The sequence below is a fragment of the Lygodium microphyllum genome, chromosome 9 (assembly GCF_053477565.2).
Source record: "Lygodium microphyllum isolate KBCC chromosome 9, Lygodium_microphyllum_v1.1.10, whole genome shotgun sequence".
Lineage (NCBI taxonomy): Eukaryota > Viridiplantae > Streptophyta > Polypodiopsida > Schizaeales > Lygodiaceae > Lygodium > Lygodium microphyllum.
In genome coordinates this window covers 147,754,103-147,898,281 of record NC_141143.1, presented here as the reverse complement: position 1 = coordinate 147,898,281, position 144,179 = coordinate 147,754,103, and the positions used below count along the sequence as shown (strand labels likewise).

The 144,179-nt window shown below is 41.0% G+C and overlaps 1 protein-coding gene across 6 annotated transcripts; it reads left to right on the top strand.

Annotated features, from left to right (window-relative positions):
- Positions 1-28,855: 28,855 nt before the first annotated feature.
- LOC148031689 (GPCR-type G protein COLD1-like) lies at positions 28,856-142,092 on the top strand. 6 transcript variants are annotated; one of them, XR_015691931.1, is made up of 15 exons: positions 28,856-28,978; positions 29,152-29,712; positions 29,792-29,892; positions 30,116-30,223; positions 30,780-30,900; positions 49,030-49,159; positions 49,413-49,491; positions 119,252-119,340; positions 137,123-137,215; positions 137,875-137,901; positions 138,045-138,131; positions 139,053-139,124; positions 139,205-139,335; positions 140,488-141,832; positions 141,951-142,088. XR_015691931.1 is itself a non-coding variant. In XM_087685259.1 (13 exons), exons 1-13 carry the CDS (start codon positions 29,498-29,500, stop codon positions 140,639-140,641), a joined length of 1,407 nt encoding a protein of 468 aa, XP_087541385.1. In that variant the 5' UTR covers positions 29,058-29,497; the 3' UTR covers positions 140,642-141,857. The 6 variants fall into 6 exon arrangements, 1 of the variants encoding a protein (XP_087541385.1); XR_015691930.1 differs by having other exon boundaries at positions 28,909-29,057; XR_015691932.1 differs by lacking the exon at positions 28,856-28,978 and having other exon boundaries at positions 29,058-29,349; positions 29,426-29,712.
- The last annotated feature ends 2,087 nt before the right edge of the window (positions 142,093-144,179 follow it).

Sequence of the window (144,179 nt, the reverse complement as noted above, 5' to 3'; positions counted from 1 at the left end):
TAATGTAAATGCCCCTAAACAAAAAGAAGTGTGATTCTCTGTAGATGACCTTAGGCCCTCCATCTCCCACTTCCTTAGTGAGTTCTCCTCTTGCCCTAATCTAGCATTCATTATAACTTGCAATTACCTTAGGCTACTTAGGGTGTTGCTCATAGAGGATCCTACTACTCAGGAATATCACCTATTGCCCCTCTTTTTTGACTTGAACGTCGGTCTAGATAGTTGTGCAATGGCTAGACTCATGATGCGAGCCACACTTCTCCCATATTTTTGCATGGCTCTACTAAAGGATATGAATTCACTAGATGTAATCATCCATTCTTGTCTACAACCCCTCTAAATGTAAGCATAAATCTAAAGAGCTACATGTACGTAAGAACTTTTTTAGCAAGTCCCTCAAGCCCCCAACCTCTTCCTCCCATGACTTGAACACAAGGACTAGTTTTTCACATAACTTTAAAAAAGAAAGAAAGAAAGAAAGGAAAAGAAAGAGAAAAAGAGCAAAGAAAAGGAAAAGAAAATCAAAAGAGAAGACAAGCAATACATCTTGCTTTTGATGAGTGCCACAATTACTGCACCCAGGGGTCCTCAAGTTAGGTGCATTCGGTGGCCTTGGTTGGCCAGCTCTATGCCTAATCCCTAGCTCCTTTTGTTCCCCCACTTCACACACTTAGGGAGCATCAAGGGCAAGACACCCCTAGGGAGGTTAACCTCACCTATAACCAGACCTATCTCCCTAAGCTACACCCACCACACCTCCCCTATGCATGAATTGGGTCCTCAAGTGTGGGACAATATCCTAAGCTTGCCTATGGTTTCGACCCAAATTCAAATTGCACTAGAATAGACACAATGCATGGCATGGTAAGGTAGACACACCCCCTAGGCAGTAGTGCACTTTCTTTTCCTTTTTAGGTGAATTTGACACCTCGCAACCAACCACCAACTTTGGAGGCCCGTCACTCGCTCAATCTACTCTCGATCTCCACAACCTCCACCATTTTGAAATGCTTCTTCTCCACATCCAATCCTCACAAGGTCCCATCATTGACCCACATGGCAACCCTTCAACTACCGAGTCCTCATCAACAGGTATCCACAAGTGCCATGGGGGGCTAGCACTCGTTGGCTAGGAGGGGATAATGTTAACCCTAGTGCAAGACAGAGAAAAAGGAAGCAAATGAAAATTTAAGAAAATTCAAAAATATGAAAAGACGGCCCAATGAAAGGAATAAGGGGAGAAAATGCCAAAAGCACAATGGCAACCTTAAAAGTTCAAGGCAAATATAAGAGGGGAAAGGCACACTTTAAAATGCAAAAGTGTCCCTAAATTTTTGTAGAAGAGCAATTTGTAACATGTAGACGGCCATAGATGAAGGGACAATGTAAATAGAAGGGAATTGGAAAAGAGGACCTAAACAAGATGTCCGGTCATGTAAAAAAGGGGATGGATGCCCAAAAGGGATTAGGACATGTATAAAAGCCAAAAAGTGAATAGAGAAGCTTATTCTTGGTGTGTGAAAAAAAGTGGCTCTCCTCTTCTTTTCTTCTTATTCTTACTTATGCTTGAGAGAGTGAGTGAGGGACTGTGAGAGAGTAAGGAAGTGAGGGTGAGGGACCACAGTGGAGAAGCTCTCCATCTTCCCCTCTCTTCTTCTTCTTCCCTTCTTCTTCTCATCTCTTGTCTAGCGTGGCTATGGAGTATGGAGCTCGAAGGTGGAGGATTAAGGTTGCTTGAGCTCGCATCTCAGATCGGGAGCTACTGAAAGGTTTGAGAGAGAAGGGTACTTGGTTGGGCATGGAGGTAAGCTCACTACACTCGTAGAGTAGAGGGTGCAAATGTCTATGTGAGAGGTAGTGATGCCAGGAGGCATATTTCACGGTGGATTCCGTAAACTTTGATGACCGGGGCTCATACACAAAGTGGATTCCTTGTGCGAGAAGTTGATGGGGACGCCTATCCTTTTCGGACGTTTCATTAATTTAGTGTGTACATGGGTGATTCCTTAGCGGGTGATTCCACAAAATGCATATTAAATTAATAAACGTTTATGAGTTTAGAGTGCGCACTCATAATAAATTAAGGTTAGGATTGATTTCTAACCAGTTGATTTATTTATGTAGCTGAAGACTGCTAGGTATTCACTTTTGTTGATTTAATTGTATTATTTTACTAACGATTGTGAATGCTTCAGTTGATGTGTAGAGATAGCAGCAGTGGGCGGAGGAAAGCATTGGAGGATAGCGAGTATTCGATTTATATTTTGATGGGCGCATACCTTAGGCATGCCGCCTATATTTTGTCGTGCCTATTTATTGAGGCGTTGGATATTTATTTATTATTTTGTATGGACATGGGCGCACGATTATGTTATTTGTACTTGGACATTGTATTGGGTACGCCTGACTCTTTGAGCACCACCCGTTAGCTTTATTTATATTTTGTGCTAAAGCAAACTCAAAAGCTAAAAGCTTGCTATTTTGTAATTTGGGCTATTATTTGAGCTTGAAGATGATTAATACATAAAATACATGCTTTGTGGAGCGCTCACACAAGGCATGGGGGGAGATTGCACCCAATTGGTCTCTTGTTCATGTCGTGCATGATTTTTACCTTGAGTTTTGTGCAAAAAGTAGAGTTCTTTTGTTCTTGGGGACCTTCCGGCATTCACTACGCGAGCGTACAGCATCCGATCTGCGCATCAGTGGTATCAGAGCAAAGCTGAGATCAAGAGCTTCCAATCACTACCCATCTTGTGTGAAGGCGGAGCTCCTGGAACGATCGAGCTCTACGATCAATTTCGTCGCGAACGGTCGATACGGGTGGATTCCTGGTGATCAATAACCTCTGTTTCCATCATCAGATTGCAAAGGACCGGCCTGCAGTAGCGGAGGACCACTCCTACATCCTCACATACAAGTCGTGGAGTTATAGAGATAAGTCTCAAAATTTTCATATCTTCAAAGCTTACAAAGCTTAGAGAAGCTTAAAGCTTCTAAATCTCAATGCAACGTATCAGAGGAGGTCTCCAAAAATTCCGCCGGGCTGAAAAAAACGGCCCCCCCCTAAATTTCGTCGTTTTGATCAGATTAAGCTTAAAGCTTAATCACTTAAGCTTTCAATCATATAAGTCATATCAATTCTGCAAGTCACACAAAAGCTATCAAGTTCTGCAAGTCTTCCAAGTCTAAATCCTGCAAGTCTGATAAATCAACCAAGTTCTGCAAGTCCTGATACTCTGCAAGTCACATAAGTCTACAACTCTGCAAATCAGACAAGTCATCTGAAGTCAAAACTGACTTCTGTTCAAAACTCATAGAAGGGTTGTTCCTACGCAGAAACTCCGAACTGCAAAGTTGTTCATTGGAAGGTATTGTTCGCATACGCAGGTTTGCTGAACCATTTTCAGCACACGTAGAATGATAAAACACAAATTTTTCAAAGATTACAAATCCCGCAATAGCCAAAGACAAAGATTGTGAAAGCCACACACAAAAATATATAAGCCTTGTATACCCGATCTTGAGCTACGCTCATCCCGCTAATTTGATTTTGAGAGTGTGAGGTCTTTTGAGTTTTGCAGGATGACGGAATTACATATGGATGATTTAATGGCTGAAGGCGATCTTCCTGAACCTACGATGGAGCAAAAGCTGGACTTAATTATGATGCAGTTGGATGAAGAACGACGAGCTAGGCAAGCATTGCAAGTTCAATTGGCTAATTTACAAAGATCGAACCGACAAAGAGGAATCTCAATCTGAAGACCTTATCCGATGTACCATCGACGCGACTCTCGAAGCTCAATCCATCCGCAACGAAACAAAGATAAGTAAAAGAAATTTCAAATTCCGTACTTTCAATGGCACTCGAGAGGGAAAAACTGTTCTTGCATTCATCAGTCAGTTTGATGACTACTTTCATGAGGAAACATATGCAAAAAAAGATAAAATCAAGTGTGTCACTAATCATTTAGTGGATAGAGCATCTCTTTGGTGGACCATGGTTCGTAAGAGTATAGATTGTCCCACTACCTGGGAGAATTTCAAGAAGAAGTTTATGCAGAATTTCCTTCCTCCACAATTTCATGAAACAGCCATAAAGCAATGGGACCTTCTTCAGCAACGAGATCGTGAGCCTATTCCTCAGTACACTGAATGCTTTTGGAATGCATTACTCGAGTTACACATGCTTGAAGACGTACCTGAAGCGACACACAAGCGCAAGTATATGTCTGGATTACTTGGGCATTACTATGCTGAAGTTAACATGTTCAAGCCTGCAACTCTTGAAGACGCAATTTCATTAGCTCATGACACTGAAGACAAGCTGCGAGGAAGAGACAAGCATCCACAGCCATTCCAAGCCAATGGTAACTATGGATCTAAGCAATTCAACTCAAATTTTAGAAGATTTAATCAAGGTCGTTTTCCTTCATCATCTTTCCATAAGAATTGGGCAAAATTACCTGCTTTACCATCCAATACCAACCAAAACCCTAAGCCTATTCCACAGCCAAATCCTAATATCCCTAGGCTTCCTGCCATTGCAAATGATGTAACCAAAGCTAAACCTATAGTGTGTTATAAATGCCACCAACCTGGACATCTAGCAACAAATTACCATTCATCAACTACCTTGGAGCAATGGAAGATGACGAACATGAAGAAATGCCTGATTTCACGGAAGATGAAGACAACATTACCACTCCTTCGGATACTTTACCAGGTATGCCAACTCCACATTCTTTATTGACAATGAAATGTTTGGTGCATGGAAAGGAAAAGATTATTTTGCATGATGATGGTAGTACTCATGATTTTATTTCTGCAAAGCTAGTAAAAGAATTGAAATTACAAACTGTTCCTACGCATTATCGCATTAAAGCAACATTCTTAGGCACTATGTATAAATGGAACACAGGAAGTGCATGACTTAGAAATTCAAATTGGTGAATACATTGAAAGAAGAAATTTTCTAGTTGTACCATTACAGTCCAGTGATATTATTTTAGGTATGCCTTGGCGTCATCAGCATAACCCTGATATAGATTATTCCACACATTCAATTAATATTCAATTTCAAGGAAAACATATTACATTGTATGGTATGCATGCATCTAATGCTTTTCCACTGCGTTCACATACTCAAGCTAAACGTGCATTACGCAAAAGTAGTAAATCTTATCTAATTTGGGTGAATGAACTACAAGTTAAAGAAAATCATATGCACCCTAGGCATAAAGAATTTCTTGCACACTTTAAAGACTGTTTTGCAGAAGATCTACCACCTGGTTTACCTCCTTCACGTCCAGAAGACCATAAAATAGATTTGATTCCTGGTACACAACCACCTTGTAAAGCACCATATAAGCATAACCAGATAGAGCAAAAAGAAATTCAAAATCAAGTTGAGGAATTACTAAATAGAGGATTGATTAGACCTAGTAGTTCTCCATTTGGTGCACCTATTCTGTTAGTAAAGAAGAAAAATAATACATATCGTATGTGCATTGACTATCGAGCTTTAAATAAAATCACTGTAAAGAATAGGTATCCAATTCCTAGAGTCGATGACCTTATGGATAAACTGCAAGGTTCTACCATATTTAGTAAAATAGACCTTAAATCTGGTTATCATCAGGTAAGATTAGACAAGTCTGACATATTCAAGATTGCATTTAGGACACAATTTGGTCATTATGAATTTTTAGTGATGCCTTTTGGATTGACTAATACACCTGCTACATTTAGTAGAATGATGAATGGTATCTTTTTGAGATATCAACATTGTGTTATTGTATTCTTTGATGATATTCTGGTGTTTAGTCAAAATGAGAAAGAACATTATGAACATTTGTCCTTGGTTTTCAAGTTATTAAAAGATAATCAACTGTATGCAAATCCGGAAAAGAGTGAGTTCTTTAAAACAGAAATTGAGTATTTAGGTCATATTGTATCATCAGATGGTATTAAGGTTGACCCTAAGAAAATAGAAGCAATATTGAACTGGCCTATACCTAAAAATGTGCATGAGTTATGATCATTCCTAGATCTTGCTAGTTTCTATAGGAAGTTTGTGCGTAATTTTTCATTACTTGCTTTACCATTGACCAAACTTTTGAAGAAAGGTATTGTTTATCATTGGTCCGATAATCAAGAGAAATCCTTTGACTTATTGAAACATGCATTAACCCATGCTCCTGTATTACAATTGCCTGATTTTAATAGACCATTCTTTTTAGTAGTGACTGATGCTAGCGGATCTGGAATAGGAGCCGTACTTATGCAAGACAATCATCCCATAGCCTATTCTAGTTGTAAACTGAAACCCTCCGAACTTAAATATTGCACATATGATAAAGAATTAGTAGCTGTAGTACAAGCCTTAAGACAATGGAAACACTACTTAATGGGCTCTGAATTTATGATTAAGACCGATCAACAAAGTATTTGACATTTACTTAGCTAACCTCAAATATCTGACCGACATATCAAATGGGCAGCCTTTATTCAGAGTTTTCATCCTATCATTCAATATCAACCCAGTAAAGAAAATGTAGTGGCTGATGCATTAAGTAGAAGACATGCCATTCATAATATTTCTGTTATATCATTTTATTATTTAATTCCTATGAAATATACTTATCATCAGGACATTACTTTTCATGCTGATTGGAATAAATTAGTTAGAAATAACTGGATTCCTATTGATTCACTGTCTTATAATGATGGATTCATGTTTTATGAAAAGAGATTATGTGCTACAGTTCCATTCAGATCATTTGTTTTGAATGAGATTCATTGTCCTCCATATCAAGATCATAGAGGTATCATATCTACTTTACGTACATTAACTGAAGATTTTTATTGGCCACATATGGACACTGATGTATCTAACACTGAATGTTTGATTTGTCAAAGAGTTAAGAGACATCATGGTAAACAGTATGGATTACTTATGCCTTTATCTATTCCATCGAGACCATGGGAACAAATTTCTATGGATTTTATTACTGGTTTACCTAATACTAAAGCTAACCATGATATGATTTGGACAGTAGTAGATAGGTTTAGTAAACAAGCATATTTCATTCCATGTAAGAAAACTTTAACAGCATCACAGGCAGCACAATTGTTTTTGAAAACTGTTTTCACTAACCATGGATTACCAAAAGTTATTATTTTTTATCGTGATTCTAGATTTTGTTACAACTTTTGGATTACTTTGTTTGCTAACCTAGGCACAAAAAATTGATTTCTCATCTGCATTTCATCGTAAAACTAATGGACAGACAAAAGCCACTAATAGTACTGTTTTAGATCTTTTACGTGCTTACACTATTTCTAAACCACATACATGGGATATACATTTGCATTTATTACAGTTTGCATATAACAATACACCACACACATCTACAAAGAAAGCACCGTTTGAAGTGATTTATGGTTATACATTGTCTACACCTATTGCATCTTTATCAAATAGAATTCAGAGTGCTGATGATATTGCTAATATGCACACTACTATTTTTTATGAGGTTAAAGACATGATTGCTAAAGCCCAGCAATCATATACCAAATAAGCCAATAAGAAAAGACAAGCAATGAATTTCAAAGTTGATGATTATGTTTGGTTGAGAATAGAAAAACGTAGATGACAAAGTGTAGATAGACACCTAGTTGTGAAATTAGCCCCTAGATTCTATGGACCATTTAAGATCATTCACAAAATTAATGACAATGCATTCAAGTTAGAATTACCACCTCACAGGAAAATTCACAACACATTTCATATTAGTTTATTAAGACCCTTTAGAGGCCAATTACCTGTACACCCTGTTTATGAAAACCCACATTTGTTAGAGGAAGAGACTGAGATACTTGAACCTGAAGCTATCATAGATACTGGCTATATGACCACTAGAACTGGCCGAAGATATTCTAGATATCTAGTCAAATTTAAGAACCATCCTGTAGAAGAAGCCCAATGGATGCACGCTAGAGACTTAAATGCTTTTCCCACTCTGTTAGCTCCACATTGAGCTAATAGCAATTGAGGTCAATTGCTATCCCACCCCAAGGGTATGATGCCAGGAGGCATATTTCATGGTGGATTCCGTGCCACCGTGGATTCCGTGAGGTTTTATGGTGGATTCCGTAAACTTTGATGACCGGGGCTCATACACAAAGTGGATTCTTTGTGCGAGAAGTTGATAGGGACGCCTATCCTTTTCAGCCGTTTCATTAATTTAGTGTGTACACGGGTGATTCCATAGCGGTTGATTCCGCAAAATGCATATTAAATTAATAAACGTTTATGAGTTTAGAGTGCGCACTCGTAATAAATTAAGGTTAGGATTGATTTCTAACCAGTTGATTTATTTATGTAGCTGAAGACTACTAGGTATTTCCTTTTGTCGATTTAATTGTATTATTTTACTAACGATTGTGAATGCTTCAGTTGATGTGTAGAGATAGCAGCAATGGCGGAGGAAAGCATTGGAGGATAGCGAGTATTCGATTTATCATTTATATTTTGATAGGCGCATACCTTAGGCATGGTGCCTATATTTTATCGCACCTATTTATTGAGACGTTGGATATTTATGTATTATTTTGTATGCGCATGGGCGCACGATTATGTTATTTGTACTTGGACATTGTATTGGGTACGCCTGACTCTTTGGGCACCGCCCATTAGCTTTATTTCTATTTTGTGCTAAAGCAAACTCAAAAGCTAAAAGCTTGCTATTTTGTAATTTGGGCTATTATTTGAGCTTCAAGATGATTAATACATAAAATACATGCTTTGTGGAGCGCTCACACAAGGCATGGGGGAGATTGCACCCAATTGGTTTCTTGTTCATGTCGTGCATGCTTTTTACCTTGAGTTTTGTGCAAAAAGTAGAGTTCTTTTGTTCTTGGGGACCTTTCGGCATTCACTACGCAAGCGTACAGCATTCGATCTGCGCACCAGGTAGCAATTAGCATTCGACTCGAAATGCTTGAGCAATAAGCAATTTGGGAGTCTTGGTGGTCAAGCAAAAGCTCCTAGAGTTGTGTATGTATTTTGTGCAAATTTGAATGGCACCCTAGCGTGTCTAGTATGTTTGCTTGGTTTCCAGGGACTACTCTTCCTTGTTACAGTTATATCTTATTCAAAAGGTTGGCTTATCCAACCTTGTGGCTCATTCCTTGCTACTTGTTCCAATTGATCCTACCCTATATGATACTTTTCTCTCATCATATAGCAAGTGTGCATGTCCTTTTGGGTATACTACCCTTACATTGATTGCCAAAGGTCTAGGGAAGGCCTTGTCTCTTCCCTATCAATGAAGAACCCTTTCTAGCATCCCATCAACTCTTGACCAATGAGGAAATCATGAAGCTACTGTAGAAACAAGCCAGAGATACCTTGGTGGATGCTAAATGAGTTATCACTACTTTTGGTGTCTCAATATCTATGATTGATGATATCTTTTGGAAGCAACTATGCCAATTTTTGTAGGACAAGTTCATGCTAGCTAAGATTCCTACAAATTACCTATCTAAGGAGTTGTTTGCTACCTCTAGGATAGTGTTGAAGGGCATTAAAATTGATTGGAGTTCTTACCTCCTTACAAACATGGACCAACACTTCCTAAAGGTCACCTGCAGTAATGTAACTAATGTGACGTATGGTTTCTATCTATATATGCTCTACCTATTCTACCCCTTCATATAATCCACTACCTTCAGCTTGCAAATCTACCTATTGATCCTCCTGGTCCTATAGATTATTCTCTTCCTATTGAAGAGGATGACACTAATCCATTTCCCCCTGTGGTGATCCAATGCAAAAGGTTAAAGAGGATGGTTAAAGTAGTTCCTGATCAAGTTCCTCCTATCATTGTTCCTGCCTTCTCCTCCTGTGTTCCTCGCTTGCCCTAATCTATTTTTGGCACAACAAGAGAGTAATGTGGAGATTCAAAAGTCCTCTCTTGATCACCTTGTATCAGGAGAGGCTATTCATTTCCTATGCCGGAATATTTAACAGCCTATTGAGTTGACAATATAGCTTGTGTCCAACATTTATGCTCCTCTCTTTATGAGAATATGCAACAATCAAATATGACTTATATGAACATTGAGTTTAGCTCTACAAAGGAGACTTTATCTGATCTTTTTAAACAAATGGAGCATTCCACTCACTTGTTGGAAGATCAAAAGGCTAAGATATCCTCCCTATAGTCACAACTTAGTGATAACAAGACCCGATTGATTGACTATTATTGGGGAGAGGGATATTCTTTCCATGAAAGTTTAGAAACTACATGCATTAGTAGCTACTCAGAATGAGGAGTTACAATCCACCAATATTATTGTTGAGAATCATGCTACCAAGATGAAAGAACATTGTTGTGATGGATACTCACGTATACTTTGATGCATGGATCCATGAGACTCTTTTTGCCAACTAAGGTGACGAGATCTTTAAGGTCTTCTCAAAGAACTTCAACCTTGAATGCATGCTCTCGCCATTAGATTCCCCTCTATAGACCTTAGAAGACTTTTTGACCACCATTTCTACTTGCACATACTCCATTGAGGGATGTAACATGACTTGGGTGCCTCCAAAATAACTCATGGCATTTCAAGTAGAGAAGGACCACCAAAAAGTGATGAATAGGTGTTTGACCCATGTGAATCCTTTGCACAAAAAAGTACATACTATTCCCATGGGCATTAAACCATATATAGCATATTTAAAGCTTATGGAGCATGATTGTGTGTTGGAAACTTACCTCCTTGCATTAGATACATCCATAGAGGAGGAGAGCAATGAAGATACAACTCCATATGTTGTTGCTATCACATATAGGGAAGAAGAGCCAATAAATGTTTAAGAGGAATATAATGTGGTGGTGGATCAAGGGTTGGCTCTCATAGTGCCATCCTCTTCAGAAGAGCCATAAGTTGACAAACCCAACCTCTTCTCCCTAATGCCCATTAAAGTACATGGCATACAGTACTTGCTTCTATTAGATATGCTGCAATACTTGAAAATAAAGAAAAAAGGGTTGCTATGTGTCCTAGTTAGGGATTCAATGGAAGACCTCATCAATTATGATTATGTGGATGTGCACCCGACAATGGTAGAGGTTGGAAGATATGATGGCATAGGCTTAGATATAGTGAGTGCCATCATAATAGCATAGGAAAAGATTACATTGGCCGAAGAAGATTACCCTGTGCCAGATGTTGAGTTTGAAACACTATAGCAGCATGACCTATTCAAACCAAGGCCCCAACTTCCTACCAAAGGAGTTTGTGGATCCCTCTATCTAGAGAGGTGCCTTGTTGACACGAGGAAATGAAGATATAAGATGATTGGAAAATGTGAGATTTCTAACTATCATCCATTTTTATATGACAAACCTTGATTATAGGGTGCATTGGGTCCCTCATAGTCCACTAATGAAATCTTGGCAAAATGTGATGCTTGCAACTATCCTATTCGAAGTTTAGCATCTAGGGCAACCTCGAATTTTTTACTAGAATTTGTTGGCTACTATAAAAAAGCATTCATATATAGACTTGTATTCAATCAATTAGTTTAAATAAAGTTATTTTGTTTTGTTCTTAAAATGCATAATGCTTTTTTTTTTAATTAACGTATGCATGTATCAAAAGTAATAATAGGTACGGATACAAGTTACATTATCATCTATGCATAATTATGAGTATAAATACTATATGCTGACATAATTAAATCAAATCTTGTGTATGCAAATACATCATTAACATACCACACATTATTGTCACACTTACACAAACCACACATTTATTCAATGAATATTTATTTATAGGTACAAAGTAAAATGTCTTCAATTCATTAAGAAAAATACATGTAATGGTTGATAATGATAACAAATACAATGAGCCTATAGCCAACAAGAATTCTCATTGAGCTTGTCATGATCTCAACTGACCAAAATCTTACAAATCTGCTCACTAAAAGTCTCTCAACAGAGCATTTTGTCTTCCTTAAGAAGCTAATGGGCATTGAATGAGATGACATCTTTCCTCATCCTATTATATTTTTTGTACATTTGTACTTCGTTGCTTTTTTTTTGTTCTCTCCTCACTAGAGACATATTTACCTTTAAGTGAGAGGTTAAAGATGCATGTGCCTATGTTGCTAGTGTATTACTACACTGACCATACCTACACACATGTACACTACAAGTGGTAAGTGCACCCGCACATCTGTACATTGTAGGTAGTGGCACCCATCACTATCACTTCATTCTTTATTCTTTCAATGACATTTAAATAACAGAAGGTTGTGATCACACATTATAACTGTTGGAGCTCCCACATCTTGAGTCTCTCTTTCTTGTTGTCTTGCTCCATTTGCCATAGTTCACTCCTCCATTGCTTCTACTTACTCGTGCTCTCCCTTCACATCCCATCTGGAAAGAGATAGAGTATTTATATAGCAAAAGCATTCATGTCTAAGAGAAACTCTTATATAAACTCTCTTAGAAACAACTACAAAAATATTGAATACTTCCCAGCTATGCATCTGCTACAAAAATTATAGACTCATCCAAGATTGAGGCACTCAAGTAGCATCTCTCTCTCTCTCTCTCTCTCTCTCTCTCTCTCTCTCTCTCTCTCTCTCTCTCTCTCTCTCTCTCTCTCTCTCTCTCTCTCTCTCTCTCGGCTTTCCTAGCACATATAATCATAGTCCATTGTAGTTAATGTAAGATTAAATGGGGATATATGATCAATAAGGAGAAGGAAAAATAAGAATATGTGCAGTACTACCATCTCATCAAGGAAGGTCTACAACTAGAAATTTAATGGCAAGGACATGGAATGAAGACAGAGATGTTATTTTGGAAGCTTCCCACTGATCTTAGTAACTTTGATCTCAAAAGCAAGGCCATAAGTGTATTGCTTTGTTAATGTCAAAACTTAATTGTCTCTAGTTGGACATGGTGTAGAGGGTGACAAGGTTGCCTTCAATCTAGTCATATCATTGGCAACAAAGAAGCAATCGATGATTGTGTGTTGCCTTTTCCAATACATCAGTAAGTGTTACGCTAGCCTATGTCTATACACATACAAGCTGCCATGAGAATCGTCGCACTTGGCCACCTTGTGTCACCTTCGTAAGCTTGCTTCATTATGTTTCATGGCTATTATTAGATTGTAAATCCTAGCTATGGCATCAACACTCCATGGCAATTGTTTCCCATTGGTTGTCATCTTGTTTGCCACAAAGGATCTTTTCCTCTCCCTTGCAAATCGCAACCTCTATGTCTCGTGCTATCAAGCAGTTCATCACCTCTGCGCGAGTCAGCTATACAATTGCATATCACTTGTGCCATAATTAAAATTGGTTGAACACCATGAACTATGGATGGATGCATGAAGCCTTCATCAACCTGAGGTTACAATCATCAGATTGTTGCATATAGTTGCCTACATAACTCTTTGTTTCAATTGATAGCTAATGATATCGGTGGCATCTCTCTCAATCTCTATAAGCCATAGTTCTGTCAATCCTTGCAGCCATGGACTTGTATTCCACAATTGCATTTAGATATGTCAGTGTCTCATACATTGTATGCTGATATAGGACAAGTGATAGATTGTGGTGTTGGTTACATGACAACTACAGCTCACATTCCTTGTCCCAGTTGCAGTCAGTACTCTATCAAGCATCTAGCTTTCAATGAAGCTACTCACTCAAGGCTTCCAACACACTACTATTATGCCTTCCACCATCATTTTTTCTACTTCCTCTCATGCCATGTACGTTGGGCATTATGTTGCTAGCACATCACTATAGATGTTGGGCTCAACAAAGTAGAAGCTTGTGCCATCTAGCTATTCCTTCCCTCAACCTCGTGCTCTCCTTCTCTCTCTTTCAACACACTCTACTTTCTCCAAAGATGAGGATAGCATGTCTGAACCCACTCCATACAATCAAAACCTCCCCTGAAGGTGCCATACAACATGTTATCTTTTTCTCCCAAAAGCTGGCCATCCACCCAAAATTAGCCTGATCACAAGGCTACCCTTTACTCTCTTTTTTTTAAAGCCCTCCTCCACCATTCATCAATGCTTCCTTTTCCCCATCTAATAATAGCTTGTATGATGGCTAGTGGATCAAATGACAGTTATATCCTTAATATCGACAAATTGGATGACACTAATTACAGCTATTGGAGGGCATAGATTTGGCAAGTTTTGATGCACAAATTATAAACTAAGTCATGTTGAGACACAAGGGCGTAAATTCCAAAGGCTTTGATAAGGAGAATTGGGCTAAATTGGATGACTTATGTAAATCTACAATCATTTTGTCACTCTCTAAATAAGTATTTTACAATGTTGGCTTGCTCTTGTTGAGAACATGTCTAGGTATAGGCTAAAATGCCTATGATCTAACAATGAGGGTAAGTATCTATCTAAAGCCTTTGAGAAATTTTGTGATGAGAAGGGCATTAAGTGCTAGCTGAATGCCTTGCACACCCCACTCTAGAATGGTATGGTTAAGTGCATGAATAGGATGATTCAAGAGAGAGTTTGTGGTATGCTAGCCATGTAAGCTTACCATAATATTTTTGGACTGAGGCAATTACTACTGCCATGCATTTGATTAATAGATCCCCATGCATTGCTATTGGCTATTAGGTTGCAGAGGAGATATGGTTTGAAAAACCTCCGTCATATGCTCATTTGGGTGTCTTTGGTTGTGAGACTTTTTGCCATGTCCCCAAGGATAAGCCAAATCCTAAGTCAATTAAAAGCAACTTTCTTAATTGTGGGGATGCATGTGAGATGGGCTATTGCCTATGGGATCTGCAAGCTCAAAGAGTCATCCACATCCATGATGTTGTTCTCCATAAAGAGGAAATACATAAGTAACTTGAGTAAGTAGTTGAGGTATGTAGGGTGATATTTCAAAAGCAGCCTCTTGATCCCATACAATTAGCTAGATCTAGTAGTAGTAGTAGCTGATATTCTGATGGTCCATGACCATGATGTTAGACAAGATGTACAAGCCCCGCAACCTACTTTGAGACATTCTACTAGAGATACACATCCTCCTAATTGGTTTGAGCCCTCCATGGACTATACCCTGGGGCACCCCAAGCCAAATATAAGGCCAAACTAGTTGTTAAGGACTTTAAGCAGGAGCATTGTATTGACTTTGATGAGATCTTTTATCCTATAGTCAAGATGATTAGCCTATGCTTGGGAATGGCTTTGGTTCCTCACTTAGATCTACCTCTTTATCAGATGGATGTGAAGAGGCTTTCTTACATGGGGACTTACATGATGAGATTTATATGTAGCAACCTAAGGGCATTGTGAAAAAATGCAAGGAGCACATAGTATACAAGTTGAGAAAGAGTCTTTATGGCCGTAAGCAGGCACCTAGGAAACAATACCACAAGTTCAATGCTTTCATGTATTCACAAGGATATACCCATATCGTGCTTAGACATGAAGAAGGCATGTGATGGCAATCTTATGATTTTGGTACTCTATGTGGATAATATGTTGATTGCTAGGAGAGCTCATGATGAGCTTGATACCTTGAAAAGTCAAATCAAGAATAGCTTTGAGACGAAGGACATAGGACATGCCTCAAATATTCTTAGGATGCGCATCATGCTCAATTACTCTAAGGGGCTCCTTTACTTGTCACAAAAGGAGTACATCTAGAAGGTCCTTGAGGAGTTTCATATATAGGATGTTAAGTCTATTGGATGTCCTTTACTTTCTCATGTGAAGATTAGTCATGCCAATTATTTGCAATTAGCGGATGGGAAAAAGGCCAAGATAATCAATATCCCTTATGTATCCACAGTAGGCAGTTTAATGTATGCCATGATCACCACTCATCATGGCATAGCATTTGCAGTGGAAGTTGTGGCACACTATATAGCTACACTTGGCATGTGTCATTGGGATGATGTAAATGGTATCATGATGTATCTTAAGGGTATTGCAAATATATGCATATGTTATGGTGGCTAAGATACAGGAGTTGTGTGCATTGACTCTAATTATGCAATACATGCAGACAATAGGAAGTCCACCTCTGGCTTTATCTTCACCTTTGCTGGAGGTGTTGTTTCTTAGATGTCCAGGGTGCAAAAATGTATGGCCCTATCTACTGCAAAGGCAGAGTATGTTACAACCACCACTGAGGCTTGCAAGGAGACTCTCTAAGTAGGCCATTTGGTAGTAGACCTTAGTATTACCGATGTGGTCTCTACATTGCATTTGGATTCTATGAGTGCTATTCAATTGGCCAACAATCCAGTCTTCCATGTGAAGACAAAATGCATCAAGTTGTGTTACCACTTTATTAGAGAGGTCATTGAGGACAAGTCCATTAAGCTTGTCAAGATCTCAACCAACCAAAGTCTCGTAGATCCGCTCGCTAAAAGTCTCTCAATAGCGTGTTTTGCCTTTCTTAGGAAGATAATGGGCATCCTATTATACTTTATATATATTTGTACTTTATTTATTTTCTTTTCACTCCTCACTCAAGGCACATTTTCCTTTAAGTGGGAGGTTGTTGGGGATAAAGATGCCTATGCCTATGCTACTCATGTATTCACTACACTTACAACACCCGCACACTTGTACACTGCAGGTGGCGGCACCCATCACTGTCACTTCATTCTTTATTATTTTAGTGAATAACAGACGACCCATCACACATTGTGACTATTGGCATTCCCACATCTTGAATTTCTCTCTCTTACTCTCTTGCTCCATCCTCCATAGCTTGCACCTCCCTTGCTTCTACTTTCTCATGCTTCCACTTTGGCTTCTCCCTTCAATTGATTCATACCAAGTGCATAAGGACATTCTATACCATTCTGTATCTCCATCAAATATCCATTTGTGAATTATGTTACTAGTACTTCATTCCAAGACCTCTCATACTTGGGATGCTCAAGGGGTAGAAATTGATGACAATTCTCATAGGTGACCTTTTTTAGGCTCTCTAGCCCTAGAAGGCACTAACAATGGACCAGAAACACGTCATATCCAATGGTGATGTTATAGAAGGACCTAAAAAACATGCACATAGACATTAGCAAGATAAGTTCCCAGTTTCACATATATAATTGAAAGTCAAAGCTCACACCTAAATTCTTGCCATATCCTAGAAAGTCATGCATCATCCACATCAAAATGGCTTTCAATGTGAAGTCTAGCAATACCTCAATACCTTTGCAAATTATCTCCCTCAACTAAGGCCTCAAGACACATCGATCTTCTTGGCTTTGCATTTCCTTAAATATAGAAAGAATAGCATGACATGGTCTTTCTTTATAGAGATTGAGAATGACATATTATAATTTAACAATTCCACTAGCCATTTGAAGATTTTAGCTTGTGCTTAGCAACATGCTAAGGAAATATTTTTGACAAAAAAGAAAACTAGCTTAATTGAAGTGCCTTTAGGCAAGCAAACAAAAGTAAAAGCAAATAGCTCAAGACGAGTTGGCAAAAAAATAGTAGATGGTAAATAGTAATGCTTATAGATGATATTTGACACAATTTAGAACTCAATTGTATTATGATAATCAAGAAATGCAAAAGAAAATGAACCCATGGTCTACTATAGTGAACTAACTCACCATAGCTACACATAAGTTGGAGCTCAAACAAGCTAATGAGCTAAAGCTAGTACAATGCTCTTAAAGAATGCTTACAATGAGATTTGAGATAATGAAGTGCTCAATATCTTATGCTAATCAAGAAGAGCAAGAGAAAATGAACCCTGAGGATATTCACATTAAATAGTGACCTAACTCAATGTAGCTATACACAACTCAAAGTTCAAACAAGCTAATGAAACAAAAAGCTATTGCAATGCTTTTAATGAGCTCTACCTCAATGTGTACTATTGATTCAACATATCAAGTTTATATATAAGCGATTGAGTCATGATAAGGGATAGCTAAAGCTACTCTTAACTTTTAGATACCAAACATAACTCTAATTTGGGTGATAAAGCAGTCTAAATCCATCTACAAGAGCTCAACAATGGTAGCTTCTAGTTGTTGCATGTATATTTTCTCATCTAATAAGCCATTTAAAAATACATTTTTAACATCCATTTTGTAGACTTTCCAATTTCTTATGGTAGCACTATATATAAGAGTCCTAAGTGTAGCAAATTTTACAATTGCACCAATTTTCCTTTAATCTATTCCGTATTACTAGGAATAGCATTCAGTTACCATCCTTGCTTTGTATGGATCACAATGGTGCCATTTAGATTGTACTTAAGCTCTAGATCCATCTGCATCTACTTGCATCCTTTCCTTTAGGTTTCACCTAAGAATCATCATCCTTGAGATCAAGGCTTTGTTATTCATCAAATAAGACCTCTCATACAAAAAATGATTGCCTTTGTGGATCATATAGTTTATCAGCTTTGCTTACCTCATTATAGTCCACTTTCTTAAGCATGGTATATACACCCAAACACTTTCAAATGATGAATTTTGGGTTTCCTTTGAAAAGTAACTCATGTCGAGTCTTAACATGAAGTGGTTAGGATGGTAACCTACTATCAAGGTTACTATGTTCACTATTTCAGCCCAATACATTTTAGGGAGGTAATTTTCCACAAGCATGGCTTTTGCATACGTCACAAGTGTCCTATTCTTTCTTTCTTTCTATAGTACCATTTTATTGGGATATTCTTGGGCATGCAAGGTGTCTCTTAGTACCATTTTCATCATAGAATTTTCATAATTTATTGAAATCATAGTCACACCCATTATTTGAGGCTTAGATTTTTAATCCTCTTACCTTATTGGTTGTCAACCATAGTCTTGAACTCCTTAAACTTGTTCAATACTTCAACTTTCTTTTTGATGAAGTAGACTCAACAATACCTAATATTTTCATTTTTAAAAATCACATAATAATTACTTCATCCATTAGTGATTTATGTTTGTATTGTACATAGATCAGTTGAAGAGGGCTTGATATTTTTGTAGTAGATGTTTGAAAAAGCTACCTATGAGACTTTGCTATAACACATAATTTGCTACCTTGCTTGCCTTTTGAAGCTTTTGAGGTAGTCATTGAACACTGCCTTTCCTTTGCATTGCCAACATTGAGTTAAATCTAATATGGCCTAATCCTTTTGGCGATAACTCAACTAAAGGCATGCTTTCTCCTCTGCAATTAATAGCTCCAAGAGATGGTAAGTAAGTAACAAGATTGTATAGATCCCTTGTTTTCACACTTTTGGAAGAAACATTGTCTTTGTTTTATCTTTGATAAGGTACATGTCATCATTGAACTCACCCTTTACCCATTCCTTGTATCCATCCAACCCTTAAACAAATTTCTTATTAGAGATGTAACATACAAAACATTCTTCATTATGGCAATTTTACCAGTGCATTGTTAGTAGAATTATGCAACTGTTTTGATGGCACAACTATTGTGAATTGTTATTTGAGCCTTGTTAAGAATCATTTGTTGAAATAACTCCATATGGCCCCATCATATGGGTGCTTGCACTAACACAGTGGATCAATACATGCATCATCTTGGTCATCAATGAGAGATTTTGTTGACTATACATGCACTCTCAAATTCATCAGCTTCACATAAATTTCTTAACATGAATATCCATACTTGGAACTCACTAGCTAAGAAGGTATATTCATGGTCATCAATTTTGTTATTGGCATAGACCTTTTCCCCCACCAGTTCTACCTCTTCCATAAGACTTTTTGCCTCTACTTTCCTTAACTTCTTATGACATTTTGAAACAAAATGCCCATATAGACTATAATAATGGCATTTTAACTTTGATTTATCCTTCTTATTGTAGTTGCTTAAGGATTCTTCTTGGTTGTTTCTTGCTTTTGAGAAGGACGTATATCTTTCCCCTCTATGTAAGCCTCTTCATCTTCCTCTTGAGGTTGAAAAATCTCTTTCATTGAACTTCTCATTACTGCTACTTTGTTCTCTTATTGCCTTTTCATTGGCAAGCCTATGCTATTAAACAAGCAAAGGACCTTGTACGTCTTCAAGTGATGGATGTTCTTATTGAATGGCATAACTCTAAACAAGGTTCATAGCCTTCACCAAATCCATTCATTCAAAACTTGCACCAATTGGATAGCAAGAAAGTTAGTTTGTTTACCTTCCATGCTTTGTCAAAGGTGCATAAATGCAAACAAATTTGTGCCAATTTGACTATCATGAATGAAAGCCAATTTATGCCAATTCCATGAGAGGAGGGGGGGGGGGGGGGGGGGGGGGGGGGGGTTAGGTTGTGGAAGTGTGTGTATTTGTGAGCATATGAGTATGTAAATCTACCTACTCACTAGTTATTGTGTGTGCGTATAGAGCAAAAGAGGGAGAATAGACTTGCAACATATGCGACCCAAGAGAATAAAAAGAAGTAAGGAATCCCATAGGCAACATCTCATCATGGCATAAGCAATGAAAAAAAAATGTAATCGGTTGTGTGGCTTATGCAATATTTATTGTAATAAAAGTGATGGAATATTATTATTACTATAAGTGCAACATATAAGATGAGATGCAACTTAGTGACACCAACTAATGTTGCCAAACACCCCCCCACCCCGCCCCCCCAACAAAGCCATCTCTCTAGCTCTAGTAGTGTGAGAATTATGATACTTGAAAGTCAAGTGCTTACAAATTTTTGAGCTCACATGCCAATCAAGTCTAAAATCTATTTTGCATGCAAATAACACTTTCTTTTTTAACAATCAAGTCAAGTGCTTACAAATTTTTGAGCTCACATGCCAATCAAGTCTAAAATCTATTTTGCATGCAAATAACACTTTCTTTTTTAACAATCAAGGGTAACTCAAAGTAGAGGATATGTCGAAATAAAAAATTAGATAATAAAATTATTGACCTTATTGCTCCAAAACCACCTTTCTAAGAAGGGTCCTATTGGAAATTTGGACTAAGGTTGCGTCAAGGTTAGATGCCTAATTAAACATTCTACTATTTAGGCTTAACTCAAGATCAAAGTAGAAAGTTGTAGCTCATAAAAAGCTCCAACAAATGTGTGCTATTAGTTAATATCTAATTCTTAGTAGAAATATGATAAAATTGAATGTAAAGTCAATAACGAAGCATTGACTGTGTTAGGATTGATATTTCCCACTAATAACAAAGATTTGGAAAACCTTGTAGAACTTTGAAGGATTTAAAAATTATTATGGAATAATGGTATTAATGATATTTTACCATAATGCACTATGAATTTTGTCTAATTGTTGCCACATGATCCGTGACTTGTTATGTGTAGCATTGTATGTGACATCAATCGCATTATGCTTCGTATAGAGAGATGGAAGAATTGTAATGTCCTTTGGGCTATTGTAAGCAGGTTATTAAATGGACTTATGTGGAATAAATATTTTGTGGAAGTGCATTTTAATGCATAGGAATTAATTATGATTGAGCACTTCAATCCATGGAATTATTATATTTTTGTGCACTACTTAGCACAAGGAAATTATAGGCATTCATGTGCAATTTATACATTCAAACACGACTATTTTGTAAGGTCTAGAAGGCTTGATTATTATTATTTTGGTAAACCTTAGTTTAGGTATATTTAATAGGAGTTAGAAATATTGGTATAAAGGCATTGCATTCATGTAAAAAAAGTAAAGGCCCAAAAAGGATATGCTTTTCAATGTTATTCGTAAGCACAAAAGATTGATGTAAATTATAAATGCATGCATGGGGGAGGTGCTCAGCCATGCATGGTGGGAGATTGTAGCCAATCTTTTGTCATGCATACTTTTCTCCATTTCTCTTCTCTCTTGTCTCTATCTTCTTTCTTTTTCAATTTTGATTAAGAATTGGTTATTTAATAGTGAGGATCCTCAACATTAGAGTTATTTTATCCTTAACAATCAACATCGAGCATCATCCTCTACTTCTTGTGAAGTTTAAAGGTCCTTTTGAATGCAATATGTGAACCATCCCCAAGAAGCGCATTATCACAATTCAAGTGGTTTTCTTCCTCTTGCAAATCAACTCAAGGCCACCACCATGGATGCGATTGCGACCCCTTGGCAACCATTTTATGCCCTCAATGGACTCGACTGGACTGTTGTTGTACACATGCTCCCTTGCCATGTTCTTTTTCTTTTAGAGTCGACGAGGAGAGGCTTATTTTTCAAATTTTTTGTTTTTTTGTGTGTGTGTGTATACGTATATATTTATAAAATCAATGGACTCGCCATGATGCTTTTCAACGATGGAAACACACCTCCAACATCTAAATGGGCGAGTGAGTTTAACAACACAACATGCCGCCGTTCTGTTCTGAATATCTCCTCTCGCGAGTCTCCCCACAGTTTGGTGAGATTATGACGGCCGCTGTTCTGTTCTGTTACCTGCCTAATCAACCCCCACCCACCACAAAGATGTGTGCTTTTCTTTTCTTTACTTTAATGTTGATGATGAAAGGAAAATGAGAGAATATAGATTTTAACCTTGTGAAAGACTGTATGTGTGAAGATTATAGTTGCCATGCACCTCCTCAATGAACATCCTACCTCACGCCTTGTCATCGTGGACCTCATCAATGTCAACATCTTGTAGGCTACCATGCACCTCCTCATCATCAACAAACATCCTACCTCGCACCTTGTCAACATTTAGCTCTCTCTCTCTCTCTCTCTCCACATTGCTTTTCTATCTTTGGTTTTTAGTGTTGTGTATGGTAAAGCATTTGAAAGCAAACAATACAGATTGAAGTGTTTAAAAGCTAACAATACAGGTTGAATATGAAGGAAAAAAGGGGCTGAATGATAAAAGATAAAGAAAATATGGTCTTAAGTTGCAGTTGTAAATATATAAAAGTGCCCTTGTTTTGGGGCGAGGGGGGGGGGGGGGGGGGGGGGGGAGGATATATTTCTCAAAATCCCCTTTCTCTACCATATCATCATTCTAAGGTTTCAATGAAAACCTTCAAGATATCTTTCTTATGCAGTGGATACTAAAGGCTCGTACAAACCTCCAACAAGGCCTAGTTTACACGCAAACGTATGGACATTAATTTGCAAGCTTAAAGAGAGCTTTTGATCTAACTAGTGTCTTTTTCCATTTAAGGGTTTTTTTTGGTAGAGATGTTGACATGACACTAGGAACCTTTGCAAATTCTTTATAATGCCAAGCATTGAATGAACCATTCCATCTACTCTGAGCAATGTCTAGGTTTGCATTCACTTTTGAGGTATTATTAGAATTTTCAATTTGGCTAATTTTCTAGTAGATAATAGAAGATGAACAATCAATCAATGATTTATTTAAAAATTTTAGTGAGTTAAATTATTTTTAAATAAGCTATGGTAGACTTAGGACATTATAGCTATAATAGGTTTTAACCAAAGTAATGCATTGCGAGACTCTTATAAGGAGATAACCCTATCCTAGAATGGTTCACTCATAAGAGAACTTGTATAGGTCTAGATTAAGAAATATACATAAATACTTATGATCTCTAAGAATGAAAATCCTATCTTAATCTTCTTAAGGGAAGGTATCACATTGACCAAACTATCTTTCAACTAATTCCAAAAGGATTGATAGAAAGTTGTGTTACCCCATTGAGCTTGAATACTTATTTTATTATGAAGGGTAAATCATTTGTTTCTCTCTTGTTTTATTTGATAATTGTGCAAAAGAAGAAATGTGGAGATGGTTGTGGCATTACATGTCTTTCTTTGTGTTTTTGTTACTATGAGAAGCATGTGTGTTTGTTTGTTCTAGTGTTTGCTAGTCAATCATTTTTCTATTATCACATTAAGACATTGCTAAAATATTTCATGGTTTATCTTGATTTGAGAGATTGAGCTTTTGAATTGTGATTATTTGTTATTTAGAGGATTATCCTTAAGAAAGTCTAGGAATCTAGGCACTTTAGTGTATGTATATCTAGTTGTCTAGCTATCAAACTATACCTATTTGTCTATCCAAATAACGACAGAGTATCCATTAAGGATATTAAAGGTAAGAAGTTTCTTATCCCCATATTATTGTAGCCATTGGTATTCTAGCAACTAATGCTCTAGCCATTAACCATGTTAGATTCTAGAATAGATTTCTAGCTAAATCTAACAATATCTCAATACTCTATGCTAGAGGTTCTCATAAATGAATTGAGACTATAGCCCATCTATAAAAGTAATATAACTATGATTTGATAGATGCTATCCTTAGATTTCAAAATGAAGGTAGCTCCATTATGACTTTTGATTGAAAATATGAGATTACAAAACATTGAAAGCATCCAAATTTCAATTTAGATTCAAAATTGACATTCATATTGGCCATTCCTCCTCATTAGCAACTTTATAAAACTTTTAAGGGAATTCCACCCATTGCTTTATTTGTAGATGACCCTCCATTGTTAGAGGAAGCTATATAAATTTTAATACATGAAGTAGTTATTGACCGTGACACGACCACCACTGGAACCAAAAATCAATATCATAGGTATCTAGTGAAGTATAGAAGTCACTTTATGGAGGAATCTCAGTGGATTCCAAAGTCAAGGTGAACTCCAACTTATAGCCATCTAATAAGTGTTTGATCACCCTATGGTTTTATTTATTTTATCAACTGGGGGTAATTGCCTTTTAAACCCTAGAAAATATTATGAAATTATGGTATTTGTGATATTTTACCAAATTTTACTAAGAAAATAAAAATATTTTTTATTTCATTTATTTATTGTGGATTTTATCTATTTGCCACATTATCTATGACTTGTTATGCATAGTATCGCATGTGACACTAATCACATTATGCTTAGTAGATAGATGGAAGGATACTAATGTACTTTGTGATGTGGTGAGTAGATTATTAGATGTACTTATGCAAAAGAAATATTTTATGGAAGTACATTTTAATACATAGGAATCAATCATGATTGAGCATTTTATAACGTGAATTTATGATATTTTTGTGCACTACTTAATATAAGGAAATCGCATGTGCTCACGTGCAATTTATATATTCATAGAGAATTATTTTATAGGGCCTAAAAGGCTTGAAAATTATTGTTTTGTAAACCTTGGTTCATGTATATTTGATAGGAGTTAGAAATATTGGTGTAAAAGCATGGCATTCATGCAAGAAAAGCAAAGCCCTAAAAAGGATATGCTTTTCAATGTTATTTTTTAGCACAAAAGCTTAATACAAATTATAAATTTTTGCATGGGGGAGGTACTCACCCATGCATGGGGGGAGATTATAAACAATCTTGGTCGTGCATTCTTCTCTATTTGGCTTCTCTCTTCTCTTGATTTTCTTTCTTGTTCAATTTAGGTTTCTTTCAATTTTAACTAATAATTAGTTATTGTATGATGGTAAGGCTCAACAACAATCTTGTTTTTACATCATTTCCAAATTTATAATTGTTGCTTATAGTAAAGTAGATATCAACATGGTTGAGTACCACTACTGCATAACATTTGATGGGCAACTTCCAATTAAATGCATAGCATCTCATGTGAATGGATTCTTTACCTTTGCCTAGATTTCCTACCTCTTTGTATTTATGTAGCCTTTTCTAGTATAATTGCTTGTTGCTTCTTTTAAACATCTAAGTATATGTATTCTCTATGTGTGTATGCACATGCATGGACACGCTTCTTCCTCTTTTCTTGCATCCACTCCAAGATTTGGTTGGCTTTCCTCCTTGGTAGGGTCATCAAGGAGGAGGATCCTCATGAAGCTTCATTGTTTGTTTAGCTTATTAGCCATCCTATCTACATATAGAAAAATTTCTAGCATGCCTCTTATCCATTGTTTGGAGGGGAGGTGCCCCTTCTTGTGGGAATTAGGGTATGCATGTCTTTTCTCAAAAAATAAAAGAAGGCATTGATTAGAGAGGAGGAGAAGAACATAGATAGGGGAGGAGGAGGATGACATAGAGTATTCTTATGAAAATATCTCCACTAGATTGTGAATTGGCCACCTTCCTATCACATCCTTGGTTGTACAACAACATTGATCATCTCACCCACAGGTCAAGTTCCAATACATGTTGTATGTGGCAAATACCACTCGTACTATAGTATTGATGTATGAAGAGAATAATTTTGTGCAAAGATTTATGAGTATTTGTTGTGATGCATTGTAAGTTGATCATTGAAAAAAATGCGTTCTAGTTGTTTAGCAACACAACCAATGGTCTATGAAGACATGAAAAATGTAATTTCTTGCTCAAGATTTGACTTGTTACAAAAATAAGAAAACAAAAATATTTAATAACTGTACCCCATGGACCACATATGTGTTGGGATAAGTAATCAAAAAAGCTAAAAATAGACATGGCTCTATTATTATCAATAGCTTTTTGCACAAAGAGAAATATGCTTACTTTGCATTGACCTAGGGTCTATTCATGCTTAAGGATTCTTCAACTGAATGATCTAAGAATAATTGCTAAACTCAAATGTAATCATCAACTTATAATTGAGAGATAAATAGTAAACTAAAATATCATATTATAATCTCCTAGCTCATCTTGATGTAAATAATTGCAGTCTATCTATTACAAAGACTAGATAATTGCAACCTAATAACGATTATTCAATGAGCATGCCACATTTACATTGTGGAATACAAAGATGGCCAATCAGAACCATTCATTAATTGCAATTGATACGAAGAGAACTCAAACAATAGTGTAATATGTATTCAATAACAATGATAATGGAGAACTCATTGTACTCTATGGAGTACTTAAATACATTAGATCTTAGAGGGCATTTCCTTCTCATTTGTTAGCATTGCTCATAAGGCCATGTGCTATTACAATCATGTGATGCACCGATAGACCACAACATTCAACTTACTTCATGTTTGCTCTTGATCAATATGACACATGGCCTACAAATTGTGAGATTAGTAGTACATGTAACATTGAAAAAGCACGAGACCTCATAATGCTTAGAGAAAGAACCTTCCATATCAATGGAGTTTTTTGACTTGTTGGATAGGGTCTTTATCATTTTTTTAATCAAAATAGGATTTTGGGCTTGAGAGACATGGAATTTGTCAATTTTGATGTTTGAAGTAGAATTTTTGGCTTGAGAAAGTAGAGGGGTGATCATGACCTAAATTGATATCCTTTTGTTGATAAATATGTGATATGCACCAAGATAACTTGTAGTCAAGCCATGGGATGTTCTAACATGAGAAACTTGATCAACTAATGAGGCCATCTTCACCAACATATTCATGTGGGCACATAGAAGCTTCCACTTGAGATAAGTGTTGCTTGGGGTGTGCACCTATAAGAAATCCTATATATCATGAGTTCAACAGATATTTGAAAAACCCCTCTACTTACATGTTATGAGGTAATAAAACTACCCATCTTTCTTAAGAGGCTTATGGTCCCCCCCAAAAAAAAAAGATTAAAAAACTCCCTTCTACAAGTGTAATCCTATAAGTTCACCCAAAAATGAACAAATAAAATATCTCCTAGTGAACTCATGTGATACAATTTGGAGATGCTCCTCTTTGAGCTAGAGGTGTGCTTACATGGAACCACCAACAAAGGTTACATTATAACATAGATTCTAATGGTGCTATAGAGGAGGAAGATGAGAAGTAGGAAATTGAACCACACTAAAGGTTGGGAATTTTTATCACAAGGAAAAAGATTGCCATGAAGAAGGATTAGATGATTGCAAAAGGGGAGCAGAGGATCATACATCAAGGTTAGAAAAAAAAATATGGGCTCTATACTTGGGTTTTCAGAGTAATAGAATTTTGTAAAGTATGTTGATATCAAAGTCCATTTACTTGTTCTTATGTGTGATTCTATTAGCTAATCCCACTTCTTCTTGGCTATCATAAGTAAATTGATCCCTCTTATCTATCCTTATAACAAGCTACTCTTTTCATTTGACTTCTTGCTGGGAGCCACAAATAGCCCATCACTTCTATTATTTTGCTACAAAAGGTGAAAACAAAGAGTGAGACACACATACTACTTGACTTGATATATAGCTCAAATATATGTCAAATCTCCATGCCCTTTTAACATATTCAAGCATGTTAAGAACTATGAGAATGGGTCACATCAAATGGGTGCACTTATATGGTATGTTATTTGTAATTATTATTGTTTAACCATGCATATTTGTATGCTATTTTTAATTTTGATTTGTCTTACCATGACAATTGTTTTTAATTATTGAATATTGTATAAGCTTAACTCTTCTATATTGTTGTTGACCTTTTGTTGTACTAACTTTTTTAATAACTTCATAAAGTTCATCTTGATAGCATCCATGCATGCAATACTTGTAACCTTATCACTCAAAAGTTTGTTCTTAAGACATTTGTATAGCCTCAATTGACATGGAGCAGTGTTTACATTGGTTGATGGTCTTGCTAACAAAAGATGACGATTTCTCTTGAAAAAAGAAAGATGATGGTGGTGATGAGCAAAGATTGAAGATAACAAACATAAGCGGACCAAATTGCAATCATATCTAGTCGCTCTATAGATCTTATGTTTATTTTTTATATTTAGCGTGCCTCTTAATCCTTATACTCATGATGTCTTCAGATCCCTCATTTTAAAGGACTCACTCTGACCTTTGTCACCATAACCCTTGAACTTCATTGTTATGACATTTCATTGATGCGGCTCTTCATTTTCATAGTCCTTAAGCATGACCCTTAACCTTCCATTGACATGAGGCTATGTGTTGTTATTATTCTTGAATATTATCTACATGCTCCACAGTACCTAGGCTATACGATGAATGGATATTATTAAAAATTCGATGCCATTTATGGCAGATTATTAATATTAAGGGTGCCCCTTGGGAAGAGATTAGCAAAGGTGAATATTCCAATTGGCAGTGCCCCTCGCAGACGCTAGCAAAGGGTAGGTAATAAGCAATGAGCATGTACTAGCCCAAAGTCTCTCGTTGTCCAACGAAGTTTTTGTTTTTTTGTTTTTAAAGGTGGGTTGGCAACGGATGCCTTAAATCATTTGCAACACAGATTGCTCCTCCTGCGTGGATCGTTGATATAGTGATTTGCAAAACAAGTTTGCAGGGGGCTTTGTCAATCAGAGGAGGGCCCATGATGCTTCGGCAAGAAGTTATATGCGCTCGGCTTCGTCACCTGATCAAATCTGCTCAGCATTTGTAGCAGGAAATGGGACTTGGCAGCACCCAAGAGAAGGGGAAGTGAACAGAGGCAGCATATTGACACACCACGTGTGTTTGATCACTCTATAATTAAGATCCACAGGTGAAATCATAGGAAATAAGAGTGCATCAGAGCACGAACCACAACCGACATGATCTTACACAGGTCTCTTGTACAGAAACCTTAGCAGGTTGCATTGATCGTGACCAGGAAGATTGCATCAAGTTGGATCGAAGCCAATAGCTTAGCAATGGGGATGGCTTCCGCTGTTTTCGAGGCCATTACAATTACTGGTTCTCTCATTGGCCTGGGATGGAGTGGGCTTTGGTTCTTGAACAGGAAGCTTTATAAAGAGTACGAGGAAAGAAGTGCACTTGTGCAGATCCTCTTCAGTGTTGTATTCGCATTCTCTTTCAACCTTCTGCAACTTGTACTGTTTGAGATCATTCCCTTGTTGTCGAAAGGGTATGTATTTTGTTGCTTACAAAATTTGGCTCTTGGAAATCTCATTCAATCTCTGAGCTGCAAGCATTGCCAAATTTAGGGCACGGTGGATGAACTGGAAGATAGATATTTTCTGTTTGATTATTCTACTGGTTTTTGTGCTGCCATACTACCATTGCTACCTCTCGCTTCGTACCACTGGTAAAGACCTACCTATGAGCGTATTATTTCTCTCTTGTGCTTGTCTAAACTTTCATATCTTCTGATCGGTGTGACTCAAATAGACACGAAAAGTCTGAATTTGATTTGTCACCATTATGCATTTGTAACTTGCACGATTCCTACATCTTGGATTTATGCTGGGGATTGTGCCTCTCTCGTTTTACTGTTTTTTAAAAAAACTTACACTGTTCATCCTTTTCAGGATTAAGCATGGAAAGAGCAGCCACAGGGGCTGTTATATTTTTACTTGCCTTACTTTATGCATTTTGGCGGATGGGTATACACTTTCCAATGCCATCACAAGATAAAGGTACATTTCTTATATGCTTTCCACTTGATTCACAGTGCTAAACAACTCATCAGCAGTGTTGAGCATCCTAATGTGTGCATGAAGAGGTGGTTGACTTTGGCACGGACCTTCATCAGGACGTTTCTTTCTTTTTAGCTATGATGTTATGCTTAATTATGAAAGTGGACGGCGTATTCCAAGAGTTGACATTATTGTTGTTGATACTTGACTCTTAACCATGAGATTGTGGGTTCAAACCCTCCTTTTTCTCCCCAAATTGCCGTTTATGGCAAGGGAATCTATTGTCTTTTCTGGATTTTGCCCTTCTTGAAAGACCTGTTGTGTTGGTTATATCTTATTCATTGTGGGTCATAGTAAGGTTTAGGTTTTTCCTCGAGTGTTCAGCACAGTGATTGTTGGGTTGCTTTTGTGAGTGATAGGCCCTAGGCAGGAGCCAAGGGCGGTTCTGGAATTGTCTGAACTTGCATGTTAACAAGAAAACAATCACTTTGTATCAGAAAGGGCCATTCACAGTTGATTAGGGCAGCTAACACTTTGGTAACTCTTGTCTTGCCAGGCTTCTTCACAATGCCACAACTGCTTAGCAGGGTTGGAGTTATTGGTGTGACTGTCATGGCTATTTTATCTGGTTTTGGTGCTGTCAACTTACCGTACAGCTACTTATCCTTATTCATCAGGTATCTCTGTTTAGGAATCCTTTTTTTTCCCCTCTGCTTCTTGTTAGGAATTGATCTATCTTTGCATTAAATGCTGCATTGGTTACATGAAAGAGTAGAGATTGGGTAGTATATAATTGGATTGCGTTATGTATGATTTCAAAATGCTACATAATATATAATATATCATAATATGAGCATTGATAGGCGTTTTTCGCCCAATGATTCTCCTATAGATTTAAAAAATCACATTACGTATATGGTGAGCTGGAGTAGTCAATGTTGTCACGATTGAATAAGATTGTATCCTACTCGGATGGATCCCAAACGGAGCAACTGGCCTCACTCAGGTGCTTGATACTTTAGAATATGCACTCAAGGTTTTGACTAGCAACAGTTGCTGCGCATCAGGTATTCACTACTAAGAAATCATAAATATCATGCGTGTTCAAGGGGTTTTTAGGAGTGAAATGACCCTTCCAATTACATACACTATTCATGCATGAAATGACCCCTTCTTCGTTGTAAACTTAAATGTTTTTCAAAAAAATTTGATTAGAGAAACACCTTCGGTAAATCCACTTTTCTCCATTTTCAAAGTCGATGATGTAAAGAAATGCTAGGGCACATAAATGGAAAGGTAGAAAGCATGATGTGAAACACAAATTGTAGAATGAGATGGAGAATGGAGGAATATAATGCAATAGGGGCCTCAAACCTATGTCTCAAGGGCTGGGGATGACGTGAGTTGAGAACAGTGTTGGAGACGCCGAGAATAGCTTAGAGATTGACAATTGTGTCACTTCTGACGAATCCTGAAATGTAGTAGTAGCAGTCCAAGCCCTATGATGTGAGTGGTAAGAGACGGAGCAAAACACAATCCTTTGGATGAAATGTAGTAGTAGCAGTCCAAGCCTGATGCCAAGGAAGATGTAGACCAACAAACTACATATCATCAGCCAAACAATGCAGTGGCACACGTGTAGTAGGTCGGACTACAAACTTAGGGTCCTTGGCTTGTCACTATGACTTAAGTGACTTGTACATCATGAGCACCTCACATGTGCTCATTTGATTAATGTTTAAGCCAAGTGCTAAGCAAAGCATTAAAAATACATGTCCTTGTGATAGACCTCCCCCTTGAAATCCTTGCAATTGTCCATGATTGCCATGCATTGTCCCAAAAGCAAAAGAGACCGCACTGGAATTTTCATAAAGCATCATAGTAAAACAACATTGTCAGCTATTGCTTAACCATGCTGCTATCAAACACTTGCTGAAAATTTCCAGTCAACATAACCAAAAAATAATACACAAAAAGAATGCAAAATTGCTATTAGAACCTCATGGAATGCTTTCATTATATCACAAGTATTTTGACCAATCAACCATAGTAGAGCATAGATTGAGCATAAATCATGGGGGAACTTTTAATAACATCATATAATACTCTGTTGTGTGGTAAAACTGAGTTGTATATCACTTATAACTGATGCAAATGTATAGTCTCATAGCCACGGTGAAAATTGTTTCCAGATCCATATCAACTGCAGTGACTAGTACACTAAATAGTGATCCCATGGTAGACAAATTGTTAGCAATAGTACCTTGGATGCATGTTGAACATGTCCGAGATTCACTATACACTAGAGCTGTCCATCACTCGAGTGGAAGTGCTATCTCCCTTTTGAGAATCAAGCAATGCTTTGGACCTCTACTCTGCTAAGCATGGCTGAGCATGATCTTAAGTTGGCTCTAAACGAAAAGCATCGAGGTAGAGCTACAACAATTGAGGATGGTCTCCTAAGTCACCCTCTTCCATCTATTCAACATCCATTAGTGAATAGTTTTGGTACTTCACCAAATACCTTTTGGATACTTTACCTCTAATCTTTATTTTCTTATCTACCAAATTTTCTTAGGTACCAAAATTTCATCCCGCTCCTCAACCTTAGGCTGAGTCTCAATAAATATATTCTTTGGCATATTGCTATGAAAAGGCCTCAATAAGCTCATATGATAGGCATTATGTATCGGTCAGTTTGGAGGCAATTTCAGCCTATATGCAGCATCCTTGATCTTCTCCAACACTTGGAAGGGCCCATAGTAATGCATATTCAGCTTTGGATACAAATTTTCTTTGCCCTTCATGTTTTTCAGCCTCATCTTTTCAAAATGCAGCAATAGATAATTGCTCTCTACAAAGCTCGTCTATGGTGATCAGTTGCCCTCTTTTGCTTCTCTTGTGGTCTCTAAAGTGCTTGCTTTACCTTTTGATAAGCTGTATCCATGTTTTCAACATAGCGATTACCCTCAATCTTATCCTTAATATGCAAAATAGGAGGCACTTTCTTGCCACCTTCCACAACCTTAAATGGAGCCTTATCATTGGGACTATGTGCTATATTATTATACGCAAACTCAACCAAAGGCAAGTATTACTTCCACATAGTTTTGTGCTCTGATACATAGCACCTCAAGAGATCCAAGACTATGGATTTTACCCCTTCGGACTAACTATCTGTTAGTGGAAAAGAATGAAGAAAATTACACCATGGTATCCATACTTTCAAATAACCCCTTCCAAAGTCACTCATGATCAGCTCAAGCATACTATGATACTTATATATGTGTTGCGCAAACAATTATTCTTCTTTATAGGAATGAAGTGGGCTTGCTTACTGGACTTGCGTATGATAGTCAAAATTAAATCTTCATTAGCTCATCAAAACAGCCCCAAAACTCTAACTTTACCAAAGTTTGTGTCCCATAAGCTAATACCCAAACTTTGGGAGGATCCACGTCTATAAATAGGAGGCTGCCCATACCATTGAGTTTATCCCTTGTCTTGCAAGTCTTCACTCTTGGTGCAGTTTTTAGCCATTAGCTCCCTCTTCTAGTGGCTGTCTAGCCTACACAATTGTTGCTACACATCAAGCGACCTGCCCTTTGTTGCTCCAGTCACTTGCCATCCCAAATCAGGTTACGTTTGCTGCTCCAGCACTGATGTCATCTGCTGTTGCCATTATTTCAGCCTGCTGCCTACCTTTTTTAGGTGGTTTGATATCGGTAGCTTGCTGTCGCCATCATCTCCACCTGGTCAGCTGCGTTTACTCCATCAGCAGACTGCCCAACATCAAACACTCTTTGGTAGCTGTCATGTGGTCTTCTGCTGCTGCTGATGATCAGCTTCTTCCATCTTTGGGTGGTTACACTACTGCGTTTACCAAATTCAGCCAGCCCTCAAATTGTCGCGTTTTGGTTTCCAGCTTGTTGCTCTTCCGCTTTCAGCATCATCTCAGCTCTAACTGGTGGTTATAGACCGCGGGATCCATCTTCGGTGGATGTCACTCTCCAACTACTCCCGTTGCTCCATCTTTGAGCATTTATACTTTCTCTCCTTCATTTACAGCATCCATTTATTCACTTTTGAGTTTTATTTTTCCTTTGTTTGTATTTTGTATTTTCATGTTTATGCATTTTTGTGTTTTAGTTGTGTTTGGAAATGTTTTGTGACCTACTATTAGATTGAAAAATTTCAAAAATTATTTGAGCTAGATATGGGAAAGAAGAGCTTGGATGTATATTCATAGGAGTTTAAAAATCTATTGCACAAGACAAAGGCCTTGGATGATCCTTAAGTGTCGCTTTACATGCATACCTTTTTAGATTGCCACCAGACTACTAGAACGAGGTGCTTCGTAATCCACTTCATTTGCTCGAGGATATCTATAGATATACAAAGAATTTTGATAATACTTTGGCTACGAGTAGGAGCAACCAATCAATAAGGGATTTCCATTGAGCTGTCTCTGTCTTTAAGTCAAGGAAGTGAGTTGCTTTAATAGAAGCTTGTCAGCTGTCTTTGGAGTTACATAAAAAGAAGGATGGTAAGCGGAAGGTTACTTTAAGGATCGCTTAAAGGGATGTTGCTTTGCTTGCCATTAGACGGGTCACTTTTGCGGGGATCGAGAGTGCCTCCAGAACAAGAAGACGAAGTCTCTTCTAAGACTTTAATAAATACTCTTAAAGCTCCAGGTATATCTTTTAAAATTTTATTCAAAGATTGTTTTATTAATGCTAGTAATAACAATGATAGTTCCATTAGTAAAATTGTTTTTGGTCCTTATGACCTTTTAAAGATAACTGGTTATATAAATGACGAAGAGGTTACAAATTCAGTGCAAAGACCGCAGCTCCATATGATAATGTTGATCAAATTTATTGTGTTAAATATGTGGAAGACCCTATTGTATATTGTTTGGGATCAGGTGGTACCAGATTTGATCCAATAGTGCCATCAGCTTGTGGACTTTCGACTCATGAGTCTTGACCATGTTGATGTCATTCTTGGTATGCCACAGTTCTTTTATAAACATTCTCCTTGTACTTTGACTATAAAAACTATATACTTTCTTTTAAGCTTGATGGTCATTTCCGTGTAATTGAGGGTGGTTTATCCTCCGGGATCACAAAGAATAATGTACATATGATTTCAGCAATGAGATATAGTCAATGTTTTTCCAATCTAAGTATTATTAATATTTATTTTGTTGAAAAATTTCAATTATTTAATTCACAATGTAATTCAATTTCCTTTAATAATAATCTTAATGTGAATTCAAATGTAAGTGAGCATTTGGATTCGATGTTATATGAGTATGATGACATCTTACCATCGTAGCTACTTGACGGACTAATCACCATCTCATGGAATCTTAGTTCATAGGATTGAGATGTTGCCTAGTAGCTATCTTGTCTCTTGACAACCTTATTAGGCTACCTTGAAAGAAAAAAACGAGATAGCTAGGCTGTGAAGATACGCTAGGGTTTGCACTGAGGAAGCATGGTATGTACAACTAAGATTGAAACACAAAGACTCGGATAGAGACAAGCAAAACTCAAACCCTAAATGCAAAATGCAAATTGTAAAACACAAAACTCAAACAAGCACAGGGAGAAGAAACTCTGAAGTGAATGAATGCTGTAAATGAATGTAGAAGTGTATAGAATGCCCAAGGACAGAGCAACGCAGTGTCAAAGTGACGTCTACCGGAGATGGATTTCAAGTGCTATGACCACCAATCAAAGTATCGGAGTGTGGAAAACACTAAATGCTGATCACCAAAGTGTCGGGGAACTGAGGCGAAAATAGGAGAGATGTTTGCTGATGTAGATAGCTTGTTGGACAACAAAAATGCAGGTACTACAGTAATCACCAATGGGAGAGACGGCAATAGCTTGTCGCTTGGTACGAGATATTGAAAATGCAAGCTAATTAGGTGCTATGATGACATAGTAGATGGAATTCTCCAAACAGCAGGGCGATGGTTGAAAGTAGATTGCTTAGGCTTGGATAGTGATGGATTGCAATTGATGATGGCTGGACAGCAAATGGCAGGTGGTTGATGGCTGAAATTTGCATGGTAGAGTGAGAAACCTGCACAAAAGGATGATGTTGAATGACAGGCATGTTAGCAGAGTATTTGTTAGCTCATGTGTGAGTCTGAGCTTGATCTGGGCTGGGCATTTTTATTAGGTATTTTAGGTATTTTTCTGGTGTGGCATTTTATGCCAGTGGAGCATTTTATGCACCAGTCGGCCAGCATTAAATGCTGTCCGACCAGCATTATTGCTCCCCACTTTTTCAGCCTATTTATACTCAGTGGCTCCTCCTCAGTCAGACACTTCATCTTCACCATCTGCAGTCTCTGTGGAGAGAGGAGCCAGTGCCAGTGCCCACGCAGCCAGTGACTCACTGTTGTATGCGACTGTCTCGTGTTCAGATATATGGATTCCATTTCCCGTGCATACATCTGAGTTCTCATCTATATCGTGTTCTTTTCTTTTCTCTTTTTGTCTTGTGTTTCAGCAGTTTATTTCAGCACATGTTTATGCTTCCACCGCTGCTCCACTTCTGACATGGTATCAGTTTTCAGGATTTGTGTTTCTGCTGTGTTTTCTTGCTGATTTCAGGACTGTTTTGTATCCCTGCTGATCAGATGACTGTTGTTGCAGCCAGGCGACCTGTTTTGGGGCTGTTTTCAGCCTGCGTTTTTTGCAGTTTTGCCATCGCCTGCTGCCTCCGCACCCTCTGCTGCCTCCGCACCCTCTGCTGCCTGCGTTTTTCATCTGCAGCTGCTGGCGACAGTTTTCTACCTGTTTTTCTCCAGTTTACAGCCTGCGTTTTGCTGATTCAGCATCTCTCATGGCTGGGTGATTGTAACTTTAGGCCGTTTTTGCTGTTTTTGGCAGTTTTTGACTGATTTTTTGACTTTCTGCAGCAGATTTTGTCTTCTATTGATCAGATTTTGGGTTATATTGCATGTGAACTCTCATTTTCTGCAGTCTGTGCTTGTGTTTTGGCTGTGTTTCCTCTCTCAATTCTATCTCTTCTCTACTTCTCTTCTTATCCTCTCCATATGGCTCCTCCGTGCACTTCCACTGATGATAAGTTACATATGACCTCGATGCTTCTTGAGCATGAGGCATCCTTGAGATTATAGGGGCGGCTTCCGGCACATTATGGAGGTGAGGCTTATGTAGCTTCAGAGAGGGGTGACGGAAAGAAGAAGTCGAAGGCCCAGTGTTACCACTGTGGCAAGAAGGGACATTTGCGGAAGGACTGCAAGAAGTTAGCGGCTTCCAGGAAGGAGCAGAAGACGAAGCGGGATGCTGACTCTACCGATGAGTCCTCTCCTTCATCAGACTCCGACTCCGATCCTCCGACCAAGGTGAAGTCCAAGGCGCGGAAGGGATCCTCTTCTTCGGATCGCGGGAAGGGCTTGGTGGCCCCTTCCTCGGCTGCTTTCTAGTGGTGGTGATGAGGTCATCCCTCACGACTCTCTTGTGCCAGAGAGGGAGTGTGAGCGGGTGTTCAGATGGGGCAGCCGCGCCTCATCTATACTTTTATACAGGTGCACAGGTTCCAAAGAGGGCCGTCCCTGACGCATCGACTTCAGTCTGGTGGAATCAAATCCTGGAGTTGGGATTGACATCCAGGTTCATGATGAGCGGGTCATCTGACAGAGAGCGGGAGGCTTTCGTCTGGAGCTCACATGAGGGGACACTTTGGCGGTCTGGCCAAAGGCGGGGAATCCATGGTCACCTATGTTCAGAGGCATTTTTGATAGGATGGTCTTGTATGCTACTGCGAGACATTGGTGATGGACACAGAGACATGCTATGATCTTCTCTATTTTCAGGTGTTTGGTACGATCGACATCGACATCAGGTTCTCTCCGAGGCACCTTGGTGGTGGCTTGATCACCCACTGCTTGGGTATCCATGGTTCTACTTGGTGGTTCTATGTTGTATAGTTTCTGATCCCTTTTCATTGTACTATTGTATTGTATTAGATCACTCATGATCTGAGAGAGGGTGTTAGCAGAGTATTTGTCAGCTCATGTGTGAGTCTGAGCTTGATCTGGGCTGGGCATTTTTATTAGGTATTTTAGGTATTTTTCTGGTGTGGCATTTTATGCCAGTGGAGCATTTTATGCACCAGTCGGCCAGCATTAAATGCTGTCCGACCAGCATTATTGCTCCCTACTTTTTCAGCCTATTTATACTCAGTGGCTCCTCCTCAGTCAGACACTTCATCTTCACCATCTGCAGTCTCTGTGGAGAGAGGAGCCAGTGCCAGTGCCCACGCAGCCAGTGACTCACTATTGTATGCGACTGTCTCGTGTTCAGATATATGGATTCCATTTCCCGTGCATACATCTGAGTTCTCATCTGTATCGTGTTCTTTTCTTTTCTCTTTTTGTCTTGTGTTTCAGCAGTTTATTTCAGCACATGTTTATGCTTCCACCGCTGCTCCACTTCTGACAAGGCAGCCCATCTATTTATAGATGTTGAAGGGTGCTCCAAAACATTAGGTTTTTGGGGGAGCATTGAAACTCTCTTAAACTCACACCAAATTTTCGTTTTTCATTAATTAAGCGTGTTTTGGGGCTGTTTAAAAATGCTAATTAGTTGCAAAGAGTGTTATAGCTCAACATATCCTCTTAGGTCCAAAAATGAGCTTGAAAGGGAAGACTTGTAATGCTTATCCCAAGGCATTCGACCCCAAAGTTGTTAGGGTGGGTTTCGGACAAAGGGTGCACGTCAACTGCCTAGTGGCCTACCAAGACTATAGAGACGATGGTTAGTGGATCTTCTAGCTTATCTTTCCAAGAACCATCCATTTGATTCATCTTTCTTTGATGTCTACCATCGACGATTTGTTTTAGGTCTCTCTGTTCTTAGCTTATTGTACTACCAACAAATGGCCCATCGCTATGATGCTTATTTTTCCCTTTATCAATCCAACTTAGCAACTATCTTACCTCTCCTTTTCCAACCTTAGGATTTTCCTCAAATTCCAATCTTTACCTATTGTTCTTTCATTGAAGATCGCGTCTTTTCCTCTTCTCCGCCATGCCCTTTTCCATCTATCCATATACCTTCTAATTTTCCTGCTTATCAATTGATACCCTTCCTAATTGATTCGCTTAAATTTTTAGATACTCCTTCTTTAGCTTACTCCTCATTTTATGATTTTGCCTACCCATCTCTTCATCCTCTTTTACTTATTCCACTTCCATCTCCTGCCACTTCTATTTCTCAACCCCCTTAGTTGGTTAGTGGGTACAAATGATTTGATCAACAGATTCCGAGAAGAAGAGGATGGAGCTCAATTGATTCTCTCACGGGACCACAGATTAATTGGCCATTAATTCCAGGGGACTGGATGACTGGTAGTCAAACATACCAAAATTACCTCCATTTTTCTCAATAATATTCACAATCTCTAGATCCTTCAGTGCGATTGATAGCCCATTTTGCTTGGTACTTAGCATATATGCATTGGCATTCCCATAACGATCAAAAGGCCATTCCAAAGCTTTGTATGAATATCAATGTGAACATTGATTCCCAACAGTTGGATGTTCTATATTTTCATGCCCTTTGTCTACCTAGTAGATACCTTGTTTTGCTAGAACGGATGTGCTACCTTTAGTTCTTTTAGAATCCTCCGAAATATTTTGTAGATGAGTCTTTATCCCTGGCTCGCTTTTGAAATCATCAAGCCTTCAAGAGGGATCATCTTCATTGATACCCTTGGATGTATATTGTGTGCTTCTTAATGAGACATCTTTTGGAGGTGCCATTCAGATGGTTGTGTTTTCGTGTGATGAAATCATGTGATACATAGGGAAGATACAACAGGGGAAGAAAGGCTGATGTCAAAGATAAGTGTCGAAACCTGTAGAATACCAAGAAGGGTAGGAAATCCCTCTCAACTTGGATGTCGATGTTGAAGAAGGAAGAGGAGCTTGAAAATGATAGTCTTCGTGTGGTGCCGAGAACCATATGGATGAAGATGATGAAGTATCCCTACTGGAAGAGCAAGGATAGAAGTCACCGACATGGTAGCATTAAGAGAGAGGCTGCACGATCCACTGCGGTAGGGGAAGCCTCCATATTGGTAGAAGAGCAAAACTCCAAGTAGATGAAACCATGAAAGGAACAACGCGCATCTCCTCTCTTCAACTTAGGAAGGATTGGTGTAAGCTTGCATGTTAGCCCTACACTAAAATGCAAAACTCTGCAAAAGAGAGAAGATTTGCAAGCACAGAGGTGAGTAGTGAGATGCTCCAAAAACAAAACTGAAAATAAAAGAAAAGAAAACAAAGGCAAGTCACAAGTGCAATGCAATGAGTATATAAATATGCAGTGGAAGTCTAAAAAGAGAAAGGCTAAGTATGTGGCCACCATAACATATGACGAGGTGGAGAAGGGGTTCTAGAAGGTGTAGTGGATGTCCTAGGAATGGATGTGAAAGTGTAATATATGAGTCACTAGTAGACCAATCAGCCAATCCTTTAGGAGTAGTGAAGGAGATAGGTTGTTGAGGCTGTCCATGTGCCACATATGTAGTAGCTGTTGGGGCGGATGGAGTAGATGGCACAGCAGTAGGAGGCGTAGCCCCATGGCACTGGCTAGCCGGATTGGAGGCAATCGCAAGAGTCTGCTATGGTTTTCTAGGAGAAAGACCTTGGGCCTTGATACGGCACTCCTCGTCCACATGGCCGGTCTTTGGTAGTCTATGCAAAACCTATTTTTCTTAGGAATTTTCTGCTAAAGGAGTCGTGTTTCTTTGTTTCTGTTGGAGGAAGCACGCATCGTGTGAGTTCTTGCTACCGTTGGTTTTCCCTCCTTTAGATAGTGAGATAATGTGCTGGATAAAATGGAAGTATTTGTTGAGCAACTTGTTCAAGAAGAATGTGACCTTGACTTTGGGGAGCTAGCAGTAGCAAACTTGGTGAGTAACCGCTAATATTCGGCCAACTTGACTTTCAAATCATTCCCTTTCTTAATGGAAAACTCTTGGAGCTTAAATTGAGATCGATACATTGAGTGCAATCTCGAGCCGCATAGTGGTCAATAAGATGACTCCAACACTTAGATGCGAGGGAAAAATACTGTAATTGAGAGTCGAACTCAAGAAGTGACCCTTACATTAACTCAACATTGGTTGTGGTATTACGGGCTCTTCATTGATAGATGTGATGAGGGTGAGCTAATCGAGGATACCAATGATGAGGTCTCAAAGTCCCTGATATTCAAGCACTTGTTGTAGAAGTTCAACCAAGTGGTGAAATTCGACCCGTTAAAATGAGTCTTATTTGTGAAGGCATTTTTGGCTGTTGCGATACGAGTGATAGTGCTAGGAGATGGAGAAAGCGTGTAATGGGGGTGGGTTCGATAGGGAAATGGAGTGGAGTACACTTGGAAAGTAATCCCAGAGTGCCCACCATGCATACAAGAAGTGTGCATAGCGGATCCAAATGTGGGCAAGGGTGGATTGGGTATGGACATGGTGACCGCTTGTGTGAGCCCAAGGTGGAGGGATAGGGACACGAGGAGTAGTGGATGGAAATCCCTGCATAGGAGTGATCCAAGGGATGTGGGACGACAGTTCATAAGTAAAGGATAGAGATCCTTATATCTAAAAGGTCATGTGGGGGGGGGGGGTTTGTGAGTGTCTGGGGGTAGTGAGGGGAATGCCCATCACAACCGTCCCAGAGTGGAAGGATGTGGTAAAGTGGGGGTATTTGGAAGGTACAGTGTTAAAAGGGTGGCATTTCCCCTAATGATACACCAAGAGGTGGAGTGATTGGAGGGTAGGTAGATAGTGGGATGGAGAAAGAGAATGTGTTAGGAGCAAAGATGGAAGATTCAACCCCTAGTGTGCTTTGAGTGGAAGTGGAATGTAATGCAAGATTTTGAAATGAGGATGTGAGTAGATTAGAATGTGGAGAAGATAGTGGTGGGATGGGAGGGAGTTGAGAAGTGTGGTTTACTTGCTCAAATGAAATAGATGGTAGAGACATACCTGATGAAGGGTATTTGATTCGAGAGCCTCCTCTATTAAAGTTATCATACTGAAAACTATTCGGCTCTTGTATACCAAAAGGAGAAACAAGAGAGGGTTTTGGCTCATAAAACTCAAAAGGGCTATGCGAACGTGATATAAGGGTTGGCTGAGATAAAAAGGATGGATCGCTAGACGTGCCGAATATCGTGGTCCCTCCAAGATGAGAGAGATGGCCGGTCTCATCAATTGGTCGAGATGGAGTAGTAGCACTCGTTGAAGGAGTGTAAACCGAACTATACGTGATGCGCAAGTATTCCTCAAACTCTTCATCTACAAGATGATCAAAAGAAGAAGAAGATGGTAAAGGTGAAGGCGTGTCTATCTCCTCCTCAAGACTATAATGCCTTCTCAGAGCCTCCAATGATGGAGAAGCTCGATAGGGTGTCATAGGATACGAAGAAGAAGGTGGGTGAGACATTGAGTGAGAATCGAGTTGCGTGTGAGTCTTGCACAAAGACTAGTCTCCACAATCACTGTAGGATACTCTTTAGAAGAGCATCGGCTTTGATACCATGTGAAGATATGCTAGGGTTTGCACTAAGGAAACACAACATGTATGACCAAGGCTGAAACACAAAGACTCAGACAAAGACAAGCAAAACTCAAACCCTAAAGGTAAAATAGAAAGCACAAAAACGCAAAACTCAAACACAGAGACAAACACATAGAGAAGAAACTTTGAAGTGATTGAATGCTGTAAATGAATGTAGGAGTGTATAGAATGCCCAAGAGCAAAGCAACGTAGTGTCACAGATGACGTCCACCGGAGACGAATCCCAAGTGCTATGTCCACCAGTCGGAGTGTGGGAAACACCAAATGTTGATCACCAGAGTGTCGGGGAATTGAGGTGATAATAGGAGAGGTGTTTGTGAAGGAAATTGCTAGGGTTTGCACTGAGGACACTCAGAGTGTACGACCACGACAAAAACACAAAGAGACAAACACAGACATAGACCCAGACACAAAGGGCAAAACTCAAACCCTAAACGCAAAACTCAAAAACTCAAATCCTAAACACAAAACTCAAAACTCAAACACAAATAGAAGAAGGGAGAGAGAGAACACAACTCTGAAGTGAATGAATTCTGTAAATGAATGTAAGAGTATATAGTGTGCTCAAGGGTAGAGCAATGTTGGAGTGTGACGTCCATCGAAGACGGATCCCAAGTCTGTGACCACGAGTCGGAGTGTAGGAGTGCTGAATAGTGAATGGCAGCAGGCTGGTCACCAAAATGCAGCAGTCTGCAGGTTGGAAACTGGTAAATGCAGTAGTGTACCATTGATCGGAGGCTAGAAATTGTGTACAGTCTGCTGTAAACAGCAGGCTGAAACAGTGTTTGAGAGTGTCAGGGTGTGCAATGCTGAAAACACAGGCTGACTGACCTTGGAGATGATGGACAGTAGGCTGAACAACAGTTTGGGACAGTCTAGAGTAGTCGCCAGCAGTGAGAGCTGTCGCCTACAGCAATGGACATGCCAAAGATAATGTGGTTGCAGTCGATGATGGCAGGACAGCAGATGGAGGCGGGCTGCAGGCTGGAAACTAGGCACCAACAGCAGCAGAGGGTGTGTGGGCTGGTGTAACCTGCAAACAAGGATAATGGCTGAATGGGGGTAGCTTGCCTATTTATAGATGTGGAAGGGTGTCCCAAAAATTAGGGTTTCCACTAAACTCTCTCGAACCGCTTCCCGATTTAGGGTTTTACTCTAAAAGAGCATTTTTAATGTGTTTTGGGGTTGTTTAAGAGGCTAATCAACAAGTAATGTATATTTTAGCTCAATAGTCTTTGCTATCGGCTTGCTAGAGAGCGAAAACGCAGGTACTACAACAGTTGCTTGGTGGGAAAGATGGCAGCAGCCTGTAACCTAGTACCAAATGCTGAAAACGTAGGCTAATCAGGTGCTATTATGACATAGCAAATGGAGACCTTCAAACAGTAGGGCGATGGTTGAAAATAGGCCCCCTAGGGCTGGATAATGATGGGCTGTAGGTGATGGTTGGATAGCAGATGGTAGGTGGTTGATGACTGAAATTTGCATCGTGGAGTGAGAAACCTGTACAAAAGGATGATTCTGAATGGTGGATAGCCCGTCTATTTATAGATGTTGAAGGGTACCCCAAAAAATTAGGGTTTTGGGGGACCATTGAAACTCTCTCGAACTGCTAAAATTGTGTTTTTCATTAATTGAGTGTATTTTGGGATTGTTTAAAAATGCTCATAAGCTGTGAAGTGTGTTTTAGCTCAAACAGGCAACTTCAAGACTATTTAGCTAAGGGTTTTATTGGGCCGCGTAAATCTCCATGGGATGTACCGGTCCTTGTTGCTAAAAAGAATGGCACAATACTCTTCTGTGTCAATTACAAAGGTCTTAATAAGATGACTATAATGAATAAGTGCTTGTTACATAGAACGGATGAACTTACAAATCGGCTTTGTGGTACGCAATATTTCACTAAAATAGATCTTAGGTCCAATTACCATTAGATACATATAGCCTCGAAGGATGTCTTGAAAATTGAGTTTCGAATGCGGTATGGAGATTATCAAATTTTGGTTCTAACTTTTGGATTGACCAATGCTTCTGCAACTTTCTAGCAGATGATGAATGATTTATTTTATCCATATCTTGAAAAGTGGATAGTCGTTTTTCTCGATGACATCCTTATTCATAGCAGGTCGTTTGAGGAATATGCAAAACATTTGCACATCATCTTATGCCTCTTAAGATGAGAGTAATTGTTTATGGAACTATCCAATTGCAAATTTATTCGCATGGAGCTCTTATATCCTGGTCATATCATCTCGATTGATGACATTTGGATTAATCTCGAAAAGGTTCAAAATATGCTTGATTGGCCTATTCTTGGGGCCATAAGGTAACTTGTAACTAGTCTTCCTCCTCAAATAGGGTGGTAAATAACTTGATTAAGCACTATTTACATCAATTAACAAATTCACAAAACTGAAAAGTACACTTTACCATATAATCTTGGATATTGGACACCTTATTGGCCCCAAAACTGACGCTCCTTTCGGTATTTTTTAACTTAATTGAATAAGAAGTTGATGTACAATGGGATTCTCCCAATCCCTTTCGGTATTCCAACTTTCCTTGTTGTTCAAAATGACTAGCAAGTCTTTAATCTGATTTGCCCATTGATTTGGGCAATCAATTGGCCTTCACTCGCTTTGATGGAGATGGAAAATGCCCCAAATTCAATTATTTGCTGGTCCCTCCACTTGAATATGTTAAAAACAGCTTCAATCTTGTTGAATCCAAGTCTTGGAGCTTTCAATTTTTAGCACGCTTCTCGAGGCTATTGCTAAATCCTAATTTCCTTCATTCCCATGTGAAATGTTCATACTAAGAGGCATCATCATTGCTTGAGTCCATCTCACTGTATGAAGATAGTATGAAGACATATTGCTGAAATTTCTCAGCCTCTAGTGATCTCAATGTTGCAATCTTTGGAGCAAGGCTATAGAAAGGTTGGGAGTAAGACAGAATGCTGAGGAGAGAAAAAATTTAGACTTTCTTGGTGAAGAACTCAAGAAAATCTGTCATTTATTGTTGCTGCCCTGTCTCAACAGCTTGTAGATGCAAAGAACTGAAGAAAATAAGTCATTTACTATTGTTGCCCTATCCCAACAGCTTGTAGATGCTATCACCTACTGTTGATTGGTCTTCTCTTGCCCCTGGTTGCCTCAGAAGGTCCTCCAATGGCTGCAAATCAGACCAGCAGCATCTCCTCCCTCTCTTTTGCAGACTGAATGCACTAAAAATGCCTCTCTTCAGCCTCTAAAGACGTTTTTTAATCTTGCATGGGAATTTTTGATAAGTGGTAGCCTTCTCAAATGGCTTTTCTAGCATTAGCCATAATTAAATATTATTTTTTAGTCTTAAAATATTAAAAATTAATCTAATAATTATTTCGTTGCCTTGAAAAATAATCTGACTGGCGAATAATTAAATTGGCTAGGAAACTTCTATTCCCGAGTGTTTCTACGCCATCTTTGACCATTAGATTAGATTGGCATTAAGTACTATTAAATGCCACTTCTCCAGTGTCACAAACAGACACTTATGGCCAAATGAATGACCTAGGCCAACAATTGGCACTAGATATCACAAAGTACCGCACAACTTATAGCAACTTTTGCCTTTGATTTCTCGTGATTTCCTCAGGTCCCAGGCTCGTAAATTTACTCTAATCCCAGTTACATCTCACATGTGCAACATTCACTTAACTATGTGATTAAAAATTAATATACATGTTAAGTAAGGTTTAAAAAATACATGTCCTCATGACATAACTAAAAGCTTTTTTAGATTTTATTGGGTTTTTTCGAAAGTTGATGAAGGATTATGCTCATATTGCTGAACCTTTCACATGTTTGCTAAAGGATATACGAAGGAATAAGAAGCATGCTAGTCTGTTGGTTGTTTGAACTATTGAGCTCAGTCAATGTTTTAAATATTTAAATGACTTGTTACCACTACACCGATGTTGTAACATTGATTTAAATGAATGAGGCTCATATGGATATGAGTGATTATGCTTTAGATGTTGTCGTTTATCAGGATGATTGATCTATCGTATTGGAGAGCCATAAGCTCACGGACACCCAAACAAGTTATATCACCCAAGTGAAGGAATTTTCTGTCATCCATGCATTTATATAGCGTCATTATTTATATGGTGCTAGTTTATTATTTGGATGGATCACCATTCATTAAAGTACCTTTGTGATTAGCCTTTGTGGCCGTAAGGTGAGATAGGCGGAGCTTATACAAGAGTTTGACTTCAAAATTTACTATAGAATGGGTGCAACTAATATGGTTGCCAGTGCTATTAGTCGAATTCATGAAGTTAATGCCTTATCTTTCTTTGAATCTTGTCTGATTTCTCTCTCTCTCTCTCTCTCTCTCAAAGGGCGTTGCCAAAACGATCTTTACTTTACAAGTGCCATGCCATTCTTAAAATCAAATAGGAAAAGCCATATGTGTTGGTTAACTAATGGATAACTAGTTTAAGAGGGAACTAGTAGCCTAGGAAACTTTGGCGCTTTGAACGTCCAAAAGTTAGCTAGTGAGAGAAAGATGGCGGAAAAGTATTTCATTTGTAATGGATTTCTTTTTAAACAAGGTAAAGTGTGCGTGCTTAATGATCAGGATATCCACAAGAAAATTTTATATGAGTGTCATGTTGTGCCGAGTACTGGAGACCTTGGCATCATACACCAAACTTTGGCCTTGGTTAGTCGTTACTTTTATTGGCCACATATTAAGACTATGGTTGAGTCTTTATGTGTGTGTGCACGTGTAGTGTTAGCTTAATAAGGCTAAATGGCACAAACGGGTGCGGATGTTGCATCCTTTACAAATTCTTGATAGAAAGTGGAGTAGCATTTTTATGGATTTTGTAGTAGGATTGCCATTTACGTAGAAGATAAAGATTTGGAGGAACCATTATCCTCTCCGGAAGCTCATAAGAATCAAGGATAGTTGTAATTTTAAACTTCCATAAAGTGCAGTTTGTACCATAACTTGTGTTCACTAAGGATTGGTGGACAAGAATGTGTGTCCTTTGAATCTAGGTATAGCAACATCGCTTCCAAATGCTCCAAAACTGCTTTTGGATGCTCTAGAATTGCTCTTGGATGTAGACATTGATCCTTTTTGTTATTGAAGCCCTTGCCTCTCATGTATTCTTCAATCCTTGGAGTCTTCTTGGGCTCTGATACCATGTAAAAGTTACACAATGCAATAAACAAAATTTGACCAAGGAATAGAGGGTACATAGCACATTAGAGAAGAATAGAGATTGCTTTAATTCCAAACAGAATAATACAAAGAAGGTATTGCCCACTTATATGCTTCCATTGTGAAGCTTAGATGGTGGCCTAGACGGATACTAGGTGAAGAACTAGTTGGAAGAACCTTGGTAGGGCAAAAGATAGATAATTATGGTTTTGAAGGGGTTCCCTTTTTATAGCTCACGAAGGTGGTCATGTCGGCTTGATTAATCTTTGCTAGTTAACCAAGGAATATTCACTTTATATTTAGGTTAGCGATTGCCCCCAGACCCCTGCTAGGGCTCCTCTAGGACACTCTAGCCATGGGTTGCCTTCGTGGTCCTTGGGACTCCAAATTGGGGTTTGTGATAGCTCCCACACCTTGTAACTCAATGCAATGTGCTGTAGGTTGCTACCGATTTAACTGCTCAGAGATCTACCCCAAAGGCTAGATCCACAAAGGTCACCTTTTACCATTCGGTCACATAGACCTCATTTGACATACAAATTAGGACCCAACCCTGGGTTCACACATGGCTGGGGGACTTACAACTTTGAGCACCATGGATCGTTAGCGGCACCTTACAAGAGTGGGGCATTGAGCATATCTAACAGTATTATTTTCCATCCATACTAATGTAACATGTCCAACTAAGAGGTGAAGTACTTGTAGATAACACTTGACATGATGCTTAAGTGCTTTGTGAGATGGCTGGTTTCCAACAGATTAAAGTGTGCCATTACACTTGAATGTTAAGTATACTAGTATGTTTGAATACTGGATGCAGGGAGGCCATAATCTGTATGATGTTAAGTATGCATGAGTCTTAAAATATATTTGGAATTAATAAGTTTTTGTTAATTTATGAAGCACAAAATAGAATACCTTATCTCTTATTCTTTGCTGTGCTATCGTTTGTAATAAGGGATATTGAAGAAGCAGACGTTGTTGCCCTAGAGAGGCGACTAATGCAAGCTATGGACATATGTATCACCAAAAAGAAAAAAATAATCCTTTTAAGAATGGAAATGGAGCGCATGCAAGGCACACAAAAGGTATGTGACCTTAGTGGATGCAGTTGTTTGCAAATGGAAGAAAAATCATTTAATGAACGTGCTGCTTTGTTTTTAAAGGTGGTACCCAATTGCAAAAGTAGCAAAATCATTTAATCAGAATTCTAGTTTGCTTGTGTAGCTCGTAATCAAGGGTTCACTTACAAGGTCAATTACAGTACTTCTAAATTCATGTTGATTTGAAACAATTCACAAGATGGAAACTTGTGTTAGTGCTTGCATGTTTATTTTCCAGCAACTTGAGGCAAGATCAATTTTCAAGAGACTGATTGGGACAGTAGTGCGGACAGTTCAAGAAGATGAGCGTGAGCAAGGTATGTTGCCTGCCATTTAGAGTTGTCTTAAAGAACCAAGGCTGCCAAGTAAAAGTAATGTGATGAAAGCTTCCTTTGAGACTGTGAGTCAGTGTGAAACCAAGGTGAAAGTGCGATAAAAGCTTCCTTTGATACTGTGAGTGAGTGTGAAAGCTATGTTTGTCAAAGTGACTTGCAAATGCTCAAAGGTGCGTGAACAGGTGAGTGATGTCTCAGTGTCTGCCCTTCTATGGACCATGCTGTGTTTTTCTTGTTAATATCAATCCGAACACTAAATAAAGACATGAAGGGCACCACCCTTTGGATATTTTCCCATGGCTGTGGCTTAAAAACACTAGAATTAAATGAGCTTGAATCCCATTTTCACAGTACAACTACTTATGAAGATTCAAATATAGGCTGTGTTAAAAATTCTGACGAAGTTGAGGTAACATAAGTGCTGAACTTTTTTTTGTTGTCCCTGGTGCTCTCGCATATGTGGGGGCTTGTCATTAGTTTAAGTCTGGCACAACTGTTAGTGTAGTGATTGATGGCTTCACCAAGCACTACAGTGGTATTTCTCAGTTTTTTGACATTAATCTGTTTGTTTCCATCCCCATTAGCTCTATTGGGTGGAGACTGTCTTATTTGGGTCGTCCAATGAAATTTTAGGAGGTAGAGCAGTGGTACATCTTGTTGTGGACTATGGGAATACATTTCCCTATGGTGGGTTTGGACTTTCCTTTGATTGAAAAGAACAAGTACCTGAACAGCCAAGATTTGGTTATTCCAAATTTGATTGGCAAGTGTGATAGCAAAGTTGTCTGTAGTTAAGAAAGTATGCTCTTTATCTTATAGTTGCGAATGGAGGGCTCAACATCCTCTGAGTTCCTAACGCTGAGAAAGATGGTGAAAATTTTTGGAAGAGAAAACATATTCAGTTTTTTTGGTTCTAGTTATAGGCTATATGCTGAGTTATTTGTGGAACTTTTATTTCACTGACTCAGCAAACATTGTGCAACGGTAAGACAACAGCTGCCAAGTCCCATGTAAACTTGTAATCAACTCTAGAAGTCCTAGTATTGAGTTATAACCATTATGACAAGGACATACAATAAAAGTGATTCACATCTAGTCATGAACTGGGTCTCAAGTTTTTGTACAAACTTATATAAACTCAAATCATTATGCTATTGTTCTATTCACTTAACTCTATAGACTTGTGTGGCTTAACATTCCATGAGTATACTATTCATATGTATGGGGGAGCATGTCTCTTTGATAGTCAACCCCAACTTTTCTCTCCAAGAATAAATTGGTTTGTATAGCCACAAAAGCCTTTGATGCTTATTTGTTGCTTTCTTTTGTTTTTCTTGAGATCTTTAGATAGCTTGTCTAACTTGGGCAAAAGTTATAGCCATATCATGCAGAATTCATTGACATGAAATATCTCCTCTATTTTGAGAATAGGTAGTAAGAGTGGTTTTCCATATATGATCTCAAATGGTGCTTTACTTATAAGAGTATGAACCGTGTTCTTATCGGTATATTCTACTGAATGTAAATACTTTTTCCATGGTTAGTTGGCTTCATGACAATAACACATCAACATATTCAATATTGTGATATTGGCTATCTCAGTTTGATCGTGTGTTTGAGGACGATAAGAGCTCACTAAAAGAAACTAGTGGTTCGTGGATCTCTATCATCCATGATGGATTGTGGTAATCCATGATACTTAAAGATTTATTATATAAATTTTCTAGCCATATGTTGAGACTTGATAGTCCTCTTGACAGGGATAAAATGAGCGTATTTACAAAATGTGGCAATAATAGTCTATATGCCATCATTGCAGTTTGCCCTGGAGGAAGAAGCTTGGCGGTGAGAGCTATGGCAAATGGAGAGTAAGAGCAAGAGAGAGAGAGAAACTCAAAGTGGGAATTTCAACAGCCACAATGTGTGGCCGGGCCTTCCTTTATTCAAACTGTTACTAAAAGAATAAAGAATAAGTGATTGTGATGGGCGCTCGCCACTTGCAGTGTGCAGTGGCGGGTACTGTCAGTGTAGTAAAGTGTAGTAACATACGGGCGGCTAGGTGGAGGTGTCTTTACTCCCAACAACCTCCCACTTAAAGGCGAATTTGCCCCAGTGAGAGAAAAGGAAATAAAAGATAGTACAACATGTACATATGTACAACAGGATGAGGAAAAAAACGTCATCTCATCCAACGCCCATCAATCTCCTGAGGAAGGCAAAGTGCTCTGTAGTGAGGCTCTTCGTAAGCAAGTTTGTAGGATTTTGCTCAGTTGGACTCTTGACAAGGTCAACAGACCTGTCCTCAACGACCTTGCAAATGAAGTGATATCTCATCTCAATATATTTCGTCTTCGCATGGAAGATCGGATTCTTGGCCAACTGAATGGCACTCATAGAATCCGAATGCAGTGTAGGCATAGCATTTGTCATACCAAGGTCTGCAATCAAACGGCCTAACCAGATAGCCTCCTTGCAAGCCTCTGTGGCTGCAATATACTCAGCCTTTGCAGTAGAAAGAGCCGTACACTTCTGCGCCTTGGATATCCAAGAGATAGCCCCTCCAACATAAGTGAACATATAGCCAGAAGTGGACTTCCTACTATCTGTATGTCCTGCATAATCAGAGTTAGTGTACCCCACGACTCCTATATCCTGGCTGTCATAGCAAATACACATATTTGCTGTGTCCTTTAGGTACCTCATGATACCCTTCACGGCATTCCAATGTTTCTTGCTAGGTGTAGCTATATAACGTGCCACAACCCCAACGGCAAAAGCAATATCTGGACGGGTGGCTATCATGGCATATATAAAACTGCCCACGGTTGATGGATAGGGAATCTTGGCCATCTTGACCCTTTGCTTATCTGTCTGCGGACAATCGGCGTGTGAAACCTTCACATGAGAAGGTAATGGACAGCCAGTAAGCTTAACATCTTGCATACGGAAGCGCTCAAGGACTTTATGAATGTACTCCCTCTGTGGTAGATAGAGTAGTCCTTGAGATTTGTCGTACGTAATATGCATATCAAGTATATGAGAGGCCTGTCCCAGATCTTTCATCTCAAAGCTCTTCTTGAGCTGAGCCTTAAGAGCATCTAGCTCCTTATGAGTTGTTCTTGCTAAAAGGATGTTATTCACATAGAGTATCAAAATTAGTAAAGAACCGTCACGGGCTTTCTTCGTGTACAAGCACAGATCCATAGCACCGCGGTTGTAGCCCTGTGACTGCATGATGCATCTTATGGTACCATTCCCTAGGTGCCTGCTTCAAGCCATATAGACTCTTCTTTAGCTTGCACACTAGGTGTTTCCTGCCAGGGTTTGCAAAGCCCTTAGGCTACTCTATGTAAATCTCATCATGCAAGTCTCCATGTAAAAAAGCTGTCTTGACATCCATTTGGTACAAGTCCAGGTCAAGCTGTGCACTGACTAAGCGTAGGGTGGTCATCTTGACCGCATGAGAAAAGACCATCATCAAAGTCAACACCATGCTCTTGCTTAAAGAGCCTTGTATGCTAGCTTGGGGTGTCCAGGGGTACTTTTCAGCTTGTACACCCACTTGTATAGCAAAGTCTTCTTACCCTGAGGTAAGGAAACCAAATCCCAAGTCTGATTCTTATGCAATGAGTCAAGCTCAGACTGCATAGTCCTCTCCCAAGAGTGACAATCATCCGTGTGCATAGCCTCATCATAAGTGAGAGGCTCTCTTGCATCTGTAACCAGTACATAATCCATAGAGGGCGCAAAATGGTCAGGAGGTCGTCTATCTCTAGTAGAACGCCTCAATCTAGGCTCTGCTGCTTGACCAATATCCTGTCTAACATCAGCATATCTAACATCTGGGCCATGAGCATCAGGTGATGTTGTACGTTGTCTAGCTAGTCGTGGAGCGGGCTGTACAAGAGTAGGTGGCTTCTCTTGAAAGATAACTCTGCGTACCTCAACCACTTTCTCAAGCTTCATATGCATTTTGTCCTCATGAAAGATGACATTATGGCTGCGGATCACTTTTCGCGACTGCGGATCCCATAGACGATAACCCATCTCTCCTGCATCTCCATAGCCAATGAAAATGCATTTGACACTTTTAGGATTCAGCTTATTGCGTTTGTCCTTGGGTATATGGCAGAATGCCTCACATCCAAAGACACGCAAATGATCATAAGAGGAGGGGTTGCTTGGCCATACCTCCTCTGCAACCTGAAAGTCAATGCCACTGCTAGGTGACCTGTTAATGAGATGCACTGCAGTAGTAACTGTCTCAGTCCAAAAGTGCTGTGTTAAGCCAGCCTGGCTAAGCATGCTACGGACCCTTTCCTGAATGGTTCTATTCATGCGTTCAGCTATATCATTCTAGGGAGGGGTGTAAGGGGCGGTCAACTGATGCTTAATACTTCACTCATCACAAAACTGCACAAAAGCACGTGATACATACTCACTCCCATTATTTGACCTTAGACATTTCAACCTATTCCCAAAGTGGTTCTCTGCTAATGTAAGCCAACGCTGAAATGTGTCTAAGACGTCGGATTTTCTCTTTATGGGATAAGCCCAAACCTTACGTGAGGAATCATCTATGAAAGTAACAAAATACTTTGTCCCACCTAGTGACTGACAGGGCATGGGCCCATATACATCTGAGTGCGCAAGAGCTAAGGGCTCACCCATGCGTTTCTTACCAGACTTTTTATGCGTATTTCTACTGTGCCTGCCATACAAACAATGATCACAAGAATCAAAATGCGAAGAGTCCAAAGACGGAAGATACTGCAAAGCACGGAGCATTTTCATTCCTTTAAGGGACATATGTCTCAAACGAGCACGCCAAAGGGATACATGGGAGATAGAACCCACAAACAAAACATGATTCAAGGTAGCTCCAGATACAAGTAAGGGATAGAGGCCGCCAGACTTAGCACCTCTTGCAAACACAAGCCTACTACGAGTAATCTTCCATGCAGAGTCTCCAAAAGACACAAAATACCCTACATCATCAAGCTATCCAGCTGACATAAGGCCGCGAGTCAATGCAGGTACATGGCGTACATCATGCAAAACAAAAGAACTGCCAGAAGGAAACTGTAGCCTAACACCTCCAATGCCCATAATGTCAAGAGACCTGTCATCACCAAGACACACAGAATCTGAGATGGTACGATAGGTATGAAACCGATCTCTACAGGGTATCATATGAAATGATGCACCCGAATCCAAAAGCCAGCATTGCGCATACATAGAGTGTGTCTCAAAAGCTTGTAAGGCATCGCATGAAAAAGCTGCAAGTATGTAATTCTCATCTGAATTAGTGGCCTGCATGACATTAACCTCTTCTATCTTCACATTGGACTTTGCAGGTAGAATACTGCGCTCAAAAGACTTTTCCTGCTCTTTCTCTTTTCCCTTTTCCTTGTGCTTATCATCGCGCATCTTATGGCACTGCGGCCTAATATGTCCTACTTTCCCACAATAATGACAGGTAAGATTAGACTTTTGTCCACGGGACTTACTGCAGCCATGTGACTTTGACTTGGACTTCTGAGAGTCCTTGCCCTTATGATCATTATCATGCCTGCCATGTTTGCCACCTCTAACGGTCAATGCATGTGAAGAGTGGGAAGCATAATTGTTTTTCATGTTGATTTCCTTAGTCAATAAAGCACTCTCAACATCTTTGATTTTCAGCCCATCAAGCTTGTTCGTGCATATGGTAGTACGGAAGACATCCCATGATTCATGCAAGGTGCCAAGCAGAAACAACGGGTGCAAGTTTTCTTTGAACTCAATACCTTGTGACAACAAGTTCTTCATGATAGCATGAAACTGGCTGAAACGAGATGATAGGGATATCCCCTCCTTCACGCAAAGGTCCATTAAGTGCTTCAGCCAATACATCTGTGACACAGGACTCTGCTGCGCATAAAGCTCCTGAATCTTCTCCCATAAATTCTATGCACTCTTATTCTCATCTTCAACAACATTATGATGGACCTCTTCTGAGAGTGACAAGATAATGGTAGACTTGCATAGTGTTAGTGATCAGATTCTGGTCTGGTCAGTCGGACTGCCACGTGGCAGTCCGATCTAGTACTGCAATAGTCGGCTGCATTTTTTGGCGCCCAGTTTGTGGCTATTTATAACCGATGTCCAGCAGTCTTCTGACACTTCTGTTCGCAGATTACAGGCTGGAGGCTCGTGCAGATTTCATCTTTGTTTGCAGATTTCAGGTTGGAGATCGTGCAGACTGCAGCGGACATCGAGATGAACAGCAGGTTGCATCGTCGAGGTGGAGACACGCAATCCCGCGCACTGCGCTTGTGTACATATCTGCATATCTTTGTATACAGCACACTTTATACAGTAGATCTTCATCTTCCACTGTCTCTTTCTCTCTTCTCTCTCTGCGTTCTCTCTCTCTCAGTCTTGGTCCCACGCTTCCGCATCGCTGCACTCTGACATGGTATTAGAGCAGTGTAGAAGGGATGGCTGAGTGAAGAACCAACCTGAAGAGGAGTTTCCATCACGACACAAGGCTGCGTTTCCAGCGTTTGAGGGCGAGCGGAGGGCTGCGTCTCGGAACAAAGCTGAAGCGAGCGTGGGCGTGCGGGAAAGGAGTCCAGTTGGTGGATCTGGTGCTGTTTATTGTTGTCTGAAGAGGAGGAAGGCTGAGTTTTCAGTCTTTAAGTGCAGGTTTTGCTTTTTCATCGCCTCCGGCAGGTGAAGAAGATTCGGGACGCGAAAGAAAGACCCCTAGCAGGCTGCATTTTCACAGTCAGAGGGGGCTGCTTTTGCGTTTGTGAAGGCATTACAGGTGAAGATGTCTACAGAGATTGACTTGGAGTTCCAGACGATCATGGACTGGAAGGTGCCTGTTTTACTGGCTCTTCCCGCAGATCAAAAGCTCGATGGCGACAATTACCGCATTTGGTGCGTGATGACGTTGGCCATCCTTGAGTCCTACGATTTGGTGGAGCTTGTACAGGAGGAGATCGACCAGCCCTCGGTGAGAGATGAGTCCAAACTCTCTTGCAATGCTCGTGCGGAGTTGGCCAAGGCACAGTCTCACTGGGACCAGGTGAATGCCCGGATTCGTTCTTTTCTTTTTCTATCTTGTACTACAGCCGTGATAGCCCACATCGAGCACTTGACGGTGGCTCGGGAGATATGACTGGAGCTAGATCAGATGTATAACCGGGTGACCCTTATGAAGCGGGTTTCTTTGGAGGTGCAGATGCGGACCTTGTCCGTGAACAAGTCTTCTTCGTTGGGGGAGCACATCAACAAGCTTAGATAGCTTCAGATGCAGGTTCAGAATGCAGGGAAGCCGATTTCCTCCGAAGACATGGCGATCACACTTTTGTACGAGTTGCCGTCACGATTCGGTGCTTTCTACTCCACCCTTATTGCTTCGGGGTGTGAGTCTACTCTTCGGTGGGAAGAGCTGGTTCCTATGGTCTTGGACCAAGAGGAACAATTGAAGGGACACCATGCTTCCAAGTCGAAAGCCTTGACAGGTCAAGCCTCTCAGAAGAAGGGGAAGGACCAAAAGAAGAAGAAGGAGGACAATAAGTCAAAGAAGGACAAGGACAAATAATCCACATGCCATATTTGTGGAAAGACTGGCCATTGAAAGAAGGATTGCCCTGACAAAGACAAGAAGGATACCAACAAGAAGAACACGAAGGATTCTAGAGCGGTGGCTGCACCCTCATCAGCTGCGTTTCTTCATCTAGCTGTCCTTGAGGACTCTACACCAAATGCTTCTGATGCTGCGATGACAGCTCCCCAGGTTTGAGAGTGGATCGTGGACAGTGGTGCCTCTCGGCACATGACTCCTTCATCAGTTGGGTGTTGCCCAGTTGCGACCTTCGCGTGGGCAGATTCTCATTGGAGATAGCTCTTCTGTGTCTATTGTAGGACGGGGTGAGATGCAGCTTATTCCAGATGGACGTGGTGGTACCCATACCTCAGAGGTCTTGCACGTGCCAGGTTTAGGATATCATCTATTTTCGGTTCATAAGATTTGTTCCCTTGGACTTTTGGTGGAGTTTGACAGTGATTCGGTGTGAGTCCTTAATCGTGCGTCAAGGAAGGTTCTCTCATTAGGATATGAGGAGAACGGCATCTACAAATTGACGTCTTCTACCGCCCTTTCTACTCTTCTTTTTACCTCTTAGATGCAATCAGAGCTATGGCATGCTCGGTTTGGTCACCTCAACTATGATTATCTTCAGAGGGCATCATGTGGACAGCTTGTTCAAGGGTTGCCGGACATAGTGGTGAGCTAGCAGCCATGCGTCTCCTGCATTCGTGGGAAACAGCATAGGGATGCCATTCCCAACAAAGCTTCGCGGCGGTCTTCTTCACCGATGGAGCTTGTATCTACGGATCTTTGTGGCTCTATGAGGAACGAGTCCTTGAGAGGTAGCTCATACTTCATGTTGATCGTAGATGACTACAGCAGGATGACTTGGGCCTATTTCTTGGCGTTGAAGTCAGAAGCTTTCTCCCACTTCAAGGATTGGCTTCTCTTTGAGGAGAACCGATCAGGCCGGCGATTGAAGACCTTGCGATCCGACAAGGGTGGTGAATTTGTTTCTAATGAGCTTGCTCGTTTCTGTGCAGATAAAGGTTTTCACCAGGAGTTTGCTAATACCAACACTCCTCAAGAAAATGGCATGCTTGAACGGAAGAACTGAAGTGTGATCGAGATGGCGCGCACCATGATGGAGCACCGACAGACACCTCAGTTTCTGTGGGCCGAGGTTGTGGCTATTGCAGTCCACATCCTTAATCGTTTCCCCACTTCGGCTGTTGATGGGATGACCCCTTTTGAGGTTTTGGGATTACGCCCGATGTTTCTTATTTTAGGGTTTTTGGGTGTGATGCCTATGTTCACATTCCCAAGGCTCATCGTGATAAATTTGAAGCAGCTTCCCGAAGACAGGTGTTTATTGGCTACAGCTCTCAGTCCCAAGGCTTATCATTTGTATGATCCCGTCAAGCAGGATGTGTACACCAGTCGAGATGTGCGGTTCGTGGAGGTTCCGGCCATAGCAGCGGGTGAGGAGCATCCTGTTCTTGGAGATCCAGGGGAGAGTTGGGCTCCCGAGATAGTTCCTTTGGAGCCCACGCCTTTTGATCCCGATTCTGTTGCCGATACAGAGTCTACTGTTCCACCGGTCATCCTTGAGGAGTTACCACCGGTGGATATTCCAGAGTCTTCAGCTGATGGAGAGAGCCGAGGAGAGGTCTGGCCTCCTCCTCGTTGGGCCCGTGACACACTTCGTGATTCGAGGATTGAGGGGGTCCCTGAGGAGTGGGGACTGCAGGATGGTCCGCGGCGGTCATGGAGGCACCAGGCACATTCTACGGAGCTTGTTTGCTCTAACTATTGTTTGATGACCCGTGTTATGTAGGATCGAGAGCCCACCTCCGTGAAGGAGGCTTTACAGTCCGCACCATGGAAGAAAGCTATGGAAGCCGAGTTGGAGGCTATTGAGAGAAATGGCACTTGGTCTCTCATGCCTCGCCCCCCGAATAAGAAGGTGATTGGCGTCAAATGGGTCTTCAAGACCAAGTACCTTAGCGATGGTTCTTTGGACAAGCACAAGGCTCGCCTTGTTGCTAAAGGTTTTGCACGTCGCCCAGGGATTGATTGTCATGACACTTTTGCCCCCACTACTCGTATGGCGACTATTCGAGCTGTTCTTGCCTTGGCTGGCCATAGGAGATGGCCTGTCTATTAGTTGGATGTGAAGCCGGCCTTCCTCAATGGTGATTTGAAGGAGGAGATCTATGTCGAGCAGCCTCCTGGCTTTGGATCTTCAGATGGGAAAGTCTACAGGTTGAAGAAGGCCTTGTATGGCCTCAAGCAGGCTCCGCGTGCATGGAACGAGAAGATTCATTCGTTCCTTCAGTCACAGTTGGGATATCAACATTCCAAGGCCGATCTGCAGCTTTATGTATACACTTCCGAGGCTGGTTGTGTGCTTTTTGTGTTGTATGTTGATGATTTGATTGTCACAGGTGATCATGCACAGAAGGTCGAAGAGACGAAGGCAGCTTTACGTCAGACGTTCGAGATGACGGATTTGGGTCTACTCCATTTTTTCTTGGGCCATGAGATTTATCAGTCTCAGAGGGGGATTTTCATCTCTCAGCAGAGATATGTACAGGAGCTCTTGGTTGCTTTTGCGATGGAGGATTGTCGGACCATTTCTACTCCTATGGATCCGAACTGGAAGGCCACTTCACATTCAGCTTCTCCCATGGCGGATGCTTCCCGCTATCGTCAGTTGATTGGATCATTGATTTGGCTTGTCAACACTCGTGTTGATCTTTGTTTTGTTGTTGGGCTCTTGACGGGGTTCATGAGTGAACCTCAGACGGTGCATTGGTAGGCTGCCTAGAGGATACTTTGGTATTTGAGGGGGACATCTGATTTAAGGATTCATTATCCAGCAGACACATGTAGTTCAGATCTTGTACTTGCAGGTTGGAGCGACTCGGATTGGGCTGGTGATGTGGACCACAGGCGGTCTACAACAGGTTACTGTTTAACCTTGGGTGCAGGTGTTATCTCATGGAGTAGCAAGAAGCAGCCCATGGTAGCCCTTTCGTCTACTAAGGCGGAGTATCGGGCCGCCTCTTCCACCACATGTGAGGCTGTGTGGCTTCGGAGATTGTTGGAGGAGCTTGGCTGCCCCCAAACTCGTCCTACTTTGCTGCAATGCGACAATGAGAGTCGCATTGCCTTGGCACGGAATCCTGTTTTCCATGCCCGGACGAAGCACATAGAAATCCAGTACCACTTCATCAGAGAGAAGCTTCTGGATGAGACCATCGCTGTGGAGTACTGCAAGATGGAGGATAATCTTGCAGATTTGTTTACGAAGGTGCTTCCCCAGGCTCTACTTCGGAGACATGCCAGCTCCCTCAGGCTTCTGCCCCACCCAGGCTCTGAGAGGGGATGTTAGTGATCAGATTCTGGTTTGGTCAGTCGGACTGCCATGTGGCAGTCTGACCTGGTACTGCACTAGTCGTCTGCATTTAATGCAGCCGACCTGCCTATTTTTTGGCGCCCAGTTTGTGGCTATTTATAGCCGATGTCCAGCAGTCTTCTGACACTTTTGCTCGCAGATTACAGGCTGGAGGCTTGTGCAGATTTCATCTCTGTTTGCAGATTTCAGGTTGGAGATCGTGCAGACTGCAGCGGACTTCGAGGTGAACAGCAGGTTGCATCGTCGAGGTGGAGACACGCAGTCCTGCGCACTGCGCCCGTGTACATATCTGCATATCTTTGTATACAACACACTTTATACAGCAGATCTTCATCTTCCACTGTCTCTCTCTCTCTTCTCTCTGCGTTCTCTCTCTCTCAGTCTTGGTCCCACGCTTCCGCATCTCTGCACTCTGACACATAGCTCATCAACTTCCATCCAAACATCAGCATCCATATCCTCGGGTTTAGTACCCTTGAAACTCAATGGTTTAATCTACAACTTTTGCACTAAAACCTGCCATATCTGGGACTTCCAATACCCATAGTTGGTACCATCCAACTTGGCAATGTTAAAGAGAGTTGTGTCTTTTAGATGACTAGCCATATTGTCCCAAATCAAAGCAAAAATGCAAAATTGCAGGTTGCTGCAATTAGCAGAAAATGCACTAAAACCACTGCTACAACTGGCTGAAAGAGTGGATATCACCAAGAGAACCACGTGTCCACCAAATATGACCAAGATAACATCAAACAGTAAGCATTATCCTCATATAAGTGCTCGAAATCTGCAGATTTCAGCTTGCTGGAATAAAGTACAGCAGTACGTAAAACTGTCCCAAAGTGAAGCAATCACTGATACATATGTCACTACAACTGCCAGGTAGCGAGAGACATCCAACAGTGAGTGTCAAGGGGCAAGAAGATACCAAGAACTGTCAAATCAATAACCTATCAGGCAAGATACATCTCATAGGTCTAGAAGTCATGCATGTAATGGGTCTCGGGGTAAGAGAAGAGACCAAGCTCAAGCACAACTGATGGAGCAAGAAGCTCAATGCATAACCATCCAAGATGTATACAAAACTGACAAACCTGTAACAGAGATAGGTGCCTGCCCCAATAGGCGTATCAAATTAGCCCACTACAGACTAACTGCATACATAAAGCTCTCAAGAGAGCAAATGCATGTAACTGTCCCACGAGCTCAAGCTCAAGCGTAAGTAACACTCTGTGTACATCCGAATATGCCAAGAGGCTCCCACTGGAAGTAAAGTCAGATGCAAATAGAGCAAGCAACGCTCAAATACATTGAGTACATAGCATTTGACATTCCAAATCCCAATAGGGTACATCCAGAGCATAAATCCCAAGCTATCTCAGATCCGTAAAGCATAAGCTTGAAAGCATTCAAATAGCATGTAACTGGTAACCAAATGTAATGCACAGTAGGTTCAAAACGCTCAAATACATCCAAAGATGAAGCTCCAAGTGGCCGTCATGCATGGGCAAACCAAGTGGTATCCATATCTGACCAAAGCATAAATGCAAGAGGCCTAAATGTCAAGCAGTGACAATAGGCATAAATCGGTCCAAAGCATGCAAACTCAATCCAAATGCCAGTGAATGACGATCAAGACGGAGCCTAATCCAAGCTCAAAAGCATTCTGGAACCAAAAAAAGCATTTGACAATCTCCAAATACATCGGTGTGATCATTCAAATCGCCAGTAACCACTCCGTATCCAAGAACCAATGCATACACCAAGTAAATGAGCTTCAGCCCATTGTATTACAGCAGCATATTCATTGTCAAATGAAGCTCAATCGATGCCCAAATTTGCTCCAAATCAGTCCCAAAGCATAGACATAGCATCCCATAACAATTTGGGCATCACCGGGCATCAATAGGCATCAAACAGGCAATGCCAAGAAGCATCAAACATCAAATGTCAAGTGCTGCCCTGTTTTTGACAGTCGTGGGACTGTGTATACAGCAATGGCTGAAGGTGGAAGCACTTGACATCGATCGCCGGGAGCCAAGAACCAATGCCGGGGAGTCCGAACATAATTGGGAAGCTTGCAAACAATGCCGGGAAGCTGGGGAAGGAGCTGGAAATGCTAGAAGTGGATCAGCCCAGCCCCCTAAAAATGCACCACATTTTGCGCAGGCTGCTTCTAGGGGCTAGGGAGTCTTCAACAGTGCTACTGAGCACTTGGCAATGATCAGGGGGCTCCAATATAGCCCTGCAAGGTGCCAAATGAAAGTCGGGAAGATCGGGGAGGAGGCGGGAGATCAAAACATACCTGCAAATGAAGGTGCCATGGCTGCCACTAAAGCTCGAGTCGAAGCTCTTCAAATCCAGGCTGAAGAGAATGGCCAGCTGGAGTGGAGACAGTCATAATAGTTTGCTGTGGTTCTCTAGGAGAAAGACCTTGGGCCTTGGTATGACACTCGTCATCCACATGGCTCAACCTCTAGCAATGTGTGCAAAATCTATTTTTCTTAGGAATTTGCTACCAAAGGGGTCGTGTTTCTTTGGTTTTGTCAGAGGAAGTGGTGTCACCCTTGTTTTGGCTTGCCTTCACATCTTGTTAGTTCGTGCCACTCTTGGTTTCCCCTCTCGAAGAAGAGGCAAAATCAACCCTCACCTCTCTGAATGGATGTGTGTGGAGAACTTCTTGTAGACTTAATCATGCAGCCTCAAGTAATGCAAGAACTGGCACTCAAACTTATACAAGGTTTCCAATCTAGAAAGTGGGATAATGTGCTAGATAAAATGGAAGTATTTGTCGAAGAACTTGTTCAAGAAAAACGTAATCTAATCATCATTTAACTTTGGGGGGCCAATAGTGGCAATCTCAACGAGTAATCACTGATATTCGGCCAAGTTGACTTTTAGGTCATCCCTCAAAATTAGTTGTGGCATTGCAGGCTCTCCATTGACAGATGTGATCAAGATGAGCTAATCGAGGGTTTGTAGCATAGGCTCGTTACGAACGACAAGGTCCCAAAGTCCTTGAGATTCAAGCAATTATTGCATGAAGTTTGACCAAGTGGTGAAATTCGACCTGTTAAAATGAGTCTTATCCGTGAAGGCATTCTTGGCCATTACAATAGGAGTGATAATGCTAGGAGATAGAGAAGGTGTGTAATACCTCTAGCAATGTGTGCAAAATCTATTTTTCTTAGGAATTTGCTACCAAAGGGGTCGTGTTTCTTTGGTTCTGTCAGAGGAAGTGGTGTCACCCTTGTTTTGGCTTGCCTTCACATCTTGTTAGTTCATGCCACTCTTGGTTTCCCCTCTCGAAGAAGAGGCAAAATCAACCCTCACCTCTCTGAATGGATGTGTGTGGAGAACTTCTTGTAGACTTAATCATGCAGCCTCAAGTAATGCAAGAACTGGCACTCAAACTTATACAAGGTTTCCAATCTAGAAAGTGGGATAATGTGCTAGATAAAATGGAAGTATTTGTCGAAGAACTTGTTCAAGAAAAACGTAATCTAATCATCATTTAACTTTGGGGGGCCAATAGTGGCAATCTCAACGAGTAATCACTGATATTCGGCCAAGTTGACTTTTAGGTCATCCCTCAAAATTAGTTGTGGCATTGCAGGCTCTCCATTGACAGATGTGATCAAGATGAGCTAATCGAGGGTTTGTAGCATAGGCTCGTTACGAACGACAAGGTCCCAAAGTCCTTGAGATTCAAGCAATTATTGCATGAAGTTTGACCAAGTGGTGAAATTCGACCTGTTAAAATGAGTCTTATCCGTGAAGGCATTCTTGGCCGTTACAATAGGAGTGATAATGCTAGGAGATAGAGAAGGTGTGTAATGGGGATAAGGTGGATAGAGGGAATAGAGTGGAAGAGTGGAATACACTTAGAAAGTAAGGCTTAAGCTGAAAGTGCCCAACCATGCATATGAGAAGTGTGCATAGTGGTTCCAAAGGTGGATATGGATGGACTACCATGGTAACCACATGAGGAGTCCAAGGGTGGAGGGATAGGAACATGTGGAGCACAGGATGAAAATCCCTACATCCCTAATGAAGGGAATTTTCTTCAAGAGCCTCCTCTATTAAAGTTAACATACTGAAAATCATATGGATCCTGCACAACAAAAGAAAAAACAAGAGAGAGTTTTGGCTCATACGACTCAAAAGGGTTATACGAACCTGATATAAGGCCTGACAGTGATGAAGGAGATGGATTGCCAAACGCATTGAATGTCGTGGTCCCTCCAAGATTAGAGAGATGGCTAGTCTCACCAATTGGTCCAAATGGAGTAGTAGCACTCGTTGGAGGAATGTAAACCAAACTGTACGTAATGTGCAAGTACTCCTCAAACTTTTCATCTATAAGATGATCAAAACGAGAAGCAAACAATGGTAAAGGTACAGGTGTGTCTACCTCCTCCTCGAGACCCTAATGCCTTCTCAAAGCCTCCAATGATGAAGAAGCTTGATAGGGCATCATAGGATCCTTTGAAGAAGGTGCCTAAGACATTATGAGTCAAATTGAGTTGCGTATGAGTCTCGCAGAAAGACTAGCCTCCATAATCACTGTAGGATACTCTTTAGAAGAGCACCAGCTCTAATACCATGTGAAGATTTGCTAGGGTTTGCACTAACGAAACACATGTACAACCAAGTTTGAAACACAAAGACTCGGATAGAGACAAGCAAAAATCAAACCATAAACACAAAATGCAAAATGCAAAAACTCAAAACTCAAACATTGAGACAAACATAAGGAGAAGAAACTTTGAAGTGAATGAATGTTGCAAATGAATGCAAGAGTATACAAAATATTGGAGAGCAAAGCAAGCAATATTGAAGAGTGACATCTATCGAAGACGAATCCCAAGTGCTATACCCATCAGTCACAGATGAAAAAGTACTCAATAATCAAGGGCAGTAGACTGATCACCAAAACACAACAGTCAGAGGCTGAAATTTAGTAAAAGCAACAGTGTACCTCCGAAGAAGGCTGAAAACTAATCACCCAAGATTGAGAACTGTGAGGGGACAATAGGAGAGGTGTCTGCTGACGTAGGCAGCTATTTCGACAACAAAAACACAGATATTGCAGTAGTTTCCTAGTGGGAGAGATTGCACCAACCTGTCGCCTAGCACCAAATGTTGAAAACGCTCACTGATCAAGTGCTATTATGACAGAGTAAATGGAGATCTCCAAACAGCAGTGCGATGGCTGAAAACAAGCCACCTAGGGCTGGATAGTGATGGGTTGCAGTCAATGATGGCTGGACAACAAATGGTAGGTGGCTAATGGCTGAAATCTACATGGTAGAGTGAGAGACTTGCACAAAGGATGAGGCTGAATGGTGGGCAACCTGTCTATTTATAGATGTCAAAGGGTGCCCCAAGAAATTAGGGTTTTGGGGGACCACCAACAGTCTCTTGAACTATGCACCAAATTTTTGTTTTTCATTAAATAAGCGTGTTTTGGGGCTATTTAAAAATGCTAATCAAGTATAAAACACGTTTTAGCTCAACAAGGTGATTTCCCTCTCAATGTGGTGTCAATTCTCTCTCTCTTTCTCTCTCTATCTTCTAATTTTCATCGTGATAATTGATCAAGTCGGTTAAGTTCAAAGAATTATCATTCTCACATTCTTTGTCGTGCTTATATTGGTATCAAAGCAAGGACTTTTTCTTTGCAAGAACTTTCTAGGGTAACAAGATCTTTGGGTCCAACTTTCTCACCATGTCAAGAGGCGAAGAGGAGAATTTTAGTGAACAACCGGAAGGCTCTCGATACTGTATCTATATGCTTCTCTAACTATGTTACATTTATGGTATAATACTTTGGGGAACAAGTGCAAGAGAAGACCGTTCGGGGGCCTTGGGCACCCGAATGGGGTCAAGGGGAGCCTAGGAAGTGAGTGAGTTCTAAAATAGTATAACTCACCTTAAGGAGACGGCTGGCGGGAGAGACACGACTGGAGAGAAGTCTAACCAGCACTTCCTAGACGTGGCTGGGAGGAGAAACAGAGACGAGTCTCTCGTGCTTTATGACTGAACACAGAAGGGGCACTTATGAGAAGTCTCCTGCATCTAATACTGACCGGATCTAATACTGGTATTAGAGCCATCAGGCCACGTCCTGTTGAAAGGGTTTTCGTCCTCGTCTTCAGCCGCTTCAAAATTTCTGCCGAAGCGTGAACGGGTCCCATCTCAGTCGTTTCTGTGTTGGCGACAGTTGCAGGATTGGCGTGGACGGCAGGATTTGAACCTGTGCGGGATTCGCCTGAGAGATCACTTCTGTGTTGGCATCGCAGGCAGAGCCCATGTACTTAGCGAGTACGGTGGGACGGTGCAAGTTAGGCGAAATCCCGCTTTAAGTTACAGCGGTGGTCACAATTTATTCATACGTGACCTGGCAGGGGGGTGTTTAATCCCATCCTTAGCCTATGTTCCTGCCTGACAGGTCTTATTCCCACGTGACCTGCTCAAATTGGAGAAAAGCTGCATTGTTCCTCACGTCTTTTGCTATCACTAAGCTGTAAAAACCATCGACATCTGCTCTATTACTGTAATCAAGGAAGTACCTCATTTTGTACACAAATTTCTTATATTTGCTTTCTAATTCCAGTATATTGATGGAGGGGAAAGAGAGAGAGGGGGTAACTGAAGGCTCTAATGCCGGGGACCATCCTATGGTGGATCCCCATGAAACGGAAATACAAGAAGAACAATGGGAAGAATTTTTTGCTATACGAGAACAATTTGATGATTCAACTGCTCGTGTGCAAGCACAGGGGGTTCAAATGGAGTTGCTGACTCAAGCACTCACCGAAATAAAATCCCAATTAGCCTTATCACTAGAAAGGGATAAAGGTAAGGTACAGACCTCAAATATTCCATCTTCATCGAAAGATCTTGATGTGATTATGCAAGACCCTAGGGAACCCCACCAAAAGCTGGGGAATAACCCAATGTTTAAAGATATGAAACCCCCTTAGTTTCATGGGGAGGAAAATGATAGAAATAAAGATACTATCTTTAATTTCCTCAAAAAATGGAAAAATTTGCACAAATTAAAGAATACTCCACCACATCTTCAAGCGCTGGAGGCTAGTTTAACCTTGGGGCCAAAGGCATATAAATGGTGGAGAACTTTAAAGGAGGCAAATAAAATACCTGAAACTTGGGCTCAATTTGAATCGGTCTTTTTGAAAGAATTACTTCCTGAAAATGAAATGGAAAGAAATTGGGAAGATTGGGATTTTGTCAGACAAAAGGGAAGACCTTTGCTGACATATCTCGAGAAGGATCGTGAGATAATCCTCAAATTGGAGGGAATAGATGAATTTCAAAAGACAAGAGGATTCATAAGGGGACTAGATAAGGCCTGTAAAAAGGAAGGAAAAGGAGTTCACCAAAGACGCTTGAAGAGGCAATTAAATTTGCATTAATCAATGAAGATAATACACGTCCACGTGTCCTTACTAGTCTCACTGATACAAAGCCCAAGACTAAGGAATTTGAAGCCTCAAAATTTGTAGGCAAATTTAAAAGGAAAATGCCATTCCTTAAGGGTAAGAAACAACCCTTTGAAAAGAAACAATATGTAAGGTCGAAGTTAAGTCAAGATGACTTTGATAAGGCCAAAAAAGAAAGATTGTGTTTTAATTGCCTATCTCCTAACCATCCTGCTTGGAATTGCCCTCAAAGGAAAAAGGAGGAAGATAAAGGAAAGGATAAGGACAAGGGCAAGGGAAAAGATAAAGAAATTGCCCTCAAAGGAAAAAGGGGAAAGATAAAGGAAAGGATAGGGACAAGGGCAAGGGAAAAGATAATCAAATCCATGTAGTGCAGACCCTGGAATTAAAGGGGCATGAAAAGTATAAATCTTTAGAGGTCTTGCACAAGGATGTACAACACAAATGTGGTAGCCTACTTTCGAGGCACATGATTTAGTTAGAGTGCATGGATTGATAGCTGGAAAGAGGGTGAAAGAGGGTTAGAGTCATGATTGATGGCTCTGCCACCCACAACTTCATAAACTATGCACTTGTCAAAATTTTGAAACTTGCCCAACAAAAGAGTGAGCGTCAATATGTTGTTCGTATGATGCAAGGTCGGGATAATAAAATATGGGATACAATGGTATCCAATTTGGAAATCGAGATCCAAGGATATAAAGATAAACTTGATTTCCAAATTATGAACATGAAAAGAGCCGATATTGCTTTAGGGAGGGAGTGGCTATGGGGATTGGAACCATCCTTAAAGCGTAGTTATCATCATAATACACTGGAATTTGAAAGGGATGGTAAGACTTTTGTGATTCAAGGTGAACATGAAGTATCTGACAACCCTTTGATGTTTTCCATTGAAGTTCAGAAGCTGATAAAGAAGGAAGCTTGTGAGGTATATATGTTATGGTTCCTTCTTGTACATGACACTTTTACTTTTTGTAATATAAAGCAACAATTTTCTTACATTTGTGAGTTGAATGTAAGTAATGAATTAAGTGGTTTGTTAGATGAATTTAAAGATGTCTTTCCTTCTGATTTACCAAGTGGCCTTCCACCGGATAGGGGTGATGTAAATCACCCAATTGACATAGATAGGGATACACACCCTATTTCTAAACCACCTTATAAGCTAAGTGAAACACAGCATCAAGAAGTGGAAAGACAAATTAAGGATTACCTTGATAAAGGGTTTATACAACCTAGCAATTCACCTTGGGCTTCGCCAATTTTATTGGTAAAGAAAAAAGGTGGTTCTATGCTACTTTGTGTTGATTATAGAGCACTTAATAAAATAACTGTGAAGAATAAATTTCCTATGCCCAGAATGGAAGATCTTTTTGATCAATTACAAGGGGCAAATTTTTTCACAAAGATTGATTTAAGATCAGGCTATCACCAAGTAAGAATTAAGGCCCAGGATGTTTCTAAGACGGCATTTCGTACTAGATATGGGCACTATGATTTTTTGGTGATGCCTTTTGGTCTCACTAATGCACCAGCTACTTTTATGAAGCTGATGAATAGTGTGTTACGGCCCTATCTAGGACACTTTGTAGTAGTATTCTTGGATGATATCTTGATCTTTAGTAAATCAAGAGAAGAACATTTGGAACACTTACGGTTAGTATCCCAATTGTTAAAAACCCATTCCCTTTATGCGAAGAAAACTAAATGTGAATTCTTCGCACAAGAGGTGAAATATTTGGGGCATATTATCTCGAAAGAGGGAATCAAGATGGATCCAGAAAAAGTAAGGGCAATTATTGAATGGTCATCTCCAAGGAACCTAAAAGAGCTGCAAATCTTCTTAGGTTTATCTAGATTTTATCGTAGATTCATTCGAGATTATGCCAAGATAGTTGTTCCAATGACGGACCAACTTAAAGGGAAAGGGAAGAGCTTTAATTGGGGAACAGACCAAAATGAAAGTTTTCAAAAACTTAAGATAGCTATTGCTACAGCTCTAGTACTATTAATTGTGGATCCCAATAAACCATTCATGGTTGAGACTGATGCTAGTGATAGGGCAGTAGGTGCGGTCTTATTACAAGAAGGTCGACCGGTTGCTTTTGAAAGCAAGAAATTAGACCGTGCAAAACGGAATTATTCCGTTTATGAGAGGAAGCTGTATGCAATAGTACATGCAATGAAGAAATGGAGGCACTATTTGTACGGTGCCAAACTTTTGATCTTGTCGGATCATGAAGACATTAAGTGGCTTAATGACCAACCGGATCTACAAGGGTATAAAGCCAGATGGGCCGAACTCCTTCAAGAGTTCGACTATGAGATAAGGTATAGAAAAGAAAAGTACAATATAGTGGCTGATGCACTCAGCAGAATGCCCATCATAAATGAATTGAGTTTTACTCAATTCACTTTTGATTTACTTGAATCCTTAAAAGGGAAATGCCAGGTTGATCCGGTATATTCCAACATATGGGAAGCAATAGAAAATGGGGATCCAAATGGAAGGGCCTCCACTGAGGAAGGAATGTTTGAGGATGTTCAACAAGGAAATGAAGCATCAGGGGTTGCTCAAATGGGATTCAAGTGGAAGAATTTTACCATTGATAATGGTTATTTACTCTACAAGGGTAGGGTATGTGTCCCGAAAGATGAAGAAATAAGGCACCAGATACTCTTTGAGTGTCATGATACCCCTAGTGCGGGACATCCAGGAGTTAATAAGACTTATAGTCTTATTAAAAGGTAGTTCTATTGGCCTGGAATGAATAAGGATGTCCTTGACTATGTAGTCAAGTGTAATAAATGCCAGGTTAATAAAGCTGAAAGATTGTAAATGGGAGGGCTTCTCCACCCATTAGAGATTCCTTCGAGAAAATGAGAGAGTATCTCCATGGATTTTATTGTCGCATTACCCAGGACACAGAGGGGGCACGACTCTGTGTGGGTGATTGTGGATAGGTTAATCAAAATGGCTAGGTTTATTCCAACTTCAAGTAATGTTAAAACACCAGAATTGGCTAGATTGTTCATAGAGAACATATACCGATTGTATGGCTTTCCGGCAAATATAGTTTCTGATCGGGATAGAAAATTTAATAGTCAATTTTGGCATGCTGTATCTCCATGGACTTTATTGTCGCATTACCCAGGACACAAAGGGGGCACGACTCTGTGTGGGTGATTGTGGATAGGTTAACCAAAATGGCTAGGTTTATTTCAACTTCAACTGATGTTAAAACACCAGAATTGGCTAGATTGTTCATAGAGAAGATACACCGATTGTATGGCCTTCCGAAAAATATAGTTTCTGATCGGGATAGAAAATTTAATAGTCAATTTTGACGTGCTGTATTTAGGAAATTGGATACTAAACTTAGCATGAGCACGGTGGAGCACCCGCAAAATGATAGGCAAACTGAAAGGGTTAACCAAATCCTTGAAGATATGCTCAGAGCATATGTAAGTAAAAGGCAAACTAATTGGGAAGAGTATCTACCGATAGCAGAGTTTGCGTATAATAGTGCCAAGCACTCTTCCACTGGATATAGTCCATTTATGCTAATGTATGGGTTTCACCCCGAGCTCCTCATGCAGTAGGACTGCACAAGGAAAAGGTTCAGGCAGCAAAAGATTTTTTGGAGGATATGAACAGTATGTTAAAATTTGCTCAAGAAAATATTAAGAAAGCTCAAAATCGAGCTAGAGCTTATACAGATCCTCACCGAAGAGACATCTCCTTTGAAGAAGGGGAATTGGTCTATCTGAAAGTGCCTGAACAAACTAAAACCATGAAAATGGGACGATGTCCAAAGCTTTCACCCAGGTATTGTGGTCCTTTCACAATACTTAAAAGGGTGAGAGAACAGGCTTACAAGCTCCAACTACCTGCTAGTACTAAAACACATCCAGTTTTCCATGTAAGCAAGCTAAGAAAGAAGCTGGGTGATATGGATAATCTAATCTTAAATGATAATATTGAGGAGCTATTAGATGACCAATCTAATCCACATGAACCAGAAAGAACTTTAAATGTTTGTAACAGACGAACAAGGAATACTATTTATCAAGAATGTCTGGAGGGTGTCAAATGGAAAGATTGTTCAGAAGAAAGCTCAACATGGGAGCGAGTAAGTACTTCAAGGAAAAGGTTTCCCAATTTACAGTTGGACCTTCCAAGTATCGTTTTCGAGGACGAAACCGATTCTTAAGGGGGAGGAAATGTTACATTTATGGTGTAATACTTTGAAGAACAAGTGCGAGAGAAGACCGTTCGGGGGCCTTGGGCACCCGAATGAGATCAAGGGAAGCCTAGGAAGTGAGTGAGTTCTAAAATAGTATAACTCACCTTAAGGAGATGGCTGGTGAGAGAGACACGACTGGAGAGAAGTCTATCCAGAACTTCCTTGACGTGGCCGGGAGGAGAAACAGAGACGAGTCTCTCGTGGTTTATGACTGAACACAAAGGGAGCACTTATGAGAAGTTTCCCACATCTAATACTAACTGGATCTAATAAACTATGAGAAGATACAAAGATAAAAACAGCTAGAAGCCGATTCAGAAATTCAAGTTTTAATGGAGAAAAGGGCTAAAGCACAAGCTGAAGCGAAGGTCTTTAAAGATTTCCTTACTGAGAAGGCTCTTGAGACAGATGGTATTATGGCTCCAAAGGCCTACCTCAATTTGAAAGGTATCGATGTTATTGATACAACTAAGTCTATGAAAGGTCACATATCACCTATCATTAGAGGGTCCCATCTTATTCCATGTACAAATTTATAAAGCAATGAAAAAGTCTATTTCTTCATACTTGATTTTTGTCAAAGATTCTAAAAAAGAGTCTACAATTAAAAAGTCCATCTCAGATATAAATGAGAAGTGTTGGGGGTAAAGGCGCCTCCGCCTAGCCGCCCGTGTATTACTACACTTTACTACACTGACAGTACCCGCCACTGCACACTGTAGGTGGCAAGCGCCCGTCACAATCACTTATTCTTTATTCTTTTAGTGACAGTTTGAATAAAGGAAGGCCCGGCCACACATTGTGGCTGTTGGAGTTCCCACTTTGAGTTTCTCTCTCTCTCTCTATTGTTCTTACTTTCCATTCGCCATAGCTCTCACCGCCAAGCTTCTTCCTCCTGGGCTCTACTTCCCTTTCAACTGGTATTAGAGCAAAGGCATTGAAGCTTGCCTGGCTTTTGCTCTATCTGTCCTAATGACTAATGGATATGTGGCATGTAGATAGCGTTAGCAGCCTATGTCCTTCACTATTCCTGAAGGATTAGCTGATTGGTTTGCTAGTGGCTCGCCTATTGCACTTTATGTATCCATTCCTAAGACATCCACTGCACACTCTAAAACCCCTTTCCCACCTTGCCGTATGTGTTGGTGGTCACACTTAGCCATTCTCTTTTTCGACTTCCACTGCATACCTACATACTCATTGCATTGCACTTAGCTTTGTTTTCTCTTATTTTACTTTTTGTTTTTTGGAGCATCTCACTACTCATCTCTGTGCTTGTAGATTTTGATCTCTTTTGCAGGGTTTGGTGTTTCAATGTTGGGCTAACATACAGGCTTGCACTAGTCCTTTCTGAGCTGGAGATAGGAGATGCGCGCCTTTCCTTTCATGGTTCCATCTACTTGGGAGTTTTGCTCTTCTACCAATACGGAGGCTTCCCCTCTTATAGCGGATTGTGTAATATCTCTTTGATGGTATCATGGCGGTGTCTTCTACCCTTGCTCTTCTAGCAAGGATGCTTCATCATCTTTATCCAAGTGGTTCTCGGCACCACACGAAGACCGACATCCTTTGGCTCCTCTTCCTTCTTTGGCCTCGACATCCATGTTAACTGGGGGTTCCTACACTTCTTGGTATTTTATAGGTTTCAACACCTATCTTTGATATTGGCCCTTTCCCCTTGTTGTACCTTCTCTTATGCATTGTATGATTTCATCATCTTTGTACTAGGGTGCTTGGGCAAGTGAATAATTTTCCCACGCGGGACACTATCCAAGTGGCACTTGCTACATGAGCATTCTTCAGTATGTAGCATCCTAGGCATCCCATTGTGTAGAGCTCCACTGGATGGATCCTAAGCTGCTTCCACTGGCGGATTACACCACCATCCTTCTTCACATGATACTTCATTACCTTTCCGTTGTCATCGACATCCTCAAGTGGTTGGGTATGCTCGTACTGTTTTGTGATGTGTTGGGTGTGTTAGAGTGCAACGAATGTGGAAGCATATGCGGACAAGAATGAAAGATAATGAACACGAGAGAGAGAGAGAGAGAGAGAGAGAGAGAGAGAGAGAGAGAGAGAGAGAGAGAGAGAGAAGAATGTAGAAATTTGTAGTGAATGAATGCTGAAATGAAGAGGGCAGATATACAAGGGTTGTTGGTGTATCTCCTCAAGCTCGATCTCTCCCACCAATCCTACAAAGATGGATTGAAGAGGGCAGGCTGACAATGGGCTTTAAATAGTCAAAAAAGAAGGGAGAAATAAGGCAGGTTGGCCAGCCAAATCTGGTCATAAGACATAAAAAATGACTGATTAAACAGTTGCAATAAATACATCGTGCCTACATGGCATTGTCTAGCTCATGAAACTTGCTCGAACACTGGAAACAATGCCTAAACTGATAGGAATAATGAATAATGAATAATACCCTTCAAAAGTACCTCTGCGAGAACTAACTACATCAATGGTAACTTGAGAAATGCTAGTCCAAGGGAAAACGAATCTCTAACACTCCCTCTTATATCTTGGACGCGGCATAAGGCGTAGGGTTTAGAGTGCTATCGGAGAAGAAGGTGAGGAAGTGCCTTTGTAAACAAATCAGCAAGATTATCTTCTGTCTTGTAGTAAAACACATCAATGGTCTCATCCAAGATCTTCTCTCGAATGAAATGGTATTGAATCTCAATGTGCTTCGATGTAGCATGGAACGCTAGATTCCATGCCAAAGCAATGCAACTCTCATTGTTGCAATGAAGTGTCATAGGACTTATCTGAGGACAGCCAAGCTCTTTTAGTAAACTCGGATCTATATTGTCTCACATGTGGTAGAAGATGCAACTCGATACTCCACCTTGGTGAGAGAAAGGGCAACAGTGTTGCTTCTTGCTATTCCATGAGATAACACCTGCACCCAAAGTAAAGCAATATCTTGTCGTTGATCTCTGGTGGTCAATATCACTAGTCCAATTTGAATCTTTCTAGCCTAAAAGAACCAAAGGCGAATCTTGAGTACCTGCTAGATAATGAATACCAAGATCGCGGGTTTCCCGTAGGAACCGCAAAATCCTCATTGTAGCCTTCCAATGTATCATCTTGGATTCACTCATAAACCTAGCCAACAGACCTATAGGATAGCACAAATCAACCCTAGTGTTAAGAAGCCAAATTAACGATCCAATCAATTGCATATAGCAGGTAGCATCCACTGTCGAAGAATCTGCATGGACCATTGCCTTCCAGTTTGGATCCATAGGAGTAGAAATGGCCTTACAAGCTATGCCTTGTGCTTATTCAGAGTACCATCATTGTGATATTTGGTCTTCAAGATCCATTTCATAGTAATCACCTTTTGATGAACGGACTAAGATACAAGATCCCAAGTGCCATTCCGCTCAATAGCATTCAAATCCTGCTCCATATCCTCTGCCCAATGTTGTCTGCAAAGCCTCCTTCATAGAGGTGGCCCCCCCATCCCTGTATAGCATGGGTCATGAAGGAGTCAATTAGGCACGGAGATGGAGGCAGACAGTCATTACGCGCAGTGAGAGAGACGGGGAGAGTGCGAGAGAGTAGAGTATAGAGTGAACACGTTTTTAGGTACAATGACGAGTGTACCACTTTAGGTTTAAGATAGATATATGTATGAAAGTATAATGTGCTAAGGGTGTGTTCACACCCGTACACATATAAAAGGCACGATGGCCCTTTATTCCCAACAACCTCCCACCTAAAGGCAATGTGCCTTAAGAGGAGAAAAGAATCAGCTAAGTCTAAGTATGTACAAAGCTGAAATAAATATATCTATCCAACTCCCATCATTTGTCGGCAATGAGCAAACTGCTCTGCTGGAAGACCCTTCGTGAGAAGGTCTGCAGGATTATCATCTGTATGCACTTTGACAAGCTCAATGCTTTTGCTGTCAAGTACATCTCTAATGAAGTGATACTTCACCTCTGTGTGATTTGTCTTTGCATGAAAGATAGGATTCCGTGCTAGCATGATAGCACTTTGACTATCACAATGGAGAACAGGTAACTCCGTGATGCCAAGCTCTTCCACCAGACGTGAAAGCCATAAAGCCTCCTTGCATGCCTCAGTGGCAGCTACATACTCTGCCTCTGTAGTAGACAATGCAACACACTTCTGTAGCCTGGAGATCCAAGAGACTGCTCCTCCTGTGAAAGTAAACACATACCCAAAAGTGGACTTCCTGCAGTCCGCATGACTAGTATAGTCTGCATCCGTAAAGCCAGCAACAGACGCTTTCTGCTTTCCAAAGCAGATGTACAACTCCTTTGTGCCTTTAAGGTATCTCATAATACCTTTCACTGCATCCCAATGCTTCTTGCCAGGGGTTGCCATGTATCTGCTAACCACTCCCACTGCAAAAGCAATGTCAGGACATGTAGCAACCATAGCATACATCAAACTGCCAACAGCTGAAGCATATGGTATCTTGGCCATTTCAGCCTTCTCATCATCAGATGTAGGGCTGTCCTCTGCATTGAGTTTCACATATGGAGGCAATGGAACCCCAATTGTTTTCCCCCCCTCCATATTGAAACATTGCAAAACTTTGGAGATACACTCTTGCTGAGATAGATAGAGTAAACCTTTAGATCTATCTCTAAGTATTTGCATGTCAAGAATGTGATTTGCATCACCCAGATCCTTCATGTCAAAGCTGCCATGAAGACTTTGCTTCAATGAATCCAAGGCATGAGTATCCCTGCCAGCAGTCAGCATGTCATCAACATACAAAACCAAGATAATGAGGCTGCCATCTGCTGCCTTCTTGGTGTACAAGCAGTGATCCACTTGACTTCTATGAAAGCCTTGGGACTGCATGAATGTATCAAACTTATGATACCATTCTCTTGGTGCTTGTTTCAGCCCATACAAACTCCTTTTGAGTTTATAGACCATTTGTTCTTTCTCTTGTTCAACAAACCCTTCAGGCTGCTGCATATATATGTCTTCATACAGATCACCATGTAAAAACGCAGTCTTTATTTCCATCAATATGAGCTCCATATCCTCAACTGCAACCAAGCCCAAAATGGTTCTCAATGTAGTCATCTTGACTATAGGAGAGAGAATCTCATCAAAATCAACTCCATGCTCCTGCTTGTACCCCTTTGCAGCCAATCTTGCTTTGTACTTTGGTAAGAAACCAGAAGTGACCTTCATTTTGTAAACCCTACAGACCTCCTCAGTATTTTCGGGTTGTTTGTGCATGCGATCTTCCCGGAAGATAACGTCATTGCTGCGTACTATTTTCCTTTTCTCGGGATCCCACAATTTATACCCCATTTCACCCTCGTCACCATATCCTAGGAAAATGCATTCACAGGACTTTGGTTCAAGTTTGCTGCGTTTTTCTTTACGAATGTTCACAGAATTTTTGTGAGAAGTCTGTGCATGTTTGCCATAGTCCACGCAAAAAAGATTTTTTTAGAAAGTTACAGTACGAGCTAGCAAGCGAAGATTGGAGCTCACATAAACTAGGTCATTCGTCTTCATTGTACCAAGACGATTTCTCTTCTTTGAGTGAATGTGATTGAATGAGCTCCATAGTTGCTCTAAACAAGAAGAGCTAATTGTTTGGCTAAGAATACGAGTCTATTGAATTTGAGAAGGCTAATAATATGGACACGGCCCAGACTCCTACGGGAGGCAGCAGTCAGCAGTTATCCGCTCCGCACTTAGCTACCCAGCGTTTACCGTGGGCCTTTATCGGGTATTAGGCGGGAACTCCGAGCTGTTTCTTGATCCGCTGTAATAGCGAGAAAAAACCCTTTGGAGGGGCACGCATGCAAGAAGGAACGGGCGGAAAGAAGATCCATGGACCGGACCCCAACCGCGAATCAGACCAAAAAGGAGTTTCCGCGTACACCAGCACTATAATTTGATCACAGTGCTCAAAATCAGCATAACGAAGACAAGGCAAGTAACCCAAACGAGAAAGCACTTTTATTCCTGTTTGACTCATGTGTCCCAACCGGCCATGCCACAAAGAAACACTTGGCTGCTCGGTCACGGCAACAACATGGTCACGCACACACTAGATACATGAAGTGGATACAACGTATCACTCTTGCAACCTATGGCAATAACCCTAGATTCCTTACAGATCTTCCATTTTCCATCACCAAAGGTGGTATGAAAACCATCATCATCTAGCTGCCATGTGCTGATTAAGCTCTTCTTGAGCTGAGGTACATGCCGTACATGCTGAAGTTTAAAGACAGAGCCATGCTGAAACTGTAACTGCACACTTCCAATACCTGCAATCTCACATGCATAGTTGTCCCCAAGATGGACAACACCATGTCGACCCCCTATATATGCGGAAAACCACTCACGATGAGGGGTGACATGAAAGGAAGCACCTGAATTAAGAATCCAGGTATGCATGTCATCATCTGTATCTGCAAGTAGAGCATGTGCACCAAAATGTGAAGAGACAAAGAGTACATCACTCCCACTGTCATTGTCATGATTGACTACATTCACCTCTTCAATTTTTACACTGCTCTTCTTAGGCTCACTGTCCTTCTTCTCTTCCTTGCAATGATCTGTCTTCTTGTCTTTTCCTTTCTCTTTCTTCCATTTGTAGCAGTCACGTTTAAAGTGACCCTTCTTGCCACAATGATGGCATTCAACATCTTTGCCAGGTGATTTACTGCGTCCCTTGCCATCATATTTGCCCTTTTGCTGTGATCTGTCCCTTGTATGCAAAGCACTGGAAGACTTGCTGGATGCATTGTTCTGCCGATTCATTTCTTCCATAAGTAGAGCACTCTCTACATCAGCATACAAAAGGATCACATTAGAATTGCTCATGGCAGTCCTGAATGTATCCCAACTCTTTGGTAGAGTGTAAAGCAAGAAAGTAGCCTTAAATTCCTCATTAATCATGAACTTCAAGGCAACTAGCTAGCTGAAAATGGAGTTAAACCTACTTAAGTGAGTAGACATTGCTGTACCTTCTTTCATACGCAAATCCATAAGCTTTTTCAGCCAATACACTTTACTTGCAGCGCTCTTTTGTGCATACAGTTCTTCCAGTCTAGTCCATATAGCATATGCAGAATCCAAACCTTCAATGTTGAAGAGCAAGGCATCAGAAATCGATAGCTCTATGGTTGAGCATGCAAGCTCATTCAACTCATCCCAATCGTCCTGATCCATGTCCACAAGCTTTGCCCCTTTAGTTTTGATCGGCTTTGCCTGCTTTTTTTATAACAGGATATTGTAGCACTGTTTTTGCCACACTGCAAAATTATGTGCGCCTTCAAGCTTCTTTATCTGCATCAAATTACTGCTGTCATTGCTGCCAGCCATGGTTTTCAGCTCAAAAGTGACAAAAAAACCAGTAAATGCAGGCCCAAATTGTCACCCAAGTGACCAAGGTACAAACAAGTACCAATCAGCAATAAATTACCACGCAGAAGTACAGATTTCAGATTTGTAATTTAGTTTTGAGAAGCACCAAACCAAGTGCTAAAGCATTATCCAACTGATTACAGCTGTTCCAAAGGGCATGTGCATCACATTACATGAGAAATCCCAAAATTTCAGCTGCAATTTCTGTTGTACGTGTACCCACGGCATAAAATTTGACACGAACGGTCAAAAGCCCCAAAATTTTGTGCTCAAAAGCGTCAAACACATATCTGCATTTCCTCTGTCATGCATAGGGCTGTCCAATTTTGCCAAAATGAAGCAATTTCAGCAAAACCCCCAAATTTCACCAAGTGTTGATGTCCAAATTGCGCGGAATTCAACCTGCATGTACATAAAATGACCAAATGTTGCACAAATTTTGCCCAAATTGCAAAATCCCCAAATTGCACGGGGTCCAATGTGCCTCAATGTCGAGAAATTGGGTTAATTTCAGCCCAATTTGTGCATGTACATGAAAAGCCCCAAATGTCGGGGACAAAATCTCACAAATTCCTGCAATTTTTGAGACAAATTTGCTTGTCTTGCATCAAATTTCCCAAATCTGGGAAAAGCCCCAAATTTTTGGGCTAAATGTTGAGAAATTTCACTCAGATGAGCAAAACCCCCAAATTTCACCAAGTGTTGATGTCCAAATTGCGCAGAATTCAACCTGCATGTACATAAAATGATCAAATGCTGCACAAATTTTGCCCAAATTGCAAAATCCCCAAATTGCACGGGGTCCAATGTGCCTCAATGTCGAGAAATTGGGTTAATTTCAGCCCAATTTGTGCATGTACATGAAAAGCCCCAAATGTCGGGGACAAAATCTCACAAATTCCTGCAAATTTTGAGACAAATTTGCTTGTATTGCATCAAATTTCCCAAATCTGGGAAAAGCTCCAAATTTTTGGGCTAAATGTTGAGAAATTTCACTCAGATGAGCAAAATTTCAACAATTTAAGCGAAATCCCCAATTCAAATGTGCACAATGTCAATATTTCCGACGCAGATGCCTCAATTTTTCACGAACAGTGCTGAGTCTGGCAAAGCCCCAGCTTGCTGGGCCAAAATTGCACAAAGTTGATGTTTTGTGCTTGCACGCACGAACCTCGGTTAGGGGGGGGAGTTTGAGAAATTTTTTTTAAAAAGAAAAATTTCGAATGACCGGTCCGTTGACCTGTCAGGCCTCCCCGTCGCACGCTCGCTCGCTGGCTCTGTCACGCGTTGCACGTCACGCGTTGCGCCGCCCCGTCAGGTCTCCTTGCCTGTTGCTGGTTTTGTCACGAGTTGCGCGCGTTGACTGCTGCCTACTATCGCCCGACAGTTGCAGTCGTTTTGGTCCACGCTGTCGCAGCCCGTCACGTTACTGCCCGTGCAGTCGCCTTTGTCCACGCTGGACCCCGACTAGTTGCAGCCCGTCACACTACTGCCCGTTTTGTCAGACTGTTGCCCGCCAGCAACATTCGAGCGATTCGTGCTCGCACTGCCTCTTGGTGGCTCCTCAACAATCCACAAGACTGTTACACGAGACTCTGCGTGTCGCGTGCACTTCTCAATAGCTTGAGTGAACCATTGGCTCTGATACCAGTTTGAAGGAATCAATTAGGCACAGAGATCGAGGCAGACAGTCATTACGTGCAGTGAGAGAGACAGGGAGAGTGTGAGAGAGGAGAGTATAGAGTGAACACGTTTTTAGGTACAATGACGAGTGTACCACTTTAGGTTTTAGATAGATATATGTATGAAAGTACAATGTGCTAAGGGTGTGTTCATACCTGTGCACATATAAAAGGCACGATGGCCCTTTATTCCCAACAGGTCATCAGACAATAGTTAGTACAAACAAGCTCGGTAGCATGTGCCTGGTTTCTTTGAGACCGTCGCGGTCCATCCAGCGGTTGCCACTCCTTAGGGACTTCCTGAATTCTTGAATCACGGAGTGTCTCCTGCCCAATGAGGAGGAGGAAAGATCTCTTCTCTACATGCCACATCTACTAAAGTCTCTAGAATATCCACCGGCGGTGGCGCAGTTGGGGAAGTTGTTGGGAAAGTAGTATCCTCGTTTGAAGAGGAAGCATTTCTAGGAGGCGAGGACTCCAAAGGTACAATTGCTGGCACCCAACTATCTCTTGGATCTCCAAGTACGGGGTGTTGCTTACCCCTGTTGGAGACTGAAACACCACAAACCAAATATCTCGACTTGTGTAGACATCCCGCTTAATGGGATCATACAAAACCTGGGATTGCGAGCTGTAGCTCATAAACACTTGTCTTCAAGAAGCTGCTTCAATTTATTACGCCGTGTCTTTGGGATGTGGATATAGGCGTCACACCCAAAAACCTTGAAATAAGAAACATCAGGGTGTCATATCAACAGTGGCCGAAGTGGGGGATCGATTAAGGATGTGGACTGCAGCAGCCATAGCCTCAACCCAAAGACATTGAGGTGTTGTCTATGCTCCATCATGGTGCGAGCCATCTCAATCACACTTCGTTTCTTCCGCTCCAATATGCAATTTTCTTGAGGTGTGTTTGTGTTTGTAAACCTCTAGTGGATACCACGATTTACAATAATCTAGCAAGCTCATTAGAAACAAATTCTTCTTCCTTATCCTATCGTAATTTCTTCAATTTCCATTGATCGGTTCTCCTCAAAGAGTAACCAGTCCTTGAAGTGGGAGAAAGCCTTTGACTTCAGCTACAAAAAAATAAGCTCATGTCATTAACGATCATCAAAAAGGGTATCTTTATAGCATAGAGGTTCTTCATTTCATGCTGTAGCCACCAATGTACATGCAAGAAGATTACCTTGATCCTTGCGAGCAGAGGCTCGTGTGCGGGCAGCCAAAAGAAGAGGTTGTTTGTTGTCTCACAAAGTGTCTAGCACCCAACGAGGGACTCTTTTAGGCTGCTGAATTTCAGCCCTTGTATGCTCCAATTGATCTAGAAGAGGGGCTTGTTCTTCAGACAAGGTATCATGATGCTGTTGTGGTTGTAAATCAGGCTGAATAGATTGCTGAAATATATCTCTAGGAAGGGATGAAGCATTTTCAGCAAAGATAACATCTCTCCTAACAATAACCTTGCTTCTAGAGGGTTGATAAAGATGGTACCCTTTACTTTCAGGACTATATCCAATAAATATGCAGCAAACAGCCTTATCATGTAGCTTATGCCTTTTTTGAGAAGGCACATGAGCATACACCAATGATCTGAAAGTCCTCATATGAGAGATAGAAGGCTCGGAGCCATTCCATGCCTCATAAGGAGTGATGGTGCGTAAAGCTCTTGTGGGATACCTATCCAAAACATAAGTAGCACTCCGCTCCGCTACTCCATTTTGTTGTGGGGAGTAAGGAATGGTGCATTGATGATGAATTCTGCGAGATGTGAGATACTCTGAAAATTGTTTGGAAAGATATTCGCTCCTTGTCGGTGCAAAGGGTCCGAATATGAAAGCTGCTTTGGTTTTCCACCATAACAATAAAAGTCTTGAAGCAAGAGAAGACTTCAGACTTAGATTTCAGCCCATATACCCAAATGAATTGGAATTTGTCATCAATAAATGTGACAAAATATAAAAATCCATCAATGGATTTGGTCCACATAGGACCACAAACGTCATTGTGAAGGAGATGCAAAATAGATGGTGAATGAACGTGAGAATCCTTAGGAAAGGAGAATGGATGCATCTTACCGAGTAAACAACCTTCACAAATGTGATTTGATAGCAAGTGAATTTTTGGAAGATCTTTGATCATATCCTCTGATTGGAGCTTCATCAATGCTCGATAGTTTATGTGACCAAGCCTTTGATGCCATAAATGTGTATCATGAAAAGATCCCTTTGTTAATAAGGCATTGTCAATAAGATTTTCAGCAAGTTTTTGATCATAAATATCAAGACGATAGAGACCTTTAGTGAGGGTGCTTGTCAAGATGATGGAAGAAGAAATTTGATCATATACTGCACATTGGGGGCCGTAAAAAATGATGCGAAACCCGGCAGTAGCAATGGCCGAAATGGAGATAAGATTCTTCTTGACGCCGGGCACATAGAGAACATCATGCAATGCCAAAGGAGTGCCGAGGACGGAGACAACTTGCACATGTCCAATGCCTTTAACTGCATAAGAGGCATTGTTAGCACACATAACTATACCCCCCTTAGGTATATCAAAGAGATGAAAATAATGTTTGGTAAGAGGTGATGTGCTTAGATGCATCATTGTCAAAATACCAAGTAGAAGTTGCACCAGTAATAGAAAAACAAGCATCATGAATAGTGGGATTTTACTGACATGGAATTAAAAAAGTATAATCCTTAAATTGAGAATAGTTCACGGTCTCGTGTGTAAGAGCAAAATCAGACTCCTTCTTCGTTGATGTAATGCGCTTACGACATTTAGTGATGTCGTGCCCTGTCTTCCGGCAATAATTACACCTAGTAGCTTTGTTGACTAGACCGTTGGAAGGATTGGTGTGAAGAAAACTGCTAGGGTTTGCATTGAGGAAACATAGAGTGTACGATCACGACAGAAACACAAAGAGGCAGACACAGATACAAAAAGCAAAACTCAAACCCTAAATGTAAAACCCAAAACTCAAACCCTAAACGCAAAAACTCAAAATTCAAACACAAAAGCTCAAACACAAATAGAAGAAGGGAGAGAAGAACACAACTCTGAAGTGAATGAATATTGCAAATGAATGTAAGAGTGTGTAGATACTCAAGGGCAGAGCATTGTGTCGGAGAGTGATGTCCACCGGAGATGGATCCCGAGTCTGTGACTACTAGTCAAATTGTGAAGAGAGAGGAATAAACACCAAACGCTAATCACCAGAGTGTAGGCGACTGCAGAGAATGATGCCTGATGATGAAAACGCTAGCAGAAGGCTGTAAACGCAACTGCTAGGTGGAGGAAGATTGTTGCTAGTTGCCGCCAGGTGATGGAGAGCTCCAAATACAGCAGCAAAAGGTCGCTTGATGGAGAAGGAGGGCTATCAAATGTCGCCTACAACCAGAAGCTGCAAATGTAGGGTATAGATGAAGGTGGAGGTGCTGACGATGAGGAACATGGCCAAATGCAGTAGGTAGGAGGGCGCAAGACAGTGGGCGATAGCTTGGAGGAAGGCGCCAGGGCACTGCAAGGGTTGATGGAGAGAGAGAGGCAGCAATTGAAGGAGTAGGGAGGATACACCCAACACATCACAAAACAGTATATGCTTACCCATCCACTCAAGGGTGTCAATGAAGAGGACAAAAAAAGGTAAGGTATCCATTTGATGAAAGAGTATGGTGGTGGGGTGTAAACAACCGTTGGTGGAAACAACTTAGGATTGGCTCTAGTGGTGTTCTGCACAATGAGATGCAAAGTATGCAACATACTGAAGAATGCTCATGCAACAGGTGCCACTTGGATAGTGTCCCTCGTGGAAAAATTGTTCACTTACCCAAGCGCCCTAGTACAAAGATGATGAAATCATGCAATGCAAAGGGGAAAGGTACATCAGGGGGGAGAAGCCAATGTTGAAGACAAAGTGCTGAAGCTTGTAGAATACCAAGAAGGGTAGGAACCCTCTCTCAACCTGGATATAGAAGCTGAAGAAAGAAGAGAAGCCTGATGTCGGTCTTTGTGTGGTGCCGAGAACCATAAGGAATGGAAGGAGATGAAGTGGATGAAGCACCCCGCTGGAAGAGCAAGGTAGAAGTCACCGCTATGATAGCATCGAGAGAGATGCTGTGCGATCTGCCTAGGGAGAGGAAACCTCCATGCTGGAAGAAGAGCAAGCACTCCTAGGATGATGAAACTATGAAAGGAATGGTGTGCATCCCCACGTCTCTAGCCCAAGTAGGACCAAAGCAATCTGCAAGTTAGCCCTACACTGAAAGATAAAACCTTGCAAAAGAGATAAGAATCTGCAAACACAGAGGTCAATGGTGAGATGCTCCAAAGGAAAACGTAATAGAGAGAAAATCCAACCGAAAAGACAATGCAATGAATGTGTATATGTGTAAGTAAATGCAACGGAAGACCTAAGAATGGAAAAGCTAAGGACAATGAATCCTATGGGCGTGACTCTAAGAGCGTGAAAAATGGATTCTAGATGGACCTAGGGTATCCTAAAGGACCTAGAGACATGCTAGTCTAAGAAGGTGTTTACCATCGCGTACATCTAGTAGTAGGGCTTTGCCAAGGGAACGCCTGACGAGGTGGAGAAGAAGGTGAGATGGATCCATGAAATGTAACGGGGTCGGGACTTGTAGATCAATCAACTAGTCCCTCAGGGGTAGTGAAAGAGATTGTCTACTGAGGTTGTGCTCGGGCCACATGTCCAGTAGCAACAATGGGTGTTGAAGGAGCATATGAAGTAGGAGTCGAAGGTGTAGCCCCATTGGACTGTGCCGTTGCAGTAGTCTGCTGAGGCTTTTTAGGTGGAAAACCTTGGGCCTTGGAGCGACACTCCTCGTCCACATGGCTTGCTCTCTAGCAGTGTGTGCAAAACCGGTTTTTCTTAGGAAGTTGCTGCTAGATAGGTCTAGATTATTTGGTTCCATCTGAGGAAGAGGAGTCACTCTTTGATTGGCTTGCCTTCTCATCTTGTGAGTTCTTGCCACTATTGGTTTTTCTTCCCGAAGAAGAGGCAATCAACCCCCTTTGCTCTAAATAAGGATGTGATGAGGATTTCTTGTGGACTTGATCATGCAGCCTCGCGTAACGTAAGAACTGGTACTCAAACTTGTAGAAGGTTGGCAATCAAGGTTGTGAGATGATGTGCTGAATGAAATTGAAGTATTTTTTGGGCAACTTATTCAAGAAGAACGTAACCTAATCATCGTCTGACTTTGGAGAGCTAGTAGTGGCAAACTCGGTGGGTAACCACCTATATTCAGCTAACTTACCTTTCAGGTCATCCCCTTCCTTAATAGAGAACTCTTGAAGCTCAAAGTCAAGATTTATGCATCGAGTACGATCTCGGGCCGCATAGCGGTCGAGAAGGTGACTCCAACGCTTTGACACGAGCGGGAAGTGCTGTAATTGAGAGTGAAACTCAGGAAGCAATCCCTGTATCAGCTCAACATTAGTTGTGGCATTGCAGGTTCTCCATTGAAGGATGTAGTCAAGGTAAGCTAGTCAAGGGTTCGCCAGCATAGGCTCGACCAATGATGAGGTCCGAAAGACCTTGAGACTCAAGCACTTGTTGCATGAAATTCGACCAAGTGGTGAAGTTTGACCCATTAAAATGAGTCTTATTCGTGAAGGCATTCTTGGCCGTTGCAACAGGAGTGGTAGTGCTCGGAGATGGGTAGTGTGAAAAAGTGTAATGGGGGTAAGGTAGGGGAGTGGAGTGCACTTGGGAATGGGCCCGAGAGTGCCCACCAAGCATACGGGCAGTGTGGAAGGTGGATCCATAGATAGGGATGGGTTGACTAGGCATGGGCATGGTAACCGTAAGTAGCCCATGGTGGAGGTGGGATGGGAACACATGGAGCAGAAGATGGAAATCCTTGTGAATAATCTTTACAAGAGCACCAACTTTGATACCATGTGAAGAAAATTACTTGGGTTTGCACCGAGGAAATACAAGAGTGTACGACCACAACAGAAACACAAAGAGACAGACACAAACATAGAAAGTAAAACTAAAACCCTAAACGCAAAACGCAAAACTCAAAACTCAAACTCGAAATGCAAAAACTCAAAACTCAAACATAAACAGAAGAAGGGAGAGAAGAACACAAGTCTGAAGTGAATGAATATTGCAAATGAATGTAAGAGTGTACAGATACTCAAGGGCAGAGCAGTGTGTCAAAGAGTGATGTCCATCGGAGATGGATCCCAAGTCTGTGACCACTAGTCAAACTATGAAGAGAGGAAGAAACACAAAACACTGATTACCAGAGTGTAGGCGATTGCAGAGAATGATGCCTGATGATGAAAACACACGCAGAAGGTTGTGAACGCAACTGCTAGGTGGAGGAAGATGTTCGCCAGTTACCACAAGGTGATGGAGAGCTCCAAACGCAGCAGCAAAAGGTCGCTTGATGGAGGAGGGGGGCTGCTAACTGTGGCCTATAGCCAGAAGCTGCAAGCGCAGGGTGCAGATGAAGGTGGAGGTTCTGGTGACGAGGAATAGGGCCAAACGTAGTAGGTAGGAGGATGCCAGATAGTGGGCAACAGCCTGGAGGAAGGCGCCAGGGCACTGCAAGGGCTGATGGAGAGAGAGAGGCAGTAGTTTAAGGGTTGGACCGCCACATGTGTGTGTTGGCTGCAATCTGCAAAAATGAGATAGGCTGAATGGGGGCAGCCTGTCTATTTATAGATGTTGAAGGGTGCCCCAAAGAATTAGGGTTTTGGGGGGATCACTGAAACCCTCAGACCGCTCCCCTTTTTAGGGTTTGTCATTAATTGTGTTTTGGGACTGTTTAAGAATGCTAATCAGTTGGAAAGAGTGTTTTAGCTCAACAATTGGAAGAGGATGGACCAGCATGGAAGGGTGTCTTCGATGTAGAAGGGGTGAGGACCATTGAAGGATTGAAAGAGGATGGACCAGCATGGAAGGGTGTCTTCCATGTAGAAAGGGTGAAGAAAGAAGGATGACCAACGTGAAAATTTATTGTTTTTTGACCAGCAACCTTGTTTTTTAGCTTATGTTTGGGTTTTCCACAATGATGGTTGGAAAAGGTCTGTTTGGTTGCCATGGTAGCCAGCTTTGCTCCTCCTGTAATAAAAGAGACACAAGCTGGTCGAAGTTCTAGGTAACTTAGTTGCCCATAGTTACCAATCGCAAGGTGGTAGCAAAACCTTGATATGACTCCGGTAGACCATTTAGAGTGATGGAAACAAGCTGGTTATCAATAACTTCTTCACTATATTTAATAATTGCTCAATAAGATCTTTGATGCTTGTAAAGGGTGCTCACGCTCAACCGCCAAGACCCACGGACCACTTATTGTTCAAGCGTTTCAAGCGAGCACTAATGGCTACCTCTCACATAGCCGATGCGATATCCCTCTCTACAAGTGTAGCGAGCTTACCTTGATTCCCGAATGAGTTGCCTCTTCCCTGAAGCACACCAGTAGCTCCACGATTCTTGATGCAAGCTCAAGCATCCTCAAGTCTCCACCTCCATGCTCCATCCTCCATAGCCGCGTGCGAGATGAGAAGAGAAGAGAAGAAGAGAAGAGAGAAGAGAGAAGATGGTGGAGAGCTTCACCTCCTTGATCCCTCACCCTCACACACTCACTCCCTCACACTCTCACACTACCTCTCTTAAGCATACACAAGCAAACAAGAAGAGAAGAAGAAGAGTCCACTTTGCCACACACCAAAGAATGAGCTTTCATTCACTTTTTGAACTTTATATACATGCCCTAAAATCACATGGGTATCCATCTCCTTTTTACATGACCGGCCGTGGCCTAGGCTCTTTTTCCCTTTGCCCTAACTTCCTAGCTTAGTCCTACTGGCCGTTCGTGGTTACAAATTGCAGAGGAGGGAGCCTGGCGCTCTTTTGTAGAGGTTTTGGCTGCGCCTTTATATTTAAAGGTGCACCTTCTTGCTTTTGGCTTCTTGCAGCTTTCACGATTGTGTCTTGGACTCCTGGTGGTTGTTCCCATGCTTTTAGATTTTTTCGGGTCCACTCTCTTGTAGGGTGCTCCTTTTTTCTGCCTTGCGCTTTTCCTCTCGATGCCTCTTTTTTCACTTCCTTCGCTTTGCAGTAAACATTACCCCCTTTCTAGTTGAGTGCTAGTCCCATGGCATTGCTGGGTGGTGAGTCGGACGGTGTTGCTGGGGTAGCCAGGTGGCTTTTTGAGTTTGTATACTTGCCCTGGTTGAGGGTGTGTTGGAGGGATTTATGCCTTTGAAATTAAATATCATGTTGGACGGATCCCTCTGCTAGCCCTCCGTGATTGTCTTCTCTTGCGTTGTTTCAAATGAGCTTATTCATTCACTTTTTGATAGTGCCATGGCACTACTAGGTGGTGAGTCGGATGGTATTGCTAAGGTAGCTAGGTGGCTTTTTGAGTTTGTATACAAGCCTTGGTTGAGGGTGTGTTGGAGGGATTTATGCCTTTGAAATTAAACATCGAGTTGGACGGATCCCTCTGTTGGCCCTTTGCGATTACCTTCTCTTGCGTTGTTCCAAATGAGCTTCTTCATTCACTTTTCAACTGGAGCTGTTGCGTCTGCCCCTACTTTGTTGCGCTTGCATGGTGACATTTTCACATAAGATGGGGAGTGCATTGCATAGATGATGGGGCCTGTGGAGCTAGTGGTTGGGGCCTTTGTTTGTACCTAGAAGGAAAAGAAGGTGCACTACTTGGGGGTGTGCTCAGTTTGTTGGTGGTGGATGGTTTGTGTTGGTGGGACTTGGCACAAGCGTGGGTGTTCTCTCATTTGAGGATTTAGTTTGTGCATAAGAGAGGTGCGGTGCGTGTAGCTTAGGGAGACATATCTAACCGTAGGTGAGTGCTACGTCCCTGGGTGTGTCCTGCCCTTGATGTATCCTAAGCATGTGCCGTGGGGAATCAAAAGGGCAGGGGGTTAGACATGGAGCCGGCTGGTGAACGAGGCCACCGGACACACCTAACTTGAGAACCTCTAGGTGCAGTGACTGTGACCCCTTTGCATCCTACTGTGTCTACGTGTGATATCTCTTGTCGTTTTCATGTTTTGTGATTGCCTTTTTGCTTTTACCTTTTTATCTTTTTTTTTTTTTTTTGGTTGGCCACAAGTTACATAGTCGTGATAGAAGTTAGTCTTCGTCATTGGAGTGAGGTGGAGAAGAGGGCCTAATAGATTTGTAAAGGAATTAGCGGCTTTGAAGGTACCCGTTGCGGGCCTGAAGGGTGGTGGTGGAGAGGAATGGATGATTGTAGTAGGTGAAGCGGCTATCATTCATATCCTCTAAAAGAGCTAAGCAAAATAAAGATAATAGAGCAGCTTGCATCATTAGGATTAGCCATCGCACAACTATTTGTAGTAGCGTTAGGATTAAAATGGAGTATTGGGAGGCCACACTCCTGCGGGGTGGAGTCTTGCCTAAGGAGTATCCTAAGCAGTCTAAGGTAATTACAAGTAGTAATAAAGGCAGGGTTAGGACATGAAGAGAATTCATTGGTGAAGTGGATTAGGGTATTATACAAGTTCTCTGATGTGAAGACGAGGGCATCTTCATATGTAGTACAGTGAGGATTATAGATTATAGGGAAATTGTAGCGGCTGTGGATACTGGAGTCAAAATCCACTCGCACCCTTTGAGGGTAAGGCATAATGGTTGGGTCATTCTCCTTGAAGGGTTGAGTGTTGCAAAAGGCCATCCAAGTATCTAGGTTGGTGTCGCAAGCCCTTCTTCTCCATTTAGGTCGACATTCGTAGCCAGACACAGACCTTGGCACTTCAAAAACCTTATATTGCCAAAATTCGGCATATTCAGTGTCCTATAATGTGGGATTCTGCTCTCTTCTCCAACTATTTCTGTTCGAGCCTACTTCCGATGTTAATCATCTTCTCCACCACCTTGATGGGCAAAACCCTACACAATGTGGTGGGGAACTGGAAGTTAAAGTCGAAGGGACTCCCAGACGTCTTTTACCTCTCCCAGATCACAAGGTCGGCGTGAAAGCTTGTTGGGGCATCATCCTCGCATGGTGGGATAGGTGCCTAGGGTGCCCTCACTCCCTTGGCATTCCATTTTCTCCTTGTCTCCTCCACCATTTGTTTTCTTCTTTTCCTCAGTGCCGCCTTTCTTTTTGCGGAGGTGTCTGCATGTTGGTGCTCTTCAAGCCGCAGGGAAGGAGGCTGTGGGACAAGCTCTTCTTCGTGTGGTCCCATTCCAAAGTTCACATCCACCTCCCTCTCTTGGCTTGGCTCTTGTTGCTCTTCTTCGATGAAGCCGAGTGCGTCTACTTCTTGCGAGGTTAGGCTTGCCAATAGGAGATAGTGGCGTTGCTCTTCTAGGCTTGGGCCAACTCCGCTAGGTTGTGGCGGCATTTGCAGTCTTGCTTTCAGTGCTCTACGAGCCATTCTGAGTTTCCTTTTCATTACCTCTATGGAGTCTCCCTCCTCTACCTGGGTGACGTCCAATAGGGTATCTAGGAAGGCGCGTTGTTGGGTTTGGAAGCTCACTAGGGCGGTCTTTGCTGTGCTTTCAGCAGGTATTTTTTCTTTTTCGACTTGAGCGAGATGGCGTGCCAAGGCTTTGACGCTTTTTTCATTTTGGTTAGTCCATTCTTCTACCCTCCTGTTCATATCTTCGAGGTTTTCCCCCTGCCTCTGAGCTAGCACTGTCACCCTTTGTTCTTGATCTTCCATTTCTGTCCTTAGCTTTTGTTGCTCTTTCTGTGCTGAGACAGCCTCTTGGGCTAGTTTCTCCACCTCTCTTTTGTACCTGCGAACTCTTTCCTCCCTCAGCTCCTCCAGTTTTTCTGTGGCTTTAGTGATTTTCTCCATTTTAGCTTGTAGATCTTTGTAGATCCCCACAATCTCTTCATTGTGCCGTCGTAGGCGTCATATGGTCTCAGTTTCTTCGCTCAAGCACACTTGTCATTTCACTTCTGTCTCTTCCTTAGCTTGTAGTTGCTCCTTTAGCTCATTGACTTTTCTTTGGGCCATGGCTATTTGGCGTGTTCTCTCCAACTAGGATGCAGCCATGGCCTCTTTTTTGGCTTCTAGCTCTGCTCCCGCAATTTTTTTCTCCTCATTGGCTTTCTCTAATTGAGAGAGAAGCTCCTTGGCACTCTTTTCATATTCTTTGGGTGGCCTCTTTGTTGCGGGGACGGAGGTTGTGGAGCTTGCCACCTTTTGCCTCTTCAGGTCTTGCCTCGACTCAATGTCTGCTGCAGTCGGCCTTTTGGTTCCTACCAAGGGGGTTCCTTCTCTTGCTCCTTGGCCCATTTCTTTATTCACGAAGTACTGGACCCAAGCCATTAAGTTGCTTTTGTCTCTTTGGGTCTTGCCTCGACTCGGTGTCTGCTGCAGCCGGCCTTTTGGTTCCTAACAGGGGGGTTCCTTCTCCTGCTCCTTGGCCCATTTCATTATTCAGGAAGTACTGGATCCAAGCCATTAAGTTGCTGGCGTCCACCTGGGTCGTAGAGTTGGGTGTGGATATGGCGGTGGTGGTGGCGGGCGTTAGGAGAGTGGGAATGGGGGCGATTGGGACCTTGCCCTTGCCTTCTCGCACTGTAGGTGGCACGAACTCTGGCACATGGGCGCTTGAGCTCGGCGGCCCTTCGTCTTTGATCGGGCTCGCGGGTTTCGGCTCATCTTGCCTAGACTGCTGCTCAACGGACTTGCGCGTGGTGAGGGCCATGTCTTCCTCCTCCTTTTTTCTCAACTCCTCCTCCTCCTCTTCCTACTTTCTCCTTTTTTCCTTCTCGGCCTTCTTTGGACTCCTTGCGAGCCTTTTGCAAGTCTTCCTTCTCTTGTTTCCTCCGCTCCTCTTCCTGCTTTTCTAGTGCGATTTTCTTCTTCATCTTCTTAGCCTTTTCCTGGCTAGTTTGCTCTTCTTGTTTCCTGTCTTCTTCTTCCTCACTCAGTGTCCTTTCACGGGACTGCGCCTCCTATTCTTGGTGAGGTGGCGGCTTGCTTGGCGTTTCATCCACTCCTTCTCCTACTTCTTCCTACCCTTGCTTCAAGGCTTCCCTAATGATAGCGGTGAGGATCCCATCGAATCCAATGGTCGAGGCCTTTAAAGATGAAGCTTTTCTTTTAGCCTTGGTGGTAGGGGATTTCCCCCCGGTGGGTTGTCCTCCCGTTGCCAAAGCTTTTGCCAAGGTCTCAATGGTCTTCCTCACAAAACCATTGAGGTTCACCTCATCTAGCGACCTTGCTGCGATGCTCTCTAGCAGGGGGGACATTAATGCGGCTTATGATGGTGTTGTACCTCTGACTAGAAAACAACGCGTGCACCATTTCGAGTTGGAGTTGATATTTTGGATCTGGAATATCCGCCAAGATGATGCTGTCGTTGGTGTGGACCTTTACCTTGTCCATTCCTAGCAAGGCATATACATCTCTCTTTGGCTTCCTCTCTACTTTGTTCGCCAAGCCCAATGCCTTTTCCACCAGCTCTAGGGTCAATTCAATTTGCACCTGATGAGTTTTCTCTCCCTCATGCACAACTACTGTGCCGCGGTTCTTGTGGAAAGTCCTCAAAAACTCTGCACAGTGGATGTAGTCCACCCCTTGGCCTACTGCTTCCACATATTTCTGCATATTGCATTGCTCGATGATCTGCATTGTAGCCTGTTCTTCAATGGCCATGTCTTCTACATTGAAGATATACCGGAACTTAAACTGGTTGAAGGCTCGTGTTTCCATTGAAAGGTTGTACTTTACCTGTTCTTCATTTGAAAAAGGCAAATTACCAGCCTTTTCTTGGCGTGCCATGATGGGTGTCTATCATGAAATCATATTCACCATTAGTGTTATTGAGAACAATTACAAACAAAAGGAAACAATTACATATTTGTTGAACTAAATTGCTTGAGTGCAGAAATGGTCTTTTCTTTCAATTAGTCTGTTGATTTCAAATTTTATTGACCTTTTCCACACTCACAAGTTGTTACATCCTACCAAGGTGTGCCTTTCCTTTATTGTTTTCCTTGTGTGTTTGGTTTGATTTACCTTATCCTTACCTTTGTCTTACCCTTGCCCCCTTCCTCTTGGAATTGAGAAGAATCATTCCTAGGATTGAAGGCAAGAGTGTAAAGGATGCGTTGTGCATGGGTATAGTGCGTTACTTCCGCATGAGTGAAGCATAGAAGTTTGGATTATATTCCATGTGAGCATACTGGTCCATGTTGAAAGGTTGGATGCCGAGCTAGGTGATGTAAGTAAGGACATCGAGCAAGAAGTCACCGGAGTCCATGCGACTAGCAATGTGCAGCTTCTCCTCGGTAACGATGCGGAATGTTGCGCCTGGTGATAAATTCTACCTCAATGTTGGATGAAGAATGCCAAATTCTTGAAAAGCCCCAAATTCGATGAAGCCGATGCCACATTTCTTTCAATTTGATGATCGATGCCACATTTCTTTCAATTTGATGAAGAATCTGATGGAATTAATGGAGAATGCCTAAATTTTGTTGAAAGTTGGGCCAAATTCGGTGAGTTTGGTAGAAACCCCAATTTGGGCCAAATCTGTGCTTGGAAGGGGCAATGGATGTGAGTTGGGGCCTATTGGAAATTAAGAGAGAAAACAGAATGATGTATTTTCCCTTTTTTTATTAGAAAAAAAAGGACCATTGCCTGAAGGGCAGTAGGATGTGGCCGAAAGGTTATGGATGTGGCTCTTGTGTGACGTGGCAATGGACAGGTAGAGTATCTTTGACGTGATTGTTGGTCGGTGGAAAGGTAGCAACTTATCGACTGGTACACGGTGGTGACGTGTCGTTAGGCAGAAGGCAGGTAGACTTGTTGATGGTGAAAAGGCAGCGATAGGCAACACTTGAGGTGGTGGACAGGCGGCGTGGTGTGGCTGGAGGCTATCGAGCAAGATGCATGCAACAGGCCTTTGTCGGCTGGGTGGAAGCAATAGGTCGGCACATTGATTCTAGATGTACGCTCTCAACAGTAGGATACTATGTACGAGATGGTTGACATGGCGAGCAGGCCAGCACTTTGGTTGGCTGATTGGAAACTAGCAAGGTGGTGTCATGCGACGAAATAAAAAGAAGATGGTGGGTGTGATAGGACGAACTTCAGGGTGTGAATAGAGGCTGTTGATAATGCTATAGGGCCTCTTTAGCACAATGCTTGCTTATGAGATGAAGGGTGGAGCCTTGAGTGACAGTTGGTGGAGAATATGCAAAGATGGTGGCACACGGAGTAGAATCTCCAATGAGATAGAGTTGGTGCGAAGGCAATGGCTTGAGGGGCAGCGGGCCGAGCAGGAGAAGCTCAATGGCAATGGCTGGTGGCAAATGATTGCGAGTAATGGCAAGGGCGATGAAAGAAAGTTGCTCTGATACCATTGTTGGCTTAGGCGTGGAGTAATTGTGCCATTATTTTAATTGAAAAATGAATGAGAATGAAAGAATTAATCAATGCACATCAATACTCAATCACGAATGAGAAGTAATGAATTAATGAGAGAGAGAGTACAACACTCTAGGCGATCACACTGAATAATGCCACACTTGTGCAAAATGAGGCACAAGGTGGCTTTAAATAATAAAAAATGAAACCCTAATGGCTTAACCGTCATAGATAACCCTAAAATATACCCCAACCCTATTGTCACTTAGTGCTAGGACACTAGGGGCAACAATTGCATTTAATGATAGTTTAAATGCCTAGGGAGCTCGGATCATGGATCAGAGGGCATCAATGTATAGTGCACAAGATGGCCTACACTTTCAATTACTGCTCTTGGTCCAAAACCATAGGAACCAACTCTTCCCAATGAAGAGTTTCTTACTGCCCTGAAGTAATCAAGGTGGAGTAAAATGCACCGAGTCGGGGCAGTAACAAAGAAAGAATAGTTATTGCCATGTCCTCCAAGATAATCACCATCCCTATGTTCTGGACTTGCATGTGCAATTGCCGAAGCTTATAGATATTCTCCCACATAGAAAAAACTTATTAGGACTGAAATAAACCCCAACCCTCTTGTCACTTAGTGCTAGGACAGTAGGGGCAACAATTGCATTTAATGATAGTTTAAATGCCTAAGAAGCTCGGATCATGGATCAAAGGGCATCAATGTATAGTGCACAAGATGGCCTACATTTCAATTGCTCCTCTTGGTCCAAAACCATAGGAACCAACTCTTCCCAATGAAGAGTTTCTTACTGCCTTGAAGCAATCAAGGCGGAGTAAAATGTATTGAGTTCGGGCAGTAACAAAGAAAGAAGAGTTATTACCATATTCTTCAAGATAATCACCTTCCCTATGTTCTCGACTTGCATCTGCAATTGCCGAAGCTTATAGATATGCTCTTGCATAAAAAAAACTTATTAGGACTCAAAGTCCTCATTTGAACCTCTAGAGACATCCGCTTCATCATTGTCATCTGATTGTACATTTGATCAAGCTCCAACCATATGTCTCTAGCCACGGTGAAAGTGCTCGATGTGAGCAATAATGGTTGGAGAGAGAGAGAGAGAGAGAGAGAGAGAGAGAGAGAGAGAGAGAGAGAGAGAGAGAGAGAGAGAGTCTAGCGATGGCTGACGGCGACCCTTCGTGACCACCTTATGCTGCCATCAGGCCCGAGCTCCTCGTCTGTGCTTTCGCGTGCAGCCAACATCAAGCGTTCAAGCCTGCGCTCGTGGTTTCTGCTGCTTGCATTCATGCTTGGCACCCACCAACGTGTCCTGCGCCCCGCCTTCTTGTGATTGTGCTGCTCAGCAGAGCGGAGGTCCAAGCCCTGACCAGTGCGCTGCCCAATTGTCAGGATCTGGGGCGTGCGATTCTGATTCTAAGATGTCAGGTAACAGCAGTACGACTCTGTCCTTGCTGACATCAGGTAATGGCGGCAACAGAATTACACAGAAAGGACAATTCTGCACTCCTAGGACTGACGATTATTGTACATTAGAGGTTGCAGACAGGACATTCTCTTATTGCATGTGCAATCTAGCCGTGCACACTGAGGCAGAGGAGACCTGCCTCTGTACAAAGAGAGAGAGAGAGAGAGAGAGAGAGAGAGAGGCCTGTGCTGTTTTCGTGAGCTCCTAGCTCTGCATCTGACCTGCACAAGTGGTGATACAATATGGCTGTTCTGGGTATGGCCTTTATCGACCAAACAGTGGCAGCCCTTGGTCCGGATTCTGATACAGAGGAACCAGAGGATATGGTTCCTTGTACAGAGGAGATACCCCCTGGTCCTGACTTCCAGCCTGTGGGCAAACGCACCAAGTATATTTCGGTAGAGACAATGAATCATCAGGAACGTTCTTATGCTCGGGTTGCTTCTGATTCTGTGGATTCTCAGGATGTTGACTGGGAGCATTTGTTGGAGTTTGTTAACACTTTGCTTGGCGATTATGTTCAACATAATCATGAAGTGTTTTCTGACTTTGGAACTGAAGATGTTCTGGAAGCCACTGTGGACTTGAAAAATGTCTTGCGCTCATTCTCAGTGTTTTATGAACGTGCTGTTATACTCTTCTTCACTGGTAGGATCCCAGTGCTTTCCCATATTCGCCAGTGGCTGCAAGGTCTACTACAAGGGGAGTGCGTTGAAGAGATTTTTGTTGGTCCCCGAGGCTTTTATGAGGTGCTATTGAAATCTGAGAAGCATCGTGTTGATCTGCTGTCTAAACTGCCATTGTTCTTTGATCGCCATTTGGTTCATGTTGTGCCATGGCGCCCAATGGCTGATTTTCAGCGCCTGCTTCAACGTGAATGCTCGGTGTGGGTTGAAGTGGAAAACTGTCCTGCTGTCTATTGGCCACTGTTAAAGGATGCCATGGCCGTTGTGGGCACTGTTCTGGTTCCCCCGAGCCTAAGGGCCATGAATCGTAACCGTTTGTGTATGTTATGGGACACTGCTCGGAAAAGGCCTGCTTGGTTACGTCTTAATTGCTCTAGCATGCATCCGTTGTACTTTCGTTTGAAATGGGGTAACTTTGCAGGGCATTGTTTTTCGTGTGGAAAATTGGGGCATTTTATGGCTGAATGCCCAGTGAAGCAACCGACTTCAGATGCTTAGCATGTTTTGCCGCCCATGGAAGATATGGTGCTTGATGCTTCGTCACAGGATGCAACCCAGCCACCCAAAGTTTTGGATAAAGGTAAACAACATGTTTCGGGTTTGGATTCCCGTAGCAATGACTGGGTAGATGTACGTGCCAAAAAAGGTAAAAGGTTTGATGCTAGCATGGCGGATACTGTTCCTAATGCTTCACAAGATTCCTTGCGTACTTATATGCGCAGGAAAGAAATGTTGTCTTTAGAGCACACTGCTCATGCTATGGTTTCTTCTGCTCTTCGGAATCAGCCTACTAGGAAAGTATATACGGACGGTCCAAAGGGCCCATCTGCTAAGTTGGCTTTTGATGCTAGAGGTAACGCGATTACCCCATGGGATCGTCGTTATCCGCATTCCATCTCCAAGACAATGGATATACCGTCTATCTCTAAATCTGGCAATCAAAACTCTTTTGCCGTGTTAGCTTATTTTTTGGATGAGGGAGTCCTTGACATTCTAGCAGAAAATGTTAAATCGAGGCAAGCTTTGCCTCGTTCTTGATTTTCTTTTTTGAATACACATGAAGATAGCCACGTGAAATGTGCGAGGCATTTGTTCTCGCAATAAGCAACATGCCATATGGACTGTATTGCATGAGAATCAGTGGGATGTCTTATGTGTTGTTGAGCACAAGAGTCACGGTGAAGCAGGAAAGGTTGTGGATTGCCATGGGTTTCGCTTGTTTTATGCAGGGACACATGCCATGTACTATTCTGGTGTGCTTATGATTGTACATGAGAAATATCAGCCTGTTCTTATTAAAAATGATGTACATGGTTGTTTTGTGGTGATTGAAGTTTTACTTGAAGGAGAGATCTTATGGTTACTTGGCCTCTATGCTCCAAATGACCCTTTATCCCGCCGGGATCTTTGGAATACTTTGCAGACCTCTTTGTCACTTGGCAGACGGGGTTTTTTGATGGGGGATTTTAATATGTGTATTGATTCTTCACAGTCCACATCAGAGCATTTGGTGATGGACGCTCCGGAAAGCCGTGCGTGGAATGCGTTTGCTCTTCCCGTACTTAAGCAAGATCTCTGGTCATGGCTATACCCTTCTTCTATAGGGTCTACTTTCCATTCTGCACAGTATACAACTACATGGTCGTGGTTGGACCGCATGTACATCATGCAGGATGATGATTTTCTTCCTGAGATGCTAGAAATGAAAGTGTTGCAGCAATATGCCTTGTCGGACCATTTTCCTCTACAGCTTGAGATGCTTGCACAACCCATTGTACCTTTTAAGCAATTTCTGGATAGACTCCCTTTGCGTTTCAACTTGTCTTATTTGAAGCATTCAATCTTTCGGGGCTATATGCAGCAATTGATTGATAGATTTTTATTGGACTTCTCCTCTGAGGGCAATGCTTCTTTTGAACGATTGCTCTTTAATGTGCAGTGGGTTGTTCGGCAGTATGGGATCCACAATGTCTCTCTTTGTCGGCGGCGTCGACAAGCAGCGTAGGATTTACTGGCTTTGGTTCGTTCTCTATTGGTGGAGACTCCAGATGATGTATTTCTGTTGCCACTGGCTATGCGTTTGGCTGATCTTATTAAAGAGTTTCAGTTGAAATCTTATCAGCAAGCCAAATTGCAAAATTTGAGTGAGAATTTGCAAGATAGTGCTTGTCAGACTCATAAGTTCTTTCGAGCTCTACATGCATCTCCTGCTCGAGAAAATATGACTAGACTCTAGGATCCTGAAGGTCAAATGGTCATTGATCCTCAGACTATTGTGAATATGTGCAGGAATTATTTTCTAGACCTTCTTGGTTCTACTCCTTCACCTTCTGACCAAGTTACTCATGCACGCTCGGTTTTCTATGATTTGGTCCACAATCAGGTTCCACATGATATGCAAACTACTTTGGAGATAGATATTTGTGAGGCGGAGGTTATGGATGTTTTGTTATACTTGCCCAAGGATAAAAGTCCCAGTTGGGATGGTCTCACCAATGAATTCTTTGAGGTTTTTGCTTCCCAACTGGTGAAACCATTGACGACTATGTTTCAACAGGTTTGGGAAACGGGGTTCATGCCTTCCTCATGGAAAGACGGTCTTATCAAACTGCTTCCAAGAGTTCCTTTGCTGTCAATGTTGAAACATTGGCGATTGATTTCTTTGATGGGTTCGATGTATAAAATCTTTTCCAAAGTAATGGCGAATCGGCTCCATAAGCATCTTCCTGCCATTGTGCATCCTCTACAATATGGTTTCATTAAGGGCCGAAACATTCTTCATAATATCTTAAATGTGCAAATGGCTATTGACTATGCAAGGCACTCTAATCAGGAGGTGGTATTGATTCAATTGGACCTGGAAAAGGCTTTTGATTATTTAGATTGGTCCTTCATTGCAGAACTTATGTCTACTATGGGCTTTGGTACTCGGATGTCTTGTTTGATCTACACCATTAGTGCTGTGGCTTCTTCGCGAGTTATGCTAAATGGTGGTGTTACCGAGCCATTTGTCCTTGCACGCTCTGTGAGACAGGGTTGCCCTTTGAGTCCTCTCTTCTTTGCCCTTGCGACTCATCCAGTTCTTTCGATGTTATCTCATATGGCAGCTTCTACTCAGTTGGCTGGATTGTCTCTTCCTTTTGGACAGCACTTCATTAGTCAATCCTTGGCTGATGACAACTTTATGATTTTGCGTGCGGACAAGGATAATCTTCGCAAAGCATTAGATGTTTGGACTCTCTTTGGTCACGCTTCTAGTCTTCATATCAATGCTTTGAAATCATCCATTCTCAGTTGCACGGAATCAGATTTACAGTCATTGGATTGGCAGGGAATGGTTGTTCCCCGTGGTTCCATTGTCAGGCATCTTGGGTACCCTTTGGGTGTTGATGTTCGGCCAAAGCAACTACTAGAGTGGATTTCACAGAAACTGGCAGCTAAGTTTCTGTATTGGAAGTCGCAGGCTTGGCCCTTCCATGTTCGCCTTAAAGTGGCTCAGACAATTATGTTGCCAATGCTTACTTGCCATTGCTGGCTTGGACTACTACTACATTGAATGCTCTTACTTGGTACATTCGTTTCATGTTATGGAAGGACTCCTTGCATGCAAGCATTTCATGGATTTCTTGGTCGCATGCATGTACCCCCAAACGCATGGGTGGTGGGGCTATTTTGGATGCCGAAACTCATATGTTGGTACTTCGTTGGTCTCTTTTTTGTGCCATGTGCTTGGATCATCACCCTGGGTCTTTATAGCCCGTTACTTTCTTGAGGATCACGGGCTTGTGCATGGTAATACTCAAATTGGGAGCTCCTGGTGGTATGTTCTTAATGCAGACTCTCGGTTTTCTAGTCCTTTTTCATCCCTGCTTGCTCATTTGGTATGCTCCTGGAAATTGGTTCTCCAGAAGGCTCGGTGGCATCCAACAGAGGACCGCTTAGATACTAACTCTTTTCAACTGGAATTGTTGGCAGCCTCGCGATTACTTTCTTGGGAAGGCAAACATGAGCTTAGACCAAAATTTAACCTCATGGCACGTTTGGGCTTGACTTCAGTTGAGCAGATGCCACCCTTGCCAGTTGCAATGTGTTGATATCGTTTCGTACAGCCAGGAGGCTTTTCAAGATCCCTCGTGGATACCGTGATTTTTGGGAACAGCTTTTGCTGGTGCTCTAGAGCAGATAACCCTTTCCTGCCCTTGCTTTGGATCGTCCCTGGCAGGACTGGGACCTTGCAGGTTGGCTGAATTTGGAAAAGGCCTCAGCTAACCAGGTGTATCATCTTCTGATTAAAGATCATCAATGGCTGGTTACTAAAGCTAATACTGTATGGGGATTGCGTAAATCTCAGTCATGGTGGAAGGCAACTGTGATGGAGGGCTGGTTGAACAAGACACCTTTCAAATGCAAGGTCTTTCTTTGGAGGGTGATGATTGGTGGTCTTCCTCTTGCTTCAGCCCTTTTCAAGCGTCGAATCTCCAACGGCAATTGTTTCTTTTACACCCCTAGTGTGGAATCGGCCCGTCATCGATTTATTTCTTGCCCTCTAGTGTTTCCTCAGTGCAAACCTTAGTAAATCTTCATAGGACCCTTTCCCTTTATAGGAATTTATTGAAACAAACCATGGGCAGTGAGTGTCTGAACCGTATACAAAAGGGCTAATTTATTGCAATTCTGAAAATTAGGGTTTTGAAACCCTAATTTTTACTAACTTTGGGCAGCAAACTGATGTTTTTCTTTAGTGCTTGGATTAGATCAAGCTAAGTGGAAAGTACCTCTTGGATGAGAGATAGATAGGAAAGTACATAGCATGTGGCTGAAATTTCAGCATGAGAGCTTATACCAAATGAAAAGAGAGATATCCAATATATAGATGCGGGGCTTGGGTGCTGAAAAGTGGAAAGTAGAGGTTACAAAGGACAAGTGTTTGCTGAAAATGACAATTGTAGACTCTCAAGAAAATCAAGCTAGTACTGAAATGTAGCCAAGACCTCTAATTTTTGCTTTATGGGGTATGCCTAGACTTTATGTGAGTAATTGTCAATAAAAGTAATGAAATAACTTGCACCACCTGAAGACTTGCAGGGCGTAGGTCCACAAACATTAGAATGAACAAGAGATAGAGACTCACCCATGCTCGTAATGCTAGACTTCTTATGCGAACTATGGGTTTGTGTGCCATAAAGACAATGATCACAAGAATTAAAATAGTTATTAGTCAAGGGACGGAAGATATTGCAAATGGGTAAACATTTTGATTTCCTTTAAGGACATGTGTCCAAGGTGAGATGCCTTAACGATACATTTGGTATTGCAGCCATTGCCAAAACATGGTCGATAGAACCAAATACAAGCAAGGGATAAAGAGTACCAGACTTGGCACCTCGTGTCAAAATAAGATTCCCATGGGTAAGCTTCCATGAGGAATCACCAAAAGATACAATATAACCTGCATCATAGCTGAAGGTAGGATTTTAGTCAAATGTGGAACGAGGAGTACATCATGCAAAGTAAACATATTGCCTAAAGGAAACTGCAGCTAGACATCTCCAATACCAACAATATCCAATGCCAAGTCTTTATCCAATTTGACAAATCCTGTCATGCTGGCGATGAGAGGTGACATGAAATGAAGTCCTTGAATCAATCGGCCAACATTGAGCATAGGTGGACGAGGCATCAATCAATTGCGAAACGTCAAGAGAAAAAGCTGCAAGTATGTAGTCATCATTAGAATCAATCTCCACAACATTAATCTCTTTAATCTTGACGTTGGACTTGCTAGGAACCATGCCATGCCATCAGACTTATCTCGCACTTTGCTCTTTTTCTTTTCCTTGCACTTATCATCACACATTTTATGGCACTGTGGCCGAATATAACCCTGCTTTCCACAATAGTGACAAGTCAATGGGGACTTACGGCCACAGGATTTAATGCGAGACTATCCACGTGATTGAGAACAAGACTTATGAGAATCTCTCCCACGGCGGTCATTACCGCTCCTACCATTATTATCTCTGACTATAAAAGCATGAGAGGTGCGGAAAGCATCTACATTCTTTTGGTTAACCTCTTCATTCAAGAGCACACCCTCTATATCCTACAATTTTAGCCCATACGAGTATGGAATGTGTCCCATGACTCGGGTAATGTAACCAATAAGAATAAGGGAGGAAGATCGTCTTGAAATTCAATCCCTTGTGAAGATAAGTAGTTGAAATAGAATGAAACTCATTAGGGCTAGCAAACATAGAAGTGTCCTCCTTCATACAAAGATTTGAGTTGCTTTGGCCAATACAGTTGAGAGGCAAGGCTTTGCTTATCATAGACATTATGAATCTTGTTCCATAATTGCTAGGCAGTATCTCTCTCAGAGACAACATCACAACAGACTTGCTTAGAGAGTGACAAAATGATTGGAGATTTACATAACTCATCTAGTTCAGCCCAATCCTATGCATCAATGCATTTAGTCTTGACACCCTCTTGTCTCAATGGCTTAATCTGCAATATTTGCACTAGAATGTGTCAAAATTGTGCCTTCCAATAGTTGTAGTTGGTGCCATCCAACTTGTCAATGTCGAAGATAGCATTGTCATTTGATCCATTAGCCATAATGGAGTAAATGAAAGCACAGTCCAAGACAAATAGGTTGCTGTAAATGATTGCAAAATAACCCCAAATTCACAACTAAATCAAGGGCTAAGCAAGAGAAACTGCCAAAATGGTGAGCTGTTCACAAACTATAATAAAGTAACTATCAAATCTAAGTGACAACCCTTAGATAGAATGCATAAAACTGAAATGACAGGCTGCTGTAATAAACTGCAGTGGTATGCCAACAACCAATTGTGAGCAACCAAGAAAGAAAGGCACGGAACAACTAACATTGAAAGTTGTTACAACTGCAGTGTTTTAGTAACTATATATGTGGTAGGCATAGATATCATGCACATAGGAGATCTGACGGTAAAGAGAAGAGAACTGCCAAATGCATAACCCACTGAGCAAAGCTCAAGACATAACCCAGAAGTATATAAATGTCATTGACAACACACAGACAAACATAAGTGTCAGATTCATAGTAAGTGATCAAATCAGCCCACTGTAGGGTAATTACATCCAATACATATCAGGAGAGCATGTACATGAAGTAAGTGTTCCACTGTCTCAAAGAACGAAGTTGTGCCAAGTAAGTAGAAGTGTCTCCCATTGGAAGCGAATCCAGAATGCAAAGTGAGCAAGCAAAGCTCAAGACATATACATCAAAGCATGTGAGAAGCCCAATCATATCACAAATACATCGAGGAGTATAAGTATCAAATGAAGCTTCAATATCTTTTAAGTGAGTAAACATAAAAGCTCAAAGCAACTGACCAAAGCCCAAGTACATTAAATGTAGCTCAAATCCAAGTACCAAAACATATCATAATCATATTTGGGCTCATATATTAATGCTAGACATCACCATGGACATGTAGTATACCTGAAATACCATGTAGGTACAATAGACATTTAAAGCATGAAGCTCACTGTTATATGCTTGCTGTTCAAATTGTTATGTCAACAATAAACCTTTGTAAAACTGAGCTAATCAAGCTACTAAATGATTCAAGTAGCATCTGGAAAGCATAACCATATCATCCAGGCACTAATATAGTATCTTCGAAGTATTAAACATGCATTATGGAATTTACTATTTATTGTCCAAACTCAAATCGTTATGTTTTGTGTGAAACAGAGAATAAAAAATTACATAGAATCAACCGTGTGAGTACCCAAATCTGTAGCTCTCGTTGCTCTTTTTGTTTCTAGCTGTAGAACGCTTAAATATGATATTGTATGCAAAAGTTAGAGCCAAAATACGACAATGCTGTCAAGCTATCATAGCTATCCATGATTTCTACAACATGCTCTGTATCCACTCAAAATGGATAGAATGGTTGCTTCTCAGCTCAATAAGTACTAAACAAGACTCAACTAAGCCTTGGGAAGCTCCTCGACAAGCGGAGAGTAAGCTAGAAAAAGCTAGGAGAAGGAAAGACTCAATGCATACCTTGGGAGAAAGAAACAATAGCTGCCATGAAACCTTGAGCTGAAGCTTTGGATTTAGGCTAAAGCAAAGGATGAAGAAGCTTTTGAAATGGTTGGCTCTGATACCAATTGAAAGGTAGAGTCTCAATGGAAGCACACAAGCGGAAGCAAGAGTAAAGCAAGAGCTATGGCAGATGGACCAAGAGAGCAAGAGAGAGATTTTGTATGTGGAGAGTAAGCTAGAAAAAGCTAGGAGAAGGAAAGACTCAATGCATACCTTGGGAGAAAGAAACAATAGCTGCCATGAAACCTTGAGCTGAAGCTTTGGATTCAGGCTAAAGCAAAGGATGAAGAAGCTTTTGAAATGGTTGGCTCTGATACCAATTGAAAGGTAGAGTCTCAATGGAAGCACACAAGCGGAAGCAAGAGTAAAGCAAAAGCTATGGCAGATGGACCAAGAGAGCAAGAGAGAGATTTTGTATGTGGGAACTCCAATAGTCACAATGTGTGACCTACCTTTCCTTATTCAAATGTTATTGAAAGAATAAACGAAGTGACAGTGATGGGTATGTGCCACTTGCAGTGTATAGGTGTGCGACACGACAGTTAGGCATAGGCGCCTTTACCCCCAACAGAGAAATTGTATTTTTCTCTGCTGTAAACCCTAATTTATAGCAAAAGGGTGCTACGAGATTGAAGCCTCAAGACTTGAATTAATTGTTAGCAAGATTCAAGTGAGGGACCAACCAACATTCGAAGTCGAGGAAAATTTCATTTCCCAAGGTGTCGATGAAGGCCAATTCCTCGAGTAAATTAAGAGGCAAATCAATTTGAAGACTTGTTGATCATTATTGACAGCAAGGGGCTTTTGTGTTGCAAAGCGGATTGAAGGAATCGCATTATATTTGAGTTTAGCTGGAACTAAAGATAAATAAATATTGAAAGGGAGCTAGTTTTGGGGCCAATAGGATGTCCAATATCCAAGATTGGTTGGTAAATGTTTGTGTTTCACATTTAATTAATTATTACTTGTTATAATTAAGTTATAATCAGGTTATTACCAATCCTCCACGGAAGGAAGGCTAGTTTCACAAGTTGTAATTTTTGATAAAGCACCATATTTTTACTTTTTAGGCGAAGCAAATTGTTGCAATTAAGATGACCAAACCAAGTATGCTATAACTCAATGTCATCCACAATGGTGACATCAATGTGTAATGCATCCTTTGATGCTCTCCTCTCATATAAATCAAGCGGATAGAGACCCTTGTACAATGTACTAGTGACAATGAGGCTTCCCTATTATTACAATCCTAGACATTGCATCGATCCATGTGGAATTTAACCACAAAACCAACACATGCAATGGCTGAAATTGAAGGCAAGTTTTTCTTTATGCTTGGGACATACAAGACCTTTTCAAGCATGATAGTTTTTCCATCTACTGCAATAATGGGGATCTGTCCAATGCCTTGAATTGCATATGAAGCGTTATTTGCACATACAACGGATCCCTCCTTTTGTATATTTGCATATGATACAAACAAGTCACGAAAGAATGTTATGTGCTTGGAAGCTACGTTGTCAAAATACCTTGTGCTGCAATTTTCGGCCATGGAAAGACCATGCTCATGTGAATAAGGATTATACCAATAATGGACAACAAAAGCATAAGACTGATCAATGCCCATGATCAATGCCCAAGCTTGCTAAATGTGTAGTTGCATCCTTTGTATTTGCTGAATTTTCCACCAATAGTCATGCGCGATTGTTTTCTCTTTTCACTTACCATCCTCTTTTTGCATTTTACAATAGAATGCCTCTTTTTTTTGCAATCATTGCATCTCTTTTTTTTAAAAGCGCCATCATCCTTGGTGCTTGAAGAGTCCATGGAAGAAGCTGTTTTGCCTTTACCCTTTGAGTTTCAGGGCTGCCATGACTTCCCTTTGTTCCGATGGCTAGTTGCAAATGCTTGATTGTCCATACTTATGTTAGAGCGATTCACCCTTGATTGCTCTTCTTGCAATAACAATGATACTACACATAACATATATATGCTTCGATATTTCCTTTTGCAAGTAAGTGAAGTGAAGTGTAGTGGCAAAACTTTGATAAGTATCAAGTAGGCCAGCCAAGATTGTAGATACAAGAGAGGCATCGAGAATTATTTCATCAATATTTGCAAGCTACTCTGTGATGTCCTTGACATGTGTACTATATGCATCCACAGAATCTTCCTCTGTCATGTGCTTTGTCATGAGGACATGTATTTTTGAAACCTTACTTAACATGTGGATTAAATTTTAATCACATGATTAAGTAAATGTTGCATATGTGAGGTGCAACTGGGGTTAGAGTAAATTTACGAGCTCGAGACCCGAGAAAATCACGAGATGTCAAAGGCAAAAGTTGCTATAAGTTATGTTGCATAGGTACTTGGTGGTATCTGGTGTCAATTGTTGGCCTAGGTCATTCATTTGGCCATAAGTGTCAGTTGGTGATACTAGAGATGTGGCATTTAATGGTACCTAACGCCGATTTAACGATCAAAGATGATACAGAGAGACTCGACAGTGGAAGATGCCTAGCTAATTTAATTATTGGCCAGTGAGATTATTTTTTAAAGCATTGAAATAATTATTAGATTAATTTTCAATAATTAAAGATTGAAAATTAATATTTAATGATGGATAATGTTGGAAAAACCCTTTGGGAAGGCTGCTACTTGGCAAAATTGCCCATACAGGCTAGTAAAAGGTTGAAGAAGAGGAACAACGAGATCATTCTTGCTGTAGCAAATGCGGGAGAGTTGTGAGCAGCCATGGCCAGCCTATTTTCAGCCATTGCTGCTAGCCATGAGTGAGTTTTGAGGAGGTGATTGCAGATTCAGACCCTCCACAGCTGGGTAATTGCATCCAGGTACAAGATGATAGCTGATTTGGATGTCTCATCTATAGATGACAGCATTTAATGCTGTTGTGGCAGGGCAATAGCTGCATTTGACTGATTTTTAGTCATTTTTCATGACAAAACTATGAATTTTCTCTCTCTATAGCTCTCTCTCTTATCTCCCAACCATTTCATAGCCTTGCTCCGAAGATCTCAGCATTTGGACCCTTGGCGGTTGAGAAATTGCAAATTTCTCTGTTGTAAACCCTAATTTACAGCAGAAATTAGGGTTTAGCAACAGCCTCGGGAAGCGTGCCAGAAATTGGAAGCTCCAAGACTTGGATTTTTGAGGACTGAAGGCGAAATTCAACTAAATTCAGGTGGAGGACTAGGCAACCATTGAATTTGGGGCAGTTACATCGTTTATGAAGTGAATGCCCGAATCAAGGAGCAAATCAGACTAAAGATTTGTTGGTCACTTTGGACAGCAAGGGGAGTTTGGATTGTGAAGGAGATATTGAGAATTCCATTGTAAATCAACTTCTTCCTTAATAAAGCTAAAGAAATACCGAAAGGGGCGCCAATCGGGTGTGCATTGTTCAAGATTAGTAGGTAAATTTATATTTTCAGATTTGCATTTATTGTTTGTTGCTGTAATTAAGTTGTAATCAGGGATCTACCACCCATCCATGGAAGGAAGGTTGGTTTCATGCTCCATCTTATATTGTTTGCGCAAATAGGCTATACGAGTCTCATTGTGCACCTGATACAACGAAGCAAGCTTATCCCAAGTATGTGTAACCAGCCTTCCGTCTGTGGATGGGTGGTAATTCTCTAATTACAACTTAGTTACAACAGTAACATTTATCATAAAACTGGGAAATGCAATTTGATTTATAATCTTGGACAATGGATACCATGTTGGTCTTAAAATTGATGTTCCTTTCGGTATTTGTTTAACTTAATTGAAGAAGAATTGATGCACAATGGGATTCTTCCAATCCCTTTTGGTATTCCAACTCCCCTTGTCCAAAGTGACCAGCAAGTCTTGAATCAGATTTATCCCTTGGTTCGAGTAGTGAATTGGCCTTCATCCGCTTTGATGGAGATGGAAAATGCCCCAAATTGATTGATTTACTGGTACCTCCACTTGAATTTGACTAAAAACAGCTTTAGTCCTGTTGAATCCAAGACTTCGAGCTTCCAATTTTTGGCACCCTTTCTGAGGTTGCTGTTAAATCCTAATTTTTGTTGCAAATTAGGTTTAGAGCAAAGAAATTTGAAATTTCTCAGCCTCTGGTCATCTCAATGCTGTAATCTTTAGAGCAAGGCTGTAGGAAGGTTGGGAGATGAGAGAGAATGTTGAGGAGAGAAAATTCAAACTTTCTTTGCATAGAACTCAAGAAAAACTATCATTTATTATTCCTGCCTTGCCTCAACACCTTGTAGATGCAAAGAACTGAAGAAAATTAGTCATTTACTGTTGCTACTGTATCTCAACAGCTTGTACATCTTGTCACCTGCTTTTGATTGGTTTTCTCTTGCCCCTGGTGGCCTTAGAAGGTCCTCCAATGGCTGCAAATCAGACCAGCAACATCTCCTCCCTCCCTCTTCCAGGTTGAATACACTAAAATGTCTCTCTCCAGCCTTTAAAGACGTTTTTCAGTCTTGCATGGGAATTTTTGAGAAGTGACAGTCTTTCCAAATGGTTTTTCCAGCATTATCCATAATTAAATATTAATTTTTAGTCTTTAAATATTGAATATTAATCTAATAAATATTTCAGTGCCTTGAAAAATAATTTGACTAGCCAATAATTAAATTGGCTAGGCAACTTCCATTCCCGAGTGTCTCTGTGCCATCTTTGAACATCAGATTGCTGTTAGGTACCATTAAATGTCACTTCTCTAGTATCACCAAACTGACACTTATGGCCAAATGAATGACCTAGGCCACTAACTGGCACTAGATACCACCAAGTACCTGTGCGGCATAACTTATAGTAACTTTTACCTTTTAACATCTCGCTATTTCCTCGGGTCCTGAGCTTGTAAATTTACTCTAATCCCAATTACACCTCACGTGTGCGATACTTTCTTAACCATGTGATTAAAAATTAATCCACATGTTAAGTGAGGTTTCAAAAATACATGTCCTCATGATAGCATCCTTGGCCTTATGCACGATTGAATATCCAGGATAACTTGTCGCTCGCACAAGAGTGCAGTTAAAGCATAAGCTTGGGCATCATACCCATCCCATCTCAATTGATGTGTAGCGGGAGGTGTAGCAAGAATTGGAGCGGAAGATCCACTGGTGATAGTGGATGAGCTAGATGAACTTGTAGCATTCTATGCAGCTGGGCTTGTAGGCCTAACCTTTGAACCACATACATAACCCAAAAGCTGCTTGGGAACTAACACATACTTCATCATGTATATTCACATGGGATAATTAGTGCCATCCAATTTATCAAAGTCCCTAAACATATGGAGCGAATCATTTTTCCCTACCATTGCTTGCTGCAAATTGCTGGTATTTGTAACCAGCAACTGTTCAAAGTAGAAATGCAAGGGCAACACAAAAGTAAAGTAAAGAAAAAGCCAAAAGACTCATAATTTTTGCAAAATTGATGATGTTGATGAAGAATTTGTAGCTGAAAAGGGTCGAATGTTCATGAATGTGGATGTAGAAGGTTTTATTTGGTCCCAATGTTGATGAATTTGGGGAAATTTCACAAAAGCCCCAAATTTAGTTGCTGAAATTTTGTGAAATTTGAGCTTGAATGTGAAAAGCTCTAAATTCTTGGTACGTAATTGAAAATTTTTGGGCACCAAATACAAAATGACCAAATTTCGGTGAAATTTGGGGTTCTAGACAAAAGTCCCAAAATTTTCGAAGAAATTTGGCGGAAATTGATGCTTGTTGCAAAATCCCCAAAATTTTTTGCTTGTGAAGGGACTACATGTGAATAGGAGTTATTTTTTGGGTTAATGCTGAGTAAGGTTTGGGGGAGCTGAATATTTTAATGATAAATCATGCTGGGCAGATGACATAGGCATGTGCGTAGGGAGCACGATCGTCGGGGGTTGACCAGGTGATGGACATGTTGGTGGGCAGCATGACAGGAAATGAGCTGCGTGGATCAGGCATAATGGTGCAGGCTGCATGATGGGCAGGGGCTGTCAGGATGAGGCAGTGCAGGCTGCATGATGGGTAGGGACTGTCATGATGGGGCAGCTCAAATGTGGCAGCTGTCAAGAGGCCATGTCAAGTCCTGGCCAGTTGAATGTTGCATTTGACCTGCAGAGCAGGCAGTGGCTAGTTCTGATGTTACTTGGGATAGGCAACATCAAGTCTCCATGTAGCCAGCAAGACCGCAGTTTGCACAGCAGCAGCCAACAAGGAGGAGAGCAGCCAAGCCGGAGGCTCAATGATGGCTGGAAAGAGGTATGGCTATGATACCATTGTTAGGTTAGGGTTCAGCAGCGTGCACACACACCCATGCACACACACGCATGCACGCACAGTGAACAAGTGAATAGCAAGAGAGAAGAGAGTGCTGGAATGTCACATCCACTATGTGAGAATGTATGAAAGAACAATCCCAAGGTACTAAGCACCACATTTGTTGGGAATAAAGGCGTCGTGCCTTTTAAATGTTCTTGGGTGTGAACACACCCTTAGCACTTGTGCTTACACATATATATCTATCTAAAAAACCTAAAGGTACACGCACTCGTCATTGTACCTGAAAACGTGCTCACTCTCTACTTTGCTCTCTCGCACTCTCTCTGTCTCTCACTACGCGTAACGGCAGTCTGCCTTGATCTCTGTGCCTAATCGGTCCCTTCAAACTGGTATCATAGCGTAAGGTGTTGCAGACGATCGTTAGGATGAGGCAGAAGACTAGCGTGGTGACGAGATAGCTCAAAGGCCAGCTCTCGGTGGGCAGTAAATTGACTGTCGACGGATGGATTGATTGTTAGACGTAGGACCAGGTGGCGTGTGACAGGATACACTTCCTGTAGGCGACGACTGTTGGTGCTCAACGGATGGAACCAGCTGGACATGCCAAGGACAGGACGGGGCAACCACTGTGTAGATGTGACCAAAGCGACCAGGCGCCAACGACTAGGCGCTAGCGTGACCATCGAGCAGCAGCCAGCGCATGCAGCTGACGGGCGTGCTGCACAGGACTGGAGGCGTGCTGTGTGGCGGGATAGTCGAACGGGGTCAATAGACCCTATCAGACCACCTCACATCTTTCAAACAAAAAAAAGGGGGGGGAGGGAGGTATTCTATTTCTTCAAAATCTCTTTGAATTTGTCTTCTCTCCTTCGGGTGTTTGCGCGCGCAAGCACAATGTGCAAATTTGTGCAGGTTTAGAGCTAGAAATTTGGGGCTTCTCCAAACTGAGTACTGTTCATGCAAAATTGAGGCATCTGTGTCAAAAATTGCAGACATTGTGCGCATTTGAATTGGGAATTTTGCCACAATTATTGAAATTTTGCTCATCCGAGTGAAATTTCTCAACATTGGACCCATAAAATTTGGGGCTTTTCCCAAGACAAGCAAATTTGTCTCAGAAATTGCAGGAATTTGTGACATTTTGTCCCCGACATTTGGGGCTTTTAATGTACATGCGCAAGTTGGGCTGAAATTAACCCAATTTCTCGACATTGAGGCACATTGGACCCTGTGCAATTTAGCGCTTTTGCAGTTTGGGCAACATCTGTGCTGCATTTGGGCATTTTATGTACATGCAGGTTGGATTTCGCACAATTTGGACATCAACACTTGGTAATTTGGGGTTTTGCTGAAATTGCTCTATTTTGGCAAAACTGGCCTGTCCTATGCATGATAGAGGAAATGTAGATGTGTGTTTGATGCTTTGAGCACAAAATTTTGATGCTTTTGACAGTTCGTGTCAAATTTTATGCCATGGGTACATGTACAACAGAAATTGCAGCTGAAATTTTGGGATTCCTCATGTAATGTGATGCACATGCCCTTGGAACAGCTGTAATCAGTTGGATAATGCTGTAGCACATGGTTTGGTGCTTCTGAAAATTTAATTACAGATCTGAAATCTGTGCTTCTACGCGGTCATTTATTACTGATTGGTACTTGTTTGTACCTTGGTCACTTGCGTGACAGTTTGGGCCTGCATTTGCTGGTTTTTGGTCACATTTGGGCTGAAAATCATGGCTGGCAGCAATGACAGCAGTAATCTGATGCATATAAAGAAGCTTGAAGGCACACATAATTTTGCAGTTTGGCAAAAGCAGTGCTACAATATCCGCTCAACCATAGAGCTATTGATTTTTGATGCTTTGCTCTTCAACATTGAAGGTTTGGATTCTGCATATGCTATATGGACTAGACTGGAAGAATTGTATGCCCAAAAGAGTGCTGCGAGCAAAGTGTATTGGCTGAAAAAGCTTATGGATTTGTATATGAAAGAGGGTACAACAATATCTACTTACTTTATTGAGTTTAACTCCATTTTCAGCTAGCTGGTTGCCTTGAAGTTTATGATTGATGAGGAATTTAAGGCTACTTTCTTGCTTTGCACTCTACCAGAGAGTTGGGATACATTCAGGACTGCTATGAGCAATTCTAATGTGATCCTTTTGTATGCTGATGTAGAGAGTGCTCTACTTATGGAAGAGACGAATCGGCATAACAATGCATCGAGTAAGTCTTCCAGTGCTTTGCATACTAGGGGCAGAACACAACAAAAGGCCAAATATGATGGCAAGGGACGCAGTAAATCACGTGGCAAAGATGTTGAATGCTATCATTGTGGCAAGAAGGGCCACTTTGAACGTGACTGCTACAAATGGAAGAAAGAGAAAGGAAAAGGCAAGAAGACAGATGATTGCAAGGAAGAGAAGAAGGACAGTCAGCCTAAGAAGAGCAGTGTAAAAATTGAAGAGGTGAATGTAGTTACTCATGATAGTGACAGTGGGAGTGACATACTCTTTGTCTCTTCACACTTTGGTGCACATGCTTTACTTGCAGATACAGATGATGACATGCATATTTGGATTCTTGATTCAAGTGCTTTCTTTCATGTCACCCCTCATCCTGAGTGGTTTTCCGTCTATACAAGGGGTTGACATAGTGTTGTCCATCTTGGAGACAACTATGCATGTGAGATTACAGGTATTGGCAGTGTGTAGTTACAGTTTCAGCATGGCTCTGTCTTTACACTTCAGTATGTACACCATGTACCTCAGCTCAAGAAGAGCTTGATTAGCATAGGGCAGCTAGATGATGATGGTCACCTTTGGTGATGGAAAATGGAAGATCTGTAAGGGATCTAGGGTTATTGCCAGAGGTTGCAAGAGTGATACTTTGTATCCACTTCATCTATCTAGTGTGCGTGACCATATTGTTGCCGTGACCGAGCAACCAAGCATTTCTATGTGGCATGGCCAGTCGGGACACATGAGTCAAATATGAATGAAAGTGCTTTCTTGTTTGGGTTACTTGCCTTGTCTTCGTTATGCTGATTTTGAGCACTGTGATCATTGCATTTATGGCAAATTTGCACAGACGTCTCACAAAAAGTCTCTTTCTTTGAAATCTTCTCCTCTAGAGTTAGTACATTCAGATGTATGTTAAATGTCGGGATTATCTTTAGGGGGAAAGAAATATTTTGTCACCTTTGTCGATGATGCTACACGCAAGGTATGGGTTTATCCCATTCATAGCAAGGATGAAGTGCTTGATAAGTTTAAAAAATTCTTGGCATTGGCTGAAAATCAGACAGATAAGACACTCGAGTGTCTTTGCTCTGACAATGGTGGGGAATATGTGTCCAAGGCCTTTTTGGCATTTTGTGACAGCAAAGGGATAAAGAGGGAGCTTACTGCCCCTCATAATCCGCCCCAAAATGGAGTTGTAGAGCGTATGAATTGGACCATACAAGGTAAGGTTTGTACGATGTTGTCTCATGCTGCATTACCCCATGGTTTTTGGGCAGAGGTTGTTATGACAGCCGTTCACTTAATTAATCGGTCACCAAACAAGTCTTTGGGGAGGGGAGTTCCCCAAGAAGCGTGGTCGGGCAAGCCACCTTTATATGCTCATGTGAAAGTGTTTAGCTGCGAGGCTTTTGTGCACATTCGTAAAGAAAAACACAGCAAACTTGAGCCAAAGTCCTCTAAATGCATTTCCCTTGGATATGGTGACGAGGGTGAAATGGGGTATAGATTGTGGGATCTCGAGAAAAGGAAAGTAGTACACATCAATGACGTTATTTTCCAGGAAGATTGCATGCACAAACAGCCCGAAAAGTCTGAGGAGGTCCGTAGGGTTGTATTCTGGGAAGAAATACCTTTTGGATAGCAAAATGTGCCCGCTCTGTACAACAGCAAATACTTGCTGTAAATGAACCTGTGAATGTAGGAAATGATGCTGGAAATGATCAGCTAGCTATTGCCTATGCAAATAAGCCATCACATGTGTGGGAATAGCCAGGATAGCAAGCTGTTAATGCTGATTTGCAGGCTGAAATGCCAGGACAACAAACTGAAAATGGAAATTTGTAGGAACAGCCAGCAAACAATGACCTTCGGATTTGGAGATCGTCTAGGGCTACTAGACAACCTGACAGGTTTGTTCCTGGTGCAATTAATGTGGCTGATTATGTCATGTTGACAGACTGTGGTGAACTGTCTTGCTTCAAGGAAGCAATGGATAGATAGGACAAAAAGAAATGGTATAAAGCCATGCTGTGAGAGATGGAATCTCTTGAAAAAAATGGCACTTGGGACTTGGTGGAGTTGCCTAAAGGGCAGAAAACTCTTCCATGCAAATGGGTTGACAAGAGGAAGGTCACTTCTGGTTCCTCACCAAAGTACAAAGCAAGATTAGTTGCAAAGGGGTACAAGTAGGAGCATGTAATTGACTTTGATGAGATTTTCTCTCCTGTAGTCAAGATGACTACATTGTGAACCATTTTGGGCTTGGTTGGAGTTGAGGATATGGAGCTTGCACAGATGGATGTAAAGATTGCGTTTTTACATCGTGATTTGCATGAAGACATATATATGCAGCAGCCTGAAGGGTTTGTTGAACAAGGGAAAGAAAAAATGGTATGTAAATTCAAAATGAGTTTTTATGGGCTCAAACAAGCACCAAGAGAATGGTATCGTAAGTTTGATACATTCATGTCGTCCCAAGGCTTTCATAGAAGTCAATTGGATCATTGCTTGTACACCAAGAAGGTAGCAGATGGCAGCTGGATTATCTTGGTTTTGTATGTTGATGACATGCTGATTGTTGGCAGGGATTCTCATGCCTTGGATTCATTGAAGCAACGTCTTCATGGCAGCTTTGACATGAAGGATCTTGGTGATGCAAATCACATTCTTGGCATGCGAATACTCAGAGATAGATCGAAAGGCTTACTCTATCTATCTCAGCAGGAGTATATTTCCAAAGTTTTGCAGCATTTCAATATGGAGGGAGGGAAAACAATTGGGGTTCCATTGCCTCCATATGTGAAACTTAGTGCAGAGGACAACCCTACATCTGATGATGACAAGGCTGAAATGGCCAAGATACCATGTGCTTCAACTGTCGGCAGTTTGATGTATGCTATGGTTGCTACACATCCTGACATTGTCTTTGCAGTGGGAGTGGTTAGCAGATATATAGCAACCCCTGGTAAGAAGCATTGGGATGCGGTGAAAAGTATTATGAGATACCTCAAAGGCACAAAGGAGTTGTGCATCTGCTTTGGAAAGCAGAAGACATCTGTTGTTGGCTTTACGGATGTAGACTATGTTGGTCATGTGGACTGCAGGAAGTCCGCTTTTGGATATCTGTTTACTTTCACAGGAGGAGCAGCCTCTTGGATCTCCAGGCTATAAAAGTGTGTTGCATTGTCTACTACAGAGGTAAAGTATGTGGCTGCCACTGAGGTATGCAAGGAGGCTTTATGGCTTTCACATCTGGTGGGAGAGCTTGGTATCTTAGAGTTACCTGTTCTCCATTGTGATAGTCAGAGTGCTATCATGCTAGCATGGAATCCTGTTTTTCATGCAAAGACAAAGCACATATAGGTGAAGTACCACTTCATTAGAGATGTACTTCACAGCAAGAGCATTGAGCTTGTCAATGTGCATACACATGATAACCTTGCAGACCTTCTCACAAAGGGTCTTCTAGCAAAGGCGGTTTGCTCATTGCTGACAGATGATGGGAGTTAGATAGATATATGTATTTCAGCTTTGTACATACCTAGACTTAGCTTATTCTTTTCTCCTCTTAAGGCACATTGCCTTTAGGTGGGAGGTGGTTGGGAATAAAGGCCTCGTGCCTTTTAAATGTGCTTGGGTGTGAACACACCCTTGGCATTTGTACTTACACATATATATCTATCTAAAAAACCTAAAGGTACACACAGTTGTCATTGTACCTGAAAACGTGCTCACTCTCTACTCTGCTCTCTTGCACTCTCTCCGTCTCTCATTGCGTGTAATGACTGTTTGCCTCGATCTCCATGCCTAATCGGTCCCTACAACATCCACTGAAGGGTGTTCACACCGCGGGTGGGTGGGGGAGGGGGGGGGGCGTGTGTGCGCTGTTTTTGAGTGATTGCCTCTCCTTCATTTGCTCATGAGTGTAGCGAGTTAAATTGTGATGCAGTGGAATAGCTTAACACATTTAAGTGCCCAAAGAAACATGATGGGTCTTTAATTGTGTGTTGGATCAAAGAGCTGTTCCACATGTCAAAGCATCCGAACTTGGGCAGATCTGAAACCCTCTGTCTGCAAAACTTAGCCACGATTCATCCAACATGCGAGTGCTAACATGGCACTCTACCCATGAGCCTGCTAGCTTATTCTTTTCTTGAAGATTTGAAGCTCTTGTTGTCCATGCCTTGTGCTTCGTTGAATTGGACCCTGTTTCGGTATTTGTAATTGTGTATATCTCTGTGTGCATGCAGCTAAAGATGGCTTATAATCTTCATATTGCTAGATTGCAGTGCAATGGTTGAATTGTATAGGAGAAGAAAACACTGGCAGATTAAAGGGATTTCTTTAAAGTTACAGGGACAAAACATGGAACAATAGTATGGAATGTTGGGGAACCCATTGCAACAGTCGAAGGATCTGGTGGTTCCGTGACTTTATTTGTAAAGCCAAGACTCTGATGCAAGCAGGAAATTGTTGTACTGTTATTTAGAGACATTCAAATCAGACTTTGGGATGGCAGAAGGATGTAGGACTGAGTTGTGGATTTTTGCAGTAGCTCAAGATTCAAACACGGCTTTTGAAGATAACTTGTGTGCTGCATGAACAATGCTAGAAAAACTAATTGCACAGTATTAGCTTCTTGCTTTCTAAGGGTGTTAATTTTATTAAAATGTTATTGTTGATAGTACAATTTGTAAAGCTTCTCTTTACATGTGCAGTATATCATGCTACATACACTCTAATCTCTTTGTTTTTGATAGAAATAAAGAACATGACAGCAGAGGTCAATGGCTTGGAAGAGCTCTCAAGGCAGCTTTTCTTAGAAGTTTATGAATTACGGCAAGCAAAGGTGTGTACTTTTTTCTAATGTGAAAATTGATGAATCGGTGCCTGTCTACAGGACTTACTGGAATACACATGTAGGCTTTTTCAAGGCTTTCTTTTGTAACAATTCATGCAGGCCACCTTCTGATGCATGGGTGTGTTGAGCAGCTTTCAAATGTTATTCTTGCATCAACATAGAAAGCTTGGCCTAAACTATATGACGTCTATATTTTTTACTCCAAGACTTTGAGGGAAAATCTCTATTTCATACAAAGTTTTCAGTAAAATTTCCAGAATTTAAGAAAGCACTAGAAAAGGAAGTGAAAGGGTAAAGATAGGTCTAACTTGGAAGCAATTTCAGAGTCTCTGCGTACTCCAGATTACTTGTGAGGTTACACTAGGTTTTATAGAGAAACACAGAGAGTGTACAAATGCGACTAATACACAGTATACTCAGACAAGAATGCAAATGAGGAAGAAGATGATTGAAAAATGGATTAATGATGAAGGGAAGAGATACAATTGAGTGAGCTCAAAGAGTGGAGGCTCAAAAGCAGGGCAGCAGCTCCTAATGTTTAGGTGGCAGTTGACTTCAGTTGACAGTAACATCCAAGGCAACCATCAAGGCAGTGGCGGCAGTCAATAGGTAGAGATCATCCACCCAAAGAGGGAAGAGATGATGGAGGTGATAATGATGATGATGGGAAGATGATAGTGTGTGAGATTAAGGATAGGGATAAAAGGAAATGCTCACATCCTTAAATGGGTCATTTTTAGGCATTTATCCTACCACATAATAAATACATTTTTCGTCTAATAATTCTTTTTGGGGCTGTTTTTGCGGAGTTAAATTAGGCTGCAATGCATAATAATTTTTTTGTAATAAAGGCCTTTAATTTTACTTGTTCAGCCACCTCTCCTAGGCCCAAAAGGGTACCCTCGGGGAAGGGGGGGATGGGGAAGACTATAACTCCAACCTCTTGTGTTCAAAAGGTCCCACCCCAAAGAGACCAAAGGGTCACACCAATGGTATCACTATGGACTACCCAAGAGCCTGCTAAGATTGTAAAGGCGATGGATGAAACGTCCGCTGGAATCCAACTTGCATATGAGACACGACACAAGTCTTTTCCACTGGATATAAGGGAGTGGACATTAGACTTACCTCCTAGCCATGGAACCAAACATGCTCACCCTTGAGCTTAGGAGCTAGCAACACTTTGGGTCATGACCACATCCCAAGGGTTGGTGTCCCATACCACCAACCCACACCTTCTTGGTGTATGGGTGCATTGGCCAATGAGCCAAGAGTCCAAGAGTGGTGATCATACAATGCATGTACACAATAGGTGCAACCGGTCTATGACTCACATAAAGCGGTAGTTCCTTCAATTAACACCTAGACTTTACATACACACACATAAACAGAGACCTATCTCCCTCGCTCAACACCAGATTGGCCCCGAAGACCGGCGTCCCTCTTAGTATTTCTTTATCAATTAAAAGATAGAAAATTACAAAAATGGTAATGTTTCAAAATACATAACGTGTGAATAGTTGGTTTTCATCTCTTCTAAGTAAATCCCAGCTGCATACTAACAGTACAGCATGTCCAGATCAACATCCCTTACAGTCCAGCATGTGCAGAATTCGCTATTCTTACTGTCCAACACACTGTTCTTACTGTTCAGCATGTGCAGAGTTCATTGTTCTTATTCAGCATGAACAGAGTTCACTGTTCTTATTCAGCATGAGCAGGGTTCACTGTCCTAACGATTCAGCATTAGCAGAGTTTACTGTCCTTACGATTCAACATGTGCAGAGTTCACCGTTCTGATTCAGCATGAACAGAGTTCACTGTTCTTATTCAGCATGAGCAGAGTTCACTGTTCTTACGATTCAGCGTGTGTAGAGTTCACTATTCTTACAATTCAGCATGAGCAGAGTTTATTGTTCTTACGATTCAACATGTGCAGAGTTCACTGTTCTGATTCAGCATGAACAGAGTTCACTGTTCTTATGATTTAGCATGAGAAAAAAAAAAACACAAAATTGTACCTTCGATGGAATCAGTCCATCATGCAAAGCATTTCTTTCGAGAATAGAGAGAGAGGTGATCAGAGGGAGCAAGCTCTACCTCCGTGCTTGAGTCAGAGACGTAGAAGTACTCTCCATGGTTGGTTTTCTTGTAGCAATCTGCCCTCAGCTTCTCCAAACTTCATTCTCCCCTCTGCCTCTTTTGCCTATTACGTTTTTTTTTTAATGCTCTGTCTCTCTCTCTTTTGGGAATTTGTGCCACACGGCATATATGCAACAATTTTCCCGTTTAAACCTTCCGATCTAAAATTCTCCATGATCGGTGCAAAATTTGGCCTCGGTACAGCCAGAGAATTAATCCTCTTGTAAAAACGAAGACAATGACGCAAACAGATTCTGGGGTCCAAAAATAGTAACTCCCTAAATTTTAGGGATGGTGACCCCTGCATTCCTCAAGTTATTCTGTGCAACTTTTATCATTGCGACCACATCAAAAGTGTAATGTGGCTCAGTTACAGTGACTTTTATTCCATGAGCATTCTCACATATGCATCTTCTATCTTGGCCAGGCTCATTGTCCTGCACCATCTCCAGTGGCTAAGCACACAGTCCCAAACCAGTGGCATTCTATTCTTCAGTGCCCATTCGATATGGAACTGGTTCCAAGGCTTAGACAAACCATTAGTCCAAATTGTCCCAATGGCTGCCTCCTCTGGCCATGCAAAGATCTCGTTTATTCTAAGAGAACTCTAGGGGTAGAAAGCAACAACAACAAAAGAAAAAAAAATATTTATATAAGTAAATAAGAAAAGAAACTATAAAAGGTATCACCACCTGATGACATACCCTCTCTTGAAAGAAGCAAGTAACCTCGATTGCATGCCACACATACTAACGGATGACACAGAGCGATAAGAAGATTCTTCATGTTATTAGTGCCATCGCATGTATCACTTGCTATCAGATGACACGGGGCAATGGTAGGAGTTTTCCCACTACCATTTGTGTCATCGCAAGTTCAAGTCTCATATAGATGGAGGATTATATCCTGTATCCAACTATGATTATTAGGAGCCTTTCTAATATACATGTTTTCGGATGCAACACAGGGTGATAGTATGTATTCGCGAACTACTAGTGTCACAACATGCATATTCATTCAACTGAAGTATAAGAAATATAACTTCAAAGCACTGAGATTTCATTCAATGATACACATGTTAGTGCTAAATGTAAGCCATACATTATGCATTATTCAATGAGATACAATATTTAATTATACAATAGAGAATGTACATTGCTTCAAAAAGCATTCTAAGTCACTGTGGATTCTGGTAAGAAAGCTTCTCGGTAAAGTTGCAATAACTGAGGCGAATCTGCCAATTTAGCCTCTTCCATCCATTTGACATCCATTGGTGAATAGTTCTTGAACTTCACCAAAAATCTTCTTATAACTCTATCTTTCACTTTCCTACCCTTATGTGCCAGGATTTGCTTAGAAACTTGAATCTCATCTAATTCCTCTACTTTAGGCTGTTCCTCTTGAACCAAATCTTCTAGTAGTTCACCAATAAAAGGCCTCAATAGGCTCACATGGAATGCATTATGAATTTTCCAATTCTCTAGCAATTTCAGCCTATATGCTATGTCATTGATCTTCTTTGAGACTTGAAAAGGGCCATAATAACGCATACTCAACTTTGGAAACAAATGTTCCTTGCACTTCTGTTTTCTCAAACGTGCCTTTTCAAAATGCAATAAGACCCAATCATCCTTTTTGAACAAGAGCTCTTGACGATGACTATCAGCAGCTCTTTTCTGTTTAGCTTGTGACTTTTCTAGGGCATACTTGACCTTTTTATATGCGTCTTCCCAATCTTTTATATAACGATCTGCTTCAAAGATGTTATCTTTTGTCTGCAAAATGGGAGGCAATTTCTTTCCACCTTTCACAATCTCAAAAGGTGCTTTTCCAGTAGATGAGTGCATTGTATTATTGTATGCATACTCAACCAATGGCAAGTAGTGTGCCCAAGAAGTCTTATGATCTGAAACATAACACTTCAGTAAATCTAAAACAGTCGAATTTGCTTCTTCAGACTGTCCATCAGTTTGTGGATGGAAAGAATTTGAAAATTTCAGCGTAGTGTCCATGTATGCTTTCCAAAACAAGCTAGTCATTCTTGGGTCTCTATCATTGACAATTGACCGTGTCATTCCATGGTACTTGAAGATGTTTTGCATAAATATCTTTAGCATGTGTTTTGACTTAACCTTTTTCCTTACAGGAATGAAATGTGTCTGTTTGTTGAATTTGCAAATGATAGTCCAGATTCCATCATTCCCTGAAGAAGTTCTTGGAAGATAAAAAATGAAATCCATGGCAATACTTTCCCATGGCCTTTCTGGAATAGGCAGTGGTTGCAATAACCCTGGTGCCTTCTGTCTATCAAATTTGGCCTTTTGACATACAAGGCAAGATCTGACATATGCATCAATATTAGATCTCAAGGCTAGCCAATAGAAGAAAGTCTCTACCACTTTGACTGTAGCATCAACACCACGATGTTGTGCATATGGTGGAGCATGACTTTCTAATAAAACTTTTGGCCTTAGCTGTTTTGTAACGCATAGTCTTCCATGCATCATGATAAAGCCTTCTTTGAACACATAATGATCATGATGTTGGCCATTGATAAACTGTTCATAGATTTCAGAGAAATCTTCATCATCAGCATACTGCTCTTTCATATCATCCAATTCATGGTGATAAGGAATTGAAAGAGTTGACACTTGTGGCTGGCTAAGAGACAATTGCTTGTATCTTTGCAGGATCTATCTTCACACCATCTTTAGAAACTATGTGCCCAAGGAAGTGAATCTCTTCCAAAAAGAATTCACTCTTCTTACCATTAATGAGCAATCTGTTACGCTTAAGCTCATTAAAGTTTGCAACTAGGTGTTTTCTATGCTCCTCTTCATTCTCTGAAAAGATAATCATATCATCAAAGAATGTGCCAATGAAACTTCGATAAGGGTAGAAAATTTTATCCATCATCCTGTTAAATGTAGCAAGAGCATAACCCAAATGGCATGACTAAAAATTCATAGAGACCAAATGTCGTTCTAAAAGCAGCCTTATGGATATCCTCTGGCCTGATTTTGATCTAATGGTATCCACTTTTAAATCTATCCTACTAAACATTCCTGCTCTCTGTAATTGATCAAGAATGTCATCTATCCTCGGAATTGGAAACCTATTCTTGATCGTGTTCTTATTCAAGGCTCTGTAGTCAATACACATTCCCCAAGAGCCGTCCTTTTTCTGAACTAGCAACACAGGTGAACAAAACGGAGAACTACTGGGCTGAATTAGTCCTTTCTCTAAAAGCTCATTAACCTGTGTCATAATCTCTTTCTGCTGCGCTGCACTGACCCTGTACAGTGGCCTATTGGGCGGACTAGTCCCTGGAATAAGATCTATGGTATGATCTTCCGGTCTCTCAAGGGGTAACTCTCCTGGTAACGAATCTGAGAAACAATCATTGAATTTATCCAAGAAAGCCCTTCTACTTTCATCTAGTACAAGCACATTACGGTCAACTTCATTAACTTGCTTTGCAAAAACCAAGTACGCAGAAATATGATTTTTCATTACAGAAGTAATTGCAGAAGTAGAGACAACTGGAATAGACTCTCTTTTAAGCTTCACATCTAACACATGAGTCTTGCTCCTATGTACAAGAGTAATCGTTCTATTGTAAGTATCCAAGATAGCATGCTTCCTGTGGCACCATGGGATACCCAACAGAACATCACAACCCTCTAGAGGCATAATATGGAACTCCTCTGTGTCTGCATAACTCTGAATATGCATACGAAGTTTGCCACGAATGGGGGTGACAGGTTCAGTATGTCCCGGGCATGCCAAATCAGCCTGTCCAACTGGTCCCATTTCCTCGGGACGTATACCCAATTTAGCTACCAATGCTGGTGAGATAAAGTTTGCACGAGCTCCAGGATCAAAGAAAATAAGCACTGTGGAATCTCTGATCTTTCCCCAAGCTCTACACAATTCTGTAGCATCATCAACTGATTGATCTCCCACCATATTAGGCACTAAGCCAATGCTGGGCTTCTTTTTACTTGGCGCATCTTTATCCTCTGCATCTTTAGAAAATTGCTGTGGGCAATTAGAAGCAATATGGCCTTTTTGTTCACAAATAAAGCATTTTCAGCCATCATTACAGCCTTTCTTTCTTCAAATGATTTTGCCAAAAAGTGGCCTCTTTTGTCCTTTACCCTGTTTAAAAGAAGTTTGAGATTGCTACCGAAATCTTTTCTTCCAAAAGACTTCTTTGTAAAACTGGTCCTTTCTGGAAATTACTTCTTCTTCTTGCCAAGATCCTGCTTAAATTGAGAATCCTTCTTTTCAGTGCCTTTAAAGCTGTCAGCTTTTCCTTTTAACAATGTATTTGCCAGACCAACATTTTCAATTAACTGTACCATATTTGTAACCCTAGTATTGGTACAATAATCTCTGATGGCTTCGGGCAAACCGCAACAGTACTTTTCAATTTGTTCTTACAGGGGCACTGTCGTGTAAGACTCACGGCAAAAGTGCTTCCCAAAATTTCTTATTGTACTCTTCTAAATCCGCACAATTTGCCGCATCCAATTTATGCCATGCAGTCATGACATCTACTTCAAACGTGTTAGTTAACCATGAGGCTGCAAACAACTGTTTGAAATGAACCCAAGTGGCATGTGCATATCCTTGCATCAACAATATGTTCCACCACTGCAAAGCATTAGCTTTCAAAAAAGTTGCAACCTTCCACACCTTAGAAGTTTCAGTAAAATTCCCTTCTGTGTAAGTTGTGTCAAACTGCTGTATAAATGTCAAAGCTTTGGGCTTATCTTGTATACCACTGAAGGTTTCAAACTTTATTGCTTGACCACCCTCTTTATAGTCTTTAGGCTTTGCACTTTTTGGTGTCAGGTTGTCATAGACAGGTGGTTGTAAAAAGGGGAGTTCCTTAGGTGCATTATCAGCATTCATTTCACCTGTCTTAGCTGCCATATGCCCATTAGGCTGAGAAAAACTGGCTGCATTTTGTACTCCAAGCATAAAATAAGGACTCTGCAGAGTTTGATAACCAAACTGTAGACCAATATTAGCATAAAGTGGGTTCACTGCCTCAATAGACATTATTCATGGTGGCCCTCTAGGCAAGTATCCCTGATAACCCGTGGGTAATCCAGCCATTGCTTGAAAAACTGACCCACCACCAAAGTAACCAGGAGGGATAAGTAGCAAATTGAGGAGGAATAGTTTGCTGTGCCACTTGTGCATAATTGCCTTGACCATTCACTCCCTGATCCTGTGCTTGTGCTTCTTGTTGCACTGGACCTGTCTCCATGTTTGGTGTCTTTTCCACATGCTCACGCACATTAGAGGTTTGCCTTTTTGAGCGCTCCATGGTATGATGTGATGACTCAGCATTAGAATCCTCATTATGTGACTTCAAAATTTTTTGCATCCGAGGATTCTTACTCTCTCTTTGGTGTCTATGAGTAGAAGAAGAACTCTCTTCTTCATGGGGGAGTTTTCCTTTGCCTTTATCCATGTCTGCAATCTCTCTAGTCCTGTAATCTCTTACAGAAAAGAATTCAAATCCCGAGGATGGAACCATGCAACCGGTCTATGACTCACATAAAGCGGTAGTTCCTTCAATTAACACCTGGAGTTTACATACACACACATAAACAGAGACCTCTCTCTCTCTCTCGCTCAACACTTGATTGGCCCCGAAGATCGGCGCCCCTCTTGGTATTTCTTTATCAATTAAAAGATAGAAAATTACAAAAACGGTAATGTCCCAAAATACATAACCTGTGAACAGTTGGTTTTCATCTCTTCTAAGTAAATCCCAGCTGCATAGTAACAGCACAGCATTTCCAGATCAACATCCCTTACTGTCCAGCATGTGCAGAATTCACTGTTCTTACTATCCAACACACTGTTCTTACTGTTCAGCATGTGCAAAGTTCACTGTTCTTATTCAGCATGAGCAGAGTTCACTGTTCTTACGATTCAGCATGTGCAGAGTTCACTGTTCATATTTAGCATGAACAGAGTTCACTGTTCTTATTCAGCATGAGCAGACTTCAATGTCCTTACGATTCAACATGTGCAGAGTTCACTGTTCTGATTCAGCATGAACAGAGTTCACTGTTCTTATTCAACATGAGCAGAGTTCACCGTTCTTACGATTCAGCGTGTGCAGAGTTCACTGTTCTTACGATTCAGCATGAGCAGAGTTCACTGTTCTGATTCAGCATGTGCAGAGTTCACTGTTCTGATTCAGCATGAACAGAGTTCACTGTTCTTACGATTCAGCATGAGCAGAAAAAAAAACACAGAATTGTACCTTTGATGGGATCAATCCATCATGCAAAGCATTTCTTTTGAGAATAAAGAGAGAGGTGATCAGAGGGAGCAAGCTCTACCTCCGTGCTTGAGTCAGAGACGTAAAAGTACTCTCCATGGTTGGTTTTCTTGCAGCAATCTGCCCTCAGCTCCTCCAAACTTCATTCTCCCCTCTGCCCCTTATGCCTATTACGTTTTTTTTAAAATGCTCTCTCTCTCTCTCTCTCTCTCTCTCTCTCTTTTGGGAATTTGTGCCACATGGCATATATGTAACAATTTTCCCGTTTAAACCTTCCAGTCTTAAATTCTCCATGATCGGTGCAAAATTTAACCTCTGCACAGGCCAGAGAATTAATCCTTGTGTAAAAACAAAAACAATGACGCGAATAGATTCTGGGGTCCAAAAATAGTAACTCCCTAAATTTTAGGGATGGTGACCTCTGCATTCCTCAAGTTGTTCTGTGCAACTTTTATCATTGCGACCACATCAAAAGCGTAATGTGGCTCAGTTACAGTGACTTATTCCACGAGCATTCTCACATGTGCATCTTCTAGCTTGGCCAGGCTCATTGTCCTGCACCATCTCCAGTGGCTAAGCACACAGTCCCAAACCACTGGCATTCTATTCTTCAGTGCCCATTCAATATGGAACTGGTCCTAAGGCTCAGACAAACCATCAGTTCAAATTGTCCCAATGGTTGCCTCTTTTGGCCATGCAAAGATCCCGCTTATTCCAAGAGAACTCTAGGGGTAAAAAGCAACAGCAACAAAAGAAAAGAAAAATAAAATATTTATATAAGTAAATTAGAAAAGCAACTAAAAAAAGTATCCACCATCTAGTGAGAATAGATCCTTGAGACCTACAAAATAGGACTCGGTTGCTCTATTCTCAAAGTGCCCTTAGTGCATTTGCACTAAGTCACTTCACGACCACTGTGACCGATGCTACTGGCGCCCATCCGGGTATCTATGGACATAACACTTCCCCTCTTATGAATGATGGCTATCCTTAGCTATATCCGCAAGGATGAACTTAAAAAAAAAAAACTCTTTAGCAAACTTATGGACTCTCAAGTAGCCTCTGCCTCCATGTGGTTTTTCCACTTGACAAAGTAATTGGGATAAACCAAATTGTTGAGTCGTAAGGTGAAGGACCAATTTGGGTTTGAGTGGAATTGATTAAGTAGTATCCTCAAGCCATGTTGTTTCCTCAATCGGAACAATCAATTTTTTCTTGTCCCAATCTTTCTTTCAAATGACTAATGTGGAGGATAAGGTGAGCTTGGATTTCCGAAGGTAAATCCAACTCATAGGATATACTACTTATCTTCTTGGTAATCCGAAAAGAACCACAATTTCTCAAAGACAGTTCATAGTACTTACTGGCAGTCTCAAATGAAAGTCTTTTGGGACTTTAGGTAAAATGCAGTATGATCCTGCCATTTTAATGTTTTTGGACAATTGGTGGTTTTGGCTCATAATCGTACATAAGTAGGTCTATAACCAGTAGCCAAATGCTTAGTATTGCTGTAAGAAAGCTTAATCCGATGAAGATAATGCTCCCAATTAGACCGTTGATGGGACATATGTGCACCCAACATGTCCTTCATGGTTTGATTTGTCCTTGTGGTTTGTCTATCGGTTTTAGGATGCTTTGAGGATGATATAGTCAATTGAATTTTTAAAATTTTAAAAAACTGTTTGCTAAAAACAGCTAGGGAATGTAGGATCCTTTTCACAGATTATTTCATTGGGCAAACCATAAAGTCTATATTAGATATTTAACAAAGAGACTAGCCAACTTGTGGCTTTTCATGGTTGTCTTTGTAGGATTGAATCAAGCCATCTTTGTCAATTGGTTGACCATAAGTTAGATTGTGTTCATATCTCAATTTGTACGGGTAATCCTATTACAAAATCCATAGAAATGCTGCTCCATTTTCTATCAAGAATTTGTAAAGGATGTAATATTTTTGCTTCTTTGTGCCGTTCAGATTTATTAAGTTGATATTGTAGGCACTTGCACACATAAGACTCAACCATAGTCTTAATGTGAAGCTAGTAAAAGTAGTATGTAACCAAGGTCAAAGTCTAGTGTATGCCAAGGTGTCCAACGCTTGACGCATCATGACATTTATACAAAGTTTTCTTGCTTATATCCTGATCAGTGGGCATATACAGTTTACCTTGTTTAAAAAGTAATCCAATACGTACAAAATACTTTTTTTCCATCTTTCTCTTAGTAGCCATCTTTTGGGTGTTTGGATTGCCAAAGCTTCCTAGGCTACTAAATCCGGGTAAGGCATTAACTTTGGGTATTTGACTAAGAGCATTGGCAACCATATTAGTCTCACCCTTTCTATAGCGAATCTAAAAGTTAAATCTTGCATAAGCTTCGCCCATCTTGCCTTGTAGCCACAGAGATTGGGCTGATCACAAATGTATTTTAATGAATGGTGGTTAGTCCAAAAAATAAACTAGACACTATACAAATAATGATGCATACTTTAAGTGCATGGATGAACACCAATAATTCCATCTTTTGGGTGATGTAACACGTTTGGACATTAGTAAGCTTAAGTCTCTTCAAATTGATGATGATCTTAAGTTCACATTAGTAAGCTTAAGTCACTTGCATCCATATGAACCTCAAAAGGTTTATTCGGTTTGATAATCTACAATGTTGGTGCAGTTGTAATCAACCATTTTAGTGTTTGAAAACATTGATTAAACTCACTAGTCCAAATAATTGGCAGAATAATATGTTTTTTCTTGCTTTAGATATCTTTAAGCAAATGTGTTGAGGGTTCACCAATATGAGCATAGTCCTTTATAGACATCCAAAAAAATAAAACCTAAAAAAGAGTTTACTTGGCTTATGGTTCTCGGAATAGGCTAAGGAAGCACTACTCGAACATTTTCGGGGTTGATTCGAATGTCATGAGTCGAGATGACATAACCAATATATAACAGCCCCATGGAAAAAAATTCACACTTGGATAGTTTCGCAAACAATTGTTCTTGTCTTAAGAGACGTAAGATGATATGCAAATGTTTCACATGTTTCTTCAACGACTTAGTATAAATAAAGATGTTGTTGAGAAAAATGACTATTCACTTTTTGAGAGGGGGATGAAATGAGTCATTTATCATCTGTTGAAAAGTTGTCGGAGCATTGGTCAATCCAAAAGGTAAGACCATAAATTGGTAATGTGTTGGACTTTGCAACTTAAAATAGATAGCAGAGCTAATATTGCGCTCGATACACAGCTTTTGGGACATCCTTTGAAGCTATCCGAATTTGATGATAACTAGACCTAAGATCGATAAATACCAGACTTAATAACTAGACATCAATGTATTCATATAGAATTAGATCCAAATATTTACTTGCATTTGAACTCATATAAGTAATAACATTTGGATTAGAAACCCCTGTTATGACACTAGATACCCTAATGTTTTTTTTCCTTTTTTTCTCCGTTTTTTTCTACCCTAATGTATCCAAATCACAAAGCAAATACCTACACTACTCCAACCTACTTTCCCAAATCCAAAAATCCAAAAACTTGTTAAGGAGATCAAATACCTCTTCAAACTCCCTTGCTTCTTACCTATCTACCTCAAGCATCGATTCGGGGAAAACCCTACTTCTATGCTCGATTCGAAGCGTGCAAGCACTCAAGGCTTAAATCTGTTGGTCCCGTCAACGGAACCAAAATGTTGGGAGCTCATGCTCAGCCGCCAAGTCCCACGGATCACTTATTATTTAGGCATTTCAAGGCAAGCACTAATGGTACCTCTCACATAGCCGATGTGCTATCTCTCTCTACGAGTGTAGTGAACTTACCATGATGGTAAGAGAGAAGGAAAGATTGAGAGAAAGTAAAAAGATTGAAAGAAAAAGGTAAATCACGAGAGGTTGTGTTGTTTAGAAGCGAGAGAGAGGTGGGTGCAGATGAAGATAAGACTGTAAACAGAGTGCATTACATGTAGATCTGTTTGGTTGGTTTTTTAAGGGGGGAAAAGTCTAGCTTTTGTTCAAAATGAGAGAAAGAACAAACATATGATGAATAAGGAGAAAATCACTCGAGTCTTAACTCCCTTATCCATACCTTATGTATAACCAAGGATAAGGTCACAAGACTACTTTCTATCCTATTACGCAAGTGGATGCAGCCGTTGACACACAATGTGCATGCACAATAGGGCCTTGAGTCCTATAAATAGGACATGGCTGCCCTAGTCTCAAAGTGTCCTTAGTGCATTTGCACTAAGTTACTTCATAACCAGTGTGACCAATGTTGCTAGCGCCCATCTAGATGTCCAAGGATATAACAATGGATATCTTCTTTTGTGTAGCCCAAACGAATGTGTTTTACGAGAGTTTTTGTTTTGAGTTTGTTTAACAACTTGTGGTACGATCATCCATAAAGGGTAGTCGTCTGGAACGGGTGTTGATGTAGAAGTATGAAGAGGTAGCTGAGGGAAATTGTTGCAAGGAGTATTGTAGCTGCTCAAGATCTTGGGTAAGCAATAGATACTTGGCTGCTCAATGAGATAAAAGTGAATCATGCTGTAATAGAAAAAAAATACCGTGGCTAAAAGTTAAATATAAAAAACAGGCCTTATGTTAATGATTGAATGCATGGTTTTTGTTTGGAGGTTATGCCCACAATTGTACGGTTTCATCTGTTCCAAATACCCAACATATACATACAATGCAAATGCAAGAGTTAATGCAATAGGGGCTTGATCATGCAACAAGGTGCTACTTGGATGGTGCCCTCATAGAGGAACTGTTCACTTGCCCTAGTGCTTTTTTACAATAATAAAAATGACATAATGCAATGCAAGGGTAGATGCAATAGGAAAGGGATGCTTACGTTGAAGACAAGCTAGAAGAATGTAACATGTGGGGAAAGCAACCCCCTCTCAAATTATGGATGTTGATGCCAGAGTAGTAGTTGATGTCAACTATGATCTCGACAACTTGAAGAAGTCGATGAAGTAGAAGCACCTTGGCTGGAAGAGCTGGATTAGAGAAGCAGCCTCTATGGTAGCATAAGAGATGCTTGAAGCTCAGCCGCAGGAGGGGAAGCCTATATGCCGGTAGGATGGGGCTCAAAAAAGAGAGACCATGGAGCCAACAAGGAACAACTAATAAACCATCCCTAGCCCAATCAAGACTGGTGGATATTTGCAATGAACTAAAATACAAGCCCAACATGTAAGTATTATTAGAAAGCACAACTTGCATATTGGTGCTTCGTATTAAGATGCTTTGGTGTCGAGCTAAGAAAGAAAGCAAAGCAAAGCTAAGCTAAGAGTCAAGACGGGAGAATACAACGGGAAGTGAGGGAAAGAATAGAAAGTCTTGATAGGTACATGCCTAAAGGTTCGACTCAACTAGCCTAGAGAGCTAGAAGAAAGTGCTAGACTAGCCTAAGGATGTACTAGCGTGACTCCAAAGGACCTACAATGATCTAGCCTAAGGGTAGGGCCACTATTACTTAAATCCTTGTAGGTCTGTAGCAAGGGAAATCATGAGAGCAAGAAGCTGCATGGACTGTAGATGCATTGTGAATCTTTGTAATTGAAACTAGATGGTCCCGGGTGGTAGGTGTGGAACTGCATCTCATTCTGTGTGACAACTGAAATGGGATGATCCCTTCTTTCCCCATTTACTGAGGAGCTTTTTTAGGCATTTTAGTCATTGGATGGGCAAAAATGCCTTGGAGAGGATGGGCTGTCCAAATCCTTCTTCGTTGCATATTGGGAGGAGGTGGAGGACCTCTGTTGTGAGCATTTCAGGTTATCTTCAGTTCCAGAATCAGCATATCAACAGGTTTAGTTAGTCTCCTCTACAAAGGGGGAGACTGGCCGATCACCTTGCAGATAGTTATCTATGAGGCGCTGGCCAATATGATTGGCAAACGACTCCATCCCATTCTCTCAAACATCATTCATGACACATAGACATGCGGTGTCCAGGATAGGAGCATCCTGGACAATGTATCCACCTTCTTTGAGGCCACAAAGTGGGCTCAACACAATGTTCAGTGGGTGAAAGTGCTCCTTTTGGACTTCGAGAAGGCCTATGATAGGGTTGATTGGAACTTCTTGGAGGGCACCATGGCACAACCAGGCTTCCCTCATTGGTGGATTAGTGGTCTGTTTGCAGTATGTCTGTTGGCTACTAGCAGGGTGATCATTGGGGGGTGGAGAAGGGCAGAGTTTTGGTTGGAGCGGTTTGTTTGTCAGGGCTGCCTGCTAGCTCCCTATCTCTTCTTACTCTTTGTGGAGGTGATGCCTTAATTCCGATGCATGAGAGTGAGTGGCTTGTAGGGACTCAGGCAAACAGTGAGGTCTGAGATAGAGCTCCTGGACTTCGAGTATATGAATGGCATGGCCCTCTATATGAAGGATGATGAGGTGATGCTGGAGAGAGATAGACTAGCACGAGAGGTATTTTGCTTGGCAGCAGGTGCAAAAATGAGTTGATGGAAGTTGGTTGGTTTTCTTAGAGAACTATATTCTTGTACCTAGTGGGGCATCCACTTGGGTTTCAGATGAGTGAGCAGCGGTCAGGCAGACTGTCATGTACCTGGACTTAACATTACACCAGCCCAATAATACATCTCAGTGCTTGACTCCATCTGATGGAAGCTGACCTATTGGAGCATGGTGCACCTCTCCTTGGTGGGCAGGGCCTTAGTAGTCAACCAGGTTCTTTTGTCGAAAGCATACTCCCACCCATTTTCAACCTTCAACTTGTCTCCATCTCGTATGTGTCGATGGCTGTAGTTGTCTTCATAATTGTCAAATTCGACTTCAAGTGTTCATTATTTCCATTTCTTGAAATGTTTAGTCACAAAAATGCACAAATATTTTAAATGTTAAGCATACTATGTTGTATAGGGTGCTTACAATGGTATTAGAGTTTTGGCTTGATTCTCCATCCCAACACTAATACTACTTACGATTATATGTTCATTCATTTTCAGGCTTTGGGTTGATTGCTGAAGCATGCTTTTTTTAGGGTTTCAATGGAAAAGTTGAGTACTATTTCTTCAAGCCGTTCAAAACCTTTAGATTGGGTGCTTGCATATCAATGTCAAACTTGCATACAAGGGACTAAAGCCTTGGACTGTGGGCTCGATCGGCTGGGAGAGGCAATTTTTAAATCAGTAAGATATATTGAGCAAGTACATTAAAGACCTTAATTGCAAAAAAAAATCATGCATTTTGACCTAATTTAAGTCCATAAAATAGCCCCAAAAAAAAATTTAAAGGAAAAGGATATCTGATTTTGGCGGTAGAACAAACACTTAAAAATTTCTTATAAAAGAGACAAGGAAGGACATGGTAGTTGACGATGTTCTTCAGGAGTCGAAAATAGGCATAGATCCAAAGATTCTCAAATATGTTAAACTTAATGAATTGTCACTGAATCCATATGTAAACAGGAGACAACCTGGCAAACTGAAACATCTTAGTAGCCAGAGAAAGAGAAAGCAAAAGCAATTCCCATAGTAGTGGCCAATGACATGGGAGTAGCTTGAGTGTATGAAGCGATGAAGTTCTGAACACCAGGTGATGAGTGTCTAGTAGTTGAAAGTACCATTGGCTTACGCTCCAATCCTGGCAGAATGAGGCATGTCAAATCCCTTGTGAATAAGCAAGGGCCACCTTGCAAGGTTAAATACTCCTGAGGGCAAGTTGAAAAGAACCTCCACCATGAAGTGAAATAGAATATGAAACCATGAGCTTCCAAGTAGTGGAAGGAGAATAAAATCTATGACTCCATGCTTGTTGAAGTAGTAGCAAAAGCAAGTCTTGGTAGGGCAACTATCACTGCACACAGACTCATACCTAGTATATATCCATGACCAAGATAAAGCTTGGGTGAAACTAAGTGGAGGTTCAAACTGGCTGATGTTAAAAATTTAGCGGATTAGTCGTGGTTAGGGGTGAAATTCCACTTGACCGAGAGCTATCTTCTTCTCCTTGAAATGGATTGAGGCACAACAATTGACTGGACTATCTTGGGGTAAAGCACCGTTCTAGTGCAGGCTGCTAGAGTACCAAATTGAGGAAATATTTGAATATTAGATATGTCCTTGAAGGATGAGAAGGTAAGGGTTGACCAATGAGACAATGGGGGATAAGCTTCATTGTAGTGGATTTGGTTGTTTTATTGTTGATAGTTTCAAGCCAAAGAAGGAATGCCACAAAGAAGAAACAAGGGCTAGGACACTTGACATTTAGGCTTGTAGGGTCCCTCGACCTGTCCTACTCTATGACATGTGGCTAGACAATCCTATTGTGCTATTCCACTTTCTGTCTTTGCACTTAAGCCTTTCTTTCCTATAAACAGAGCTCTCTTTTTCTCATTTTCCATCAAGCGTTAATTGTTGTAATATGTCATACAACAATTGAAAATATCCCCAAGGTTGCTCACAGCCATCTCCAATATCATCCTCCACTACATCAATTCTCTTGATTTCCCCTTTCTCTCACTGCTGTTTTTCAAGATAGCAGATGTGTGAATTCACTGTAGTACCTCTTTTTGAAGCTTTTCTTTCACTTTGGGATCATTAAGGAAGCCATCTAAATATACTGTTGGACAACCATGAAGAAAGGCTGATTTTTCCCTCTTTTCCTACTGTTAGTTTGTAAAGAAATAAGCTGTTTTGTTGTATAATAAAAATATGAATGTGTACATCCTTTGCATGATCTTGTGAGATGAGAAATGCTTTTCTTCAAGGCTCACTCTCAGGTTGATTGTAGTTTAGCTCAACCCTAAGGGCTTGGGTTGAGCCAAAATACATTCCTTTGAGAGGCAACCAGGGAAATGAGAAAAAAAGGTGGTGGGGGTTGTTTCTTGCCCATCTTCAATCCTCAACTTGTCTCAAATCTCTTATGTATCCATGGCTGTAATTTTCTGAACAATTGTTAATTGAAATGTTTAACTTCCAGTGTTCGCTCTTTCCATTTTCTTAAAATGTTTAGTCACAGAAATAAGTGTATAGTTTTGTTGTTAAGCATACCAGGTTGTATGGGACATTATACATTCTGATTTTTCTGATTGAAGTTGTCTCATAACATGGTACATTGTAAAGCATGTAAGAAAGCCAAGCAAAGAAAAGCTGAGGTCAAGTTGTGTAAAACAAGCACGTTAAGCATACTAGGTTGTATGGGAAATTATACATTCTAATCTTTCTGATTAATGTTGTATCATAACATGGTATGTTGTTGTAAAGCATGTAAGAAAGCCAAGCAAAGAAAAGCTGAGGTCAAGTTGTGTAAAACAAGCACCATGGTTTTTAAACAGGAAGCAGCAGCTTATTCCAGAACTTGGAGAGGGCATCTGAATAATTTACTAGGTTATGCCTTTTGTATTTACTGTGTCTACAAAATGCTCAAGGTAAATGTGATCTTTTAATCCTTATGCTTTACTTGTTATCTGTAGTTCCTAAAAGTACTAGTTTTGTGTGTGTGCTGGGGTGACTAAAACACTTTGGAAAAATTTGCAAAATAGACACCAAGTGTGTTGCCATTTAGTTTTTCTTTCAATTAAGCATGGTCAAGCTTAAGAATTTGAAATGCAATCTCATGAGTACTTGACTCTTACAATTACCTCATCTGAAAACTATCTTCATACTAAGAAGAATCTCCTGAGATCAAAGCCCCATTAGCTGTTTGTTGGTTTGTCATCGTAGCTACCAGGACTTTTGGTTGAGCTACTAGTGTACTAGATTTGCCGTTGCAAGGAACTAAAGCCAAAACTAGTCTGGTATCTGTCATTGAGGTGAATGACAATACAGCACACATGCAGTTGTGAAATACTTGCTGCTATTTGCACAGGTGCCAAAATACAAAAAGTGCGCTGACAGTATGTTTCTGGTCACACGCATAAATTTTAACCATGTTAATGCGTATGCACCTGTGGATGTAATTGATGTCTAGCCATCTTGTCTTCTGTTGGTTTTCATGTAAATCTTGTTGCTTGGATATTTATGCTATTTTTATCTGTACTATGCCAAGAAGTGTGTATAGCTGACTTTTTTGTTTGTCTTAAACCAGTCAATGCAGAGCGTCATGTTTAAGGAGGTAAGTTCAAAACCTTGAATATTGCATTTGCAGCTTTATGTTTCATAAGGCCCAAGTGTTGCTTGAGTTTGTCTTTATTTGTTATAATGACTTAGTTCTGCTCAAGCTTCGAAGTTTCTAACAAGTTATACATATATGTGCAGTCAAGTTCGTTGGACCCAGTTACTCAGACACTTGGATTTTGCTTAAACTTTTTCCACATTGGTATAAACGTTGCAGTTTGGTCCCAGGTTTGTCTAATATCATTTCACCTCTTGCAAGAGAATCATTTTGTCGTCCTTTTCAGCTTTTGCAAAGACATTGCTTTATGTACGTCATGCGTCTGCTCTCTTTTTCCAAGCTGTGTTTACATTTATCTTCCTAAATGCTAGAAATCTTTGTTTCATAAAACATAAGATTTCTTGAAATGAAAATGGTAAGATTTCAACTTTTTTGCATATGATGTGCATGCATACATGCCTAGCATGCATAAATAAAGTTGGGATGGACGATGTATAATCTGCCGTAGAGTGTTAGAATAGTTGGGTGCGTTTGTTAACGTCCTTCAGGTAAATGGAGAACCTCTTCTTGAAAATACAAGATTGACAATTGGTGAAAAGCATCTGTGAGGAAAGAAACCTGCAATGAACATTCAATTTGAGGTGAGAATCTTGCCAGAGAGAGACAACTCTAGCAAGCAGTTTAGTGACTATAGTGTATCTTTCAGTATGCTTTATAATAGTTCTCTGACTACTGTGTTATTTAAATCACTAAAGGTATGTAAAAATTTTGTGTATAGATATGTGCATAGACATCCGTGTGCATGCTCATGCAGGATGGCCTCCAAGTGGTGGATCTTAACCAATTGCTTAATCTATGCACACATTATTAGCTTCCAACTTAGTCAAGAAGGATAGACAGTAGCTGAATCAGCCTACCTGCCTCATAGTACTATATCAGTGTCCGATAAACTAAGAAGCTTATTATTACAACAGGACTTCGACTATGGATTCATTCGGTAGTGAGCATTGTCTGCACTAATTTTATGGCCCATTTTGCATTGATTACTACAAATTAACTACAATTATCTCTTACTTACAGAGGTAATACCTGACCCGGTATTAGTAGATTTTTTTACCAGGACTGTTCATATGTTGTGTTCTTTTTTGCAGTATGTATCACTAGTTTTTATCGGCATGCTGATTACAATGTCAGTCAGAGGCTTCCTCCAGAACCTGATGAAGGTGACGTTCATTGCAATAATTATTATCATTCTGAATGCATTTTCTACATGTTTCTCACTTCCACTTTTGCTCCTTGATAGTCATTCTATTTTCTATCTGGAGGTGGAAATGGATCATCAACAAATGTTGTATTGCTGCTGTCAGAGGTTATGGGAATGTATTTCATCTCATCAATTTTACTGATAAGGAAGAGCCTTGCCACAGAGTACAGGTACTGGCCTTCTGTTAGATACACTATCCAATGTGGCAAATGTTTGAATTATGTTGATGTGAGCATGATATGCGTGAAACAAATATATTAATGATTGAAGCTAGTGTTGGATAGTAGACTTGTTTGGATTTCTAGACCAAATGTGAAAAGTAAAACAACTAATGAGAAGCTGAGACCTTCTGTTCTTTCGTCGTATCTCAAAATCAGAGTGTATCAACATTAAATGTTTGGGGTAGTGCCCAATTTGCAAAGTCTGCAGAAGACCGTCCTATTTGAGAACTTAGTGCAATTGTTTTCCTTTGAGCAGAGTTTTGTGAACTTAGCGCAGTTTTTGGATATTTCATAATTGGAGGGGTAAATAGGGAAACATCATGAGAAACTATTTTATCAATTCCCTTTTTTCTTTTACATGTCATTTTATCTCCCAAGATTAGTCTTCTTAGGATGGAACACTGGGCACCATTAATAGCGGGCGGAATATCTGGAAACATAAGTAGATATTTATATCATCTTGTATTGCCTTGAATAACATCCCAGCCGAGCATGAATGGGATTAAATACTATGTCTTCTTTATTGATGATTTTTCTAGGAAGACCTGGGTGTATTTCTTGTGGGAAAAGGCTAAAAGTGTTTGAGACGTTTAAGCTCTTCAATAGCACGGTCCAGCATGAGACTCTAGTGTGCATTCGTACCATCCATTCAGATGAAGAGGGAGAAACATGTCCAAGGAATTTACACAATGTTTGGATCCTCATGGCATACAAAGATAGGTCTCATGTGCCTACACACCATAGCAGAATGGTGTGGCAGAATGTGAGAACATAAATATTGCTAAGAGCATTACTGATGAAAAGAAGATATTTCATAATTGGAGGGTGAATAGGAAAACATCATGAGAAAGTATTTTATCAAGACCCTCAAATCCCCCTTGAAAAAGAAAAATGAAACGACGAACACAAATAAAATAAGAAAAAAAAGAGTAAAGGGGAAAATGCATAATTAAGCATTCTTTAGAGATTCTGTTTATGTGCACAGGTGGATGATGTTGCAACAAAATAGGCGGTTGCTTCCACTGCATTTTTGTCTTAAAAACAGAAGTTTCCTCCTTTGAGAAGCTAATGTAATGATGTTTGTGGCATACTTTGCTGCAGGTTGATAATAACTGATGTTTTGGGTGGTGATATACAGTTTAATTTTTATCATCGGTGGTTTGATGCTATATTTGTGGCCAGCTCCTTTGTGTCACTGCTTGTAATTGCTGTGCAGTATACAGCTCGCCAATCTGATAAACATCCAATTGAGTAGTCAAAAGAGTGTACTGTAACTACTAATGAACGACCAGAACTTACAGATTGACAATTTGTGGACAAGTGGGGGTAGACATTCTGAAAGTGTTCATGACAAAGGTGCAGCTTCTCTATTGTTGTAACATGGAATTTGGCTTGATGAAATCAATGTTGATGGTTGGTGTTGGGAGCCCAGCAACGTGTGTTAACTTGGAATCAAGGCAGAGGATTGGATCCTGCTCATCAGTGGTTGACAAACAAATGACATTGATCAAAGGACTTGCAATCGTAATTTGGGACTTGTTGCAAGTCTGATGGTATAACAAATGATATGAAGTAGTGAAGACACAGGCTGCATTATAAAAGTTTGAAGAAGATTAGAAGTTGAGGACACAGATTACAACCCCACTGGTACCTAAGAGTGCAGATTTTAAGCAGAGTAACATCAGTCAATTTCAGGAGGAAAAATTTGCCTTGAGATCTATACATTTGCCATGGGATCATACATACTGACGAGTTCAAGCAATTCGTACAGCTCAGAATGTGCGTGGAGTTCACAACTGGGCAAAGGCTCATGGATCTGCTGTACCCCAACTGTCCACATTATAGTTTGGCTGCTTGAGGTGTATTTTGCTGCAATCGAAAGATGTATAAAAAAACAATCAAGCATATAAAATCTATACCATTTGCATTTTTTAAACAAATTTAAAACTCATTAGGTCATAATCCACTACTTGGAACGTTCAAATTCCCTTGTTTGGCCAAACTTTCTGGCTTTACAACTGGACGTTTCTGCTCGTGAACAAAGGCTGGCTTAACCTAATGGGAAGCTCGAGCACGACCATAATTAATTTTCATCGTGCTATAGCTTAGTTAACATGCTATAATGGTTTGATCATATTTGCTCGAGATCACCTCACAGCTTCCTTTCCACTTCTGAGATGGAGGATTCAAGTCGAGCGTCAGATTTTTTTTAGAAATGGTGAAGCTTTTTACTGATTCCTCATGTGTAGCTGCTGAACATTTACAGAAATGTGTATAGTCATGGATGTAACACTCCACTGCTGCTGCTGAGCACTGTTTTCTTATGTTGCAGTGTCATTGAATATGCATGCCACAAAATTGTGATATTTTGTTGGCATTGCCTTAAGAAGGTACCAAGGGTTGTAGCTTGTAGCTGTCCCCAGTAGCCTCGCTCGGTTTGCATTTGGTAGGCTTATTGAAGTTACATAGTTGGTGCCATTAAGATGTTGAATGAAATTGACGCTTGCATATGAATTGATGAGTACTTTCAATATTTTGATCTTTCTTGCTTGATTTTATTGCAGATGGTGTTGTTAGGAAGCAAATATATGAATGATATCATGAACCTAATTTTGTACCAGCAGTGTCTCTCTATAATCTTTTGTAACTCCAGTACCAGCACTAGTCTCTCTACAGTCTTTTGCAACTCCTTCCTTTCTCCTTACTTGAAATCGACTAGTTATTGTGATCCCGATGTTTCCTGATTGTTGCTACAAAAAGAGAAGTATGAATAGAATCAAATACATGAATGAATGATATCATGAACCTAATTTTGTACCAGCACCGTCTCTCTATAATCGTGTGCAACTCCAGTACCAGCTCTAGTCTCTCTAGGGTCTTGTGCAACTCCTTGCTTGAAATCGACTGGACTAGTTATTGTAATACCGATGTCTCCTGATTGTCGGTACGAATAGATGGTTTATCTAGGGAAAGGTTTGACACCATGTCGACACACACGAGCAATTGCTTTTGGGAGGCCTAAGCGGATGTGCGCGATGACAGGGTAGGGTCCGGTCCGCATGTAGGAGATGGGAGATGGGAAGCGAGCATCTATTACGGCCCTCGACCACATGCCATGCCGTACCCCGTAGATGGGGAGGTTAGCAACATCCAAGCAATCAAAGAAGCAGCCAGCCTTGTGACAACGTTCGCAAGCTGCTTCTTGGCAGTAAAGCTCAATTGCCGGCTTCAACAAGGGGTTTGGCCCATTGCTGCTCATGCACACACAATGATAGCTCCTTGATTTTAATCGATAATATTTCATTTGTCAGTCAATTCCTTCTCGTGACAGAAGCTGTTACGCGTATGCTAGAGAGATTGCTCTCTACCACCGTCGTCAATCTCTCCAGATATAAAATGGCAAAGCGTTCTCTGCTTTTGCTTGCCACGATTTCTATGTTTTAGTTGGCCTCCCTGTGGACACGTTGTCATAGCGTTACTTCGTAAATCCATATTGGGCTAAGCAGTTGAGCCCAGTTAGTCCGTTGCCCATTTGCTTTTTTCTGTCTTGGGTTTTTTTTTCGACGCCCAAATTTTGCAAGTGGATGGTGTAGTGTCACTTGCCTCATTTTCTTTTGGGTTCTCCTCTTTATATGCAAAGGTATTCTACTCAAACACTCATTGTTACCAACCTTTCTTGTGTGCCCCTCTTCAAACTTGGTCGTGTTGGGTGTGCGTGCCTATCCCATCCCCGTGTGCATGCATGTGCGTGCAAGCACACACACGTGTGTGGGTGGAATTACATAAAATTGTTGTGTAAAAAGCCTTTTGCCCTACTAGCTAAATATATAGAAAGCTACCTAAGACGCCACTATGCTAATAGTAAAATGAGACTTACCCAAGGGAGGTTGAATCAAGGTAGAACATATGATGTCCATCCATGGAGTTGCTAATGTTCATAGCTGAATCAAATTACATAAATCGTGTCCTCTAGATATGCCAAAGGTTAGGTGAGTGAACACAAAATCTACAAAAGGAAGCAATGATTTGGTTGCAAATTGGCAATTGATGGCAATTTATCCAAGATAAACATGTTGGACCATTGGACATGAAATGATAAGATGAGTGGGAGTTTCATTAGATGATGAGGATGCATTTGTCATGGGATATCTTAAGGCATCACAACAAATCACATGTTGAGAAACTACCTATTAGAATGCTGCAAATGAACACTTTTGCTTAGTAGGGTATATTTGATTTCCATAGTTGAAGTAAGTTGTCTTGCTATTTATACTTTTTTCCCTGCACAAATGGATCTTAATTGTTTTTATAGTTTCTTTATTTGCTTCTTCAATTGTATGCCTCTTATCTTTCACTAACTTTAGATAAACCTCATTGGTAATGTTTAAAGAAAATCTCAAGTCTTACAAAAGCTCAATCCAACATTGGATACACGTTGTATAATTTGGAAAAAATGGAGAATGTTTCCCTAGTCTATCTTGCAAGCTCGTCCAAATCAGCAAATAAACCCTAAGGGACCCAAAATACTAGTGAAAATGGTGGTAGTAGAAGACCCTAGATTAGTTACGAGTCACACCATCCTACATTCTTCTCAAGCCTAGTTTTGCCATCCAATTGAATTTATCATGCAACAAGTGCTCTTTTGCTTAGCTCAAGTACTCCCACCTTGGAGAGCTCAACCCCCAAAATCTCCTTCAACCCCTTTTGCCTCTTCTACACAGATTGAAGACATAAAGCTCAGCATGCAGAGAATTTTTGTGGGTAGTCATGAAAACTCGAGCCATTTGAAGCCT

Coding starts and splice junctions, on each gene's coding strand:
- LOC148031689 (XM_087685259.1), top strand. CDS start 29,498: ATGGGGATGGCTTCCGCTGTTTTCGAGGCCATTACAATTACTGGTTCT. Junction 138,132..139,052: donor ACGTTGCAGTTTGGTCCCAG/GTTTGTCTAATA, acceptor TCTTTTTTGCAG/TATGTATCACTAGTTTTTAT. Junction 139,336..140,487: donor AGCCTTGCCACAGAGTACAG/GTACTGGCCTTC, acceptor ACTTTGCTGCAG/GTTGATAATAACTGATGTTT.